We start from the raw sequence: 144,179 nt of genomic DNA, 5'->3' as shown, positions 1-144,179 counted from the left end.
GTATTGCCACGGGAGACCGGAAGATCTACGATAAAATCCATGGACAAGTGGGTCCAGGGTCGTTCACCATTAGGTATGGTTTGCAGGAGACCCACTGGAGGGCGTCGTGGGGTTTTATTTTGAGCGCACACAAGACAGGCAGCTACAAAAGCGGTGACATCCGAACGGAGACTAGGCCACCAAAATTGCCGGGAGACGGACCATATTAACTGGTTTTTGCCTGGATGTCCAGCTGCTTTGGGGTCGTGGTATGTACTCAATAGTTTCGTACGGAGGTTAATAGGTACAAAACAATGGCCATTAGGTTTCTCTGGAGGAGCATTACTTTGTGCAGCCAGAATCTCCTCGCCTAGGGGTGAGGTGAGGTTAGTACGGATGGTTGCCAGTATATGGTCCGGAGGGTCTAGATGGAGGGGAGAAGTGTCGAGACAGGGCATCAGCCCGAATGTTTTTAGTACCGGGCAAGTAAGAAACCACATAATTGAATCTTGATACGAAGAGAGCCCATCTAGCTTGCCGGGGGGAAAGCCGCTTAGCTTCGGAAAGATATGTAAGATTCTTGTGGTCTGTGAGGATGAGGATTGGCATTGAAGTACCCTCAAGAAGGTGCCTCCATTCTTTGAGAGCCAAAATTATGGCTAGAAGTTCTCTATCACCAATCTGGTAATTGCATTCCGCCGGGTTCAATTTCCTCGAGAAATACCCGCACGGATGCCTGGAGCTCTCAGGTTTAGGACGTTGAGACAGGAGGGCGCCTACTCCTGTCTCAGACGCATCGACTTCAAGAATGAATGGTAAGGCAGGGTTAGGGTGTGCCAGTATAGGAGCAGCAGCAAAGGCGACTTTGAGAGACTCAAAGGCAGTAATGGCTTCTTGTGACCAATGCTGTGGATCAGCATCTCTCCTGGTCATGTCCGTGAGAGGTTTAACCAAGGAAGAAAAGTTGCGTATGAACTTCCGGTAATAATTGGCGAAGCCCAGAAAACGTTGTATAGAGCGAAGACCCGTAGGTCGAGGCCATTTTAGTACAGCCGAAAGTTTCTCAGGATCCATAGAGAATCCAGCATCTGAGATAACATATCCCAAGAATGTGACCTGTTTGCAGTTAAACTCACATTTTTCCAATTTGCAGAACAGATTATTTTCTCTAAGTCTCTGTAGAACACGAGAAACGTCTGCGTGATGGTTCTCGAGAGATGTGGAATGGATAAGAATATCATCAAGATAAACCACCACACATTGCTGCAGCATATCTCGCAGGACGTCATTTATAAATTCTTGGAAAACCGCCGGAGCATTGCAAAGACCAAAGGGCATTACTAGGTATTTGTAATGGCCGCTCCTGGTGTTAAATGCGATTTTCCATTCGTGGTCCTCTTTTATCCGGACGAGATTATATGCCCCTCTCAGATCAAGTTTGGTGAAGACTGTTGCTCCCTTGAGGCGGTCAAATAACTCCGTGATTAATGGAATGGGGTAAGCATTCTTAATAGTAATGCGATTGAGACCCCTATAGTCGATACAGGGTCTCAACTCGCCATCTTTTTTTTTTACAAAGAAAAAGCCGGCCCCGGCAGGAGAAGATGACTTCCGAATAAAACCTTTAGACAGTGCATCGGTTACATACTCCTCCATGGCTCGATTCTCTGCTACAGACAGTGGGTAAATCCGGCCACGGGGAGGATTGGCACCAGGTTGGAGTTCGATACCACAGTCATACGGACGGTATGGTGGCAGAACGCTGGCTTGACCTTTGTCGAATACATCTTGGAATTCTTGGTACTCAGCGTTTAAGGAAGAGGCAGAACATGCGCCCAAAACTTTGACCGGTTTCTGGAGACAGGAAAATGTGCATTGCTGGGACCATGATAATATCTCAGCTTTGCGCCAAACAATTGTGGGGTTATGCTTCTGTAACCATGGGTATCCCAAAACAACCTGGTAATATGGAGAGGAAATGACCTGGAATTGGATCGTCTCATGATGTTTCTTGGGTCACGTGGGTTGGCTGTATTGGTCTGCCATCGATGGCTTCAAAGGCTAGTGGAAAGTTGCGAGACTGTAAGGGTATAGAGTACTTTGATGCAAATGCACAATCTATAAACAAGCCTGCGGCCCCAGAATCAAGAAATGCCCAGGTTTTAATGCATGAATCAGGCCAGGAGAGGATAATAGGCACCAAGGGTTTGCGCACACATATCTCTGGGTCTGCAGAAAGACCACCCAAGATCTGCCCCTGACAGTATCTTGAGTGCGGGCCCTTTGCCGGACGAATCGGGCAAAACTTTAACACGTGACCGTGGTGTCCGCAGTATAGGCACAGACCCTCCCTCCTCCTAAAGGCTCTCTCCTCGACCGAGAGGCGTGAGAAGCCTAACTGCCTTGGCTCCACACAGACAGAGGACTCAGGACCAGGAGGCATGGGAGGTGAGGGAGGTGAGGGTGGGCAAGAAAAGCTCGGTGCCAAATCTACAAGAGGCCTCCGCAGGCGCTCCCTGGATGAGGATCTCTCTCGGAGTCTGATGTCAATGAGGGTGACAAATGATATCAGTTCCTCGAGATCTTTAGGTAATTCTCTGGCTGCAATCTCATTTTTATTTGTAAATCTTTCTTTTATTATGGCATATGCGTCATGGGGTACAGAAGAGAAAGAGGAGGCATTGTGGGATAACATGAAGTAACAACATCAAGATGGTGTGCAATGCACCTCAAAGAAAGATTGCCATGGTTTTTTTTTTTTTATATGAGACAATCATGTAAACAGAGTTATACAAGCTTGGTTGAGAAACAAAAGTAATAAAAGTAGTAAAGATAGGCTTCATATACAGGTCTGGTGTTCATAGCTAAACAAGATATAACAAATTGGTCTTAGGTGTGATAATGCGTATGCCTATATTTTAAATTGAAGACTAGGTAGACAAGGCTATGGCATATTATCAATAAGAGACATTTGCTTCGGTCACCGTGCAGTATTTAAGCTAAATATGCATGTTAGAGTTGCAAATATGCTTAATCTTTAAGAGGTACGATTAATATGACAGGTCACGTTTAGTGTATTGAGTCTATCATACCAAATACGCCCTTATGCTTGTGTGTGTAAGTAGTTAGATTAGCCACATCTATACCATTGGTGTGGGACTTGAGTCGGGATGTCAAAATGGCCACCCTACCCCCACATGACATTCTCGTTTTTGAAAAACACGGAGGCAGACACTCCGAAGGAGATAAATTGTTGGTTGGCGAAAGGCTCCCATTGCAAGGCCATCAGTGTTTTAATACCTATGCTATGCTATGTGCGTGTATGACGTGACTAATTACGCTTAGGTTTTATGGCATTGCGTTTCTGTCAGAGAGGTATGCTGTGAAGCTTAGCTCGGTAGTAGCGCGTTCTTTAGTTAAGCGAGTGAGCCAGCGTGTGTTGCTGCATTATTTCGTGCTGACAAGTGATCGGACTAAGGCAAAAACTTTGTAGAAATTACAGTAAAGTAAAATAAAATAACAGCAGGTTAAGGGCTACAATTGTACTTGTAACTAGCATGTAAAATGCAGGTGTTGTGTGTTAAAGCATGGTAAGGAAGTCCCGTTGTAGCGAGATATATGCCTTGTTCATCCATTCTCCCCTGAGTACCTATTATAGTCCCTGGGATCTGTTGTCTCAGTGGGCGTTACTTGAAGGGTCCTCCCGGCCCGCTGCCTCGGCGTTGCCGTCCAGGAGTGTCTCATTGCCAGGTTCAGGGGCTCGGAGGGGTCCGCGGGTTCAGTGTGGGAATAGAGCAGGCATAGTGAGGCTTGTCGGGACTGCCTGGGTGGTCTTGAGGCCCGTGCTGTGCTGTAAAGCGGTTGTTTTGCACCAACCGAGTCCGGGTGTGCCTTGTGGCTGATGGCAGGATTAGTTCCTGTCGACTGGATGAGCCTGCGTAGGGGCTTCTCCATGATGCCTTGGGTGGTCTGGTTCTGTGCCGTTTCTGTCGGTCGGCTGTCCTCTTGTGTGCTTCTCCTCACATGGGCTCGGGCATCGCCGCGGTTGTGAGCTGGCGAGCACCGGAGTAGTGTGCCATGAGGATTCCACCCGACAGGCTGCTTTGTGCAGTTACTTGATAACTGCCCTGTGTGTGCCAGAGCCTTAGTCTTCGAGTGGGGGTAAGTGGCGTGCTGTTCGTTGCAGGCTGGGGTGTCCGCTTTTGCCGCCATTTTGGTGGAGCCGCGGTGTTTGGGTAGTGCGGTATCTGGTGTGGTACGGGTTGCAGGATGTGGGCCGGGATAACCCCCGCCGGCCCATCCATGGGGGTCCAGCGTGACTCCGTCGGGCAGGATAGCGGGGCGGCGGCCGTCCACCCCGCTCACCCCTGAGTAGGCCTCATCCCGTAGGGACAACTGGATCGTCTTCGAGAGACTAAAACAACGAGTTGCAAGCCTCTCCTCTCTGCTAGTGCACCCCTGTGCATCGGACCACGGCTGTTGGTCGTCGCTCGGGTGTGGAAATTGCTTTTTAGAGGCTTAAAGTTCGAGTAATGCAGGAGCTGTTGGTGAATGCGACCGTTCAGTTAGGTGGTCAGGCCCCGCCCCCCCGCAATCTCATTTTTAAACACATCGGAGAGACCCTGTGCAAAGGCAGCCACGAGAGTCTCGTTGTTCCAGCCACCTTCTGCTGCCATGGTACGGAATTCACTGGCATACTCGACAATAGTTTTTGTGCCCTGAGCATTAGACATGAGTAGTTCGGCAGTAGGGGTGGAGCGAGCTGGAATATCAAAAACCCTTTTGAAGGATGCAACAAATTCAGGGTAATTGTAAATAATAGGCTTCTCTGCCTCCCAGAGAGGTTTTGCCCAAGCTAGGGCCTTTTCAGACAGCAAAGAAATCATGAAGTGAACTTTGTCACTGTCTGTAGGAAATGCCTGGGGCAGGATTTCAAGGTATCCTTTAACCTGATTTCTAAATTCTCTGCAATGAGCTGGGTTGCCCCCAAAATACTGAGGGAGCGGGACAGACCCAGTCATTTCTCTAGCCGCTACAGGTTTGGAGGCTACAACCGGTGCTAGAACAGGAAGTGAGGCAGAGGCGGCTGCAATCGCAGGCTGGCCGGGTACTGGATCCAGATGGGCATACTGGTCCAAATGGTGGTTCTGCTGGTCCCACCGGGTAAATAGGTTAGGTATAGGTGTCTTGCCTGTACCATCTGTATTCATGGCCCTTGCGTAATGTCAGGGACCAGGAACCAGACAGAGACGGAACTAGATGCAAACACACCTTTATTGATAAATAACAAATAAATAACAAAAGCAAAGTCCAGGAATCAAGCAGGGGTCAGTCACCAGAGCGGGTAGTCAGACAAGCCAGGGATCAGGAGCACGGAGAGCAGCGGAGTCAGGAACAAGGCCGGAGTCAGGAACCAGGAACAAACAAGAAACACAGGAACAAGGAGACTTCTGGGAAACAGGAAACCACGCAAGGGCAAGGAGGTTCTGGGCTTAGCTGCTTAAAAAGGCAGAACTGATTAGCAGCAGGGTTGATTACTACTCACAGGTGAGTAACTGTGGCAACAAGCAGAAGGAGCTCATAGTAATTGCAGCTGAAAACTCAATCACTGAAACAGAAAGGGTTGCTGTTTAAAACAGCAAAGAAACCCTGACAGGTGAGAAGACAAAAGGGTGTGTGTGGGGCGGGGATGGGGGAGAGGGGGCACTAGGACTTGGCTCATCTCTGCAAGAATTCTATACACGGGTCCCAAATCCTCCTGTATAGGGAGTATTTGTGAGAGGTGGAGAATCCCAGTTCTTCCATGACTCCGATGGAATCAACTTTGTGAATCCATTCCCGGACAGTGGGCGCAGCAGATTTTTTCCAGTTTAGTGGAATCAGAAAGAGGTCAGGAGGTCAGGAGGTGCACAAGCAACATTGACATGTGTTTAGGTAGCGGTATGTGGAATAGGTAGAATAGTATGAGTTTTGGGTCAAGTGGGATATGGACTGCAGTGATGGTGTGGATCAGTTTTGTGATGTGTTCCCAGAATTTTTCAATGGTTGGACATGTCCACCATATATGGGTGTAATGCAATATTCTATATAAATATTAAAGTGTTTTATACCAGTAGCTGCTCATAAATTACTTCTTCTGTTTAATGTTGCATTGCTTGTTTTATTTTGCTTGTTTGTTTTGTACTGCTGCGTAATATCAATGATTCGGTTTAAATTAGCACACTTGCAGTATAGAGAGCACAGATTCAATGTTTTGCTAGTTCAAACCTTCCTTTTCCTGCAGGACACAACTTATAAATTTGCATAACCTCCAGGAATTATGAGTAAATGTCGTGAAAGGCAAGTAACATGGAGTTTGAGCCACTTTTTTCATTTGATTGTAATTATCATTTTTCCAGACACCCACACTGAATTAAATGGACTCACACTCATCAGTTTGCAGACAGTAGAGGAGAAATAGCTATAATGATACAGAAAAATGCAGAACGGAAAGAAATGTGGAGGCCAGGAACTGAGTTATGACAAGCCAATGGTGGTATTTTTAACTAGGCAGTTGTGGACTTTTTGTTGATCAGTGAAAGAGGTGGCTGAGTTGTCCCAATAGATGTACTGCAGTGAGGGGCAAGGCTTTGTAGGGATTTCTTACTTTAGTAATAAAACCCTGTTTATTTTGGAATTATTATTACAGTCTACAATAGCCTAGAAAACAAGTTTTTTTGTGTTTGTTTTTCAAAAAAACAAGTTGTTTTCTTGACATAACAAGTCAGAAAAATATTAAAAATATATGGTCTCTATGGGCTTTTGTAGTATTATGTACTGTACTCTGACCTTGGATTCTGTGTCAAAGTCTGTCATAGTTACATAGGGCAGAGTTGCAAAAAAATAAATGGTTGGTTGAAGAATAAAGTGATGTTGTATAGCTCACATTCATGAGCCTTAACTTCTTGCTATGTAGGATATCATTGTATTTTACTTTTGTACTACTGTTTATTTTGGGGACTGTCATCTTTCGTATTTGTGCACCTCTTAAAAGAAAATTGAAAAAAGGCATGGAATTGTATTTGTTTCCTCAAGTATATTTACTTTACACTTTTATATCCATTTTATTTGGACTATAAGGCTCATCCTGGCATGTGATGCAAATTACTGTGTTCCCATGATGCTGTTGCAAACACAATATCATGAGATACATTCTGGCTAATATATATAAAATTCCTGCTTGCTTACCCACTGTCCATCTTGGATAGTTGGAGGTGGTAGTACCCAGTAATACTACCCCAGGAAATGCTTTAGTAATTTTTAAATAAATGAAAACTGAAATTCCAACAGCAGCAGCTTTTCTGCAATATTTTCTGACATTTTCCTCTTCATGTAAAAAGTAATGGATGTGAACTCAGCCTAAACTTATGACCGGCTCTTTTGTTACTCCAACGGCCTCCTTAGTTTACAGTGGCTCATGTAAATTTAAAGCAGCAAGATTAGTCTATAATGTTTTTGAGTTAATCATTAATATATTTGGGCAGTGTAAACTCTCTGCAGAACACTTGGCCTAAATTAAAATCCGCAATAAATGTTCCAGAGTAAGCAGAAAAGTCAGAAAGGATTAAATTAGTCCACGGGTAGTCAATCTGGTCCCTATAGCTCACTAGTGGGCAGTTTGGGATTTCAGGTGGGCGGTGGTGGGTTCTGCAGAAAACACCCGCTGGGTCTCGATGGCCGTGGAACAAGGCTGGCAGGGGAGATCCTTTCATCTCCCCTGGCAGCCCATGCAGAGCCAGCCTTGCTGGAAACTCTCCTGGGCTAGTGATCGGCCCGCTGGCCCTTAGTTCCAGCAAAGCGAGTGAAAGGCCTAGGAAGCTCTGTGTTCCTCCCGCGAGTAGGCTGTTTAGAGCATTGCTGCCCGTTACCATGGCAATGCTATGACACAGTGCTGTGCTCACAGAAGGAGAGTTAGCCTGCAGCAGGAGGAGCTTCAGGCTAAAGTGAACATGCCACCACTGGACCACCAGGGCTTGCAGCGTGATGTTCCCCCTCACTGGTAAAAGGTAAGAAGAAGGGAGGAGGAGACATTAAGATATATTTTCACATCTCACTCACCTACACACAGCATAGACCCTATGCACCCTTCACACACACACACTGCACCCTCACATACACTGTCCCCCTTACACACACACACACACCACACACTCCCCCCGCACACACTCCACACACACACTCCACCCCTCACACACACAGACTGCCCCCTCCCACACATTGTACCTGTCACACACACTGGATCCCTCACACACACACTACACCCTTCACACACAAACACACACAAAGCAGCCTTCACACACACAGCACCTCGCAGACACACATAGAAACAAAAGTAGAATAGAAAAAAAAGAAAACAAATATACATTTTAGTACATATTTTAAAAAAAGCAAAAACCCTCCTTTCTAATTTTTTTTTACCATTAACAAAGATATAAAAGTTGGCGGTAGGTATTAAAAGGTTGACTACCCCTAATTTAGCCTAACTATCACAATGTTTTCTCCGTTAAGGCAAGGATTGTCAGGGTTAAAAAAGAAGTGAGAATTCAAAGTAAATTTCAAAATGTAGACCAGAGTAGCAGCAATGAAAGCATAGCTGGCTTAGAGACCATTTCCAACTCAGCTGTTATGGCCCTAAATTTTAAATTCACTTAGAACTCACAGTTTAATGAATAACCTTACATTTGCTACATACATTATTGCATACCTCCCAAGTGTCCCTATTTAGGAGGGGCAGTCCCTATTTTGGACCCAAATCCCTCTCTCTTTTCTATCCTAATGTCCTTCTTTTCTAGGAGCCCCATATTCTTAGTTTGTTTGAGTGTACAACAGAGCTCCAGAGCAATAATACCAGTAGTAATGTGTCTTCAAAATACAATAAATGTGTTTAGAAATCACTCTGTATAAATAAGATATATTGTTCTTATTCTAAATTACATTGTAGTTGTATAAATTGTTATTAGTAATCACCTATAATTTCTGAGAACAGTCCCACCACTGGCCATACCCTCACTCACACCCTAAAATAAAAGTGTCCCTGTTTGTCCATTTGCAATGTTGAAATATATACACCCTGTTTCAAATTATTATGCAAATGATATTTTTCTCATTTACCTAAATAATTGATGTAAATAACAGTCAGCATAATTCTCATGCTAATACAAAAAGAGAAGTCCTGCGCTTAAGCAGCAAGGACTACAACACACATCAGCCCCAATATATAGTAAAAACCATAGAAAAGAAAAACGTTACCTGCGCTTTCTCCTTAATCCCTATGTATATTTAGACAAATGGAGGTCATTTAGTTGCTCCAATGGCCATTGGAGGGAATGCCCGCCTGCCAACGTCAAGGCAGACCCCCCTAAGCGGGTCCTAACACTGACCCTTCAGACTGCTTCCTTGAGCTTCTGGCAAAGATATCTCTAATGAGACAGAAAGGGGTATTTTTTATATACACCCCTATACTTATTAACCCTTAATAGGGAACACATGGGATGGGTAGCAGCATTGTAACCAGGCTGTGTGATACAAAGTAAATACAAATACAAAAAGAGAAGTCCTGCGCTTAAGCAGCAAGGACTACAACACACATCAGCCCCAATATATAGTAAAAACCAAAGAAAAGAAAAACGTTACCTGCGCTTTCTCCTTAATCCCTATGTATATTTAGACAAATGGAGGTCATTTAGTTGCTCCAATGGCCATTGGAGGGAATGCCCACCTGCCAACGTCAAGGCAGACCCCCCTAAGCGGGTCCTAACACTGACCCTTCAGCCTGCTTCCTTGAGCTTCTGGCAAAGATATCTCTAATGAGACAGAAAGGGGTATTTTTTATATACACCCCTATACTTATTAACCCTTAATAGGGAACACATGGGATGGGTAGCAGCATTGTAACCAGGCTGTGTGATACAAAGTAAATACAAATACAAAAAGAGAAGTCCTGCGCTTAGTCCCATTACTACTGGGCCAGCAGCAAGGACTACAACACACATCAGCCCCAATATATAGTAAAAACCAAAGAAAAGAAAAACGTTACCTGCGCTTTCTCTTTAATCCCTATGTATATTTAGACAAATGGAGGTCATTTAGTTGCTCCAATGACCATTGGAGGGAATGCCCGCCTGCCAACGTCAAGGCAGACCCCCCTAAGCGGGTCCTAACACTGACCCTTCAGCCTGCTTCCTTGAGCTTCTGGCAAAGATATCTCTAATGAGACAGAAAGGGGTATTTTTTATATACACCCCTATACTTATTAACCCTTAATAGGGAACACATGGGATGGGTAGCAGCATTGTAACCAGGCTGTGTGATACAAAGTAAATACAAATACAAAAAGAGAAGTCCTGCGCTTAAGCAGCAAGGACTACAACACACATCAGCCCCAATATATAGTAAAAACCAAAGAAAAGAAAAACGTTACCTGCGCTTTCTCCTTAATCCCTATGTATATTTAGACAAATGGAGGTCATTTAGTTGCTCCAATGGCCATTGGAGGGAATGCCCGCCTGCCAACGTCAAGGCAGACCCCCCTAAGCGGGTCCTAACACTGACCCTTCAGCCTGCTTCCTTGAGCTTCTGGCAAAGATATCTCTAATGAGACAGAAAGGGGTATTTTTTATATACACCCCTATACTTATTAACCCTTAATAGGGAACACATGGGATGGGTAGCAGCATTGTAACCATGCTGTGTGATACAAAGTAAATACAAATACAAAAAGAGAAGTCCTGCGTTTAAGCAGCAAGGACTACAACATACATCAGCCCCAATATATAGTAAAAACCAAAGAAAAGAAAAACGTTACCTGCGCTTTCTCCTTAATCCCTATGTATATTTAGACAAATGGAGGTCATTTAGTTGCTCCAATGGCCATTGGAGGGAATGCCCGCCTGCCAACGTCAAGGCAGACCCCCCTAAGCGGGTCCTAACACTGACCCTTCAGACTGCTTCCTTGAGCTTCTGGCAAAGATATCTCTAATGAGACAGAAAGGGGTATTTTTTATATACACCCCTATACTTATTAACCCTTAATAGGGAACACATGGGATGGGTAGCAGCATTGTAACCAGGCTGTGTGATACAAAGTAAATACAAATACAAAAAGAGAAGTCCTGCGCTTAAGCAGCAAGGACTACAACACACATCAGCCCCAATATATAGTAAAAACCAAAGAAAAGAAAAACGTTACCTGCGCTTTCTCCTTAATCCCTATGTATATTTAGACAAATGGAGGTCATTTAGTTGCTCCAATGGCCATTGGAGGGAATGCCCGCCTGCCAACGTCAAGGCAGACCCCCCTAAGCGGGTCCTAACACTGACCCTTCAGCCTGCTTCCTTGAGCTTCTGGCAAAGATATCTCTAATGAGACAGAAAGGGGTATTTTTTATATACACCCCTATACTTATTAACCCTTAATAGGGAACACATGGGATGGGTAGCAGCATTGTAACCAGGCGGTGTGATACAAAGTAAATACAAATACAAAAAGAGAAGTCCTGCGCTTAGTCCCATTACTACTGGGCCAGCAGCAAGGACTACAACACACATCAGCCCCAATATATAGTAAAAACCAAAGAAAAGAAAAACGTTACCTGCGCTTTCTCTTTAATCCCTATGTATATTTAGACAAATGGAGGTCATTTAGTTGCTCCAATGACCATTGGAGGGAATGCCCGCCTGCCAACGTCAAGGCAGACCCCCCTAAGCGGGTCCTAACACTGACCCTTCAGCCTGCTTCCTTGAGCTTCTGGCAAAGATATCTCTAATGAGACAGAAAGGGGTATTTTTTATATACACCCCTATACTTATTAACCCTTAATAGGGAACACATGGGATGGGTAGCAGCATTGTAACCATGCTGTGTGATACAAAGTAAATACAAATACAAAAAGAGAAGTCCTGCGCTTAAGATGTCTCATTAGAGATATCTTTGCCAGAAGCTCAAGGAAGCAGGCTGAAGGGTCAGTGTTAGGACCCGCTTAGGGGGGTCTGCCTTGACGTTGGCAGGCGGGCATTCCCTCCAATGGTCATTGGAGCAACTAAATGACCTCCATTTGTCTAAATATACATAGGGATTAAAGAGAAAGCGCAGGTAACGTTTTTCTTTTCTTTGGTTTTTACTATATATTGGGGCTGATGTGTGTTGTAGTCCTTGCTGCTGGCCCAGTAGTAATGGGACTAAGCGCAGGACTTCTCTTTTTGTATTTGTATTTACTTTGTATCACACCGCCTGGTTACAATGCTGCTACCCATCCCATGTGTTCCCTATTAAGGGTTAATAAGTATAGGGGTGTATATAAAAAATACCCCTTTCTGTCTCATTAGAGATATCTTTGCCAGAAGCTCAAGGAAGCAGGCTGAAGGGTCAGTGTTAGGACCCGCTTAGGGGGGTCTGCCTTGACGTTGGCAGGCGGGCATTCCCTCCAATGGCCATTGGAGCAACTAAATGACCTCCATTTGTCTAAATATACATAGGGATTAAGGAGAAAGCGCAGGTAACGTTTTTCTTTTCTTTGGTTTTTACTATATATTGGGGCTGATGTGTGTTGTAGTCCTTGCTGCTTAAGCGCAGGACTTCTCTTTTTGTATTTGTATTTACTTTGTATCACACAGCCTGGTTACAATGCTGCTACCCATCCCATGTGTTCCCTATTAAGGGTTAATAAGTATAGGGGTGTATATAAAAAATACCCCTTTCTGTCTCATTAGAGATATCTTTGCCAGAAGCTCAAGGAAGCAGGCTGAAGGGTCAGTGTTAGGACCCGCTTAGGGGGGTCTGCCTTGACGTTGGCAGGCGGGCATTCCCTCCAATGGCCATTGGAGCAACTAAATGACCTCCATTTGTCTAAATATACATAGGGATTAAGGAGAAAGCGCAGGTAACATAATTCTCATGCTATCAACTATTAAGAGTACAATTCAAATTTTATTAAACAAACCTCCTTATGATAACAGTATTTGTTTTAAACATAAAAAACTTACAATGCACTGTTCCAAATTATTACGCACAGTAAGTTTCAAAACACTTTATAGGGTGTAAAGAACTGAAAATTTTAATTTGTTGTGTTTGCAGAATATTTACTGAAATCAAAAGCTATTTCAATCAAACTTATAACAACATTTTAACATTTTAACAGGTCACGTTACATTTTAACATAGGACCCCTTATTTGATAGCAGCTTCACAAGTCTTGCATCCATTGAACTTGTGAGTTTTTGGACAGTTTATGCTTGAATTTGTTTGCAATATGTCAGAATAGCCTCCCAGAGCTGCTGATTGGATGTAAAATGCCTCCCACCCTCATAGATATTTTGCTTGAGGATGCTCCAAAGTTTCTCAATAGGATTGAGTTCAGGGGAGGATGGAGGATGGAGGCCACACCATGACTTTCTCTCCTTTTATCCCCATAGCAGCCATTGATGCAGAGGTATTCTTTGCAGCATGAGATGGTGCATTGTCATGCATGAAGATGATTTTATTACGGAAAGCATAGTTCTTCCTTCTGTACCAGGGAAGAAAGTGGTCAGTCAGAAACTCCACATACTTTGCAGAGGTCATCTTTACACCTTTGGGGAACCTAAAGGGGCCGACCAGCTCTCTTGCCATGATTCTGTCCCAAAACAAGACTCCACCACTGCCTTGCTGACGTCGCAGCCTTGTTGGAACAGGGTGTCCGTCCACCAACCATCCACTACTCCATCCATCTGGACCATCCAGGGTTGCATGGCACTCATCAGTGAACAGGACTGTTTGAAAATTAATTTTTCTGCTCAATGCAGCCGTTTCTGCTTGTGAGCATTGGTTAGTGGTGGCCGAATAGAAGGTTTATGCACAGTTGCAAGACTCTGGAGGACTCTACACCTTGATGTCCGTGGGACTCCAGAGGCACCAGGAGCTTCAAATATCTGTTTGCTGCTATGTAATGGTATTTTAGCAGCTGCTCTCTTGATCCGATGCATGGATCTGTCAGAAATCTTCCTCAATGTGCCTTTATCTGCACGAACCTGTCTGTGCTCTGAATCAGCCACAAATCTCGTAATAATGCGATGATCATGCTTACGTTTTTGTGAAATATCTAATGTTTTCATACCTCGTCCAAGGCATTGAACTATTTCACTCTTTTCGGCAGCAGAGAGATCCTTTTTCTTCGCCATATTGCATGAAAATGATGCTCTGCTTAATAATGTGGAACACCCTCCTTTAGTAGTTTTTCCTTAAATTGGGCTTACCTGGCAATCTAGTTATCACACGTGTCCGAGATTGTTTTCAGTGATCAAAAGAGCCCTGAGACACAATGCCCTCCATGAGTTAAACTGAAAAACAAAATATTTAATCTTTGTGACACTTAAATAGAATTTGCATAATAATTTGGAACAGGGTGTATACATATTTATATATATATATATTTGGCACACATTTGCCTATAACAAATGTTAGTTGTGTCGTGCCATAGACTGGCGCCAATATTAATTTTCCCTTTAAATCAGTGATTGCTAACCGTGCCCCTGCAGATATTTGTAAGCTTTATCATCCATGATGAGCAGTCAGCCTTCAGCCAACATGGGACATTTCATTCTCAAACATCTGCATTGCCAAGGTTAGTGTCACTGACACACATTATACGTCTTCACATTCTGGCAGCAAATTGCCCGAGTCTTCCCATCTGTGAAATGAAGTGGTGTGGGTTTATTCTGCTCTGTTTCATTTAACTTCTCCCTTAAGCCCCTGGGTACACGTCCTAACTACATGCAGTTAGATGTGTTATCTTGTTTATACAATGGATTTCTCAAATAAACTGTTGTCTCCCCTAATTCGTCTTGTTTTCTATCTCTGCTCTCACACATGCATCAATTAGTATCTGTGCAAATCCTCATGGAACTACAAGTATATATGACTTATTTTAATGTATTACAGGCATTCTGTGTATTGTATAAGAAATGGTGTGAAGAATAAAAGCCAAGGGATGTGTTCAGTAAAGATGAAGGAGAGGGTAATTTATCTTGATTTTAAGAAGATTGAGAAGACATATATGTAATTCAGTAAACTGCACAGGGCCACTCGGAATCCAAAATCCAGATCTTGCTTCCTTTATGTAACAATAAATGGATTTTGCAGAGCAGTTTCCAAATGTATGGATTTCTGCTGGACCGAACGCTGTTTGTTTGTTAAAATCCAAGCATTTGCCTCCTGAAGGCGCTAGCAGCCAGCAGGCATATGGCTAAAAACCTCCAGTGGTTTGTGGGTTATCCAATGCTTCCTAGCAAGTCACCACATTGAAATGTAAAAAAAAAGAAAAAGATCAATATGACCCCCATATTATGGCAAAGTAGACTTTAAGCCTCCATTATGCCTTAAGCTGCCAATGCGTATGCGTGGACATATTTACTGAATGGTGAGCACCTCCTCACCCTGATAATAGTGAGCCAATAAAACTAATACCTGTAAAAAATTTTTTACTGACCATCAGATGTTTTAATTTCTTTAAAATCTTCTTTTCTTTTACACCAAAAATGCCAGAAAATACACTTAAAAGGTTCTTGAAAAAGACCCTTATATGGGTCGAAACGTTGATCGGGACTAACGCATGTAAATTGCAATAAAATCACTATATTACAAGACCTCTGAGTGCTCCTATTTCCTAATTTTTGAATATATATATTTATTCAAGAATTAGGAAATTAGGAAATAAATTTAGATATATACATTTGTAAACTGAAAGCAAAATTGATGTAAATGCAGTATTGTATCGCATAATTATACATTTATATACTTTATTCCTAAAAGGGTAATTAGATATCTGTTGTAGGTAAACATTTTCATTCTAATATTTTGCTCATTTTTCGTTCTTCTAAATTCAATAAGGATTTACATTAATAGACTACAACTTTATATATGGTGTGCCTTTGAATTTCTAGATTCTTGAGAACTTAATACAGATTTGTCATGTGCACAATTTTAATCCACGTGTGTACCGAAATGTGTGTATTATTATCTGTATCTGTTTGCACACCAAATCCTGTGGTAGACGGCCACTAGAGGTGGAGTTACCACTGAAATGTAATTATTGCAGTTCATCAATAACTACAATTGCAGTGTCAAGGGACAGGGACTCTGCACCCAGACCACTTCAATGAGCTGGTCTGGGTGCCTATAGTGTCCCTTTAATCCCAATTTCAGCCATTCCTTTTCTGAGATGGTCCTCTTTAATTCCACAGTCAAACAACATTTTATCACATGGGATTTTTATTTCCATGTCTTTTTGACACTCATACGGTACAGCATTTGCAAGTCTATCCATAAGTATTGTGTGCATCTTCCCAGACCTCCAGTCAGTGCTGTAAATCATCCTGTTGGCCATGTGAGGTTTCAAAAATGTCCGTTAAAATACATGGACACCGTTGCATAATTTACTATTTTCTCATTTCTCAGTGCCCTATAGATGAAATAGGAAGGTCCAACATACTTATATTCCTATATAAATTCCTGAGCCATGAATACATTAGGAAAGACCAATATCTCTAAAATTAAATAGTCATTTGAGTCTCATCTCACTCTCCTTTTATAAGACTGCAGCTGCCCTTGGTTACCCAATCCAGCCACTTTAACAGTGTTTTAACAGACTTGCAGCTTTTGCAAGCTGTTTTTAAATCAGTGAGAAAATGCATAGTTAAAAGTATTTTCAATTATACGTCTACTAAACACTAATCTTTATTTGGGCAGCCGCAATGGTGTGTCCCTACACATTTTGAGGATTAGTGACAGCCATTAAATATTATCAACAAGGTTGAAGACCAGTTGCTAAATAGTTGAAATTTGTAAATTGGACTTGGAGAATGATTCCAGTTTAATTATTTTGGGGTTAAAGGGACACTCCACTGCCCAGATACAAAATCAATCAAAATCACTGTTTAATAGATACACTCCAAATGGAATCTTGCATGCATTTAATTATGCATATTTTATTATCATTGGGTGTAAATATAAAAACAGCTTGTAAAATCTGAAGTTCTCTTGTCTGGTTCTTTTGCAAGCCCTCCTCTTCTAATCTAAGACTTTCTGTGGCCGTCCAATCACAGACTTCCCAATGCAGCCCTATGAGAACTATTTGCAAGGCAGGTGCTCTGAGCAATTGCCGCCTCTTGAGTTTAGCTCCAATGAACTAACCAAACCAGGCGGTAACAGGACTAGTTGTCTGCTTGAAAGCCAACAAGGTGTAACCAGCCTAATTTATAAAAGTGTAAATTTCTATTGAAATTTACACTTTTTGCAAAATAAAAAAAAGAGGACACAGGTCACACAGAAAGCGTGTATTAGCAAGCTAACGTTTTTTACGGGTGTGGGGTGTCCCTTTAAAATTTAAACAACTCTGAATTCCCTGCCATTCTCGTTTTAGTGAATAACCCTGTAAATGTTGCAGTTTCAGTTTCAATTCAATCATGTTTTAGTGTTTAGTGAAAAAAACCTGTGTCTCAATCAATCAAATGAAATCAGCAATCGCGTTTCCAGCATAAACCAGCATTTGCTATCCCCAGAAAACATCTAAATACAATTTGTTACAAGAATCCAGGATAATAAAGCTTTTTTGTAAATTAGTTTTTATGTAGCATTTAACAGTGCAATCTAAGGACTTTATTGTTGCTGTGTGAGAATACGTATGCAAATAAAACCCAGTTTGGCCTTAAGCCTTCTGGTTGGCAGAGGCGGCTCTAGACTTTATGAGGCCTTAGGCGAAACGCAAACATGAGGCCCCACTAACAAAAAAGTGTCACATATACACATTGACGCACTGTCTACCTGTGTATGTGCCTGAGAGTGTGTCTGACAGAGAGTATCCTTGTGTGTGCGAATGTATGTCTCTGTGAGCATGTTTTTGTCTGAGACCCTATGTGTATGGGGTAGCTGATGGTGAGAGGGAGCGGGGGGTTGATGGTAATGTGAGAGGGAGCAGGGGGTGATAGTAATGTGAGAGTGAGAGGGGGTAATGTGAGAGTGAGGGGGTTAATGTGAGAGTGAGGGGGTTAATGTGAGAGTGAGAGGGGGTAATGTGAGAGTGAGAGGGGGTAATGTGAGAGTGAGAGGGGGAAGTAGTGTGAGAGTGGGGCGCGTAATGTGAGAGTGGGGGGGGGTGGGGGGGGTGATGGTGAGAGGGAGTGGACGGTGATGGTGAAAGGGAGCGGGGGGTTGATGGTAATGTGAGAGGGAGCAGGGGGTGATAGTAATGTGAGAGTGAGAGGGGGTAATGTGAGAGTGAGGGGGTTAATGTGAGAGTGAGGGGGTTAATGTGAGAGTGAGAGGGGGTAATGTGAGAGTGAGAGGGGGGTAATGTGAGAGTGAGAGGGGGGTAATGTGAGAGTGAGAGGGGGGTAGTGTGAGAGTGGGGCACGTAATGTGAGAGTGGGGGGGGGTAATGTGAGAGTGGGGGGGTAATGTGAGAGTGAGAGGGGGTAATGTGAGAGTGAGAAGGGGGTGATGTGAGAAGGAGGGGGTGATGGTGAGTGGGGGGAAGCTGAGGGTGGTGACGGAGGGTTATGCTGAGGGTGGTGATGCTGAGGGTGGTGGGGGGTAATGCTGAGGGTGGTGAGGGGTGATGCTGAGGGTGGTGATGCTGAGGGTGGTGGGGGGTGATGCTGAGGGGGGTGATGCTGAAGGTGGTGGGGGGAGTGATGCTGAGGGGTGGTGAAGCTGAGGGTGGGGTGAGGCTGAGGGTGGTGGGGGGTGAGGCTGAGGGTGAAGGGGTAATGGTGAGGGTGGTGGGGGTGAGGCTGAGCAGGGGTGAAGCTGAGGGTGGGCAGGGGTGAAGCTGAGGGTGGTGGGGGGTGAAGCTGAGGGTGGTGGGGGGTGATGGTGGTGGGGTGAGGGTGACGGTGGTGGTGGGTGTAGCTGAGGGTGGTGGGGGTGAGGCTGAGGGTGGTGGGGGTGATGGTGGGGAGGGGTGATGGTGGTGAGGGGTGATGGTGGTGGGGGGTGATGGTGGTGGTGGTTAAGCTGAGGGTGGTGGGGGGTGAGGCTGAGGGTGGTGGTGGTGGATGATGGTGGTGGGGAATGAGGCTGAGGTTGGTGGGGGGTGATGGTGACGGTGGTAGGGGGGTGAAGCTGATGGTGGTGGTGGGTGTAGCTGAGGGTGGTGGGGGTGAGGCTGAGGGTGGTGGGGGGTGATGGTGAGGGTGGGGGTGAGGTTGATGGTGGTGGGGGGTGAAGCTGAGGGTGGTGGGGGGTGATGGTGGTGGGGGTGAGGCTGAGGGTGGTGGGGGTGATGGTGAGGGTGGGGGTGAGGCTGATGGTGGTGGGGGGTGAAGCTGAGGGTGGTGGGGGTGATGGTGGTGGGGGTGAGGCTGAGGGTGGTGAGGGTGATGGTGGTGGTGAGGCTGAGGGTGGTGGGGGTGATGGTGGTGGGGGTTGAAGCTGAGGTTGGTGGGGGGTGATGGTGATGGTGGTGGTGGGGGGTGAAGCTGAGGGTGGTGGGGGTGATGGTGGTGGGGGTGAGGCTGAGGGTGTTGGGGGGTGAAGCTAAGGGTGGTGGGGGTGATGGTGGTGGGTGAGCCTACCTTTCCCTGGTGGTCCAGTGGGCTCCCTGGTGGTCCGGTGGCCCCTGCTCCCGGTCTGCAGCTCCACAGAGCTGCAGACCGTGTAATCTCGCGAGATTCAGAGCGTTGCCGTGGTAACCCGCGGCAACGCTCTGATTGGCCAATTCTCGCGAGTCACATGGTCTGCAGCTCTGCACACTGCGGAGCTGCAGACCAGTGTCTGCGGTGGCCGGCCTGGCAGCAAGGAGGGGCCTCGCACCCGGCGGCATACTGGGCAAGCCGCCGGGCCCCCTCCTGGTGTCTGGTCTTCGGTCACTTCGGACCTGACACACTCTGCCAACAGGCGGTTTAGGCGGCCGCGAGGCCCCAGCCAGCGCGAGGCCTTAGGCGGCCGCCTAAACCGCCTAATTAGAGAGCCGCCTCTGCTGGTTGGTATATTGCCCTCTTGGGGTATCTTGGCATCTACTTACAGCATGACAGTTTATCTAGGCAGTGTTTGATCTGGGCACTCGTAAAAGCAATGAATTCACTAATGTTTGTTTCCTCTTGTTTTTATTTTCCATGGTGTTAACCTTTATTATCAACGGTGTTTAGCTTCTAACGAAATGAGCTTGATTAAAGTAATGTTTTTACGTACGGTCACACAACTGCTTAAACTGGATCTACCACCTGCGCAATTTTCAGAATCCTTATACGTCCTAAATACACACAGTACTAAATACATCATGCCTGTAGCTCGATTTTAATCACTATAATTGTTTTACAAACATTCGGTTTAATGTTCGGTATAAACCATGAACTGTCAAGTACTTAATCAATGCCTGACTCGATGAACTCTGGTTGGTTGCTGTAACCACAGGCATGTATATCATTTTGCATTAAGGTGTGTGCTATTATTGTTATAATTATTACTATTATTATTGAAAATCAATATTTATTTTAAAAACAGATGATAAAAATTAAAGAAAATAAAGAAAAAAAGTAGCAATTGTATGCATTGGTGCTGTAAAGTGATACATTATAATGTCCAACGATTTAATCTCAGTACGAAGACTAATAGTTTACCACTTAAAAGGAACCTTTACCTCGAGTGCAATTGTCTCTGTAAAACCGTAACAATCAAGTCTTTCTGTATTTGGACATCAGAGACGTCAGAGGAGGTCCCTGCTTGGATTGGTATGATCTTCCAGTATAGGGAGACCTATTCACTATACTGGAAACATTGGGAAAGAGTTTCGACCAAAATTACTTAATATGAAAAATCAGCAATTTTTCAATCCATTTTATTTTTGGCCTAAGGTTTGAAATTTTCTGGTAAATCAATAACAATTACAGATTTACATGTGGGGTGTCAATGGGAACTCTACAATTTATTTTATTGACCTATTGAAGGTATAGTATAGAACCACCTAATTGTTATTGGGTTTGTGTACTGGTCACATTTGAAGCCCTTTCCCTGATATACGGTATGCTGATTTTTTTAAAACTGTACGGAAGTATTTGTCATTATTTAATATTTTTAAAGGACCGCTCCACACTAAATATTATTGAAAAACATAAAATCACTCTAATAATAGATATACCTTAATAAATACATGTATGTGTTTTTTTGTTTTTTTTTGCTGCATATAGTGATTGGGGGTATATCTAAAGAAAAGTAGCCATTTCAAGTCCTCCCCTTTCCCCCCCAGCACAGTCTGAATCACAAGCACGCGTGCAGTGAGGAGGGTGTGGGGAGTAGGAAAGACGATGGAACTGATATAGATTAATTTAAGCAAACAAATGTGTTTGAATGACTATCGGTTCCTGTCCAAATCTGAGATGATTAAATTGCGTATACACAGAAGTAAGTTCACACTGACACACGGAGTTCAGGTTAAAAGCACTTCGAGAAAATTTGATGGCATCTGGTAAAAAACAGGCTTGCAAGCCCTTATAAGAGCAAAATTACATCATCATTGAATATCAAGATAGTAAATAAACATCATTAATTGGATTAAGTGTTAAGTGGTAAGTTAAATGCCCATCCATCTGTATTAGTAATTGGCTCAGGGATTTGAGTGGCTAGTGGGGCATCCTCCCATCATGGGATGTCGTAATTTCTGACAAGGATTCAGTCGCCATTGCTCTTTAGCACGAGGCTCTCTCGATGGGAGGGGGAATCTGGCAGCTAGCCATTTTGAGTACTTGGCACCGTTTTGGGTAGTTAGTGATGTCAGACTCGTGATCAGGTTTAGGGTCCTTTTTTATGAAAAGAACATTTCATTAGAGCAGCTTTCTCATGGCCTTGGCTATACTTTGTTGCATGTTACAGGAACTCAATAATTCCGGTGTTAGTCATATTCTTCTAGAAAATACATTCTCTATTCAGTATTCTAAATGCTGTTAGGAAATCTTGTCATGTAATGAAGTTAAAATGGAGAATCTGTCATGAAATGAAGTTAAAATGGAGTTAGTCCAACAATTCAATACAGGTTTAATAAAGGTTTTTATTAATTCTACATCAGTCCCCCTTCTGAAATGTTAGATTCTAAAAAAGATAAACTTTATTGGTTAGTTCCAGAAGACATGTTAGCCCAAAGGCACAAAACCCTATGAAGTAACGGTTCTTAAAGTCTTCTTAGTTCTTCAGAGGGACATCATAAAATAGACAAGCTTACATTACCATATGGACCTGTGTTATCTGGAGTATAGGCACAACAAGTCATGGTGACAGGTAAACGTTGTTGGTTGCAATAGATATAATAAATGCAAATCAAAATATTATTATTATTAGCAGTGACGGTTGGGAAAATGGACTCAAACTTTCCTTTAACTGCGAAATCATCTGGTACCCCCCCTTGGCACACCTATGGCATCAATATATATATATATATATATGTGTCAAACTTCCCTTTAGAGGGGTGCTCCTCTTTGTGTTCTGAAGCATGAATGTGGTGTGTCAAGAGTACCTTGTCATGTATTATGTGTATGGACATAATAACCTTGGCTAGGGCACATTTGCTTATTCATCATAGTATTAAACCTGTCCCACGCTACATCAGTGTAGGTGGACTCGGATCATTTAGTCAATATTAATATCACCACAAACTCAGGATGGGCAAATAATCCTGAGGAAGCTTGGCGTTTGGATCTCTTTAGCTTCACGAGGTCTCCTTTTGGGGTCCTCGGCTTTCCATCGATGGCAGGTGGCCAGGCATTATTATGGCCATCAACCACCTACTTGTTGATATCTTTTTGTCTTCTAACAAGTCATTTTTCCTTTAGAGTCAAAGGTTTGTCAAAATCAACAAATGTTACTTCCCATGTTGCAGAGAGAGTCTTGAATCTGGAACAGTGAATCCACTGAGTGATCTCTGCAACTTTCACAATGCACTATTGGGTATATGGTCTTGGTTGTCACATTGATGACCGACTAGGCTTCTGGCCATCCTGACAAAATGTCTATTATAACTAGTGCATATTTGACCCGGCAGCTCTTTGGCACCTGGATATAGTCACTTGGATTCTTAAAAGGGATAGTGAGAGTTAGCTAGGTGCTTAGGATTCTCCTCCTCTTCTGCCTGAGCTGTCCTTGGCACAAATGACACAGGATCGGCAGTAACTGATGATTAGAGGAGTAATTCTAGGTGCTTCAGAGTATTTAGGGATCAAAGAGTTCATGAGGGTCTTGGATAGGTATATAAAAAAATCCATGGGCCCACTGTCCAGTACATGTTTTTTGGGTAAACAGAACTTGAGAGTGTTGGAGTACAGCCCGTCTTCAACCCTTTATGGTTTCCAGCTTTGTATTTCTTCAGGGTCAGCAGCTGCTTGTCATTCTTTCAGAAGCTTGAGATCTGTGGATAGGATCTACATGGTGATTGTAGAAGTTTCTTCAGCGGACATCCTTCTGTCCACTTCCCTTGGTGCACTTGTGGCTTGGTTGGCAGCTTGGTCAGCTGAGTGGTGCTTCTTATCTTCTAGATTGATCCAAAATCATGTGCCGCACTCAGGGCATATTTTGAGTCAGTGTAGGTATTGGCATGTCTTCCTTCAGGCATTTTGTATGCCACTGAGAAGGCTATCAATTCAGCGTCTTGAGCAGATGTGGGTGAGGAAAGTGAAGATGTTTGACGTACCTGATCTTCTGTAACAACAGCAAATCCAGTATGGTACCTTTCCTCTTTATCCGCAAACAGAGTGGAGTCAGGATCTGGTAAAGCTACTGCATGCCTTGTTGAGAGGTGTCCTGTTTCTTCTTTCATCTGTTCAAAGCAACCATGAGGAGCAGCAGAAGAGGTTTCCTCACCTATTTCTGTATGAGATTGGGGGTATTTGTCTTTCTATTTACAGTTCTCTTGCTGCCCCCCCCTCTGTAGAGAGCTGATATTGATTTTTAGTGTTTCATGTTTTTTGTTCTAATGAGTCAGGTTCCTTTCATGAGATTTCTGGGGACTTAGTGAAGAAAACATGAGGGACAGCCACCTCCCAGTGATGATACAGGTGTCTTACTTCCATGGGAATCTGGGTCAGGACCGACTATTTCCTTGAGAGTGCCCAAAACAGGTCTTTCATGATGAAGTGCACCTCCACCAGTCTGAATAATTTTTCGTTAGTGTGGTATTCCCCCCTGGGAAGTGGCGGAAGAGTGGCCAGAGCAACTTTTCTTCAAAAGATAATGTTGTCAGGTAGAGGCAGAGTTGTCTATGGGCGGAGGAAATTGGTAAGGAATAAGAAGGGAGGAAGCATATAAAGGATATAGATATGGTGGTGGGGAGATGGAGGAATGAGTAGTGGATAGAGCGAGAGGGGAAGAAGGTGGAGTAGGAAGGACAGAGGAAGTAGGAAGAGGAGAAGGTGGATTAGGAGGAGGAGAAGGTGGAGTAGAGGGAGGAGTAGGAGGAGGGGAAGAGGACAAGGCGGAGTAGAGAGAGGAGTAGGAGGAGGAGGAGAAGGTGGAGTAGGAGGGAGGAGTAGGTGGAGTAGAGGGAGGAGTAGGAGGAGGGGAAGAGGACAAGGTGGAGTAGAGAGAGGAGGAGAAGGTGGAGTAGAGGGGGAGTAGGGGGAGGAATAGAAGGAGGAGAAGGTGGAGTAGGAGGGTGGAGTAGAGGGAGGAGTAGGAGGAGGGGAAGAGGACAAGGTGGAATAGAGAGAGGAGTAGGAGTAGGAGTGGGGAGGAGGAGGAGGAGAAGGTGGAGTAGGAGGGAGGAGTAGGTGGAGTAGAGGGAGGAGTAGGAGGAGGGGAAGAGGACAAGGTGGAGTAGAGAGAGGAGGAGAAGGTGGAGTAGAGGGGGAGTAGGAGGAGGAGGGAGGAGTAGAAGGAGGAGAAGGTGGAGTAGGAGGGTGGAGTAGAGGGAGGAGTAGGAGGAGGGGAAGAGGACAAGGTGGAATAGAGAGAGGAGTAGGAGGAGGAGTAGAGGAGAAGGAGGAGGAGAGAGGAGTAGGAGGAGGAGAAGGTGGAGTAGGTGGAGGAGTAGGAGGAGTAGAGGGAGGAGTAGGAGGAGAAGGTGGAGTAGAGGGAGGAGTAGAAAGAGGAGGGAGGAGTAAGAGCAGGAGGAATGAGTAGGAGGAGGAGTAGAGGAGAAGGTGGAGTAGAGGGAGGAGTAGGAGGAGGAGTAGAGGAGAAGGAGGAGGAGGAGGAGAAGGTGGAGTAGGTGGAGGAGTAGGAGGAGTAGAGGGAGGAGTAGGAGGAAGAGGTGGAGTAGAGGGAGGAGTAGAAAGAGGAGGGAGGAGTAAGAGCAGGAGGAAGGAGTAGAGGAGAAGGTGGAGTAGAGGGAGGAGTAGGAGGAGGAGTAGAGGAGAAGGAGGAGGAGAGAGGAGTAGGAGGAGGAGAAGGTGGAGTAGGTGGAGGAGTAGGAGGAGTAGAGGGAGGAGTAGGAGGAGAAGGTGGAGTAGAGGGAGGAGTAGAAAGAGGAGGGAGGAGTAAGAGCAGGAGGAAGGAGTAGGAGGAGGAGTAGAGGAGAAGGTGGAGTAGAGGGAGGAGTAGGAGGAGAAAGTGGAGTAGAGGGGACTGTAGATGAAGGGGAGGGATCGGTGGAAGGAGTAAGCGGGGGTGGGCAGGTAAGGGAGCGGACAGGTGATGTAGCAGTGGAGGATACATCAAAAATCAAGACTAGGTAGAAATTAGGAGGCAGGTAGGATTCTCTTCCGCTATGGAGGCTGCAAATAGCCCATGTACAATAACTATTAACTGGCCCTATGCTTTCCCTAGAGAAAAATAATAAAAGGCTAACATGCTCATCTTGTCTGCACAACCCACTACTTCTCCCACACCAGACTTGTGCCCGTGGAGACAGACGCTATCCCTGACTCTCGTTCTTTATTTTATTTATTTATATCTAACATCTCAAAATGTAATTCTTACTTATATCACAAATATACATTATCATAATTTTATGTCTCGCAAATGGGATAAAACTTATTCTACTATTCACTGATAATGTATTATTTTTTTTTTTAAACATACAAAATAGACAAATAACATTGTCTTCTGCGAAATAAATGAAAAAGATAATGGATATTCTGTTAAGCTTTATAAATAGCTATACATTAATTCACCTTTTTTGTTTTCCAGTTTCTGGCTGTTAATGACAATGTACAATGTAATAGAGCAGCAGGAAATGCTAGCAGAGTGCTTGGTTGCATAGGGAGAGGTATTAGCAGTAGAAAGAGGGAAATGCTCATGCCATTGTACAGAACACTGGTGAGACCTCACTTAGAGTACTGTATACAGTACTGGAGACCATATCTTCAGAAGGATATGGATACCTTAGAGAGAGTTCAAAGAATGGCTACTAAACTGGTTCATGGATTGTAGGATAAAAATTACCAGGAAAGGTTAAAGGATCTTAACATGTATAGCTTGGTGGAAAGACGAGACAGGGGAAATATGATAAAGGCATTTAAATACATAAAAGGAAACAACACAGTAAAAGTGGAGACTATATTTAAAAGAAGGAAAACTACCACAACAAGAGGACATAGTCTTAAAAATAGAGGAACAAAGGTTTAAAAATAATATCAGGAAGCATTTCTTTTACTGAGAGGGTAGTGGATGCATGGAATAGCCTTCCAACTGAAGTGGTAGAGGTTAACACAGTAAAAGAGTTTAAGCATGCGTGGGATAGGCATAAGGCTATCCTAACTATAAGATAATGCCAGGGACTAATGAAAGCATTTATAAAACGGGGCAGACTAGATGGGCCGAATGGTTCTTATCTGCCGTCACATTCCATGTTTCTATGTAAAGCACTTGCTGCTAGTAACAGATCTAGAATCAATACACTATAATGCCCAAAGTCTCAACTTCTATGCATATGCAATAATAAAATATCTGGGCTTACAACAAAAATTATGTTAGTCAGTCTTTAATCTTGGAGGCAATCATTATCCAATAAAGACAGATTGGAGCACACTCCCCCCTTATCCATTTGTTAATAGTTATGCTTATAATGTTTACTGGTTCTTTTTTCAATTAGATCAAAACATTTTGAAACCAATCCTTAATTGTATCACCATTTGTTCAAGAAATCTTTGTTTATTAGAAATTTCTTTTAGTAAATATTCTTTAAGATAACCCTTCTTCCAGCAAGTTATCAATTTTTTGTACACAAAGTTAAAACACATTTGTTACTTACACGTGAATCGATATATATATATATTCTATCTACATATTAACCATCACTTGTCACAGACACTTTTCTGATATAGGGAAACTAATAGCAGGATTACTTTAGTAATTGTAACTTTCTTGTTCATAATATGTGGGAATTAAGGAAGACAGCATGTCTTAAGATAGGATGAGCATGATAGGAGTAGATCTCGTCAGCCATGGCCAGAAGTGACACGATATATGGGCGGATATGACCTCACTGATATGGTAAGGGCAGAGTGAGCGCAGGAGCCAGGACTGATGTCACTTAAGGACAACCTTCTTTTGTTCTAGGGGCCATTTTCTTTTAGGGCATTTCAGCTTTACACTAAATTATAGCCTAATAAAATAAATCAGAGAAGCAACATTCTGTTCGGCAAAATGAAATACTAAACTATGGACAGACTTGACGGATTAAATAAGACAAATTCCATTGCTAACACTGGAAAGACAAAAACTGAACCGCAAGAATGCCACCCCCCTCACTCTCCCCCCCTCGCGTCTCACAGAAGGCAAGGAGGGAGAGGCGGGGGAAGTGGGAGAGAGGAACAAGAGAGAGAGATTGTAAGCATGAATCTCTTTAACCATGTCAATGCTGGAAGGACAGTAACAAAACAGAAGGATAGATACATTACAATTATTGCAAAAGCAAAGAGACACAAAAACACAACATTTAGTAATACTCTCAGTGAAACTGGGCTTTTACCATCTAATGGCTAACACAAAATACAAAAACCGCACAGCATTTAAGATTGGATGGGGATGGTGACCGTGGTCAGCTACATTTCGGTCATTACTGACGGGATGATGGGAGTGGTCACCTCCTGGACGCCATGACAGGGCTCTGGCTGGGAGAGCCTTCCAGTAACACAATTATTATGATATACATACATTCTTAACCCTTTGTGATCTAGTTCTTCCTCAACCCAACCTTCCTGCTGAATAGCTCTTGCTACTCTGTACCATTAAAGCATTATCTGTAAGCTTGCCTTTCTTCTCTGTCAGTAATCTACGCCAGCTTTCTGGCTGTAATCTACCACATGAAGGCACAGCAATCTTACACACCTTAGCAATCTCTTCACCCTCTCTGTCTTCAACTAGATCACACGCTAACCAGACCTTACTGGGCTTTTCTAATTCCTGTCCCATTCCCCCTATAAAAGGCGTCCCAGATATAGAGGAAAGAAGGTTTTAAACAGAGTGTCTACAATGCTGGATTGCCACTTGAGAGGGTGGGTCCCCCCAAGTGCGTCTTCCCAAAACGTAGACTAGTACCTAATTCCGTCTACCTGAGGTAGCCACGGATTGGAGCGAGGTGAGAAGTGTGTGACCAATCACTTCTCTCACAAGAGAAATAGGAGTGTAAAGTGTAAATAACACAGGAAGTAGAGTAAAAAGTAAAAGTAAAGTGAAAGTAGAGACAGACACAGGAGTTTGAATGACTCCCAATTAAAACAACAATTCAATTGAAATACAGTGCATGCATCACAGTTCAAATTAATTCAACAGTAATCCCTTTCCTTTACTCATGTGACCAAAGTCACCTCCCTCAACCTCGTAGTGTCCCCGCTCGGAGAACAACTTTCGTAAGTCTCACTACTAGCGGCCAAGGATAACAGCTAACACCGGCCCGAAATCCATATGCCTCCCTCGTTACAGCGGTCCGATACTCGTGACCACCACTATCCTCACCCTCGTAGTGCCCCTATGGACCCACCCATAAGTCTCACTACCCCGTGGTGATGGAGACAGCAATGCCTGCCCGAATCCACGCACCACAAATAAAATTGGAATGCCACCAGCCTCAGCGCTCGAAGCTGGAGGGTACCACCTCTCTGCAAGCAGAGCTATGTGCACAATGAGGCTAGCTAGGCTATCAAAGTGACACCAGGGGGAATCCCCAGGAAACAGTGAGTCTACACCCCTCCACAGATCCCCCCACCTCTTTTTCCATACTGCTGCAGCTACCCAGCACCTAAAAGAGGTAAACAGGCAAAGAAGACCCCCAGGAAAACTTCCACAGGTCCGTCCCCCCTTTTCCCTACAGCCACAGCCACGTGGCTCCTAAAAGGAGTAAACAGGCAACAGAGGACCCCCAGGCAAACACCCACAGGTCCACCCCCCTTTATCCCAAAAGGGGTAAACAGACAAACAGAGGACCCCCAGGCAAACTACCACAGGTCCACCCCCCTTTATCTCAAAAGGGGTACACAGATAAACACTCTACCCGGGCACTTAAGCTAGAGACAGACCAATACAAACACACCCAGGCAACAGATAGTCAAAAATGCAGGTAAAAAAAAGCATTAACAAATAAGGTATAGGCTCTCTGGGCAAGATATTACCTGTCTTTGATGTCCTCTTGGCAGCAGTCACAGACACTTGAACAGATAAATCAAAGGGGAAAGAAACATACCGGGCTGCTGCAGTCAGTCTCCACCGTGTATTCAGAGGTGATCAATCTCCATCCCTCCCCTAGGATTCATTTACCCAGGTCTTCTTGGACAGCTGCCAGATAGGTCATAACCCAAGCCTCACGTTGGATGCGCCAAATTGATATAGATTAATTTAAGCAAACAAATGTGTTTGAATGACTATCTGTTCCTGTCCAAATCTGAGATGATTAAATTGCGTATATGCAGAAGTAAGTTCACACTGACACACGGAGTTCAGGTTAAAAGCACTTCGAGAAAATTTAATGGCATCTGGTAAAAAACAGGCTTGCAAGCCCTTATAAGAGCAAAATTACATCATCATTGAATATCAAGATAATTAAATTGCGTATACGCAGAAGTAAGTTCACACTGACACATGGAGTTCAGGTTAAAAGCACTTCGAGAAAATTTGATGGCATCTGGTAAAAAACAGGCTTGCAAGCCCTTATAAGAGCAAAATTACATCATCATTGAATATCAAGATAGTAAATAAACATCATTAATTGGATTAAGTGTTAAGTGGTAAGTTAAATGCCCATCCATCTGTATTAGTAATTGGCTCAGGGATTTGAGTGGCTAGTGGGGCATCCTCCCATCATGGGATGTCGTAATTTCTGACAAGGATTCAGTCGCCATTGCTCTTTAGCACGAGGCTCTCTCGATGGGAGGGGAATCTGGCAGCTAGCCATTTTGAGTACTTGGCACCGTTTTGGGTAGTTAGTGATGTCAGACTCGTGATCAGGTTTAGGGTCCTTTTTTTTATGAAAAGAACATTTCATTAGAGCAGCTTTCTCATGGCCTTGGCTATACTTTGTTGCATGTTACAGGAACTCAATAATTCCGGTGTTAGTCATATTCTTCTAGAAAATACATTCTCTATTCAGTATTCTAAATGCTGTTAGGAAATCTTGTCATGTAATGAAGTTAAAATGGAGAATCTGTCATGAAATGAAGTTAAATGGAGTTAGTACAACAATTCAATACAGGTTTAATAAAGGTTTTTAATAATTCTACATCAGAACCTTGGAGCAAGCTGCAAAGTCTTGAGGAACAGCTATAATGAGCCCTGTGGATTCGCTCATGAAAACAACAGCAAGGAGAGCAAGCGTGCACTTTAGCTAGCTCAGTTGAGCTCTAGGAAAGCTTGATATAGGTCAAATTCAAGCTTTATATATTTGTACAGTGGAACTTCACTATAATTGCCACTAGAAGGTGCCAGTTTCAACAGGTTACTCTATTACGTCTTGTCTTTTTCACTTGCTAAGGGTGAATTGTGATTAACATTTTTAAATAATTCAATTTTTTTTTATCTAAATCATAACCTTGCTATTGATAACTTTTTTTGTTGTTTTTTTTACATTCTTTCTTTTCTGATTTTAAATTGGAACAAGACCTAAAAATATACAGAAATTGAATCTGATGAGCACAATTCTGAGAAATTAGTGAACAAAGCTATTAAAATTTGCGCTAGGCAAGGTGTATACGTCTCAGATCAAAACATGAACTTTGGTGCATATTAACTCTGTGTGTCTGATTGTGCTTGCCTAGTAAGCTATAAATTAAAAATAAAAATGTCCTAAGCAAACAAAATGTGGTTGTTCCATTCAGGGCCGGCCTTAGGCATTTAGACGCCCTGTGCGAAAAATATTCACAGCGCCCCCCCCCCCCCGGTCATCCATGTATGCTGTAATGTTTGTGTTGTCTGTGTATGTGATAGTAGGTGTGATATGTATGCTATGTGTGATATTTGTAATGGGTGTATTAACAGTGTGTGATATGCGTGCATTGGTTGTATGTGACACACACACACACACACACACACACACACACAGTCAGACGGCCATACACACACACACAGGAAGACAGTCATACACACACACACACAGACACACACACAAAGGCAGACAGTCACACACACACACAGACATACACAAAGACACACAGAGGCAGACAGTCATACACACAGACACACAGAGGCAGACAGTCATACACACACACACACACAAAGGCAGACAGTCACAGACACACACACACAGACATACACAAAGACACACACAGGCAGACAGTCAAACACACAGACACACAGAGGCAGTAATACACATGGGCAGACAGTCATACACACAGACACACAGAGGCAGACAGTCATACACACACACAAACAGACAGTAATACACACAGGCAGACAGTCATACACACAGACACACAGAGGCAGACAGTCATACACACACACACACACACACACACACACAGAAATACACACAGGCAGACAGTCATACACACAGACACACAGAGGCAGACAGTCATACACACACACACACACACACACACACAGAGGCAGACAGTCATACACACACACACACACACACACACAGACAGTAATACACACAGGCAGACAGTCATACACACAGAGGCAGACAGTCACACACACACATAGACAGTAATACACACAGGCAGAGACTCACACTCACCTGACAATCACTCATTGTGGAGGTAGTGCAGCTCCTGGTGACTGTTTGGTGGGGAAGCAGGGACTCCTTCCTGCTTCCCCTGCAGCAGTTTTCCGGCGCTTTTAGCTCCGCCCCCGCCGCACGGTAAGCTCCGCCCCCGCCGGAAATGTAAAAAAAAAAAAAAAAAAAAAATTATTATTTTTTTTTTTTTTAAATTCCGGCCGGCTGTTCCGGCCGCACGGCGCCCCCTGCTCCAACTTTTCACGATTTGTCAAATTATTCTGAAATGTGTCTTTCATTTTTGATCTCTAATCTGTTTATATTTACAAACATTTTCTAAAATGGTCCTAAAAGTTTGGGCTTTCCTCTGCTTTAATAACGTTATGTTTTGACGAAATATTAATTTCAGAAAAGATCACCAAATTTGCAGTTGTGTAAAAAGAAAAAAAAAAAAAAACAGTGGAAGAGAACACACATCTGTCAGAAAAAGTGGAGAAAGATTGATTAATCTGAAAAGTGGCATATATATATAACAAATGGCAAAAAATATATAACATTAAAATTGCACGCAACATTTTTAAAAATTTCCCCCGATATGTGTAACCCGCTGGAAGTGAGTTAGCTCATCATTTGACGCCTTTTCGGTTTTTGTTGGGACACAGACACCATTAGCTACTTAACACCAAGCTGATCTAAAGTAGTTTTGTAGCTCATTGTCTCCTCTAATGTTCCACCTTTTAAAAAAAATCCCATAGAAATACCCATTCAAGGTTATTGACTCATGACTCTTCCAGGGCTATTCTCTAAAGGGAGAATTCAAGGTGAACTTAAAGTCAGCTATGCGTTTAGATCAGCTACTCTGGATTTAAATTCATAATTCACTTTGGATTCTCAATTTTGTTTTGGTGTTTTGATGGACAAGAGTTCTGGATTCTTCTATGACAGACTCTGGTGTGATACATTCATTTATATGAACAACATGACTTTAGCTGTGCATGACTTGTGTCTATTAAATGACTTCCTAACTCACTTTTTATTGCATCCCATAACAAAGCATGAGTCCTATAACTTCCTATAAATGAACGACTCAGTATGACATATTGCTGTTAACGCCATGCAATATTTTATCTTCATAACTTTACACCTTTCATGTTTAAAAGTTTTCTTTGCTACTAAAATGATTGCCATAAGTAGGATATCATCTGTATTGCAATGTTTATTTATTTTTTATTATTATTATCACATTGCCAGGGATGATCACTCACATGAGTCTTAACAAGGGATTAGCAGGATCCTGTATTTTAATTTTCCTGTCATCGTGTTATCCTAGCCCCACAGCTAAGGATGGGGCATGCTATCTTAAAAAGCAATTGTCCCCTTGGCTGCTGTGATGATGTTGGATGATGTTGATGATGTTATTCCCTTGTCTCTACTTTTTTTTATTAACCTTTGAATTCTTAATTAATCTTCACAGATAAATCAGTCAGTCCCACATACTTGCTGCATACGTACTGATCAGCCACAACATTAAAACCATAGGTGAAGTGAATCACAATGATTATATTGTTAGAGAGTGACACTTGTCAAAGGTTGGGATATATTAGACAGCAAGTGAACGATCAGTTAGTGAATTTGATGTGTTGGAAGCAGGAAAATGGACAAGCGAAAAGCAACAAGGGCCAAATAGTGATGGCTAGACGACTGGGTCAGAGAATCTTCAAATCGGCAAGTCTTGTGGGGTGTTGTCGTTATGCAGTGGTTAGTACCTACAAAAAATATTGCAAGGAAGGACAACCGGTGAACAGGTGTCAGGGTCAGGAGCGCCATAGGCTTCCTTGAGATATGCTGGTGATGCATAACAGTCATTTCTCTATTTGACAGTGGACTATAATCTGAATGGGGACAATTCAGGAGCAAAATAACCAGTAATCAAGAGAAATGTTCAACCTCTTCTACAGTGAAATGTCTATATAAGCAAACATGTGAACTGGGCGTAGGTCATATGTGGCTCATGGACCCATGATTTGGGTCTTAGAGCACTATTATCACTAGAATGTCAATTAGTGGTTATGGTACTTAACCTGCCTCTTAATAAGACACATACATTACCATACTTTTATTTTTCTGTATATATGAAAAAATATAAACACACATTTGGACATTTACTATTTATTTTAATTAGAAATAACATATTTACAAATTGCATAAAAATACATTTTTTTTATTCAATCAAAAATACAATATTCACGCTTTGTACAGAAAGAAAATTAATCATGTAGAATTAAAAATAAGTACCATGCTTGGTGCCAGCAGTTCAAAGTTTAATTGAAATAGTAAGCAATTTGCAAGAGAGGACCTCATTGGGCTGTTGCTACGAATTTGCAAACAGGTAGATATTGACAGAGAATTGTGCCAATTGTGAAGTATTACACCTAGGTTACTTGATTTCTGATAAACATATGAGTTTGCTCTGCCTATCACATAATTTATGGCATAACTGTGCATACAAAAACTTATATTACATCACATGTTACTAAAGGCAATATTAAAATCTAACATTTTAGTATAACTAGGCGTAACTAGAAATCACTGGGTACCAGTGTGAAAATTGCCCTGGGACCCCCACCCCATGCATTTCATTCCCTCCCCATAGCCCCTCTATGCGTCTCATTCCTCCCTAGCCGTGCCATGCGTCTCATTCTCCCTAGTCCCTCTATGTGTCTCATTTCCCCCCCAGCCCTTCCATGCGTGTCATTCCCCTCCACCCGGCCCCTCAATGCATGTCACTCCCATCCCCTCGGCCCCTCCATGCGTGTCATGCCCAATCCCCCAGGGCCTCCATGCGTGTCATTCTCACCCAGCCTCCATGTGTGTCATTCCCAACCCCGCCAGCCCCTCCATGTGTGTCATTCCAAACCCTCACCCAGACCCTCCATTCATGTCATTCGAAACCCCCCCAGACCCTCCATACATGTAATTCCCAACCACGCCATGTGTATGTGTGTCATTCCAAGCCCCTCCAAGTGTGTCATTCAAACAGGGCCGGCGCTTCCCCTGTACGTGGGGTGCAAGTGGGCGGGGGGATAGCAGAGGTGGGGCTGACATAGGAAGTGATGGTCAGCCAGGTGCAGGCAAGATGAGCATAGGAACCGTAATGGAGGTAAGATGTTAGAGAATGTGTGTTAATCTGCTTCAGTCAGTATGCTTGTGTATATAAGTCTGTATTGGTCATTGTGTGTCTGTATGGATCAGTGTGTGTCTGTTTCAGTCAGTGTGTGTCTGTATGGGTCAGTGTGCATCTGCATGGGTCATTGTGTGTCTGCATTGGTCAGTGTGTGTCTGCATGGGTCATTGTGTGTCTGTATGGGTCAGTGTGTGTCTGTATGGGTCAGTGTGTGTCTTCATGCGTCATTGTGTGTCTGCATGGGTCAGTGTGTGTCTGTATGGGTCAGTGTGTGTATGGGTAAGACAGTGTCTGTATGTGTGTGTCTGCATGGGTCAGTGTGTGTCTGTATAGGTTAGTGTGTGTCTGTATGGGTATGTCTGCATGGGACAGTGTGTGTCTGTATAGGTCAGTGTGTGTATGTATGGGTTGCTGTGTGTCTGCATGGGTCAGTGTATGTCTGTATATGTGTCCCTGAGTGGGTCAGAGTGTGTATATGGGTCGGTGCGTGTGCGTTAGTTTGCATGGATCAGTGTGTGTTTATACTTGAGTGTGTTAGTCTGCATGAATGGGGGCGGCAAAAATTCCAACCCTCTCCAGCTGCTGCATTTGTGTCATTGCCAACCCCCACATCGCCTCCATGTGTGTCACTGTTTCATTTACAAGCCCCCTCCCCGCACCTCCGTGTGTCATTCCAACCCTCCACCCCAGAAGGTATGCAGGGGTCACGGCTAGGTCCCCTAGAGTGACTTAAAATATTTATAAATCTGGGGTAGGAAGACATAGAAACATAGAATGTAACGGCAGATAAGAACCATTCGGCCCATCTAGTCTGCACAATTTTCTAAATACTTTAATTAGTCCCTGACCTTATCTTATAGTTAGGATAGCCTTATGCCTATCCCACGCATGCTTAAACTCCTTTACTGTGTTAACCTCTATCACTTCAGCTGGAAGGCTATTCCATGCATCTACTACCCTCTCAGTAAAGTAATACTTCCTGAAACTACTGCTAATACCTCTCCCTATACAACCAAGCATTCTGCTAGCATTTCCTGCTGCTCTATTACATTGTCTGCCTACTTTTAAGTCATCAGAAATAATCACCCCTAAATCCCTTTCCTCAGATGTTGAATTTAGGACTTTATCAAATAGTCTGTACTCATATTTTAAGTGTTATAAAGTTATATTATATTTTCATCGAAGTGAATCTATAAATATATGTACTTTTATTAATGGTATGTTCCTTTTTGAATTCAACATATTGATCCATGCAGGGTAAAAGATTTTATTATACAATAATCACACTCACATGCAGGCACATACAATCTCACTGGCACAAGCACACATGATCACTGATATACAGACTCACAGACACAAGATCACTGACACATGCAGACAAGCTTACTGGTACACAAACACAAACTTAGTATAGAAAACCTCTCTGACACACACACAGGCTTACTACAAACAACCTAATTGTTATACACACAGAAGCTTACTACAGACAAACTCACTGACATACATGCTCACTACAGACAAGTTTACACTGTCACACACACATGCTCAATACAACCAAGGTCACTGACACACATACACATGCTCACTAGACACAAACTCACTGACACATATACACATGCTCACTACATACAAGTTCACTGACACACACATGCTCACTACAGAGAAGCTCACTGTCACACAAACTTATGTTCAGTACAGATCACTACAGACAAACTCACTGACACACACACACATGTTCACTGACACACATAGGCGTGCGCACGGGGTGTGCCGGGTGTGCCTAGGCACACCCTAATCCCCGCGGCACGCCTGTGAGTCCTGCAGGAACGCGTGGGAACGATGTTCCCACGCGTTCCTGCAGGCACTCTGCCACCCCCAAATGCCCTCCGAGTTCCCCCCGAGTTCCCCCTGTCATGGGGGGGAGGGCAAGAGGTAATGGACCCCCCCCGCGCCGGTCTCCATCTCAGCCGCGGCGAGAGAGCTGTGTGCTGTCTGCTTCCTCTCGCCGCGCACCGTTTGCTGATGCCGGAGCCGGAATATGACGTCATATTCCGGCTCCCAGCTACAGCAGACAGCCCGCGCGGTGAGAGGAAGCAGACAGCACACAGCTCCCTCGCTGCGGCTGAGATGGAGACCGGCACCCGACCCACTGGACCCCAGGGACAAGTCCACGCCAGCACTCCAGGTAGGGAGGCTGGGTGGACAATTTTTAATTAAAAAAATAATAATTTGTGAGTGTCTGTGTGTGTGTCTAAGTATGTGTGTGTGTGTCTAAGTGTGTGTGTGTGTGTGTGTGTGTGTGTGTCTAAGTATGTTTTGTGTGTGTCTAAGTGTGTGTGTGTGTGTGTGTCTAAGTAAGTCTGTGTGTGTGTGTGTGTGTGTCTAAGTATGTCTGTGTGTGTATCTAAGTATGTCTGTGTGTGTGTGTGTGTGTGTGTCTAAGTATGTCTGTGTGTGTATCTAAGTATGTCTGTGTGTGTGTGTCTAAGTATGTGTGTGTGTGTGTGTCTAAGTATGTGTGTGTGTGTGTGTGTCTAAGTATGTCTGTGTGTGTATCTAAGTATGTCTGTGTGTGTGTGTGTGTGTCTAAGTATGTCTGTGTGTGTATCTAAGTATGTCTGTGTCTGTGTGTGTATCCAAGTATGTCTGTGTGTGTGTGTCTAAGTATGTCTGTGTGTGTATCTAAGTATGTCTGTGAGTGTGTGTCTAAGTATGTGTGTGCTTGAGTATGTGAGTGTGTGTCTGTGTGAGTGTGTGTGTCTGTGAATGTATGTGTGGGTGGGTGTCAGAGTATGTGTGTGTCTGTAAGTGTATGTGTGTGTGTCTGTGAGTGTATGTGTGTGTGTACGCGTATATATATGTGTGTGTGTCAGTGTGTGTGTGCACGTATATATACACGAGTGTATATTATTTTTTGGGGGGGTGGGAATCTTGGGAGAGTTCTTACACTTTATTCCCCAGGACTTGACCCATGCCGGCAGGAGAGATCTCCGGATCTCCCCTGTAGGCTCATGCAGAGCCGGCACTGTTTGAGTGCCGGCTCTGCTCTAAGCCTTCATGGGCCGGCGGGGAGATCAAATATCTACCTCACCGGCCCACAGCAGCATAGAGGGAGGCAGGAGAGGACCCGGGGAGCTCTCAGACAGAAGCTTCGCCAGGTTCCTCTCGCGAGATCTGAGCATTGCCGTGGCAACGCTCAGATCTCGCGAGAGTGAACTCTAGCCCCGCAGGCTAGAGTTTACTCTACACTGGACCACCAGAGATAGCACATGGCAGCAAGGATCTCCCTATCATAAGGTAAGAAGGGAGGGGGGATATTTACTACAGCACACACACAGCGCACATACAGCACCCTCACACACACAGCACACATACAGCACTGTCACACACACAACACTCTCACACACAGTACACTAACAGCACCCTCACACACACAGCACCCTCACACAAACAGCACACTCACAAATACACGACACAAACAGCACCCTCACACACACAGCACAAACACACACACACACACACACACATATCACACATCAGACAAACAGCACTCTCACACAGCACACTAACAGGACCCTAACACACCCTTACACACAGCACACTACCAGCACCCTCACACACAAACCGCACCCTCACACACAACACACCAACAACACCCTCAGCACACCAACAGCACACTACCAGCACCCTCACACAGCACACTAACAGCACACACACACACACACACAAACAGCAGTGTGTGTGTGTGTGTGTGTGTGTATGTATGTATATGTATATATATATATATATATATATATAAAACAAACAAAAAATATATATATATATATACATACATGCGGTGTGTGTTTGTGCTTTAGGGTGCACACCCTAATGCAATAGGCTGCGCACGCCTATGCTGACACACATGCTCATTACAGACAAGCTCATTGACACACATGCTCATTACAGACAAGCTCACTGACACACACACACGCTCACTACAGACAACACACAGACACACTTGCTCACTACAAACAAGCTCACTGATACACACACATGCTCACTACAGACAAGCTCTCCGACACACATGCTCACTACAGACAAGCTCACTGACGCACATGATCACTAGAGACAAGCTCACTAACACACACATGCTCACTACAGACAAGTTCACTGACACACATGCTCACTACAGACAAGCTCACTGACACAAACACACATGTTCACTACATACAAGCTCACTAACACACAATTACATGCTCACTACAGACAAGCTCACTGACACACGGCACATGCAGCTTCCAGATGGTACCGCGCGGCAGCCACAAAGTCTCCGGTCCCACGCTATCCCGGCCACATTGAACACCATGCGGCATTTGGTTGCTCATCGTACAGAGCAACCCCTATGCGCTCTGGCAAGGCTTCTGGATCAATATGGCAGCATTGCGCCAACTGCAGGAGTCCTTGGAAATTACAGTACACTAAAGGTGTAGGTTTTTTATAGCATTAAGATAAAAGGTCACAATATTGTGACACATCATCTGCCCTTCACATATCACACCCCTTTGTGTAATTTGGTGCAGGATGATGCTGTCCAATAAGATTTTTATTCTCCCTATTTAAACTTCCCTCTTTCATTGCCCTGTCATAGTTTATTCTGCCAGAGAGTGCATACTGAGTAGTTGTTATTGGTTTTCTTGTTTTTGTTCTCCTTATTAAACCCCTTAAGGACCAAACTTCTGGAATAAAAGGGAACCATGACATGTCACACATGTCATGTGTCCTTAAGGGGTTAAACTTCCCTCTTTCATTGCCCTGTTATAGTTTATTCTGCCAGAGAGTACCTACTGAGTAGTTGTTATTGGTTTTCTTGTTTCTGACCGAGCTTTGTATTTGATTTTTCTGTATTTCTCATTCCCTGACTTCAGCTTGTTATTTTGTTTTTGAGTATCTCTGGTGTCCTAGACCTTGGTTTTCTATTTTGACTCTGTATTTTCGCCTATCTAGGGCACACCTCAACACGGTCACTCCAAGGTCCGGTATACATACCTTCTCTCATTTTATCCTTCATTCTAGTTACTGTTTCCCTATACTCTGTGTGTGGGGTTCACCCTATCTTGACACACGCATACACATGCTCATTACAGACAAGCTTACTGACACACACACACACACACATCCTCATTGACACACATGCTCACTACAGACAAGCTCACTGACAGAAACAATTGTTCACTACAGACAAGCTCACTGACACACACACGCTCACTTCAGACAAGTTCACTGACACACACACGCATCCTCATTGACACACATGCTCACTACAGACAAGTTCACTGACCCACACACATGCTGAAAACACACATCCTCACTGACACACATGCTCATTACAGACAAGCTCAATGACACACATGCTCACTATAGACAAGCTTACTGGCACCCATGCTCACTAGAGACAAGCTCACTGATGCACACACATGCTCACTACAGACAAGCTCACTTGCACACACATACTCACTACAGACAAACTCACTGACACACACATGCTCACTACAGACAAGCTCACTGTCACACACATATGCTCACTAGAGATCACTATAGACAAGCTCACTGACACACACACATGCTCACTACAGACAAGCATACTGACACACACATGCTCAGTAGAGACAAGCTCACTGACACAAATACATACAAGCGCGCTCACTAGCAGGCACACACACATAAGATCACCCTGTCATGGTCTGCTGAGTATTTGAAGCCTACCTAGCTCTAAAGGCTGTGGGAGCACTGTGAGGTAAAGTCACAATTTTCCAGTCTCTTCCTGCTGGCAAGGTCAGCTGCTGAGGGCGGGGCTTGAGTGCAGAGGCGAATCTTGAGATCAGGGGCAGGCTTGAGTTTGGGGTGAAGCAGAAGAGTCACAGAAAAGCTCCCTCCCTATAGTGCTATATCCAGCCACTGGCAGCCTTAATGTGCCCTCCTTATTCCCTTGGACTCTCACAGTCTGAGGGGAAAACTTATTTAAATGACATTAGGGCTGCCTGTCTGGCCCAAGGTGCTGGTATCCTGGTGGGCCAGTCCGGTCCTGATTGTGCATGCTTGGATTCTATCAATGTTATGCACTAAAGTGAGAATTCAAAGTATCGGTCAAAAAAAGCCAAACTGGACAAATTCACTGTCAGCTTTGCTTACAGTTTGGTCACTCTGCCTTAAATTCTAAATCGATATTTATAACTGTAAGGGGGAGACTATTTTAATTATGCACCCAGATACCTGAGGTTATAGACTGTGCTTAATGCGTTTGTGTCTGGAGTAATTTCTCAGCTAAGATTTCAGGATTTAGAGAACCATTTAGTGAAATGACTTCTTTGCATAATGTTAAGGGATTGGTGTTTGTTTGTGGGTTGTTCATTAATTTAATTAAAATTGCTTGTATTATGTTTAACAAGGTTGAATATGGTATAGAAAGGTTGAGGTATATTCTTCATATTTATCCTTTGTCTTGTTTTGGAATATATTCTTCTGTAGATAAATTAATAGGAAGGATCTGTTTGCCTATGTAAAAGGTTGGATTTATTGCCCTAATGTCTGATTGCAGCTGTACACTCTGTGTCCATCCTGTTTGTGACTGTTATCCACGTTCTCTTTTTTGCCCACCCAGCTTGATTAGGTGTCTAACTGCACATCCTATGAATTGTCAGGAACCAAGGACTCACAAATATTAGGCCAAAATTTGAACATTTCTTCATCTTTAGACTCCGCTGTTTGGTCTAAATTTCCCAATTCCCTTTAAATCTCCAACAGTTAACACACTAGTGAATGGCTCTTACTGGGTTATTCACTAAAATGACAATTGCCAGTTATTCTAATTGGATTTAAAAAATTTAGGCCATAATAGCCAATTTAGAAAAATTCTTAAGTAAGTTCTTCACTTTAGCTATTTTGGTCTTAAATTTGAAATTCACTTTTACTTTAAATTCTAGGCAATTGTCACCTTATACGTCAAGCTGAGGACCGTAACTGGGAACCCAGGGTCTGCTGACTAATTGCTAGATTGTTTAGTGATTATTGTGATGATTCTCGTGAGACATTCTTTGTAATGTGTGTTGCTACGTGATTAGTCATTTGCCAACAATTACGGTTTGTCTTGATTCATGTTAACGATTCTCCAGGACAGGTTTACACAACTTCCCAGAAATTTCAATAAGTAAATTGATCTGATTTTGTCCTGAAAGGAACAAGCAATTGTACAGATGATTGCTGTGACAAAGAGTGCATGGTGCCTTATTCTAAACATCACCTACCTTGAATATCATTTCATGTAGGGGAAACAATATTGGATTTCATCAAATGTTGGAATCATTGAAGCATAAATTAGAATGAAAAAAACAATCATGTGTTTTTTTTTGGTGTAAACTATGTAATTGAAGGGATGCTGCAAGTATCTGGCAAACGCTGATACATTAAATATTATAACTCATGGTGAAATACCTTATCTGGACTAATCTCTATGCTCATATGTTTTCTGGTTTCTTACTGCCTAAAGATGAATCCAGCACACAGATTGCTGTTCTCATGACATGCGCACAGTCGATTATTCGGCAGGTGCGCTGTTTACCCCAAACCCCCCAATAACTTACAGACACCGTATTTCTGTTGGAATAAAAAAGTCCACAGCTTTATTTATTATTATAAACAAGATAACAAATTGGGGTCATTGCCACAAAAGTAAATATACCTCCACCCCCCACCGTACATAAATTACCCCCGGCAATGACCCCGCCAATAACAATAAATAACATTATAAATAACCAATTAACACATAACATATGGCCTACCAAAGAGGCCCCATATCCATAACTTTTTAAACTGTAGGGGTGTACCGAGACCCCCCTACACCACCTGGTTCGGAGCCACCGATGAGCTCGAACCCACAAACCATTTCACACTCCAGTTTAATCCAGCCTAACCAATTTATACTCCTCCTACCTTCCAATTACCCAAGCCCTATCCCGCCGCTGTGACCAAACGGGAACTCCAAATCAATAGGGAGGGTGGGAGGGACAATTACCAGGTAAGTGTCAGTTTAGTTAAAATGTCCCTTGGACATAAAATGGCCGCTTAATATACTCCTATAGTCCAACCCCCGTTTACCAATAACCACACCCCTTTAACTGGTTACTCCCCTGCCTACTCCTGGCTCTGTCAAGGCCCACTCCCCTGACTGCGCTGTTCCATGGGCTACAGTCTCATGTGTTGCAGCCTACAGGGCATATGAAGGTCTGCATTGTTAGTTAACCCGAACAGGTGCTTCTTGTTCTTTTCATCCCAATGAATGAGACACCTGCATTGAATATGTGTGAGTGCAAAACAATGAGTTATCTTTATGTAAAATTTGTGGAAAATGCACATTTGTGATGTCTTGCAATAGGGATTGGCTGGGAGGTGACAGCCGGTTCCTGGTCAAAGCTAACCTCTATTCCTAAGACTATAGTGTCTTTGTCCCTAGTGTCTCTGTCCCTCCCTCGCTTTTTCTAGAAAAAAAATAATAAAATGGAGGTTTTACTTACCATTTTCCAGCACCAAGACTCCTTCGTTGCTTGTGCTCTTCTCCTTCTTCTGTGATGTCATTTGGGAAGCATGGCCTCCTCGGGCAATGGTTTAATCCGATGCTTCTTATAGAGGAGCAGCGGGGGAACTGATGTGCATGTGGGTGAGAACTGTGCACACTTTTAGTGCTTGTCATAGGAAAGCAGTGAATCCTTTCCTATGGGTTTCTGCTTCACGTGGCCGAGTTTAACTCAGTCAGTACAGCGAAAGTGCATCTATGTCTAATGGCTTCATTAGAGGTGGATTTAACCCTGCAATGGAAACATTGCATTTTCTAATAAAACTGCAGTGCTTTAGATTGCTTGGTTAATATTACAGGACCACAGCAACCAGTGCATTTAGTTGAAGTGATCTGGGTGACTATAATTTGCCAAAGGGAGTATCAGAGGAGAAGGATAAAATGCCAAAGGAAAATTGTAAAGGCAGGACACTCAGATGTAAATATTTGTTTTACTGAATATTCATTCTGAATGTATTTTCAATGCATAATATGTACAACGGATTAAAAAAATAAGTGTACAACACTTTAGATTGCTTGGTTAATATTACAGGACCACAGCAACCAGTGCATTTAGTTGAAGTGATCTGGGTGACTATAATTTGCCAAAGGGAGTATCAGAGGAGAAGGATAAAATGCCAAAGGAAAATTGTAAAGGCAGGACACTCAGATGTAAATATTTGTTTTACTGAATATTCATTCTGAATGTATTTTCAATGCATAATATGTACAACGGATTAAAAAAATAAGTGTACAACACATTAAAAAAATATTGGTATGGGGGCGGAGCTTAACCGCCAAGAGAAGTAGACGTGGGCGACATGTGCTCCTGCATGGCGGCCACAAACTGTGGCAACAACGGCGGCTACGAAACCCTGAGACCCACCAAGGTGCACTACTCATGCTGGGGAGGCACCATGGAACTGACAGATATAACTCTGAAGCCACGTGAAGACGGAGCCGGGGCGAGACGGCCGCTCCCCCCGGTCCTGGGGCCCCAGTGCGACGATACTAGCACCCGATCCCCCCCTTTGGACCGGTGGGGGTCATCCCGGTCCCCACTAGAGAAGCAGATCAAGGCAGAGGTCGGACTTACCGGTTTTGCCACCGGCTGGAGCGCCACACCGCCGAGGCCCGGCAAAGATGGCAGCACAGCAAAGACCCAAAGCACACGCACTGGGCCGACGACAAGGCCCCTGGAGGCTTTCGACCAGCTCTGTGGGAGCTTCATAACTATACTTTGTAACCAGGGACTGTCATATTCGCAAGCGGTTAGAACGCTGGCATCCTGGATCCGCCCGGCAACCCGGCGCCGCAACTATGGGCCCCTACCTAGAGCCCCAAGAGCAGCTACCCGGCACCTCAGACACCAACAATCATCATGGCGGGCGCGAAGCGACAGCCTGCTCGGGTGACAGCACTGGCCTCCACAAGCACAGGAGTAGGAGCGTAAGGCAACCCCCCCAAGCACTCTCATCGCCTGACCGAAAAACCAGGGGCCAGCGCGGCATACCTCCACCCACTATGGTCGCAGCAGCAACCTGTGCCACAACACGGAGGTCCACCCTACTGCTTAGTGCTGGAGCTACATCCCAGCCGTGAAACGCCATGGCAGAGGCGCGACTCAAAGCTCGGACAGGGAGCTGGAAGGTGAGCCTGGAGAAGCCTGGGCCAAACGACTGGGAGGCCAGGGCCCGTGAGAAAGCCCCCATCGGAGTAAGCAGTGGTAAACGGAACTGCCCTTCTATGGGCATTGGCTGAAAGACTTATGAACTTTACCTGCTGTACCACAGAGCCCACGGAGCAAGTAGCTTAATGCGCCATCTATTTTATTTCCATGGTTCCTAACTTGTTGTCCCTACATTGTTGCCCCACAGTTCTTTTGCACACACTGTCGCTATGCCTAGATTGCCTACCCACAGTAATCATTGCTTCTAACATCTCTGCATACCCAGTGGCCCCAACCCCCTGATATAAGCTATAGTACCGTCCCCAAAGTTCTTTATCTTAGCATTAACTCGCCAGGACAGAGCTCTGTACTAATGTCTTTAATACTAATGTTGACGCCATTACTGATAGCCTGTTAGCTACGCACCTGTATGTTGGCCTACTGTAGCCGGGACGCATCCCTTTAATCTTACTTAAGAGGCTGTCGACAAGCCTGTACTATCTCACCCAAAAGCGTCACCTTAATCTATATGCCTGCTAGTTTGCTATATAACACACTCATGCATGTTTACCAATCTGTCTAAATAACTAACGATGAAAATGCTCTACACACACTATAGACACGTTGGAAAGCCTAAAGCTATCCTACTTACATTTTAAAAATGTGAGCAATTGCAGCACATAGTCTATATGCATGTACCTGAAAATGTTGTAAACTCTTAATTCTACACTTAGCTTATATGCACATACTAGTTCTTGACACAGCATAATAATATCATAACTAGATAGTAAAGCGCTGTTGCATTGTGTTATGAGAATACCTAAGCACCCTAAGCGACCAACACATATACTGTTTAACACCCATCCTATCCCTATATAAAAATGTGCTAGATTTAACATGTACCTCTATGTTCAACTGTTAATTATCAGCTGGAGGATTGCCTTTGGGGTACCTCACGTGCATCTGTTCAAAGCTTATGCACTACAAAAATAAAGAATTAAAAAAAAAAAATATTGGTATAGCAGCACTGGGCTGACTATTTATAAAAATCATTAAAAAATCATATTTAAAACAAAATATTTTTTCTATGTTCCATGCTTTTGAAAGCATTCAATTTAATTATAAACTATACAAGTATATTTTTCTCTCATTATCTGAGATATCAGGTTATATGCCACAAATATCGCAATTCCATTGTGATGTCATGATATGTGACTGCTGCTTTTAAATGGCATAAAATTGCCAAGCTAATTACTATCGCTGAGTTGGATAATTTTTCCAGCTTGTATATGTCTCTGTTTTGCCATTCTGTATTAATTCTCAAAGATTCAGAGTTTAATTTATAACCCTATTAGTCTTGTAGAGCCCAATTTCCATTCCCCACACTATTTCTTTAAGAAACATATTTTCCACATTCATATATTAAAGTACTTCTAAGACAAGAGACCACCCTATGAGATGAGTGCCTCTTTACAGAACATTTTCCAGTGTGCTATGGAACATCTAGACTGGTAATTTTTCTGATATCCTAACACCCAAACAACAGAAAATGTATGCATTGTAAATCAGTATTTATTTATTAAACGATTCTAAGTTAGAACATATGCAAAGCTGTTTAATACATGTGCACACACTCCCAACAATACAGCTTTGCAGTACGGTACGCCCCTCGGCTTTAAAGATCTTGACTTTGCCTCGGGCTTCCACATCCTTGGTGGGAATCTGAATGTTCCTCTGGACCCTTTAAGATATATTTCACATGGCAGCTGTGCAATTCCATATTACAGTATTCGTTCCATCCTTAAAGCACTGACGAGACTTCACTTGATTGACTGCTGGCGAGACTTCTACTCAACAGACATGGGTTACATATGCTATTTGGCGGCACATGCTTCATACTTTAGGATTGACTATCTATGACTACCGGTTTAATGTTTGTGGCAGGTAAAATAATCGGTTCTCCTGGATCAGGAGGCCTCAGACATGACTAGTACTGCCTTACACCAGTACTTGGATGATAGTACCACACCAGATGAATCCGGTCAAAGTGTGGGAGGCTCACAAGAGCATAATTCATGGGAGGCTCATCTCAATATGCATACAGTGAAAAAAGATTCACTCAGAGCAGATGAGCTCGCTTTTAGCTACTTCGCTACATTAGAAACCTTACTCAAACAGTCATTTTCAGACTCAGATATCTGAGATCTACTCGCAGCAAGAAAAGAGCTGACAACATTGCTTAATCAAAAATATCTCTTATACCTTCAAAAATCTCAGAGGTTCTTTTATGAAGACTTTAACAAATACGGATGTCTACTCGCCTGGATATTGAGGAAAAGATGCGGAGTGGTTTCATGTACACAGCATCAACTGTGCAATGAGAGGGTCTTTATCATTTCCCAAGGACAGCAGACTCTTTTAATATTTGACCTTCGGATTCCACAGAACTATCTGCTAGATGCAGGGAGGAGGCTAGAGGCTACTGTTACGGTTGCCTCCAGGCTGGCTGGAAGTTGGATCGTAGAAAGGATGCTCCTAGCGCTCACCAAAGGACCATCAGCACCGTAGACACCATAACTACTGCGTAGACACCATAAGTACTGCAGACTCCACGAACCGCCGCTGCTGGGCTAGGATCTCGCCGTCTGCTATCCACCCTGGACCTACGACCAGGCTCCAGGTTCCAGTAGGTGAACCTCTTCGTTCTGTAGAGCGAAGCAGGATCAGGAACAAGAGCTCTTACAAGAGATCAGTAGCTAAGGAGTATGAAGAGCATACCAATCCCTGTAGTGATTATAGCTGTCCTCTACAAACATGAGTCAAGGCTGCAAGTTACAGGGTCAAGTCATTCTGTTTATTGGCACCCAAAGGGCTTTCTTTTATGCAGGTTTCCCTTAGAAAGGACCACCCACAGGGTTTTACAAAACAACCAATCATACACGTACATTACAGAAAACACTCCCAGCAATTACACACAAAATCCTCCCCTCTGCCTGTGATATAATTATGTTACACAATGTGTTAACATAATTATCACAGACAGTAAAAATACAGTTTTTACACATACACTGTAACTTTAAAACCAAATATCCATATTTAGAATCAGCAACCTTTAAATATAAACATAACCAAAAATCATACAAATCCCTGCAGTAAATCAAAAGTTAGACGGAAGTCCTTTATGACCGACCGCAAGCACATTTTCCTGCCCAAAACAGTTCCATAGATTTGGGCTGTGCGGCCGGTCAATTTCCGATGTTAAAGGCAGTTCACTTAGAAAAACTACTAAGTCCCATTTGAATGCACGAACGGGCCCCGTTTGTGCAAATAGCACAGTGTAACATGGTGTTCGAATTGTGTAACATGGTGTTCGAATTGTTGAACGCACTTCGACTTTAGCCGAAGCGTCGAAGTGGAGGAGACGGTAAGGGTCAGCGGTGTTCGTGTATTTGGGTAGCTGATTTTAGTTTCATGGATTTACTAGCATACACTGCTGACCGCGTTCGACTAAATTAAAATGCCCACCGCCACGTGTTCCTTTGTCGAATGGCGGCCACTTCGATGACTTCGGCACTTCAGCTGCATCCGAAGTGCCATATAAAAAGTACCAATCCTTCCCCATAGTATTTAAAGGGCCAAAAGTAGTGAAATACACTCCGGTATGGCTGAGTAATGTTTTTAAAGGGTCCAATCTCCCAGGGCCATAGTCATGCGGAAGGAGGCTGGCAAATAGGCTTCTCCGCAACCCAGGGAAGCAGGGCAATTTGTCATTTAAAGGGCCAGTTACAAATGACAGTTTGTAACAGCTACTTTGCCCGACACATTAAGTCTCGTCTGGCCCCAGAGGTTACATCTAAATTGCAAGAAGAGATTACTCTAGAAGAAATAAAGAAGGCTGTCAAAACATGGCCTAAATAGGTTCTCCCATAAGCATGATGCTTAGTGAATTATTACTGCTGCACATTCTAAACTCCTTTAAATCTTTGCTACATGGGGGAAACTGTGTACATAATCACTAGTAGCCCACACCACAATCCTCCCTAAAGAAGGGAAAGATCAAGAGAACTGCTCCAGTTAAAGGCCCATCTCCCTTCTAAATTGTGAAATTCAGATTTTAGGTAACTTTTGTAACAGATCCCCTATACTTTGGCTGAGTATGTCTGTTATAAGTCTCCCCAAATCCCAACAGCTACCCAAACATCAGCCGAGACCAAACATCAGCCAAGACTCGATGAAGGGTACAACAGGAATGTATTTAGTGGGACACGGTACAGACAATTTATACAAAACATGGACACAGTCAAACCCATCCTGGATCACTCCCACAACACGACTGTGCATAATGACCATAAAGCATAAAAATACCCCAAAGCATAGCTAAGACATAAAATAACCCCACACATAACATATCCCCAAATAGCTCCTGGACCCAGCTATGATCCCTGCAAATAGTGCAGCTATTGGATGTACAGAGCCAGAGAAATTGTTGTACAACGTCTGGGCTTAAGGCTCTGTATATACCCGCAAATAGTTCCACAGAATCACTTGGTTTAGCCCGGTCAATTCAAACTTCGCGCCTAAACCACGCCGTGACCAATCAGCGCTTAATGGTGTGCCGAGACCTATCGGGAAAAAGGGCGCGAACCAAGTTTGAATAGGAGCTCCTCCTATCGGTCGGCACTGGCTTCCAGGCGGTCAATGGGACTCTGTGGCTGTGAAGCCGACTCATAGCTCCAGAGGGCCTGCTAGCTCGCTTCTCTCTCTGGTGGATATCTTTGCTTAGGTAGCACCAGAGAGGGACAGGGATTATAGCTCCTGTAGGGGCAGATAGGGCTGGAACAGAGAGTGTAACAGGGATAAATATACTCTTTTGGGGACACAGTTTGTGACAACGTTCTTGTCAGCCATCTGAAGGCAGTGCTGCTGTCAATGGTCCACTTCGAACAATGTGGTTTTGTTCCCGACAGGGAAGCAAAGGACAACACAATCCACCTTCTTAGTATAGTCTATAAGCTTTGCGGAATAAGTTGGTGCTATGTAAATACCAATAATAATAATAATAATAATAATTTGACTCGGTCGAAGAGGTAACCATTGGTGGTTCTTTCAACAGATTCTGAGAAAGCCTTTGACTGGATCGACTGGTCATTTCCAATCCTGACGCTTTGGAGAACACATTTGTACATTGATCAGGGCTTTATATCCAACACCAACAGCTAGGGTGCTTGTCAATGGCAGACTCACAGATCCTATTTGACTAACTAATGGGACATGCCAGTGTTGCCCTATTGTCTCCCAACCTCTTTATTCTGATACTAGAACCCCTCTTGGAAGCAATTAGATCAAATCCATCAGTTCATGGCATCAAGATCGCAGGCAAGGAACACAAACTCTTTCCATAAGCAAGCGACCTTCTATTTTACATCAAGCAACTATTTATTCTTTGGGAACTGGACACATATGGCTTATTGAGCAAATTCAAAATTGAAACTTGACAAGTCCGATACTGTCACAGTTTACATTCCTTTGGTGCCAGGATTAAATTAAATATTTGGGGGCATGGATCCAAAGGGCTTTGCAACACCTTTATCAGCTCAATTTCAAACCAATGCTAGACACATTTTTTTTTTAATTCTTTATTTTTGCGGTGCATATAAAGAGAAACATTTGGAATTACAGACATGACATCAAGTGGTATTGCGATGGGGTAAGAGTATTGGACATGTTTTTTTTTTTTTTTTTTTTAAAACAAGCATTATGAACCAGATAATACACTTATGTAACAGTAGTAAACTTTTAGTTGTGTGCTGGATACCCAGTGTTGTGTGACCATATGTTCTAGTATGTGTGTCCGAGTTTAGTTGTCGCTTAACCTGGGCCCTCTTTTGGGGGTCGCTTGTCTTTCTGGCAAGTGCCGTAAGGGCATCCCTGTCGTGGCTACAGTCGGTACCCTTTGACTTGTGCTTATGGGTCTGTGGTGTCTGACTGAAGGCTAGCTAGGTGTGGTCGAGTGCTGCGTTGGGCAGGTCTGTGTTGGGCCTACTAGAGTATGCAAAGGTCTGTGGGTGTGGTAGTCTGTGGGTGCCTCTTGTCGTGGGTGGCTTTGGTGGTCCGCTTTGGGGCCTAGATAGTAGCGGTGTTGCGGTGTTGTGGTGGCAAATGGGTGGGTTAGTTTGGTTTGTAGTGCCCCTAACCAAGGGGGCTGCGGAAGGGGGGGGGGAAAGAGTCATGGTGGGCGTGTGGCCCTATTCCTACCCTCCTGCTCCTGTCACCTGGGAGGGGGGGGGGGGGGAACCGGGGTTGGTAATCCTGTCCAGCCTTGGGAACAACATAAAACATAAAATATCAAAACAAGAAAAAAGTTTTGCAGGAGGAGTGCAGATTGTATCTGTCTGCTGCTCTTTGGAGTTAGGACCCAGTCATGTCACAATGCCCGTGGTTCTGTGGGGTAAAGGTGACTACTGTGGCTGGGTCCCAGGTCGGTGTTGCTCTCCGGTCTCTTGGCTCCTCGTCGGGGGCTGTCTGTCCCAGTGCTTGCAGTAATGTTAGCGCCTCTTCGGCCGAGGTGATCCTGTGGATAGTCCCGTTGTGGCTCACTGTGAGAGCTCATGGGGTAGTCCATTGGTATGAGATTCCTGCTTGTCTTAGTTGGCTTGTGGCCTGGAGGAGAGATTTGCACCATTGTAAGGTGGGCCTTAACAGGTCCTGGTAGAAGGATAGATCAGCTCCCTCGAATGTGTAGGGAGTTCGGTTTTGTAGTGCAGCAAGTAGTGCCTGTTTGTCTTGGGCTAATGCGCAACAGACTATGACGTTACTCACTGAGTTTGTTGGTGCTTTTTGTGATTTTGGCAGGCGGAATATGCCACCAAAGGTGAGTTTTTTGGCTTGTGGAGGCGATAATAGCGAGGCCGTTAGGCACCTCAGGTAGTGGGGTATCTCTGCCATGGTGACAGACTCCAGCACCCCTCTTACCTTCAGGTTGTTGCACCTGGAATGGTCCTCTAGTGTAGCAAGGTGTGCAGAAAAGGTTTGTTGCGTCTTTCGGACGATTTGCATAGAGTCTTTCATTGTGTATACTTCTTGCCTTATTTCTATGATGTCCTCTTCGCTTGCTCTGACTTTGTCAGTGATAATCTGTAAGTCAGCCTGAATGACTGCTATGTTTATTTGGCTAGTGTCTGGTGGAATTCAGTCAGGTAGTTTTTAATGTCCTGCTTGGTGGCCAGGGCTGATAAGTCATGGAGGCCTGTAATTGGTGCCCCTGCCACTTGTGGTGGGGTGTGAGCTGGTGGGTTGTGAAGTGCTTGGGCCTGGGGGTCGGCTGGGAGCTCCTGATTCTCTGGGCTGGGCCTGTCGCTGTAAATGGGCCCCTATGTCTTGGGATTCGGTTTGCATACCTGTTGTAGGTTTCTAGGAGCGTCTCCCCATATTTGTGGGCTTCTGTGCCGTTGATGGGTTTTCTGTGCCTCAGTAAAGCTCTCCTGGTGTGGGATGCGCCCAAGAAGATCCTCCAGGCGTGTCCACCACCAGTTTTGTCCGATTTTTGCATTAAACGGCATGTATCGATGCCGGGTGGCCTCCTCTCCCTTGTGCCGTCGTTGGTGTGGCTGGATGGGCTGTTAATTTGGAGAATTACGGTGGATTGTGCAGGGACTGCACGTCACTCCTCCCAGCTAACACACAGACCGCATGGGAGGGAGAGAGGAGGGAGTCAGACTGGGAACTCTGACTCCCATAAACCTGAGCCACCACTGGACCCCAGGGAATGTCACCCTCCTGCACCCAAAAGGTAGGAAACAGGAGGGTTACTAAAATATTTTGTGTGCGTGTGTTTGTTTGTTTGTGTGTATGTGTCTTTGTATGTATGTCTTGTGTGTGTGTGTGTCTGTATGCATGTCGTGTGTGTCTGTGTGTCTTTGTATGTATGTCGTGTGTGTGTCTGTATATATGTGTGTTTGTATGTATGTGTCTTTGTATGTATGTCTGTATGTATGTATGTGTGTGTGTCTTTGTATGTGTGTCTTATGTATGTGTCTTTGTATGTATGTCTTGTGTGTGTGTGTCTATATATATGTGTGTATGTGTCTTTGCACAGGCGTGCGCACGGGGTGTGCCTGGGCACACCCTAATCCCCGCGGCACGCACTAGGTGCCTCCCTCCGTGGGCCGGTGAGGGAGATCAAAGATATCCTTCACCGACCCACAGGCAGGGAGGCAGGCAGGGGAGGACCCGGGGAGTTCTTGCCAGCAGCTCCGCCGGGTTCATCTCGCAAGGTCGGAGCATTGCCGCAGCAACACTCAGATCTCGCGAGAGTAGAGTGAGCTCTAGCCCTTTGCGGAGCTAGAGTTCACTCACCACTGGACCACCAGGGATGGCAGCAGCACGGTCCCCCCTCCCTATAAAAGGTAAGTCGGGAGGGGAGATATTAACTAAACGCCACCCCCACACAATACACAAACACAGCACCCACACCACCCTTACACACACAGCACCTTTACACAGACACACACACTAACAGCACCCTTACACACAAAACACTTACACATACACAGCACACACTAACAGCACCCTCACACTAACAGCACCCTCACACTAACAGCACTCACACACACAGCACCCTTACACATACACACACACAGCACACACTAACATCACCCTTACACACACACAGCACACACACACTAACAGCACCCGCACACACAGCACCCTTATATATACACACACATACTAACAGCACCCTCACACCCCACACCCTGTGTGTGTCTGTCTGTATATATGTGTGTATGTATGTGTCTATGTATGTGTGTATGTCTGTTTGTATGTGTGTGTGTATGTGTCTTTGCACAGGCGTGCGCACGGGGTGTGCCGGGTGTGCCAGGGCACACCCTAATCCCCACGGCACGCACTATGTGCCTCCCTCCGTGGGCCAGTAAGGGAGATCAAAGATATCCTTCACCGACCCACAGGCAGGGAGGGAGGCAGGAGAGGACCCGGGAAGTTCTTGCCAGCAGCTCCGCCGGGTTCATCTCACGAGGTCGGAGCATTGCCGCAGCAACACTCAGATCTCGTGGGAGTAGAGTGAACTCTGGCCCTTTGCGGAGCTGGACCACTGGACCACCAGGGATGGCAGCAGCACGGTCCCCCCTCCCTACAAAAGGTAAGACGGGAGGGGGGATATTAACTAAACGCCACCTCCACACAATACACACACACAGCACCCACACACATACATCACCCTTATACACACAGCACCTTTACACATACACACACACTAACAGCACCCTCACACTAACAGCACCCTTACACATACACACACACTAACAGCACTCTTACACACAGCACCCTTACACATACACACACACAGCACACACTAACATCACCCTTACACACATAGCACCCTCACACACACAGCACACACACACACACACACACACACACACTAACAGCACCCGCACACACGGCACTCTTACATATACACACACACTAACAGCACCCTTACACACACAGCACCCTTACACATACACACACTAACAGCACCCTCAGACTAACAGCACCCTCATACACACAGCACCCTTACACACACACACACCACCCTCACAAACACACACACAGCAATCTCACACAGCACCCGTACACATACATACACACAGTGCCCTCACACACAGCATCCTTACACACACACCACCCTCACAAACAGCACCCTTACACACAGACCACCCTCACAAACAAACACACGCAGCTTCTTACACACACACAACACCTTCACACACACACACACACACACCACACACTTACAGCACCCTTACACACACACACACACACACTAACAGCGCCCTCACACACACACACTAACAGCACCCTCACACTAACAGCACCCTTACACACACACACACACACACACACACTAACAGTACCCTCACACTAACAGCACTCTCACACACACAGCACCCTTACACATACACACACACACTCAGCACCCTCACAGACAGCACCCTTACACACACAGCACCCTTACACATACACACACTAACAGCACCCTCGCATTAACAGCACCTTTACACTAACAGCACCCTCACACTAACAGCACCTTTACACTAACAGCACCCTCACACTAACAGCACCTTTACACTAACAGCACCCTCACACTAACAGCACCTTTACACTAACAGCACCCTCATGCACACAGCACCCTTACATTCACACACACACACACACACAGTAGTGTGTGTATATATATATATATATATATATGCGGCGTGTGTGTTTGTGCTTTAGGGTGCTTTGTATGTATGTGTGTCTTATGTATAAATGTATGTATGTGTATTTGTATGTATGTCTTGTGTGTGTGTGTGTGTGTGTGTGTGTGTGTGTGTGTGTCTGTATATATGTGTCCATGTATGTGTGTCTCTTGTCTTTGTTTCTATATATGTATGTGTTGTGTGTGTGTGTCTTTGTATGTATGTGTCTTTGTATGTATGTTTCTTGTGTCTGTATGTGTGTATGTGTATTTGTATGTATGTGTGTCTTATGTATGTGTCTTTGTGTGTGTCTGTATGTATGTATGTATGTGTGCATGTCTGTGTGTGTGCCTGTCTGTTTGTATGTATGTGTCTTTGTATGTATGTGTGACTTGTGTGTGTGTGTGTGTGTGTGTATGTGTGCCTGTCTGTGTGTCTGTATGTATGTGTGCCTGTCTGTTTGTATGTATGTGTGTGCGCCTGTGTGTGTGTGTCGGTCTGTATGTATGTATGTATGTATGTGTCTGTGTGTGTGTCTGTATGTGTGCATGTGTGTATGTGCCTGTATGTGTCTATGTGTGTGTCTGTATGTATGTGTGTGTTTGTCTGTCGGGGGTGGAAAGGAAAGAGGAGAAGGGGGGGAGTGCCCACAGATCAGTTTCGCACCAGGGCCCCATGGATTGTGTGTATGCCACTGCTTCCAATGTTCTTGTTAACCAGACAACTGTAGCTTCTGTTTACTCACTAACATACAGTTATAGTGTTTGCATTATGCATTAGCTTGTTGCTGTTTTGTCTCTCTCATATTTGTAAAACAAAAAGCAGATTCTTTGCAAATAGTTATCTGCAGGTGATAAACTTTTAAAGTTATTTTTTCAAAATATAAAAAAAAATATCTAAAAATATATCAAAATATTAAAACATTTTTAAAAATATTAAAAATTTGTACATTTATGTAAAATTATTTTAACAATTCAAAAATATTAGATTGTTTGAAAGCTTAACCAAAATATTAAATCAAGGCCATTATTATTTATATCTATGGCATTGTATAAAAACGGCATGAATAAGTTAATAAAATTATATATGATTTATGTTCAGTTTTAATCCAACTGTCATCCATTTCACATAAGGAAGTTAGAGGCTGATCTGGAACCAGCATACACAATGAAAAGTTTTGATTCAATTATCTTTCTTTTTTTTGCCTGTGAATGCACATTTGCTTTAGAAATAAACATACAATACAGTGTTAATCTTTACATTATTGGACTATTGTTCTCTCTGTTGGTTTTCTATCTTTCTCTCCATTTTATGCATGGCTTAGTGACCTGTTTAGCTTTCACAATGTATTATTTTATTATAAACTAATACTAATAATTGATTCTCTGTATTCACTAGCAAACATGTTAACCCACAGGTTTATTTGGACAGTAAATAAACCCAGGTCACTTGTACCAAACATAGAATGACACTCTTAGCATTGTGTACATTATGATATAATGCGTGATGCGAATAAGACTAGGTCATAGGACATGAAAAATATAAAAACAATTTGGCTCTATTTTTAAACCTAAGATAACAGCACCATATGTTCCCAGGTGGAATATCTATTAGGTACAATAAGCCACAATATACTATCTGTACTTGGCAATTTCCACACACACATTTCTATATGCCTTGTTTGTATATAATTTGGAAATTAAAGCTTAAAAAAATTGCCTTGATATTTTTCATGTTTAGGGTTTTACTGGAACAAAGAAGAGAACGTCTGGTAGTGACCAATTTCCTATCATTTTATTTTTTTAGTAATTAGCTATAAAATAAAGATTAAAAAAATCTACATAATTAGATATAGTGTGCTGAAAGTTGATAGAGAGATAGCTCAGTATGTTACAATAACACTCCAAGCAACATAACCATTACTGCTCAATAATAAGTCAAACTGTTCTAACATGGCTTGGAGGGGAGCAAAGGCACCTCTGTAGTGGTTATGTTGCTTCAAGTGTTCCTTTAATGTAAAAACAAAGCCCATTGAAACATCAAAGTTGAAGATCATTTTCCCGGCAGGATAAATGCAGCCTTCTTGCATTGATAAAACAAGTGCCACTAAGTTCGCAACTTTTGGGATTTTCTGGCTTCCTGTGTCAGGTTAATACAAACTCACACTTGTTAGTTCCCATGAGGAGAAATACATCACGCAATTAGATTAGTACAATGAATTCAACATCAGGTGCTCTCCTTGGTCAAATTGATATCCTGGTAAATCATTTTCAGATTAGGATGAAACTATGGTGAAAATGATGAGTTTCTTTTGTTTACTGTAATTCTGTCTCTATGATGCAGTACTAGGTATCCACACTCTCGATGTGGTGCTCTAAGAAATCTGAATTGATTTCCTAGGGAAACATGGGTTAAAATGAAGCATTTAAAATAAGTTATGTTATGATCCAGCTCGTAATAATAAAAAATTAATCTAAAAGTAGATGGGCAAACATACAAGATGGGTGACGACATTACAGCATAACACACGGAAAATGTTCTTAAATCAATAGTCCACGGGGCATGTATTCTCTTAATAGTTTACCTACTTCCTTGTTGCAGTCAAATATTATATTGCAATTCAATGTAACTTGTTAATCAAACAATTTGGGAAATTATATTTGTGGCCAAGAAATTCCTGGCTATTAATCATATAGGACACAATAGAGGTACCTACCTTCCTTGAAATCAGCATTGCAGTTAAAAAAATTAAAAGGCTACGGTATTTTAAATGGATTTAACCCCTCAGAGACCAGTTACGTTGCAGTCTTTATACTTATAGTACCATGTAATTTCCAGCTCGTTGAACATGTACAGCTGTAGAAATTCCTCCTGGTTGCTGACATGAGTGGGGCACTTGAAGCACAAAAAGTGTATTTTTCTTTATCTTTGTTATCTTCTAACAACTGCGCCAAATATATGGTGGTCTAACGCAATATTAGTTGCCTATGATCATTTTTAAGTATGAAAAAATAAAAATCTATACTGGCATGTGATTTTAGTAATCACATCTGTGTTGAGGGCAGCCAGTCTCCTCTGCATCCATATAATTGACTGAATTTTAATGAATTATTTCTTAAGAAAACCTTCTCCCTCCTATACCATCCATCCCATCCCATCCCATGATCTAAATTTAACATTATTGGATAAACTTTCCAAATAACTTCACATTTTATTGGATAAACTTTTTAAATGATTTTAAAATATCCAAAATATCTCATACACAAAAAAGCAAATATATAAAAAAAAAATTACAAAATATTTTAATATTTTTCTTAATGTTGCATCATTTTAAATGTTGATCCAAAAATATTATCTTAAATTCTTTATGCTAAACTATGTATAATGCTACCATATTTATAAGAATGCTTTAAAAAGACAGGCAAAATTTGAAGGTAAATAATTTACCAAAGTAGCACCATTAACAGATGCTTAGCTTCAGTTGATCAATTCCAGAATTATTAGACAGCAAACCATGACATTTAAAAAACGGGTTGTTACACAATAGTTTCCTGATCAAAGTTAAAGAAATTAATTGAGTATAAAAACTGTTTTACTTGTATCATGAACACCAAATATCACATTAAAAATAAAAACACAGTGAAAAAATTCCAGATTTTACATAGTACAAAATTGAAAGCCTATTTATGGAATGCTCCTTTTTCATGCACCTTAATCGAACTTATTATAACATTATTATAACATATCGTATCACACTTAGAGGGACTTTTGGTCTTTACGTAGAAATTAACAAAAACATTATCGACAAATTCGTGTTAGTATGTTTAATCACAAGCAACTACTACCATACAGCATTTTTCTCAATTTGCAATAGTCAGTGCAGATCGCTGTAGTGGCTATCAATAAGCAAACAATTTTTATTGTAACATTAAGTACATACCTGAGTACATAAGGTTCTTAGTTTGCAGGTTATCACATGTTCATCTTCCTATGAGGCATTAGAGGCAATGGCACTGGTCAAGTGAGGGTAAATTTGTATGAATGTATAATATTGGCCTAAAACTGGGTGGTAGGTAACTATTTATGATGGGGATAGAGGTACAGTTGTTTTTGTTAAAGGCTTCTTCCCACATGTAGAACAACAGAGCTATTCTTTCAAGCACTTTTTGTCATATTCCACTCACTTACTTATAAAGTGATACGACTCAAAGAGCCTCACCCACAAACAATTTAGATAAAAGGATATATAACTAAACCGTGAGAATTGCCAAATTCTATTTTTTATAGTATTATGCTAAGATTCTACTGCATTCTAATCCACTGATGCTTTCAGATACTCGCTTAGTATCATCCCATTTCTACCAAGCTCAGCTGAGAGTAGAATATTATAACAGAGGGTATTCCCAACAAGACTCATCTGGCTATTGGACCCAGACAATTAAAGAATAAAGACCGCACAGACTACTTCTCTGGAGATTGAGTAGAGAACTGCTGATTTTTCATTATTAAAAGAAAATAGTACAAGTTCAAGATGGAGTTAAGTCAGATTTACATAACAGGTTTCCAGAAACACAGATACATCTGGATAATTTCCCCTTATTTAGTGAGGAACTCATTTATTATGTACAGGAATGTAACATGGAATTTAAAGTTTTTATATATGATTACAATTAAAAATACCTTTTATTCAGCCAGTCATACATTTAACCACCTCTCTATTTGTCCACAGCCAGACGCACACCATCACATATTGTTAATAACAAGTTACATAGGTTACATTTTCGTATAAATACTTATTGGATATTTGGAAAGATATATTTAAAAATGTCTTTGCAACATTCCCCTTTTAACCAAACCAGTTTCTGAATTTGGTGATGACTAAAGGTAACAAAACAAAACTCACTTGGATATTAATTTAAGCCTCATTGTGTCATTATTAACAAAACCACTTACATAAATAGAAATATTAGTAAAAAGAAATTAAATTAAAACAAAGCAACTATGGTTTTTACCAACCAGTGGTATACATCATGCAACATTAAGAAATTACATTTTTTGTCTAAGAAATTTTTTTTTTTCATGTTGAAACCATCTATTAGCAATGTTTTAGAAAATGTCCAAAACATTTTATCAATGTTTAAATATTTATATGTTTTTTTTTGCATTGTTCTGAAATGTCATTTTTTTTCTCCCCGCGACATGGAAGGTGTTTGCTTAACCTCCAAATGGATCTTCTTCAAACTCTTCACCTGCTATTGCAGCAGCTAAAGCTGCTAAAGCCTCAGCTACATCTGGATCCATGTCATCGTCTTCTGCTTGTGACCCATCCCTTATGTGCTTGTTTGTTGACCCTCTCTTCATACACCTTATGGAATGTTTTATAATCAATTGAGCTACTATGGAAGAGTCATCTGACCTTACACTGGGTTCTCGAAATAGATGATTGCTGAGATAGTCATCGGAAGTCAGTATATGTCCTTGATCACCACTAGCAGGTGCCACTGAGATAAAGTCCATCATGTCGTCACCATGTTTTATTGAAACGTTGTGGATAGCACTTTCAGTAAGTGAATTGTTTTCACTGGTACAGTCATAAAACTCATCTTGAGCAGATTCAAGCTCTTCCGAATTTCTTTTAAAATTGCTATCCTGGTCAGACCCAGAAGAATTGTTAGACAGTAATGCTGGATCGGATTCTGTATTGCTGTTCTGTTCTATAATTTCTTCTCCTATGGGATACAAATTTAAAGTGAGATTTGTAGAGGCTGGAGTAGAAGATGATTTAGAAACAGTGTCATCCGTTATGTCTGTTTTAGTCTTTTCAGTTGTATTGTACACATCTTGTGAATTAGTGTGGCTCTCCTGTTCAGTTATACGGAAGTCTTCCTTTTTGAGTTCACTGATCTTTATAGTTTGGGACATAGAATGGTCATGCTCTGTGTAGCTATGCGCTTCGTTGACATATCCATTTGATTGTGTTCCTTCTGATTCAAGCATGCGTCTGAACAAAACAAAAATATAATTTTGTTTTAATAGTAGTTTTAAAAAAACAGGAAACGTATGTAAAGAATGCAACACACTAAATATTAACAGTCAATTTAACTGAAGTAGAAAATATTCAAACATTCCAATTTTGTATAACTATGGGATTTACTATTGCAAATAGAGATAGTTCAAGTGTCACAGAAATAGCTGATCCATAAATACAATGAATATGACACACAATGATAGACACTTACATGACATATGCACCGTCGTTATTCGGCAGGTGCCATTTTAGTTTACCTTAAATAAAACACTGACACCGAATTTATCTGTTGGATTATAACGTCCACAGCTTTATTAATTATTAAATATATAAATAAATAAATTAACAATTTAGGGTCATTGTCCATCTAACATTATATTACTATCCCCCCGTACAATACCCCTGACAATGACCCTATCTTTTGAACAATAATTAACATTCACTTAACATATAACCAGAAACACACGGCCTACCAGAGAGGCCCCAAAACCATCTGTTAACTGTAGGGGTGTACCCAGACACCCCTACCCCCTAGGTTCGTAGCCACCGAAGAGCTTGAACCTACCAACATCTAATCCATCTGGCCTACTCCAGCCTAGGCCTTGGCCTGTCCATTCCCAATTCCAGCTAACTCCTGACTTTAACACGCCCTGTTCCCGCCACTGTGACCAAACGGGATCAAAACTCAACTATAGGGAGGGAGGGTGGGACAAGTGACAGGTCAGTGCAATTCAGATTAACTGGCTCCTCACTTAAGATGGCCGCCTATTTACACTACCTGACTCCTCCCCTACTTAGCCCCGCCCTGAACATCCCAAACCTTTCCACCTGCCTACTTCCTGGCCTTGTCAAGGCCCACTCCCCTGTTTCACTGTTCCATGGGCTTCATTAACAAACTATGCATTCCCACTGAAGTTAGATATCATGTTTGATGCCACATTTAAGGAACACTCCAAGCAACATATTCTCTAAGTTTAACTTCTGCCTTTTTTGAATTCCAATGGAGATCCAGAAGCTACAAATCAGGAGCCTCCAATAAATATCCCTAGCTAAGCTCTGCAGTGCAGGGCTAGCTCATTATCTAAGAGTGGCAGCTGATCACTCTCAGCCAATGATCTAAGCCCTGCTCTCTGTTGGATGTAGTGAAGGTGGGGAGTGGTAAGCAGTGGACCCTAGGTAAGATATTGAAATCATTCTAAAATGGTTTAACTACTTACAATGAGGAGAGAGGGCAGTGCACGCCTAGAAATATAACCACTACAGTGTACTGTAGTAGTTATGGTGCTTGGGGTGTTCCTTTAAACAAAACAATGTTTTTACATACATCACTTGGCAAAGTTTTAGGTTTGCCCATTGTCAGTGTTCTCATTGATTCTGCTTTTTTTCTTCTTCATCAATGCAATTGCTTACGGTAATCGAGACATGGACCCCGTGCTTACTTTGCATAGGAGTGTATCAGCTACATCTCACTGACAAAGCCCAGACAATGTTAAACTGATTTTCTGGGGTTACTGTATCTCCCGTGCAGATGCAGCCAGCCTAGGATACTCATATATACAATTACTTATGCACACAGTATCTGTAAACATAACATAACACTCTCATACTCTACCTTTCTAGCATCCTACAGCAAGTGCTCCCCATCTGGATTCAGTCATTTAATACCTAGTGAGAAAAAAAGGTAAATAACTGTTTTTTTCCCCCTTTGTTACAGGTGTTAAATAACATGGGGCAAACATAAAAACGATTCAGAAAAGGTATTGCATGTTTTACTACCACCAGTTTCCTTTTACCACACACAAACACAGGGTTATTGAGTAAACTGTAAATTGGTGTGACTTATTTCTGAACGGCAAAATTGAGAAAATAGCCAAGCTGTGATGATCGTTGATTTGGAGAATTTTTCCAGATCAGCAATTTTTGCCTCAGTTTTGCCATTTGCAATTAATTTGCGACAATTATCAATATAGTGAAAAAAGATAAGTGAATAAGCAGCCCTTTGATGCGGACTACAGCCTCCCGTTTACACACCACCACACAACAAGCCATTGAAAGAAATGTAGATTATCATTATATAATATATATTATGATAGCGCTCCAACCACTTGAGTTGTACTATCTTAGAAGTGTAAACAGCTCCTTCGAACGGCCTTATTTCTATAATTTTTTGTAACTATCGATGTGCATCGCAATCACATATGCAAAGGTTTTCAGAGTTATTCACTAAAGTGAGAATTCAAGGTGAATTCAAAGAGGATTTCAAATTTAAGGTTAAAATTGTCGAAAAAGTTTCTATGTCAGCTATGCTTTCAGTTCAACTACTTTCACATTAAATTTAAAATTCACTATGAAATCAATCTGAACTCTCACATTAGAAAAATGCTGTTAGATCCCAGTTAATATTCGATGCACAATAGTAAAGTGTTGTTGTGTGTAATAAAAAAGGAAAATCGCAATACTTCACTATTTTGCAAAAATAAAAATGGTCGCCACCCAGAGACACACAAACTGACCGATATTCAGCTCTCGATACTCCACAGGCTGCCGCCAAGATGGCACCCGCAGTTAGCAGTGAGGAGGAGGACTCAGGAGAATCCCAGGATGACAGGGGAAGTCTTACCTCGCCTCCAGCAGAGGCTGAAGCTCAGTGTCCTGACTCAAAATCAGAGGCAGAGTCATCCCCTGTAACAAAAAAAGGACATAAGAGACCTCTTAACAGAAATGAGAGAGGTGTGGAGAGCTGACATACTAAGCACACAGAAGGAGGTGGGGGACCTCCAACAGAGGCTCACAGAAATGGAAACACGGGAAAGTGCAAGGGAGCAGATACAGCATTCCCAAGACTCAATGCAGAATCTCCTCAAAAGTCCAGAAACTTACTCGGACTATCACCACTATGGAAGCTCGACATAGAAGGCAGAACATACGCCTCCGAGGAATACCTGAAAGCGTGGAGGGAGAGGCCTTAATACCCTACATCCACCGCCAAATGTCTACAATGGGCCTTAAAGGAGGCACTGACCCCAACACAATACTTTCAGCTTTTAGAATCCGAAAAGCTGCAACAGCTCCAGGAGACGCACCCAGAGACACTATAGCGGTCACGAAGGACATGGCGACTCGCTCTGCTATCATGTCCCGCTCCAGAGACCTGGGCACTGTGCAAATGGAGGGTAGCACTGTGGCCCTATATGGGGATCTTCCATTCGCAGCACTTGCGGAACGGAGACAGCTGGCACCAATTGCCAAACAACTATGGGAAGCATGAGTCAGATACCGACGGGGGGGAAGATGGATCCCTGGCAGTACCACGGGGAAACCAGATACTTACCCTGACCTCCACGGATGACCAAAAGGAGTTCCTCTGCCAGTTGCATTTCCCAGAGGCCGACAGAAGGGAACCCAGGGAAGAAGACACTGTGTCGCAGCGTATGCCCAAAAGCAATCAAGGTCCGAAGAAGAGCCTGTATATACCGACAATGTCAAAGAGACACTCATAAGCTTCGATATATAGCTGTAGCACGCATACCCTTAGATCCCGCACAGCTGACCAACTGCAGCGCAAGACGGACCGAACAAGGAGCCCCTGCTACAAACGCTAACTCTCCTAGCCCCACAATGTTCATGCTCATGCTATGGTTTATCGAATACAGATTAGGCTAATGTAAATTGCCTCCTGATCCCATAAACTCTTAGTCACCACTTTAACTTCACTGCACCATTGCCAATATTGCAGCCCTAGCGGATGATTACTATTGTTATACCCAGATGATTATCATTGATATAGCCTTGTTAGCACTTCCATACTACGGCAAAGTTGTATTCTGAGAAATTGTTATAACCATGTTACTACTTTAATATCACGGCAAAGTTGTATTAGGAGTATCCAAACTCTAATAAAAACACAAATTGAAAAAAAATATGTCATATTTCGTATTGACTGAGAAACTCTTTGTTTTCTGATAAAATTATCAACAAGATAGATACTAAAAAACAAATCTTGGTTTGTAATTGCCTTCTCAAAACAATGGAGAAACAATTTACTCCAAATGCTTTAAGAAAATGGGAACAAGATCTGGGAATTACTATTTCTCTAAGAGACTGGTATAATTCAATGTCTTTAATATATTAAAATATTCAATAGATGGCATGACACCCACCTAAAATTAAAAAAATATATATCCACATTTAACATCCACTTGCTGGAAATGTGATGAACAATAGGCAGATTTTCTGCACATGTGGTGGAAATGTCCAGGGGCGGACTGACCGGTCGGGCACTTCGGACATGGTCCGAGGGCCCGGCCGGGAGGGGGGCCCGCCATCAGGGGGCCCGGCCGCCCCTTTAAATGCTGCAGCCGCCTGAGCGCTCTCTTAAGAGCCTCAGGCGGCTGCAGCTTCTCACCTCCCCTCCTCTGTAGCTGTGCGGTCCGCGGTGCCCGGCCGGAGTGATAGGAAGGTGCACACTGAGTGTGCACCTTCCTGTGAGTCCGGCCGGGTACAGGAAACAGAAATTCCTGTTCCGGCCGGGTACAGGAAACAGAAATTCCTGTTCCGGCCGGGTACAGGAAACAGAAATTCCTGTTCCGCGCGGAACAGGAGTTTCTGTTTCCTGTACCCGGCCGGACTCACAGGAAGGTGCACACTCAGTGTGCACCTTCCTATCACTCCGGCCGGGCACCGCGGACCGCACAGCTACAGGGGAGGGGGTGGGTAAGAACAGAGAGGGAGGGGAGGGGAGGGGGAATGAACAGAGAGGGAGGGGAGGGGAGGGGAGGGGGAATGAACAGAGAGGGAGGGGAGGGGGAATGAACAGAGAGGGAGGGGAGGGCAGGGGGAATGAACAGAGAGGGAGGGGAGGGGAGGGGGAATGAACAGAGAGGGAGGGGGAGGGGGGGGGATGAACAGAGAGGGAGGGGGAGGGGGGGGGATGAACAGAGAGGGAGGGGGAGGGGGGGGATGAACAGAGAGGGAGAGGGGGAATGAACAGAGTGGGGATGAACAGAGAGGGAGGGGAGGAGGGGGAATGAACAGAGAGGGAGGGGGGAAATGAACAGAGGGGGAGGGGGGGAATGAACAGGGAGGGGGGAGGAATGAACAGGGAGGGGGGAGGAATGAACAGAGGGGGAGGGGGGAAATGAACAGAGGGGGAGGGGGAAATGAACAGGGGGGAATGAACAGAGAGGGAGGGGGGGTAAGAAGAAAGAGGGAGGGGGTCAGAAGAGAAAGGGGGGGTAAGAAGAAAGAGGGAGGGGGGTAAGAAGAAAGAGGGAGGGGGTAAGAAGAAAGGGAGGGGGGTAAAAAGAGAAAGGGAGGGGGGGTAAGAAGAGAAAGGGAGGGGGGTAAGAAGAGAAAGGGAGGGGGGTAAGAAGAGAGAGGGAGGGGGGTAGGAAGAGAGAGGGAGGGGGGTAGGAAGAGAGAGGCAGGGGGGTAGGAAGAGAGAGGGGGTAAGAAGAGAAAGGGAGGGGGTAGGAAGAGAGAGGGGGTAAGAAGAGAAAGGGAGGGGGGTAAGAAGAGAGGGAGGGGGGTAAGAAGAGAAAGGGGGGTAAGAAGAGAAAGGGGGGTAAGAAGATAGAGTGAGGGGGGTAGGAAGAGAGAGGGAGGGGGGTAGGAAGAGAGAGGGGGTAAGAAGAGAGAGGGGGTAAGAAGAGAGGGGGGGTAAGAAGAGGGGGGGTAAGAAGAGAAAGGGAGGGGGGTAAGAAGAGAGGGGGGGTAAGAAGAGAAAGGGAGGGGGGTAAGAAGAGAGAGGGAGAGTAAGAAGGGGTAAGAAGAGGGGGAGGGGGAGTAAGAGGGGAGGGGGGAGTAAAAAGAGGAAGGGGGGAGTAAGAAGAGGGGGAGGGGGGAGTAAGAAGGGAGGGGGGGTAAGAAGAGGGGGAGGGGGAGTAAAAAGAGGAAGGGGGAGTAAGAAGAGGGGGGAGGGGGGAGTAAGAAGAGGGGGGAGGGAAGAGTAAGAAGAGGGGGGAGGGAAGAGGGGGGAGAGAGGTAAGGGGAGGGGGAGTAAAAAGAGGAAGGGGGAGTAAGACGAGGGGGAGGGGGGTAAGAAGAGGGGGAGGAGGGAGTAAAAAGAGGAAGGGGGAGTAAGAAGAGGGGGGAGGGGGTAAGAAGAGGGGGTAAGAAGAGTGGGGAGGGGAATAAGAAGAGGGGGGAGTAAGAAGGGAGCTACGGGCTAGAATTCACTCTCAACACTGTGACCACCAGGGATTCCTGGTGGTCGCAGTGGTGAGAGTGAACTCTAGCCCCATAAATACACTGCCCCCACACACCATACACATTCACACACTGCCCCCATACACCCACACACACCATACACATTTACACACATTGCCTCACACACACACACATACACTGCCCACCCATACACACACAGCCCCCCATACTAACATTGCCACACACATACACAGCCCCTCATACACACATTGCCCCACACACCCTACACATTCACACACACTGAACCTTTCACACACACTGCACCCCTTACACATTGCACCACTGCTCCTATACCCTACTACAGCCTCATATCCCAGCAGACCCCAGGTAAGTTGTCAAACTGTTCTTAAACGGTTTGACTACTTACTCTGAAAGGGGGGTCCGGCCCTCCTGGCACCATAACGACTACACAGAGCAGTAGTGGTTATTGTGCATGGATTATTTGTTTAAATAATCTACAAGTGCCCCAGTAGCCAACAAGCAAGCCAGCCCACAGGCCGTCCAGCCAGCCAGCCCACAGGCCGTCCAGCCAGCCAGCCCACAGGCCGTCCAGCCAGCCAGCCAGCCCACAGGCCACCAGTTAGGCTTACAGCCAGCAAGCCCACAGCCTGCCAACCGCAGCCAGCAAGCCACAGCCAGCAAGCCAACAGCCTGCCAGCCGCAGCCAGCAAGCCAACAGCCTGCCAGCCGCAGCCAGCAAGCCCGCAGCCTGCCAGCCGCAGCCAGCAAGCCCGCAGCCTGCCGGCAGTAGCCAGCAAGCCCACAGCCTGCCGGCAGTAGCCAGCAAGCCCACAGCCTGCCAGCAAGCCCACAGACTGCCAGCCAGCAACAGTAATTAAGGTAAGAGGAGCTAACTTGGCCTAGGTATCAGCGAGCTATGTTGTGTTGCTATATTGTGAATAGGAACCAGAGTGTTTGAGAGACCCCCCTCCAGGCCCCATTAGACTCCATTGTAGTCTCTAATGGGACCTGGAGGAAATTCTTTCTAACACACTCTCTAAAGGACACTGAGATAGCCTCTGCTAGAATGCTCCCCCCTCCATGGCCCATTAACCCTCAATTGTAGTCTCTACTGGGGCCTGGAGGCGACTGTTTCCAGCAGGGACACTGAGATGTCCTCTGTTAGAAAGACCCCCTTCCAAGCCTATTAGACTCCATTGTAGTCTCTAATAAGGTCCTGGAGGGGATTCTTTCTAACACACTCTCTAAAGGACACTGAGATAGCCTCTGCTAGAAAGACCCCCTTCCATGGCCCATTAGCCCTCAATTGTAGTCTCTACTGGGGCCTCGAAGGGATTATTGCACTTTTGTTCCTTGTGTCTAAAGATTGTGTAGGGTGTGGCTGGAGGCGGGACATGGGTGGCGCTTGCTGTGGAGTATGGGTGGGGCCTGTAAGGGGGCCCTTGATTTATTTTGCCCGGGGGCCCTGAGGGTTCTCAGTCCGCCCCTGGAAATGTCCCATCACTGGAGTGAGGTTCACATTAAGCTAAATAAATTAATGGGATATGCTATTACTTTTAAACCAGAAGTGATGCTTTTACATCAAAATCTCCCTCAAAATAAAAAGAACTCATTCAAACTATTGCTTCATGCTTTAACAGCCCAAAATAGAGACTGCCCTTCCTACACTTGGGAGGTATGTAAAACCCCTTTGTGCTCTTTGAGATAAATGTCAAACTGTGTTTTATACACCGTGCTTTGTTCTAATAAGTGGGGCAAAGACGTAAAGGCAGAGGACTCACCAATGGAATCTACCTGCTGGTTCCACTGGTTTCCATGGTCACTGCCCCACTTTGGTACGTTGTACCATTTTTCAGAGCCTGACAGCTTGATAAATCTCCTCCATTGTGTCAACAGTGTTTAGGCCTGCCGAGGAACAAGCCAATTAAAAAAGTTTGTCCCAAATGCATCTGCCTCTCTTTCTACCCATGTAGTCACAGCACAGCATTTTTAAATAGTTATTTTTGATTTGGTTTTATTTGTAATGTACGAGTTTGCTACACACCTAAGATATTTCTTTATCACAATGAACTCTGCTTTTACTTTGTGTTATTATGTGATCAAACTAAAACGTATCACAGGTAAGTATGTGGTTTAAAAAGTACGGGGTGCTCTTTAAGGAAAGAAATCCGTTCCCCGGGTTTTGCACATAAAAAAGCGTTTATTCATGCAAAAAGAGTACAGGCTTCATAGCCGAAACGTTGGGGTTTTCATTTCTCCTGCTCTTGGTCAGTATACCTTTTTAATGGGGGTTTGCATTTAGCACTTTATTATTACTGTGGTTTTGGTACTATTAATTGGTTATGCACTTTCTTTCTGTTAAGATATTCTGATGTACTCTTTATACATGAATAAACGCTTTTTTTTATGTGCCAAACCTTGGTGTGCCTTGGGATCATTATTATTTCTGTAAAATTGATAAGAAAATGGAAACGTATGCAGCATAAACAATATAATAATGAGATAAAGCGCTGTACCTGAAAGGTATTCCATTAAAGTTTAACAGTAGGAAGCCGAGACTGTACCGCACTGCTCCTGAAATATAAGACTTGTTACAGCATGTGGAGAATGTTATAAAATATTACACAGTGTATATACATTTTTGTTAAAGTGGAATGTAAGCAATCCTAGCTTTCAAGCAATTTACATCTTCATTTAAAGGGAAAGAGGAAAGTTATTATTACAATTGCCTAATCTTAAAATTGTAAAGTATTTAGGAATTGCCATGGAACACACACTTATATTATTCCTGTATTCATCTATTTCTTTATTTATTTCTTTAAAGGGACATTATACTGTGGTAATAGTTACAATACCATTATCCCCAGGTGCCATCCATGGTAAGAAGTTAAACTGTCCCCTGGGAGCTGTCAGTCCATCTGCGATATGACTAACGCATATCTTCCCATTCCATTCTAGCAATATCTGCTTTGTCCTTATTAGGATTAGTGTATCAGGTGATATTCTCAGTCAGTGAAAGATGCCCAAAGGACCAAATTGTTTAAGTGTAATGGGAATAGGAACGTCTGTTTTAGTTATATCAGAGAATATGGAGACCTGAATGACCCACGGAAGTGTCACACATATTTGTTAAATATAGAGGAAAAACTTAATATAATATTAAACTTCTTGGCAAGTGACAGTTCAATGTAAAAGGGGCACTGTAGGCACCATAGCCATTTAATTGAACTGGATATAGAGCCTGGAGTCCATGTCACAGTGGGATAGCTAGGGGGTGGGGTGAAAGGGGTGGTTCGTCCGGGGCGGCACTTTCAGTTACAGTACCTACAGTGTTCATTTAAATGTCTGCTATCACATGCAAAAAGCTTCATGGACAGAACTGGATAGAATGAGTGATTGCAAAGTGAGGACCTGTGCTACTACTATTAGAATATGGCAAAACAGGAGAAGCACACTATGCATTTTGGAATACGGCCATCAGCATTATGGGATAATTACTATTAACATATTGCACCACCAGCATATAGATCTAAAATACACCACAACACTCTAAATGGCATTTTCAATAATGATTTCTTAGTAACATGTTTAAAACAATGTATAGATAAAAGTGTATGTGGAAAATATCATAATGCTGTATTTGCATGACAGGTGTACTTGCATGACCTTTTAGTTCTTTTAAAGAATTTATTTTTTTTTGTTTGAAAAACAAACAAAATAAATCTAATGTTTGAAATACTAATTAATATTTACACTCTGAATTAACCAGTTAATACAATTACACAAACATTTTATACGGTGCAAATTATGGGTCCAATACAAACCATTGTCTGGAAATCTATTCATACACAGAACTATACACAGGACATGTGGTCACGCATTTAGACTGGAAGAAAGGAGATTTAGTCTAAGGCTAATTAAAGTTTATTTCACAGTAAGAACAATAAGGATGTGGAATTCTCAACCTGTAGTGGTTTTATCAGAGCAAAAATGGATGTAAGAAAGGCTGAACTTGATGAATGCATGACTCTTCAGCATATGTAACTATGTGTCAGGATCGGGACAGGGATCCAACACGCAAAGTACAAACAGGACAGGGTACGTATACCGGACCTTAGAATGGCCGGACTAACGTACGGAGAGTAAAGAGAATGGTCAGAAACAAGCCAAGGTCGAGGGAACGAGAGGACAGGTGAGCGAGGAACAAGCCGGGTCAAGGATACCAGAGGGAAACAGAGTAAGTCAAACTAGCCGGGTCGGAACCAAAGGAATAACTGAAATCGCCAGAGCACTGTGTGACTAGACAGGCTAGAACCACGACAGGGCAATGAGTGAATGGGAGAAACAGGTTTAAATACCCTGGTTACAGTGAGTATACCCGCCTCCGACGAGTCCTGAGTGGCTTCCAGTCACTTGAGTGACAGATCGGTCCGGACTGACGTCATGACGTCGGGCAGCGTGCGTGACATCATAAAATGAGACGGATCCCTCGCGGCCGGCGTGAGAGTGTCTAGGAGAGCCGCGAGGGATGGAGGAAGCCGACCTGCTGGAGGAGTAAACTACTAAGTCTCTACCTCTTTCGGAGGTAGAGGCTTCAGGTACCCTGACACTATGTAACTGTATATATGATAGATTATAGGGTGTATAGACATTTTGGGAATCTTCACTTCGAAACATAACAGCAGATTCCTTAAAATACCCATAAGCATGTTTTTTAATGCTCTTTAAAATTTATGTTTTTATAATAATATAAAATTTATTAATTAAAATCTGTAAAAATGACTGCGATATGAGTGTATAATTTCTAATAGTTATGCCACAAGGTTTCTACATAGAACAAACCACAAAAAAATTTACATACACCAGAATTACATTTTATATGACCATGAACCACAATTTATTAAAAGAAAATATACAGAGAAACACATATTCTGGAATGCCCATATCTTCTTTTTTATGCCGGCTTTATCTGTATATTTAATTTGTATATTTGTATAGTAAACTCTGTACAATTTATATAACATATTACCTTCTAAGGGCTGGTGCTACTATAAGGCGCTCTCGCCCCAGGGGGGCAAATTTCCTCTCCTGCCAGTCACTTCATGTATAGTGGCCGAGCGCCTGTACCTCAGCTGCCCGGCGTGAGGAAATTCCGATCTATATCAGCATTGTCTGATCCCTTGCGTACCCTGTAGAGGTACTGGGAGCCAGAATGCAATGTCACTCCAGCACAGGCACCACTGCAGGGAGTGCATGGGAACTATACAGACAATGCTGATATAGATTGGAGCTCCGTTAGAATTGCGTGATTGTGTCCACCCTAAAGTTTATCCCCCACAATACTGTTCCTCTCCCCCCTATAATACTGCTACTACTCACCAGCCCCAATTAACCTTACTAAAGTCACAATACTGTTCCTATCCCATCACTAATGCCTCAATCCCCCACAATACTGCCCCTATGCACCACAATACTGCCCCTAACCCACCACACTAACGCCCCAATCCTCCCACAATACTGCCCCTATCCCCCCACACTAGAGAATCAATCCCCCACATTATGACCCTTCTCCCCATCGCAATTAAGCACCAATCCCCCCACGATACTCCCCCTATTCCTCCACTCTAAAGCCCCTATGCCCCCACAATACTGCCTCAATTTTCCAATACTGCCCATATCTCTCTCCCACTAAAGCCCCTGTACCACACAATACTGCCCCTATACCCCACACTAAAGCACAGTGACACAGAAAGGGGCTGGTGGGAAAGTAAGTGATACACAGGGGGTGTAAGACATGCTAAAGGGGGGGATATAATACACTAAAGGGAGTGTAGCAGACACAAAGGGACAAAAGGGGTAAGACATTCAAGAGTAAATATGTAACACTAAAGGGGGTAAGAAATTCAAAAGAGGGGTTACGAGGCACACATCAAGATGCATTTTTTTGGGAAGGGGCGGCAAAATGCATTCTTTAATGATATTGGAAACCTATAAATGTGTAATATATGTATCTGCATTATTGTCTTACCCCCATTAACACTGTATTTATCTATTTCTTTGAATATTTACCAGGTCTACAGAGCACCCTTGAGAATCTAGAGGACAAACCCAAGCTTGAAGTCATATCAGAAAATAATGATTGAAGACAATACTTTGTCTATGAGGTTCTCTGCTGTAACTTGATAGTAAACATTCCACCTTGAGTACACATTACATCACAAATGTAAATGGCACAATATGGACAGTTCGCCAGCGGGAGGGCCTTTAGCTAAACTACAATGACAAGTTTTGTAGCTTTTTTTAGAAGCTATTTACATATTGCTTGACTCAAAGGCATGGACTATTGATGTTCATACAGACACACACCCTTCTTTGTTTCCTTTGGCTATAACTGCTGTGGGTTCGTTTCTTAATACAACAAAGAAAAGTATGTTTTAGATGTCGTTAAAACATTTTTTTTTATAATAATGATGTTGTACTATCTGTATGTTCCAAGGAAACAAAAAACCATACAATGCTAGTAAAGTAGATGATATTTAAACTCTGACTTAGGAGATCTTTGGTTTTTGTGTTTTATCTATTATCTCTACTTTACTCCCTCTCTTCCAAACCAACATTATTTTTTCTTAAAGAGTAACCTATAAACCCAGAGAATTTTTGAGCTCTGTTCTCACCACACATCATGTTTCTCGTTTCCTTTAAACAGTTACTCCAACCCATCCTGATTGAATGTTAAATTGCTTTAAAATGTCCTAGTGGGTATTGCTAAATAGGTCCCCCCATTATAAATTACTATAATAATAAACTTGTCTTAGATCATTTTACCAGTTCAGAGTGCAAGCACATGCTCTGAGCAAGGGAGGGGAAAAGGGAGAGGTTTTTAAAAAAAAAAAAAAAAACCCAAACAACCCAATGAACAGCAATTGAGGGAGGTGGAAGGGAGCTCATGGTAGGAGAGAGGAGAAAGCAAGGGATTAGATGATTACACTTGTCACACACTGCGCATGCTGATGACAGATGTAATTTTTACACAGAATTGACCTTCGGCTGTTCCAGGCTGCCTATGTCACATGTGTTGGGGATGCAAGTTAATTTATCTCTATATGTGCAGCATTTCAAGCAAAAATGATGCACATACAGTTTACTACCAATATGACCACTTCTAAAAGCAGTAGTAGTCTTGGTGGTTGGTGTAACCCTTTAAACTTATAGAATTTCCATCCAATTCCACCATCTAGTACCATTTTCCATTCTGAATTTGCTTGACTCCTTGTATCCCCTTGTTACTGAGCCTTTTCCACCTTGCCTAGCTTTCCTGGCTATTTAACCCCTTAAGGACCAAACTTCTGGAATAAAAGGTAATCGTGACATGTCACACATGTCCTGTGTCCTTAAGGGGTTTAAGTTGCATTTGTCATGACAGGTGCCCTTTATCTTTAATAATAGAGTTTCAAAGTTCATCTACACATTGTGCTAGCAGAATTACTAGAAAATATCAAAATTTCTCTAAAATCAGAGGTTAAATAACAGCCCTTGCCCCCTGTCAGTCAGTTTTGTTTGTGCTGAGAAGCACAGAGTTAAGAAGACTTTGCTCTGCATTTTTGTTGTCAGGGAAACCGCTCTTTGGGCATCTCTCTTTCTTGATATCAGACTGAGGGAATGCAATGCATGCAAGGGAAATTATGGAGGAATGACAATCTCAGTGTGAGAGCAGCACTAGCAACTGCACGAAGAGAGGAAAGAAGCAGCCAGAATGATTTATTGCAGCAGCGTTGGGCAGGAAATCCTAGAATGGAGAGAGAGAACAGCTATGTTTTATTTACACAAGGCCAACATAAAGTGTTGGCAACTATTAAGTTGTAAAAGGAAGCAAGTTGGTGCTTCCCAAACAGGGCTATGCAGGTGTGTCTTACAGCAAGTGTAACATCCACTAAAAACATGATTGGTACTCTCAGCAGGAGACTGGGAATATGGAAATAAAGTAAAAAATATAAGATTTTAATAGTATTAAGGAAAGATACGCTGAACATACGCCAAGGCAGATGGTTAGGTAACTGCAGATCTATATCTATCATGACAAGTTCACTTTAAGAGGGAAGGCATAACTTGTAATTTAGAGCAGAAAGCAGAGATCTGCCCTGTTTTAGAACAGATCTGACCACTGTGATACCCCAACATACTACTGACTACTTATGCAGGACGACAAGGGAAATTAGAGAGCGCTGTGCACAGAAGACCATTAAAGTAAGATATAAAATGAATTCAAAGGTGCAATGCACGTCTCCCAACAGTCGTGCTTTCGGTAATTTCAGGTTCCTGTTCGGCAGTCCCACTTCAGTTTCCTGAATAATTCCAGAACTGTCCCCGGGCAGCACAGCACAAGCCATCATTTGACACACTTGCACAGTGCAGTGGCTTCAGCACTCCCTGCATGGTCCTCAGCTGGCCAAAGTAACTGTCAGTAGTTGCCCCCCCTTTTGCATGTGTCCACCATTAATGCGCATCCCTAGTGACATGTGTGGTGAAACTTGCAATGTCCCTTTATTTCTCTGCTCACCCGTTCTGATTCTTCCCAAAGAAATGATAAAAGGTATGCAAGCACCTGAAAACATGAAGTTACACGCGCACTCCATACAACAGAGTTGCAGAATACATTAACACACAAGTATATTTAATATCTTCATAATTCAAGAACCAGAAGTTCCACTGTTTTCCACGAAAGAAGATTAGCTGAGATATAATGATATGAAATTGAGGAGTTAATAGATTTCCAATCAAATACACCAACATTACACATTATGCCTAACATGTCAATGTTTTTCAGTATTAACTTATTTACTATGGAAGTAGACATTCCAAAACAACAGCCTTGAGGATTAGTTTAATCAAATTATGGTTAAGGTGTGTATGCATTTATTTAAAAACTTTGATCAGAAGAATCATTTTATTTAGATCTTTAGCAGGGCTACCATCAGAGATTTTGGGGCAAATTACACAACGCAAGGTCTGGATCTATGGGGCTCCCCTGTCTACCCACAAGGATGCAGTGTGTTTACAGTGGATGTAGATTGTGTATAGTGGATGCAATGTGTGTCTAGTGGATGCAGAGTGTGTATAGTAGATTAAATGTGTATACAGTGGGTGCAATGTGTGTGTAGTGGATGCAGAGTGTGTATAGTGGATTCAGTGTGTATACAGTGGATTCGGTGTGTGTGTAGGGGATGCAGAGTGTGTGTATGTGTATAATGGATGCAGAGTTTTTGTGTATAGTGAATAGAGCCCGTGTGTAGTGGATGCAGAGGATGTATATAGTGGATGCAGTGTGTGGGTGTGTATAGTGGCTGCAGTGTATATATGGGTGTGTAGTAGATGCAGTGTGTGTTTGTAAAGTGGCTTTAGTATGTGTGTAAAGTTGATGAACTGTGTGTGTGTGTGTAAGGGATACTGTCTATATGTTGCAGTGTGTAATGGATGCCGTGTGTATAGTGGATTCAGAGTGTGTGTTTGTGTAGTGGATGCATTGTTTGAGTAGTTGATGTAGTGTGTATGTAGTGGATTTAGAGTGCTTGTGTAGTGGATTTAGTGTGTTTGTGTAGTCAGTGTAGTGTGTGTTTAAATATGTGGAATATGATAGGCGCTGCCTTTTGTGGACAAAAGCTTTTATTTAACTGTAATTTTAATTTCATTCATCCATTCCTGCTTCTAACCTTGGTGGTACAGTGGGATTGTGAAATTTTCCAGCTGGCTTTTAGTGACGAGGGGGCCCAGCAAATGCTATCTTCAGCCTCTGGGCGTAGGGTTGCCCTGCTAACTCGCAGAAAAACTCTGTCAGACAGGCTCGTGAGAGTTGGAGAGGATCTGCCTGAGGGGGCAAATGGCGTTTGCCAGCTGCTGTGTAGTGAATAGGGGGCCCAACAAACTGCACAATTCTTGTCTTCACTATACATGCAGCCAGTGGACTAAGGGCCCCCATGGGTATATATATATATAGCAATAATCAATATACTATATGCACATTGGGAGTGTGGGGCCCACTCCCATGGGAGTGTCTGGTAGACAGCCACTAGAGGTGGAGTTAAAGGAACACTATAGTCACCTAAATTGCTTTAGCTAAATAAAGCAGTTTTAGTGTATAGATCATTCCCCTGCAATTTCACTGCTCAATTCACTGTCATTTAGGAGTTAAATAACTTTGTTTCTGTTTATGCAGCCCTAGCCACACCTCCCCTGGCTATGATTGACAGAGCCTGCATGAAAAAAAACAAAAACTGGTTTCACTTTCAAACAGATGTAATTTACCTTAAATATTTGTATCTCAATCTCCAAATTGAACTTTAATCACATACAGGAGGCTCTTGCAGGGTCTAGCAAGCTATTAACATAGCAGGGGATAAGAAAATCTTAATTAAACAGCATTTGCAATAAAGAAAGCCTAAATAGGGCTCTCTTTACAGGAAGTGTTTATGGAAGGTTGTGCAAGTCACATGCAGGGAGGTGTGACTAGGGTTCATAAACAAAGGGATTTAACTCCTAAATGGCAGAGGATTGAGCAGTGAGGCTGCAGGGGCAGGTTCTATACACCAAAACTGCTTCATCAAGCTAAAGTTGTTCAGGTGACTAAAGTGTCCCTTTAACCCTGCAATAATCACTACTGCAGGGTTAAGAAGCCTGGGACACTGCACCCAGACCACATCAATGAGCTGAAGTGGTCTAGGTGCCTATAGTGTTTCATTAAGCTTTAGAATGCCTACTTTGTATAAGAGAGGATATAGACATTGGCTAATCTCTTTCTGTACAGGTGGGTAAAAGAATGCATTAAAAAAACGTTTCTTTTGTTTGTCACAGAACTTTTGTTTTGTCACGTGGAACACAGACAAACTGCATCCTTTACAAATGACAAGTTGCTCAATGTCATCTATACTGTAGCGTGCCAACAGCCCATCAAAAGGAGCTACAATGGAAACTACTGATTGGAATAACAGCTTTTCATTGTGATAATGCATAATCAATATTCCTTTATTTGTGCTATTCAATAATATCTCTTCCTTCTTTTACTTACGAAAGTTGAAAATTGCTTTATTGTCATTTTGTGCGGAACAATTCTTTTTCTGTCTAGTATTTTCACATTGTTTGCTGTTAATGTTTAGCCAGCTGGCTGTATCCTTTTTTATACTCTGTTTTAGTTTCGTAGTCCAAGCAGTCTACGCTGGGTTGGTGAAGATAGTGGGGTTAAGTTGTTAAAAATGCGTTTGAAGACAAAGCCAGACATTGGCAACAAAACTGCATTCTGAGAGAGATTAGATATTTGTACTCCATTCTCATTATCAAAAAATTATGGAAAGTCCTTTCCTATGCTAAGCATATATAGCTTGCATTATGTAATTTATCAAAAATTCAGTACAATGTATACAATGTTTTCATGGAGAGGACTGTATACCATCTAGCGCGGCAGAGGCAACAGTATTAATTAAACAAATACCATGGGATGGAATGGACCTCTCCCTTTACTGCAGGATACAGATTGTACATTAAAATGTACAAAAATAACTTTTTTTAATAGATTAGAGGACTTCTGTCATGATTATTTACTTCTTGTTTTTAACATTTTATTTTTAATTTAATGACACTTTTTGAAAACATGATGTATATTGATTTTTTTTTTAGCAAATTTTGTATCTGGCTGAGCAGCCATTTTGGGTCAGATTCTACGATTATCCGACAAACTGCTGCTCAGCCTAACCTGCCTACTACCGTGATTGCTTAGTTTGATCCTGCAGCAGAAGACAAGTTAGGTTGGGCAGATATTGTTCAAAGAATAGTATAAACTGACCCAACATGGGTGCTCAGACAGATATAAAAAGTGACATTTTCTAAAAAAAAAAAATCAATATACATAATTAAAAAAAAATCATTGTTTCATCATATGTAATATACTTTTAAAAACCGTGAAGTTAGAATTTGATGATAGCAGTCCTTTTTTGTTTTTTTAATTCTTATTTTTGAAGCGCATTGTGAGATACATGTTGGAGGTAAGACATATAACTGATTACATGAGGTGGTTCAGTGACATTTTGTTAAAGAGAAATAGTTGCGATCTTTTTTTTTAAAACATAAGATAATTCAGATAATCCCGTGAGACAGCTGCCCTTGATGTGTAAATCGTGACCCTGTGTTGGGGGGGTAGTTTGCATGGAGAGCGCCAGGGGGATCCGTGTGACCCAAACTCTATGCCTGCATCCCCTGCCCTATCCCTTTCGTGGTGGTGGCCGTATGGGTCAGCGGTCTAGTGGTGAGGCGCAGGATACAGGTGTGTACATAGTAGCTGAGCAAAGGATTTTAAACCGAAATAATATTGGTATCTACTGTCAGGGAGTATAGAATTATGCCCGGTAATGGTGGGTATAGAGTGAACGGTCTTGTGCTTTAGACCTTCAGTGGTAGTTCTTGTGGTGGCCGACGCATTGGTGTCCACTGTGGGTCTCCTGGGTACGAATGGGGCCATGCCAGCTGGGTCCCAGGTGTGGGGCTGGGCCGCCACTTGCGTTTGCCAGTTTGTGAGTGAGTCTCGTGGGAAGCTTAACTTCACCAGTGTCGCCTCTGCTTCTCCGATGTCTTGGACTGAGTAGGAGGCACCGTCCTGGGTGACCATCAGCATGTGAGCCATTTTCCATCTGTATGTGATACCCTGCGCTCGCAGGAATATGGTGAAGGCTGCACCATTTTCCACCACGCTATGGTGCCCCCTGAGAGGATTCGCATAGAAGGTGAGAAGAGAGTTCTCAAAGTGGCAAGGCGTCTGTCCTCTGAGAGAGCTCAGCACCGTGACCTTGTCCTGTCCAGACTGGAAGCGAACGATCAAGTCCCTTGGGGCTGTAACAGGGGCCCGGGCCGGTCTGGGGATCCGAAACATTCCATCCATTGCCACCGACTTGGCTTGTCTGGTGGTTAGGAGTGCACATAGAAAGCGTCTGAGAAAGTGTGGCAATTCCGCGTCCAGAACAGCCTCTGCCACCCCTTTAATCTTGATGTTGTTGTGTGGTCTGGAGTCCTCCATAGCTGCATATCTCTGCTCAAGAGTGGTGTGTAGCTTTTGGAGTGTGTGCAGCTCCTGTTGCAATTGAGTGAGTTGTGTTGTGGTGGTGCGGGAATTCTCCTCAAGTATGCCCATGCGGCCTGTGAGGCCCAGCAGGTCTTTTCGGAGCGTGGCTACATCCGCGTGGATGTTGCGTCTGAGGCCCGCCAGGAGTTCTTGCATATCTGCCTTAGTAACCGGTGCTGCATCCAATTTAGGCTCAGTAGGCGCAGGGGGCGATATCTGTGCCTGTGGTGCAGGTAGGTGAAAGTCTTCCGACCCCAGAGTCTGGTCATCGGAGAAGTCGGAGCTCTCTCCCATGTAGTGTGGCAGCTGGGATTGCGGGGCGCCATGTGCCTGCCGCCATAGGTCCCCTATGGTCGCTATTTTTTATTTTCTGTGAACCCCTGGGTATAATTACCCACAATTCAATTTATCATGCAGGGTGGGTGGTACTGTTCACTAAACTGATGGAAGCCACACTGCCACTGCTATCAGTTTATTCGCATTTTTGTGATTGGGATGGTATGAAGAAATCTGTCAGCAGAGCTTCAGGGAAAAGGAAAGAGGCCTTTTCAAGTTGCAACCACCTTGAAATTTGTAACCAGACATAATTTGTAACCAAATGTCTCTTCAATAAAGACAAACAGGAAGACCACCGGCTGAGAGGAGCTAGCGACATCAACTCTTTGTAAAATATGAACATTCAAAATCTATGAGAGTCAAGGACACTACAATACATTCAATGTATTTAAACTCAACCTTTTCTTTTTCCCCCCAATACATTATCAAGCCATTGTCTCTTAGTTTGTTTACATGTTTGTTTTCAGAGGGCAGGTATTAGAGTTTTAGCGGCATTGAGGAAGTGTCTTAAAATAGTTTTTTTTTTATAGATAGATATTGGCATTGATGTTATATGCAGAAGTATTAAATCTGCATCAAAAGGTGGGACTCAACCCAAAATCTCAGAAATTGTGTTTACCATAATCCAAACCGGAATTATTTTTGGACAGTTCCACCAAATATGCGTTCCACCAAAAATACGTGTCCTTTCTGACATCTCCAGCATGTAGACGGTATATTTAGGAATATTCTATTAAGTAATTTTGGGGTTCAATACCACATTGAAAGAAGTTTCAATGAGGACTTGTTCTTTTTTCATGTGAACCTACCTGTTATTATTTCACTAATACGCCCTCTGGGGTAACATAAACCAGACATGATTCATACGGATAGTGACCCTGCACAACCATGTTCCCTGTAATGAATAAGGTTATATCAGTCCCCATTCAACACTGGACCTTCACCAAAAATTACAAGGGTGCCCTGTGAACACCTATAGTGCTGGACTAATTATTTTTAATTAACATCAACTTCTGTTTCAAATATCTGTTTACACCCTCTCCCCTACCGAGCGCTCAGACAAACTCTAGTGTGTTAGTTTTCTAAGAATTTTTTTTACTTAGAACTAAAACTTCGGGAAGGATTCTGGATTTGACATTAAATGTGCGGAATTTCTGAAAAGCGTGTTTGAATTAGAAAAAGAATATGTGATGGATCTAGTGCCGGAGGAATGGTGAGTTTAGTACTGTATGTAGCACAACAAACAAGGGTATTCAATAAAGTGGGAATTGTCAGAAATTAAATGTGAATTCCACTCAAACAGCCAATTTAAATAAATAGGTGCCTTGGAGATTGTTTTTTCCATATTGAGTATTTTGGCCTGAAATGTGAAATGAACTTTGAATTTACTTTGAGTTCTTGACAATGCAAACTTTAGTGAAAAGCTCTGTAAGATTTTGATGTTGTGTTTCAGGAACATCTCTTTAGAAGCATTTTAAATAACTCTTTGTTATTCCGCCTGATGTTTCATTAAACATTACAATTGACATTAAACAAAAAATTACAACAGAAAAAAATAATAATAATAATAATAATCTAAAATTACTTAATATTTTGCAGACAGAAATAGGAGCTGAACAACAGCAGAATTCAGGGTGAAAGCAACTTCACATCTTTTGTGGAGCATTCGCTTCACTGAGCTATTTCTGAACATTTGAGTCTCTTTCTGTTTCTGTTAGTTGCCTGCAATATTAATAAAACATACCTGTCACCTTCTTCCTACTAGTTCAGGCATGTGGCCATGAGACTTTTATCAGCCAGTTTTAAGATCGTTACAGTATCTCTGGTCTGCTGTGCTTGGAAACGGCATGAGAGAAATGGGATTCATCCGTCCTTTTACAGGCTGTTTAACTCACTGGAACTTTTCCTTCTGCAAGGTTGAAGTTGAACAATATCCCTTTGTGTTCTTTTTATTTAATTTTTTTTTTAAATGTTTAGACTTTTAGATGATCGGACCGACTTTCTGTGTATTATTATTTTATTATTTTTAGCATTTATATAGGGCCAGATTATTCCGCAGCACTTTACAATATTATAAAAGGGGTGAATTTAAAAATAATCAAGACAATCACAAAATGCTACAGGAACAATAGGTTGATGAGGACCCTGCTCAAAAGAGTTTACTGTCTAGCATACATTATATTTTATTACACAGTGAAATAGACAGAGAGACAGACAAATTTATTTATTGAAATTAATGACTAGCATTTTCTTCTTTGGGGTGTACATTTTGTCTTTTTGTCTTTATATCAAATTATTAGCAGAATATTAAATGATGCATTATTATTGCACAGTTTTTATACTTTGATAGTACATTTATTGTCATAGCTTGGCTATTTTAGCTATTGTTTTTTCATTTACAATTTTATCAGTTTTGTAATGGACAATAATACATAAGAATTATAGGTTTATCTAAGAATAACAAAGTCAGAGAGGAGAAGTAAGGACGAGCATGGCATGTGCCAGCTCATTGTGCGTTTGTGCGTGGTGGGAAATTTTGAATGGCAAGAGTGAGAGGAAAAAAAGTTACATCTCTGAAGGGACTGTCTTAGTGAGTTTTGGAAATCACTACAGTTAGAAGAAGCTTAGAGATACAGTGATATTATATCTATTTATCCCATAATCCATAATCTATACAGTGAGCAAAGGATGTTATTGTACTTAGAATATCTATTTAAGTGGAAAAAATATCTACAGTAATATTTGTATTTGAATGTATAACTAAAACAAAGAATGTGAGAACTTTGAGAACGGACAAAAGCTTAGAGGAACTCAGTAGTTTGCCCTTCAATAAATCTCCGCTCAGATCTAAAAATTATAGAAAGAACCAGCTCCAAGGCATAACACACTGATCCCAACCATAGGGGCAGACCAGAACCGAAGGTTCTCCCTGCACGAGACAAACAGCAATACCCAGACGATCGTTTCGGCCTTCTATAGGCCTTGTTAGTGAGGTGTAGCTGATACCCCTCTAGGCACAGAGAGCCTCCTTTTAGAGAGCCAAGTTAATGCATTGCAACAAAAAATGTATAGTGCGTCCAAATACAATCTCACCATCATTTCATGCCAGCAAAGTAAAAAACAAGGATGAAATAAAAACAGATACAATCATCAATAGTCCTTTTAGAGAATAGCAGTGAGTTATAAGAAGGTAGGTTATTTTAGCACAGCTTTAGGAATCTTTACTTTTTCATTTTCTAATTTCGCCATCATGTTCTTAAAGGAAAATAAAATAAAAGGAAACCGTTTATGTTGTAAAATATGCGTTAGAAGACGCCTACATGTGGAATTTTTGTAAAATCTGTATTGTTACTTTTCCCCTAACTATGTAACTCCCAACTTCAAAATATACACCACCCACTGTACAACACAAAGAAAAATCTTAAAAATACAGAAACACCTGTTTGCTCATAACTGGTTTATGTTTGCATGACTCAGAGTAGATGAACAAACACGAAGAACAGACAAGCGATGTGTGCCGAGAGTATGTGGAGTAGGGTGGAAGAAAAGGACAATGACAGCAAATAATTTCTGTCACTGTCATAGCAACACTCATAGAACTTATAAACCCATATCTTCAGAAGAAGCTGTCATGGAGCAATAAAAAGGGACCAGGAATCTACACTGAAGAAAATGTCACTAACATATAGAGATTCTCTAGATTCTAAACTCTTTTGAACTATTGTTCCTGTAACATGTAGCAATTGTATTATTTATTGCTAAATTTACCCCTTTATCATATTGTAAGGCTCTGCGAATAAGTTGGCGTTATATAAATGCCAATAATAATAATAATAATAATAATAAAAGATGATTTAGTTCTCTGCAAAACAGTACAGTTCCCACTGCGAGGTATTGCTGGACATTAACATTTCAGCATATTGCATTACATGTGCTGCTTTAACAACTGAACCAGTCCAAGCTGTCCTCCTGAAATTCTTCTGATTCCTTTGTAAACTGATAAGGGCTTGGCACAAATAATAAAAAAAAAATAGGATACAAGATCAGCCCAAGTACATGGAACTGTTTGCCTAAATTGTTTTTTACTTGTGTTTTTTTCTGTCGTTTGGACCTGTTGCAAAGACAGATGATACAATACAATAATGTTTTATAAATAAAATAAAAAAATGATAGCAGGTGTAGGAATTGCTACGGTAGGGCTCAAGCTAAAGCCTCAAATGTGGTACTCTTCAGCCCTGGATCTCTACAGTTAGTGGATCGGTTAGGAGCATAATAGAGTTTCTTTTAATTGTATATTGTTTATTATCTTATTCATCATTATTTATTATAATTTATTTAGCTCAGAGCAGCCACCTGACACAAAAAGATTTGTAACTGTGAGCTGTAGGTGACATATCTGTTAAAGTAGGGATGGTTGAGTGTTTCCCCAGCAGTGACAACCCACTATTTTACACAGCATACCAGGCATCCAACACCCAGGTTGAGACACACTCTACGTGTAATGTTCACCGGTGCTGTAAATAGAAATGGTGTATAAACCTCACCACGGCTACATGGAGTACCAATACCTCAACACATATTTTCATGGAGAAAATATGAAAATCAGCAGTTAGTCCAGTATTATCATGTTCCTGAAACAACACTGAACACTGAAAAGAAGTCATAAGTCAAAAGAACCCAACTTGTGGGGCAAATTCCACAACTGCCCAGTATAGGGGTAAATGGGGGAGGGTATCCCAGCCCAATGAAATTTGAAGTGAAACATTCCCTTTTGACACACAGTATAAATGGATGACATTGTGATAATGACAGCATAGTATAATATTTGGCCTTTAAAAGGTCAAACATACTTTGAAGAGATTATATATTGATTAGTTTCACTGGAAATACAGGAACCAACTCCAGTTTCAGTAGTTATGATTTTAGAATGTGAGATAACACTCGCCCCTACATTACAGTTAGATCAGTATCTGGACTTTAAATTGATACATTAAACAGAGGATGAGTGTGACTTGCATTAAGCCAGCTTATATTCAAGGTCAATATAACTGAGGTGCCATGCGGTATATGGACAGTATAGAGCACTGAGATATGCAATATGCTTTAAAATTGTTTAAATGCAAGTCAGTTTTCAACTTATCACAGCTAGATTTTTTGTGAATCTGACCTTTATTTTTACTAGCAGTTGTTACTGGATATGTTGACTTGCAAAGTAATTTGACCATCTTCACTTCACTGTGTAGACAAATCCATTTGTCTAAATGACTCAAAATCTCAGTTCGTTAAGACTTTTCAGCTGTCTTTATTGTATTTTTTCTACCATTATGAGGACATTCTCAAGCACTATACAATCCTTTTTAAGTGCTGACAAAATTGTATCTGTCAGGATCCCGCGGGCGGCTGCGAGGGGAGGCTGCAGTCCGCTCGCGGCACTCACCCTCCAGCCGTCCCCCAGCGGCAGCATGCATGACGCTGCACGCTGGGAGACCGCCCATTTTACTAAACGCCGGGGTCAGCCACCTGACCCGGCGTCAAAGGCACAGTGGGAGGTCTAGATATCTCCCACGTGTGATTGTTAATTCTGATTGCAAATTATCCAATCAGAATTAACCTAATGATTTATATACTTACCTTTCCGGTTCCTCTCTGCCCTGTTGTGGTCTTTGCTTGCTAGTATTGCTATTGAACTTGTGTTTCTGGTTACGTACTCTCTGGCTTGTTTATCCGACTTTGTGACTTTCTCCTACCCTTTGACCTCGGCTTGTTTCTCGTTATTCTGTCTTCTGGTTCCCCTTACTCGGCTTGTCTCCTGACTATTCTTTGTGTGCTTAGCCCAGCCACTCTAAGGTCCGGTACTGCACCTTTTCTGTGTGTGTGTTAGTGTGTTTGGTTCCCGGAATCGTGACAGTATCCTTCCTAGCAAGTGATGCATGACCAGTAAATTAAACACTTTCAATAATATTATTTTTTGTGATAATATCTTACTTGTCTTTGTTGCCACTATTTGACACCAATGTAGAGTGTGCAGAGTAAGCAAATACGCCCGAATCCTTCTCCATTAAATATATCACGGCCATTGAGGTGAACTGACGAACAGCAAAGAATTTCTGTGAAATGTAAAAAATACAAAGTTGTCATTTAAGTACAGTGACCTACACACATAAGCATGTCAAAAATAAAGTAACTAACCAACATTTTTCATTTAAGGGAGTAGAATAACAAAAATGTCTACTGTGTTTCTTTCAATTGCTACTACAATTACTGAAGTTAATTTTGCATTTAAGATGGATTCTAAAGTAGACCAACAAAATTCCTGAAAATATGCCCCGCTAATTGATTCTGAAGTGCTAAAAAAAAGTAATATACGTAGAGTGTTGGAACATCCAGTTTGGCAAGGGTTGCAAGTGCAACTGGGCCAAATTACAGGGCTGCACCAGGAGCTTGCAAGCTGTGGGGCCCCGTCAAGTGTCCCATGCACTTATGGCCATCCATTGGGTATCTCTGAACAGGGGCCATGTCAGATATGCTGCTTGGCTCTGGTGCTGAGAGAAGAGGAGGAGGGGTGGGGGTGGGAGAGAACCTGGGTGAGTCAGATACTACAATCCATGGACCAAAGAGAAGCCACCCTCTTGTCAAAAATTAGTGGCTAAAAATGAGTAAATTATGATTTGTGTGTGTGTGTGTGAGTGTGTCAGTGTTTGTATCTGTGTGTGTGTCAGTGTATGTATGTGTTTCTGTATGTGTCAATATGTTAGATGTGTGTAAATGTTAGTGTGTATCTGTGTGTGTTGTCAGCGTGTATATGAACCTGTGTGTCAGTGTGTATCTGTATCAGCATGTGTATATGTGTATACATCCCAACATCAAATTAAAACACTATACACAAATACACCCTTGTATGCAAACACTACATACAAACAGACATCTGCAATAAACGGCCAGCACTACAAACAAACAAACATATCCCTGTATTCAAACACCAACACTATGTACAAACACAACCCCCACATTTAACACTACAAACAATACACCACTACAATTATTAAACAGAAACAGTACATACAAACACACAACTGCATTTAAAGGATAACACCAAACACAAATACACCCCTATATTCATACACACCTAACCCCTAGAAAAGCATGCTTACACTCAAACACATAAACACTGCTTACAAATACAACCCTACAAGGATGGGAAAATGGTAGATTCCCAGTTAAAGCATTGTGGAAGTTGTACAACAGTTGAGGATCTTCCTTTCTGCCAACTTTGCACAAGAGAGGGGCACAAAACATTTCTTGCACAAGGGTACGTTAGTCCCGCCACTGAATGCATATAATATAGGATTCTTTTTTTTTATCTCAATCACTTATTATGTAGGGGCTTTGGGAAAGTTTTGATTAATTTAGGAATCGACAATGACCCTGATTACGTAGTTGCCTCTTTCAACATGCAGTACTGGAATGTTAATATGACAGCCTAATCTTCTCAGGCCAATATTAAGAACTCTTGTAGTTTCACACAAGTCATTCAGCTCACTTGCGTTGAGCTGGGTAAAACCACATATTTGTCATTATTGGTGGTGTCACATGTTGGCACGGACTCTGCAAGTGATCTTGACATGGCATATCCCAATAAAACCAAACTGATAATCCTGGAATCCAGGTATAGCAACAATAAAAACAGGATATGTTCTATCCGTTAGGCGGTTTAGCTTTTGGCTCTACAATTAATTACACCACAAATAAAAAATTCACAAACAACATAAAATACTCTACCGTTGAATGAGTATGCTGTTAATATGCTTGATATGCAATAGGCAAACGTAGCTATATTTGAGAGAAATATTTCTCCCTGTGTAACATTGTATCCCTTCGCCCATTGTATAACATTGGCTTATCTAAAACTTACATTAAAGCTTATTGAAAATAGAAAAAAAATGATTAATTCAATTTATAAGATCACATTTTCAGGTGGCCAATTGCTTGCTGTGTATGTTTATCTGACAGCTTTTCAATAAAAAAAAAAATATTGCTGCATTACTTTTAGTTTTTACTAAATTGGGATAAATTGTTATTCATTTTTACTGAACCACAGAAGCCCAAACACACATGTATTATCAGGAAAAAAACAAAGTAAAAAGCATCTGGTGTATAATAGAATTCTAGATAGCATTGTATCACTACACAGGACATCATAATCATAAGGAATACAGTTGCTACATGGTTAGTCACATTAGTTCATTCAGATGTCCTATTCTTCCAAACCTCTGCTGTCCAGAAGGGGGTGGAAGGGAAATGTCATTTTATGGCTAGCCAATGCCTAATGTACATCGCAATTTCCAAAGGGTCCCCAAGTTCTTTGGGCAAAATCTGTATATCCTATGAGGCCTAAGAAAAGCAGTAAAACAATGTATATAGAAGTCTGCAGAATGAAAACCTCCATCTGCGTCACAATGCAGGAACAGTCGTACAAAACGATGTTCAGGTGACATACCACCCCGGTTCAATTGTACCACATGAAAAAGATGCCCACAGACCTCTGCTGGCGAAACTGCGGAGAGAAAGGGATATATGCCCACATGTGGTGGTACTGTCCTAAGATTAAGATTTTCTGGACGGCAATTAAAACACTACTAACCCAAATCATGGACAGACCGGCAGCACTAAACCCATGGTCATTCCTGCTAGCCAGACCCCAAGAGGATTGGCCCAAACCAAACCAACAACTGTTCAATAAAATAACCTTAGCGGCCAGAAGGGCAAAAGCCCAAATCTGGCTACAACCAGAAACCTCCCCAGTGCCAATAGTGATCAATAAGACAAACTCACGGCCCAAGTACGAGGCTCCACCAAAGCCTTCACCAAGACTTGGGAACTTTGGGAAACCTACAGTGACCGATAAAGGCATATTAACAGACAGGGGACGCAAAAAAAACCTGAATGACCAAGGTATGACTCCCCCCCCTGCTCCACCTTACCCCCTCCCCCTCCCACCCCAACCACCACCGTTGGGCCGAGACAACCGGTACCCCGGCCCACTGTTTTGTTTTCTTTTTTTCCTTTCTTCTTTATTAAATTGTTGTTAACAGTTCTTCTTTTTGTTTGACACAAAGACAACGGACGAAAGTAGCATGATGTTATTACTTAATGTATCTAATATATGTACTTTGGCATCTTTGTATACTAAATGTACCATCTGGAAAGCCAATGGGCTCTTGCACGAGCCAAACCATTCACATTGTCTACTCAGTGCCGTTGCAAAAATAAAGAATTAAAAAAAAAAAAAAGAAGTCTGCAGAATGAAGATTGGACACAATCTGGTTCCAAATTCAAATGCAATTTATTCGCAAAAAGAAAAATGTCCCAAGCCACGTCAAAATAAAAGTAAAAAAGAAGATTAAAAACAGTTCACACAATGAATCCTCAAACACGTACAGAGGTTCAAAAACTGGAGAGGATCTGGCCAATTACCCTCCCCCAAACCTACCCAAATTGCCTAAATGGGGATAAAGCCCCCTTTCATAATTAGAAGTCCTAATTTTTGTAAATTACGATTTGCCTAGGATTTTATGGTTTCAATAATCCCTGGGCACCCCCTACTCATTTTCTTTTTTTACATGGCACCCCCTGTAGGTATTCCATTACTATTGTATTTTAATGCACCCGACTGTTTGTGTTTTTTTGTAGTGTTGCAGATGATAGCTGTACTTTGCCATTCTGCTGTACTAAAAGGGTTAAACAACTGTTGTTTAGCAAGGTTACAATCAGTATTGAGAGTTTTAGGCTTTGATAGCTGTGTCTTTCATAGTTCAATTTATTTTTTACCTGTTTGTAATTTCCTTTCCTTTGATGTGAGTTCTAGTGAGTGGTTTTAGCACCAAGGCAATTTCAAGTAGTACTACTGTGCGCTGTGACACCTGTCACCCAGTGTGTCTTCTGGTAGACTAACATTTTTTTTCATTCCAAAATGCAGTTCATACGATTGAGCTAAAATCTAGCCGACTCACAAACCAAACGATTGTGCAATGGACAAGCCTGTTCATTTGACTTGTGATCCAAATATCGGCTTGTGGATAGTGATGTCCCGAACAGTTCGCCGGGAACCATTCGCCGGCGAACATAGTGTGTTCGCGGTCCCTAACACGCGCGATGTTCGGTCCGCCCCCTATTCGTCATCATTGAGTAAACTTTGACCCTGTACCACAGTCAGCAGACACATTCCAGCCAATCAGCAGCAGACCCTCCCTCCCAGACCCTCCCACCTCCATGACGAATAGGGGGCGGACCGAACATTGCGCGTATTCACGACTGCGAACATGCTATGTTCGCCGGCGAACGGTTCCTGGCGAACTGTTCGGGACATCACTACTTGTGGAGTTAAAAAAAGAAACGACTGATGGGACAAAATATGATTGACGGTTAGGAGACAGTCACTAAATGTTGGTTTTATTCACAGATCAAGTGAACAGTGACCTGAAATAAAGCAGTAATTTAAATTTAAAAAAAAATCTTAATTTGTATGTTATATATTTATTAAATAAATATACATTTTTACTGCTCCATCTGTTTTTCACTCTTTCAGTTTCCTTTTTTTCCCATGATCTTTCTTGTTGGGATGAGAGTTATATGCCACAGTAAAAACTGACAATGAATGTACAGTAGGCAAACAAAAATATCACCGCGTTCAGCCAAGAATTCTAACTAAATCCCAGCTATTTTATCACACATCACGCCAATGACATGGAACCACAAATATGAATGCACAGTTACAAATTAACTTTTTTTTCATTAAGACTTTCATTTCATTTATTTATAAACCATATTAACTGTTCTGTATGGGTATCTCCATATGTTTCAACTCATGCTAGTGTGTCTAAAACATTGAATGTTAATAAATTATACATAAACTCTAGTTTAATTTTTGCATTGGATGCCATTAGGATTAAAAATATCCAAATAACTAGAATACAAACGTAATATTATATAGGTCCCATTGGCTGATTGGATGTATGAGAACATCTAAAATTGGATCAGATCCATTCTTCATAATCCATAGGTCTATAACAGCAGCAGAAGTCCTATAAATCATCATAACCGTCTATGTTCACGAATATGTGGACATTCGCATTGAGCCATATGATCTCTGTTTGCTTATGTTAGCTCATAATGAGTGATAAGAACAATGCTTGTCATCATAGTTTCTTATCTGCTAAGTCTGAAAAGAGGCTTCAGAGTTCATGGAGTTGAACTTCCCAGTCTCCTGTCATTAGGATTTGACAGAGTTAAAAAAAAGATATTCATACTCACATATTTATCCATTGACTGGTGTTAGAGCCTTTGTTTAACCCCTTAAGGACCAAACTTCTGGAATAAAATGGAATCATGACATGTCACACATGTCATGTGTCCTTAAGGGGTTAATACCATTATCATGATTTTTATTATCATCATTTTAATACCCATATCGTGATTTTATTTTTAAGAATCCTCTTTTAGTCTTTGGCAATTCAATACCTTTGGGCAGTAAGGAACCATTATTATTACTTCCAATAGCGAAATTATCTTTTTTTTAGGTTGCTGAAATCTACCTCGAGACTAAATGGTTTTAGGGGTAAGGTTTCGCTCTTGACCAAGATAGACGCTTGAGTACTTAACTTTGCTAGCCTTGCTGAAAAGTGGCTCCAACACAGTTTAAAGATCAGCATAATGACAAGTATAAAGAACAAGCAAACTCAGGCCAAGTGAAACCTGCTTCCAGATCAGAATAAGTTTCAGCCTACCAATAATGAGTTTTAGGCTTCTACACCATTGTGGTCAGAATACCATGGCCTTTTCAGTTTCAGAAGCCTTAGGCTTCAAAATCAGAGCTATGTGAAGATATCTCCAGAAAGATTTGAATCACATGTTACACAGCTATCTCCAGAATTGGTCCAATCTATAGGCAACCTGAATGTACAGATAAACTAGGAAACAAAATATATAGAATAGCAGACTCTCAGAACTACATAGTGGATAAACATGAAGCACTCACAGAGGTGGAGATCTTACTAGAACAGAAGCTTGCAGATCTAGAAGATATAGCATGTTGAAACAATGTCAGAACAAGAGGATATTGGGCTCTATCCTTTTCTAGGAATCAGAGGGACTTTTATAATGAATTTGTAAAACTCCTGTTATCTGGGTTTAAAAGTAGAAGCAGGGTGAACAAAATCCACCATGTTTTCAAGGACACATATAATTTTGTCACATTTATGAAAGTGCATTAAAAGGGTTGCCCTGTAGTATGTATAATGCATATTCTGCAGGATTCGTTGTCTAATTACAGAAACTTATACACCTTCTGAATTCTACATACTACATGTGCGGCCATCAATATGTATATTTGATGTGTCCCTGAAAACATTGTGGATATGGGCAAGAATTCATAAAAGACAGAATCCATGAGCTACCTGGAGGGCACTACACCAGAACAAGAATGCCATTGCCATGAATAACTTCTTTAAACATAAAAAACATTTAATACGAGCTGCAAAATCCAACTTTATCCAGATTTGTCAACCTTTACAAAGCAACGGAGGAAAGAACTGCATGCTGAAACCCAAGTTCTATGGAAGAAAATTGTAATGGATCACTAAGGCTACACCAATAAGCTCCTTGTTACCTGCAATGGGATGTCTAAGGTATTCACACTGGCAGAGGAAGGAAGAAAATTCTGCACATGTGAGATTTCCTGCACCTTCTCCTCTATGACTCAGGTTATGTCACGATGTCAAGGTAATGGGCATCAGTCCCTTCATCTTCACATGCATCAAGATCTCCAACTGGAAGGACACTTCAGTGAGGTATGGAGTAATCCATGCACTTTCTAAAGCTTTATTTGAATAGAGGTCTATATACTATGCATTAACACATGGATGGAGTATTTGACAACAGGAAGGAGTCAAGTGGCTTCACCAGTGTGCCATTGGGTGCAGGGCTTCTCCACTCAGTCCGCCCCACTACAATGCCTCCACTCTGCACAGATCAGCTGTCTCCCAAGCTCTGGCCTATCAGAGCTTTGCAATGGGTTAGTATGGCAACGCTCGATTGGTTGACGCTCACAAAGCAGTTACTCAAGGTCTGCACCCAGTAGGTCTGGCATTCCTCCCACTGGTATTACCCAGCACAGTTTGCAGCTTAAATATTACTGGTTATCTCAGATCCTATCAATTCTATGAGGGACTTGCTTTTGGAACTGGCAGAATACGAAAAAGTATCATACCATTGGATAAACACGACCAAATCGCAGGCTACAGGAGTTAAAATTTTCCTTCAACGTTTTGCATACTATACAAACAATTTGTGTCTATAATTAGTAACAAGGGTATATTAGTTTCCTAGGAATCTACTAGTATCCTGATAATATAATTTCCTCTCACAATCTTTACTTGTGCGACTACAAAAATGAAGCTTTTAACAATGTTCTGTATTTGTTTTGAACAATAGCTTTGCCTTCCCAGTAACACAATTCAAGCCATCCAAAAATCACTGAATATATTTATTCATACATATAACAACCCAGTGTGGCAATGTCTGATTCATATCGTACAAAAATCTGGGAGGATTGTTAATCCCCAAATTGTACCTTTATCACCAAGCTACAGCATAATCGCACACTACAATATCATGTTAAGATCCTCTAACTAAACTATGTATAGATATTGAGGGTGCAGTCCTATGTCCTCACCGTGCAGCTCATGTACTGCCCAGATCTGTCCTTTTGTGTTATATATTGTACTCACTGTGTGTCATCTGTATATTTCTAATGATTACTTATACAAATTCAATACATGCAATTTGCACATGTAATTTTCCTTATACATATAATAAAAAATATGTATATTTTTAGCCCACAAAGAATATATCACCTGAACCAGGGCCAGATTAACAGCCCAGTGGGCCTGGTGCTGACAATTATGATGGGCCTAATTACAGAATCTTAACGACCAAAAACTTTAAAACAGTCATACCTCTGAAGCGTCATGTATCTGATGGAGTTGGTGTTAGAGGGAAACTCAAAGGATGCAGCTATAAGAAAACACTATATGCTAATCTCTTTTTTATGCTTTCATCTTTCAAGTAAATCCATTCCCCCTAACAGCAGTGTAAAGTGAAGCAGGAAGTCAATGAGCAATAAAAGGGTGGACCACTGATGCGAATCACGTGACCAGAACTGCCAAAAGGGGTGAACATGCCCAAAAAGGTGTCCCCATGTCGCCCAGTCCCCTAGTCTCCCAGTGTCTGTGTCCCCATTTCTCCCAGTATCCCCATGTCTCAGTGTGTCCAGTGTCACTAGGATACTAGGGGACACTCAGAGACATGGGGACACTGAGAGACCCAGGGACACAGACACAGGGGCCCTGAGACACTTGGGTACATTGGGAGACATGGGGGCACTTGTGAATACAGACATGGGGACACTAGGAGACATGGAGACACATGGTATCACAGACACTAGGGACACAGAGACATGGGGACACAGACACTTGGAGACATGGTGACACAGACATTTGGGGAAACTAAGACACTAGGGACACAGAGACATGGGAACACAGACATTGCGAGACTAGGGGACACTGGGAGACATGGGGACACAGACACTTGGGGACACTAGGAGACAAGGGGACACTCTTGGATATAGACATGGGGACACTGAGACATTTGGGGACACTGAGGCACTAGGGACACAGACACTAGGGACACTGGCTGGGAGACATAGGAACACTGAGAGACATGGGGGCACAAACACTGGCTGGGAGACATGTGGACACAGACATTTGGGGACACTCAGAGACATGGGGACACAGACACTGGGAGCCATTGGGACACTGAGACACTAGGGACATTGGCTGGGAGACATGGGGACATTGGGAGAGATTGAGAGAGTGTCCCTAGTGTCTCCATGTCCCAATGTGTCTCCCTATGCCTCACAGTGTCCCCATGTTTCTCAGCGTCCCCATGTCTCACAGTGTTCCCTAGTATCTCAGTGTCCCCATTTTTTCCAGTGTCCCCAAGTGTCTCAGTGTCCCCATGTCTCTCAGTGTCCCCATGTGTCCCATAGTGTCTCAGTGTCCCCATGTCTCCCTGCTGTCTTTATCCCCATCCTTCACATAGCTGAGCTGTAGTCTGTCTCTGCAGGCTGTGAGCTGCTGTCTGGACTCTCTGTGCTGTGTAGCTGCTCCCCCGCGGATCAGTGAGTAGAGAGAGGCAGGGAGATGCTGTAACTTCCTATCCCTGCCTCTCTCCATACACAGTGAACCCCTACTGCAGCTCCGGCCCTGACCTGAACCTTCAAAGGCCAGCCTTTAGATCAGAGTTGTCAAACTCATTTGTTCTGGAGGGCTAAGCCATCGACCGAAATAGTCATGGTAAAAAATAAAGTACACCCTCTTTAAATTCTATGGTTTTACATATCAGGGCATAATAACAATCATCTGTTCCTCAGCAGGTCTTAGAATTAGGTAAAATACAACCTCAGATGAACAACAACACATGACATATACAGTGTCATGATTTATTTAACAAAAATGCACTTTCTGTTTCCCATAACTCTATACACACACGCGAGCAAACAAGACAAAGAGCGGGCACAAAGAACAACTTCACATAATGTCATAAATGTAATATATTACTTTCTTACAACAATAAAAAAGATGTATATGTGTGTAGTGTTGGCTTTGAATGCAGTTATGTGTTTGTATGTACTGGTGCCATTTCAATGCAGGGATGTGCGTGTGTGTAGTGTGTGCATTTAAATGCAGGGTGTGTTTGAAGTAATGGAATTTGAATTCAGGACTGTGTTTGCATGCAGGGGTGTAATTGTGTGCAGTGTTGGCGTTTGAATGCTGGGATGTATGCACTCACACACACACACACACACACACATATACATACACTGACACACACTCAGTAACATACAGACACAGGTACATATACATACAGATATGCATATATAAGTAACAATTAAAGGAACATTCCATACCCCTAAACAAATTTATTTTGCTGAAGCTGTATAAAGTACAGATTCCAATAGAAATGGACACATTTATAAATTAAGCTGGTTACACCCCTTGGTTTTCAAGCAGACAACTTCCTGATTTATTTAGCTTAGTGGAGATAAACATAGAAACATAGAATGTGACGGCAGATAAGAACCATTCGGCCCATCTAGTCTGCCCAGTTTTCTAAATACTTTCATTAGTCCCTGGCATTATCTTATAGTTAGGATAGCCTTATGCCTATCCCACGCATGCTTAAACTCCTTTACTGTGTTAACCTCTACCACTTCAGCTGGAAGGCTATTCCATGCATCCACTACCCTCTCAGTAAAGTAATACTTCCTGATATTATTTTTAAACCTTTGTCCCTCTAATTTAAGACTATGTCCTCTGGTTGTGGTAGTTTTTCTTCTTTTAAATATAGTCTCCTCCTTTACTGTGTTGATTCCCTTTATGTATTTAAATGTTTCTATCATATCCCCCCTGTCTCGTCTTTCCTCCAAGCTATACATGTTAAGATCCTTTAACCTTTCCTGGTAAGTTTTATCCTGCAATCCATGAACCAGTTTAGTAGCCCTTCTTTGAACTCTCTCTAAGGTATCAATATCCTTCTGAAGATATGGTCTCCAGTACTGTGTACAGTACTCCAAGTGAGGTCTCACCAGTGTTCTGTACAATGGCATGAGCACTTCCCTCTTTCTACTGCTAATACCTCTCCCTATACAACCAAGCATTCTGCTAGCATTTCCTGCTGCTCTATTACATTGTCTGCCTACCTTTAAGTCCTCAGAAATAATCACCCCTAAATCCCTTTCCTCAGATGTTGAGGTTAGGTCTCTATCAAATATTCTGTACTCTGCCCTTGGGTTTTTACGTCCAAGATGCATTATCTTGCACTTATCCACATTAAATGTCAGTTGCCACAACTCTGACCATTTTTCTAGTTTACCTAAATCATTTGCCATTTGGCTTATCCCTCCTGGAACATCAACCCTCTTACATATCTTAGTATCATCCGCAAAAAGACACACCTTACCATCAAGACCTTCTGCAATATCACTAATAAAAATATTAAAGAGAATGGGTCCAAGTACAGATCCCTGAGGTACCCCACTGGTGACAAGCCCAAGCTTCGAATATACTCCATTGACTACAACCCTCTGTTGCCTGTCACTCAGCCACTGCCTTACCCATTCAACAATATTGGAATCCAAACTCAAAGATTGCAGTTTATTGATAAGCCTTCTATGTGCAACAGTGTCAAAAGCCTTACTGAAATCTAGGTAAGCAATGTCTACTGCACCACCCTGATCTATAATTTTAGTTACCCAATCAAAAAAATCAATAAGATTAGTTTGGCATGATCTCCCTGAAGTAAACCCATGTTGTCTCTGATCTTGAAATCCATGTGTTTTTAGATGTTCAACAATCCTATCCTTTAACATGGTTTCCATCACTTTCCCCACTACTGAAGTAAGGCTTACTGGCCTATAGTTGCCCGACTCCTCCTTATTACCTTTCTTGTGAATGGGCACAACATTCGCTAACTTCCAATCTTCTGGGACTACTCCTGTTAACAATGATTGGTTAAATAAATCTGTTAATGGTTTTGCTAGTACACCACTAAGCTCTTTTAATAGCTTTGGGTTTATTCCATCAGGTCCCATTGACTTATTTGTCTTTACTTTTGACAGTTGAAATAGAACCTCTTCCTCTGTAAACTCACATGTAATAAATGACTCATTTATCCTTTTTTTTAACAGAGGTCCCTTTCCTTCATTTTCAGCTGTAAATACCGAACAAAAATATTCATTGAGGCAGTCAGCTAGACCTTTATCCTCATCTACATACCTTCCTTCTTTTGTTTTTAATCTAACTAATCCTTGTTTTACTTTTCTTTTCTCATTTATGTATCTAAAAAAAGTTTTGTCCCCCTTTTTTACTGACTGTGCTATTTTCTCTTCTGTGTGTGATTTGGAAGCTCTTATAACTTGCTTAGCCTCTTTCTGCCTAATCTTATAGGTCATTCTGTCTTCCTCACTCTGGTTTTTTTTATAATTACTAAATGCCAACTTTTTGTTTTTTACTATTTTGGCCACATCTGCGGAGTACCACAGTGGTTTCTTGAATTTTTTGCTTTTACTGACAAGCCTAATGCAATTTTCTGTTGCCTTCAGTAGTGCAGCTTTTAAATAATACCATTTATTTTGGACTCCATTTAACCCCTTAAGGACCAAGCTTCTGGAATAAAAGGGAATCATGACATGTCACACACGTCGTGTGTCCTTAAGGGGTTAAGTTGCTCCAGTCTGATAATGACTCCTTTACACATATTCTAATTTTAGAAAAGTCTGTTTTTCTAAAGTCTAAAACTTTTGTTTTTGTGTGGTGTGACTCAGTCACTGTTCTTATATTAAACCACACTGACTGATGATCACTGGATCCTAAACTTTCACCTACAGTAATATCTGATACCAAATCTCCATTTGTTAACACTAAATCTAGTATGGCCTCTTTACGAGTTGGCTCCTCAACGACTTGTTTTAGAGACAATGCCAGTAGGGAGTTTAGAATATGTGTGCTTCTGGCACAAGTTTTTGTTTTCCAATTCACATCAGGAAGATTAAAGTCACCCATGGTGATAACTTCCCCCTTCATTGTCATTTTAGCTATTTCTTCAACTAGTAGATTATCTAACTCTTCAATTTGTCCTGGGGGCCTATAAATCACACCTACACGAACTACTGTGTGATTACCAAATTCTAACGTAACCCAAATGGACTCTTTGTTCGTCTCACTAACCTTTATTAGGCTAGATTTTATGCTATCCTTCACATACAGGGCCACCCCTCCCCCTTTCTTGCCTTCCCTGTCTTTTCTATATAAAGAGTACCCTGGTATTGCTATGTCCCAGTCATTTTTTTCATTATACCATGTCTCAGTAACAGCGACTAAATCTACACTATCAGTTGCCATTATTGCCACAAGTTCATGGATCTTATTCCCTAAACTGCAAGCATTTGTAGACATGACTCTAAGCTTATCATTTTTTAACACACTTGCTACAGGCACCTTCTGTCCTTGTTTTGGGGGACAATTGGATTGATGTTTTATCACCCTTTTGCCCCCCCCCCCTCCTAGTTTAAATACATCTTAGCAAAACCTCTGAACTGCTCACTGAGAACATTTGTTCCCTTTTGAGAAAGATGCAAACCATCTTTTTTGTACAGTTTATTTCCATTCCAAACAGAGCTACCATGAGCAATAAAGCCAAATCCTTGCTCCCGACACCATTCACCAAGCCACAAGTTAAAGGGACTCTATAGTCTACATATAAAAGCAAGAAAGACAGGTCCCCCAGCCTTCCTTCTTGCTTTTATATGAACTTACATTTAATTAAAAAAAAATTCGAGGTGTTTTTATATTAAAAACTTACCTCCGTTCCAGCGCCGAGCTCCCAGCCAGGCCGCGCCCCCTTTTTCGTCAAAATGACGAAATCGCGGGGCCCAATAGGACGCTTCTCTGAGAGAAGCGTCAGGGCGATGTGGTGCGCATGCGCGGCTTCGCGCTGCACCAATCGCGTTCTTCATAGAGCGGCATTGACAGCCGCCCTATGAAGAACCTGAGCGCTTTACCGCGCATGTGCGCGGAATGCGCGTTCGCGAGCTGAGCTGTCTGACTGACAGCTCAGCTCGCTTTCTAAAATTATCAATAAGGGGGGACCTACTGTCCCCCCCCGGCCCCCACCCCTGAGCGGTGGGTGGGGGCCCTAAAATTCACAATAGGGGGGGACCTCTTGTCCCCCCCCGGCCCCCACCCCTGAGCGGTGGGTGGGGGCCCTAAAATTCACAATAGGGGGGGGACCTACTGTCCCCCCCCAGCCCCCACCCCTGTGCGGCGGGTGGGGGCCCTAAAATTCACAATAAGGGGGGGGACCTACTGTCCCCCCCCGGCCCCCACCCCTGAGCGGTGGGTGGGGGCCCTAAAATTATCAATAGGTGGGACCTATTGTCCCCCCCCGGCCCCCACCCCTGAGCGGTGGGTGGGGGCCCTAAAATTCACAATGGGGGGGGACCTACTGTCCCCCCCCGGCCCCCACCCCTGTGCGGCGGGTGGGGGCCCTAAAATTCACAATAAGGGGGGGGACCTACTGCCCCCCCCGGCCCCCACCCCTGAGCGGTGGGTGGGGGCCCTAAAATTCACAATAGGGGGGACCTACTGTCCCCCCCCGGCCCCCACCCCTGAGCGGTGGGTGGGGGCCCTAAATACAAAGGGGGTGGGGACCCTAGTTAACCCTCCCCCCCCCCCCAAAAAAAAAACCTATCTCCCTACCTACCCCCCTCACCCTAAAAATAATGAGGGGGGACCCTTTAACTAAAAACCTGTAAAGAAAAAAAAATAAGATAAAAACAACTTACCATTCGATGTTTTCTTTCTTCTAAAATCTTCTTTCTTCAGCCCCAAAAAAGGCCAAATAAAAATCCATAATAACCGACGCAATAAAAAAAAAAAAAAAAAACCCGAGCGCAAAAAAATAATCCATCTTCACCCATGGAGGGCTCCGCGCAGACTGAGCTCCGCAGGGCGGGGGAAGGCTTATAAAGCCTTGCCCCGCCCTGCAATTAGGCTAAGAACACTCTGATTGGTGGGTTTAAGCCAATCAGAGTGCTCTTTGTCATTTTACAAGCGTGGGAAAGTTCTTTGGAATTTTCCCACGCTTGTAAAATGACACAGAGCAATGTGATTGGATGGCTTGAAATCCATCCAATCACAGTGCTCTGTGTCATTTTACAAGCGTGGGAAAATTCCAAAGAACTTTCCCACGCTTGTAAAATGACACAGAGCACTGTGATTGGATGGATTTCAAGCCATCCAATCACAGTGCTCTTTGTCATTTTACAAGCGTGGGAAAGTTCTTTGGAATTTTCCCACGCTTGTAAAATGACACAGAGCACTGTGATTGGATGGATTTCAAGCCATCCAATCACATTGCTCTGTGTCATTTTACAAGCGTGGGAAAATTCCAAAGAACTTTCCCACGCTTGTAAAATGACAAAGAGCACTCTGATTGGCTTAAACCCACCAATCAGAGTGTTCTTAGCCTAATTGCAGGGCGGGGCAAGGCTTTATAATCCTTCCCCCGCCCTGCGGAGCTCAGTCTGCGCGGAGCCCTCCATGGGTGAAGATGGATTATTTTTTTTTGCGCTCGGGTTTTTTTTTTTTTTTTTTATTGCGTCGGTTATTATGGATTTTTATTTGGCCTTTTTTGGGGCTGAAGAAAGAAGATTTTAGAAGAAAGAAAACATCGAATGGTAAGTTGTTTTTATCTTATTTTTTTTTTCTTTACAGGTTTTTAGTTAAAGGGTCCCCCCTTATTATTTTTAGGGTGAGGGGGGTAGGTAGGGAGATAAGTTTTTTTTTGGGGGGGGGGGAGAGGGTTAACTAAGGTCCCCACCCCCTTTGTATATAGGGCCCCCACCCACCGCTCAGGGGTGGGGGCCGGGGGGGGGGACAGTAGGTCCCCCCCCTATTGTGAATTTTAGGGCCCCCACCCACCGCTCAGGGGTGGGGGCCGGGGGGGGACAATAGGTCCCCCCCTATTGATAATTTTAGGGCCCCCACCCACCGCTCAGGGGTGGGGGCCGGGGGGGGCAGTAGGCCCCCCCTTATTGTGAATTTTAGGGCCCCCACCCGCCGCACAGGGGTGGGGGCCGGGGGGGACAGTAGGTCCCCCCCCTATTGTGAATTTTAGGGCCCCCACCCACCGCTCAGGGGTGGGGGCCGGGGGGGGGCAGTGGGCCCTCCCCCCCTTATTGTGAATTTTAGGGCCCCCACCCGCCGCACAGGGGTGGGGGCCGGGGGGGGCAGTATGTCCCCCCCTTATTTTTTATTTTAAGGCCCCCACTGGCCGCACACGGGTGGGGGCCGGGGGGGGGGGACAATAGGTCCCCCCTTATTGATAATTTTAGGGCCCCCACCCGCCGCACAGGGGTGGGGGCCGGGGGGGGGTAGTATGTCCCCCCCTTATTTTTTATTTTAAGGCCCCCACCCACCGCACAGGGGTGGGGGCCGGGGGGGGACAATAGGTCCCCCTTATTGATAATTTTAGGGCCCCCACCCGCCACACAGGGGTGGGGGCCGGGGGGGCAGTATGTGCCCCCCTTATTTTTAGGGCCCCCACCCACCGCTCAGGGGTGGGGGCCGGGGGGGGGAGGAGAGTAGGTCCCCCCCCCCCCCCCCTTCAACCACTATTGTGGCCAGACAGCATCCCTGTGGGTTCGGGCTTCAGCTGTCACCGTTCACAGTGCTTTGTGTGCTGATAGCCCGTCTGATGCATTCACCCAGAATGCATCGGACGAGAGGCCTTTTTAGGGCCTCTGAACTCGGAAGTCCCTCTGGTGGCCGTCTGATTGACTGCAACAAGAGGTGTTCCAAGCTTCCAATGTAAACACTGCATTTTCTCAGAAAATACAGTGCTTACAAGAAAAAGGCTCCGGGTAGCTGTAGCACTCACCTAAACAACCTCATTAAGCTGAAGTTGTTCAGGTGACTATAGTGTCCCTTTAAAGTCCCTAATACACATCCGCCTGTCATTCTGAGTGTTATGCACAGGCAGAACTTCAGAGAATGACAGTGTGGAAGCAACCTGCCATATATCATTGGCAAAAACACTAAAAACTTCCTTAACCTCTGAAACCTCATTGCAAGCCAAGTCATTTGTCCCTAAATGGACAAGTACATCCAATTCCCCTTCCTGCTTTGCTTGCTTAACAATATTACAGATACGTCTCCTGTCTCTGTGAGCAGTAGCTCCGGGAAGACACCTCACAAGACCACCATTGTCCATCTCCCCACCTCTTATGATGGAATCCCCCAACAACAACTGCTTTCTATTAGGCCTCATCATAGTCTTCAAGCCTCTCTGCACAACACCACTGGCCTCAATGCCTCTCTCCACAACAGCACTAGCCTCAGTGCCTCTCTCCACAACACCTCTAGCCTCAGTGCCTCTCTGCACAACACCACTAGCCTCAGTGCCTCTCTGCACAACACCACTAGCCTCAGTGCCTCTCTGCACAACACCACTAGCCTCAGTGCCTCTCTGCACAACACCACTAGCCTCAGTGCCTCTCTGCACAACACCACTAGCCTCAGTGCCTCTCTGCACAACACCACTAGCCTCAGTGCCTCTCTGCACAACACCACTAGCCTCAGTGCCTCTCTGCACAACACCACTAGCCTCAGTGCCTCTCTGCACAACACCACTAGCCTCAGTGCCTCTCTGCACAACACCACTAGCCTCAGTGCCTCTCTGCACAACACCACTAGCCTCAGTGCCTCTCTGCACAACACCACTAGCCTCAGTGCCTCTCTGCACAACACCACTAGCCTCAGTGCCTCTCTGCACAACACCACTAGCCTCAGTGCCTCTCTGCACAACACCACTAGCCTCAGTGCCTCTCTGCACAACACCACTAGCCTCAGTGCCTCTCTGCACAACACCACTAGCCTCAGTGCCTCTCTGCACAACACCACTAGCCTCAGTGCCTGTCTCCATGACACCATTACACTCTGAAAGTGCAGACAATGAATTATGTAGAACAACAGACTGTGCAATATGCCTTTTATCCACAACTCTAAGTCTACCAGATCCTACAGTAATCCATCTGCCATTCCTAGTATGTCTCTGTGGCAGTGGCTTTGCAGCAGTTCCAGCTCAAACTCAAGAGGCAGCAAGTTCCCAGAGCACCTGCCTTGCAAAGACTTCTCATTGAGCTGCATTGGGAAGTCTGTGGTTGGACAGCCACAGAAAGTATGGGCGGGGCTAGAAGAGGAGGGTTTGCAAAGGCAGCATTCAAGAGAACTGCAGTTTTTTCAAGCTGTTTTTAGATTTACCCCCAATGAAAAAATTCATAATTAAATGCATGGAAGTTTTCATTTAGTGTATATCTACTAAACAGTGATTTTTATTATGTTGTATTTGATCAGCTAATATAGTTTTAGCTATAGTTTTTAGCTTAGCCTGCTCCTGCTTGCCCACACAACTCTCAGCTCACTTCCTCTTAGCAGGCTTTGGTGTAGAGGGGGGAACTAAGGCTATGACAGGGGCCTGGTCTGATGCGCTATAACAGGGTGACAAGAACCCTGCTCTAATAGTGCTTTCAAGTCTCACAATGACCTGATGGGCCTATACCACTGCCCTCATTTTCACACTGCCATAAGCAAAATGCACACAGTCGCATAGTATAGTCACATATACACTGTTATACATATATACACACACACACACACACACACGGTGTTACACATATATAAACACACATATACACAGCAACATACACACTCTGACTCATTCTATGTTACTGGTTGCTCCTGGTGTAGTATGCTGGGCATTGTGACAGAGAAGATCACAGTCTTTGCTCACTCACAAGCTGATTCCCAGACAGAGCGGCCCACTGCCCCTCTCTCCAACCTGCAAGTCTCTGAATGCAGCCTTCTCTTGTTTCCCTGCGCTGCTGTCTATGAGCCAGGAGGAAGTGAAGTTTAATCACGTGGGAACAGCCGCGGGCCTCATTTGGCGGCTCTGCAGGCTGTAGGAATGACAGCCGTGCTTTAAATAATTATAAAACTATATCCTTCACTTAGGTTAATGCCCAATGTAAAGTCCACCAAGAAGAAATTCTAAAGAAATCTCCAACCTATTAAACATGTATGAATGAGCAAATGTCTAACCACAAAAGAAATGCATTTGTTCACTAAAGTGCAAATATTAATGCGTGTGGTGGTTTGAAGTTAGTTTTGTTTTCACTCTTATTTTACTTACCCAGCCACACATAGGCATTACCTGCTTCATATTCCGAGACTCTCGGCCCATCGATAATAGCCTCAGTTGCAGAGCTTAAATGTATGATTGGACTAAATCTATGTTCTTCCTATTATTATACTCTAGACCGACAACCTATTATTATTATTATTTACTACCACAGACGAGACTACAACCCAACCCTACCACACCGACACACAGGGGCCCACTCCTCCCCCCCACCTCCTGGACTAGGCCAGACTTGCACTCTGACGGTACGGAAACTTAGGGGAGTACAAAGGAACACCGATAAACATAGAGCCAGAACTAGCAAGGCCACCTTTGCGGCCCGGATACGGGCATAGGTCACATACATCCAGCGGGACACACTAACAATCCCAAAGAGAGAGGCACTAGTAAGGCCCAACCTTATGTCAGTCCTCCCCTTATGACAGTAGGGACTACTTTGTCTTATGTATTTTCCTACACCTGACTTTCTTAGATACTGGGCGTAGCTCAGGGTCGGATTAATATAGGGGCTGATGGAGCTGCAGCTCCAGGCCCATACAGATGGAATAGGCCCATTACTACTCTTCACATGTGGCTGTAGGGAAACAAAACTTGTGTGGACTAGCTGACAATAAAATGAGTTAATATAAAGCTGACTTTGCTCATTATGCAAATGCTTTTGCTGCTTCAGTCTCTCTAACTCTGTGGCAAGTTCCCTTTCTTCTACACTCACTTCAGACTTCTGTCTGCTAGTAAGAAGATAAGGAGAGGAGTGGACAAATAAGTGTTAGGGGACAGTCCTTAGAAAGCGTGGAGCGAGCGTATCATTAGATGCATTTATGTGTTGTCTGCATAGTATGCCCTTAGTTGGCCAGTCTGCATGACATGCATTCACGCCAGGCTGACCATCTAATTCCTCAGGCAGATTATTTTTCGGCATGATTGCCCCTTTGGGCAGTTCTTGTTATTTAATTTGCGTCAGTGGCCCACCCTTTTACCCCACCCACCGAAATCCTGCTCCACCGCTTTTAGTGGGTATGAATTTAATTGAAAGCTGAAAGCAAGACATTAGCATAGGGTATGTGTTTTCTTAAAGCTATTTTCTGTGAGTTTCTTTCCAGCACCACCTCCACCAGATACATGAGGATTGTGTGGTAGGACTGTTTTAGTGTTTTCTGTCAATACGATTCTATATTTAGGCCCATCATAATTGTCAGCACCAGGCACAATGGACTCTTAATATGGCCCTGGCGGAGCTATAGTGACAATCCCGACAGCAGTCACCGGCTTTTTGTCCATGAAGGACAGCAGTCAATCCCGACAGCAGTCACCGGCTTTGTCCATGGAGGATCCCACGGTGTCGTTGGATCCTCCATAGTCCTCAATGCTGTACGCTTGCACATGTGCGAGAGTACAGCAGTGATGTCGGCTTCTGGTGCTGAAGAGTACGCACTGGTGGAAGATGGCAGTACAAGCGAGGGACAGGTTCATATAGGTAGAACTCAACTTTTCTCCCAGTGGCGATGTCACTGTGGCAGGAACCCAAATTATGTACATTGCAAACGCTCAGTAACCCACATTACGTACAAGACATTTGCAAAAAAAACGCATTTGCAAAACTCCTTTATAACAGATTCTTCTCAGTGTCAGATGGGTCTTTATTGCAGTACGGGTACAGAAATCTATTTAGAGCGAGCGGGGCACAGGGTCTGATGTTTAAATTGCCCTTTTTCCAGTCAGTAGTTATAAACTGTTTGCAGAATGTACAGATTAAATTAGTAGCACACAGTATTTTATTTCTTATAGATTTAAGGCACAGACATTTCTTTCAAGTAGCATGCTGATTTGAATACCAATATTTGGAATACTAAAATATTCTCAGATAATAAAAGGGACTCTAAACAGTGAGATATGAATATACAGGGGTACACTCACTCATCTCCTGCTTTGTTCTGGGAGTAAATTAGCTACATTGACATAAAAGGGAATGGATTTATTCTCCAGCAGCAAGCCTGGTGACCTGTTCAATGAGAGCAAAGAATAGATATTGATGATACCTTTGGATTAATGTTCATTAAAATAAACTGCATAAAACAGAAACAGAAACCTGGAGAATCACTATGTTCAGGGATAACAGTGTTATACGCTAAACTCTGAATATTAACAAATTAAATTTGAATAGCAAAATTGAGACTCAGTTGGTCAAGATGTGATTACACCTGGGTTGGAGAATTTTTCCAAATCTGCTATTTTAGCCTCAGTTTTGCCATTCAGATTTAATCGCTGACATCTGGAGTTTAGTGAATAATCGTGTGAATGTGGCTGAGAACTAGATTGTGCAAGCAGCATGTGCACGGTAAATAGATCACACTCTCACAAACATATAAAACAAATGAAGCAAAGCATGCAGGCAAGTGCCTAAAGTATATATTAGCATACTGAATGACTGAGCGTAGATTACTTTTCAGTTCCACGATCACGGAAAAGGCAACATGGCTTAGAGTAACTAATTAACTTATAGCCAGAAAATATCTTGCGATGTTACTATACCATAGAGCAGTAAGTCTTATAATATTAAAGTGGAACCATTACTTCCCAAAATGTTTGATTTTATGGTTAAAGAGACAGTATAGACACACAACAACTATAGCTTAATGAAGCAGTTTTGGTGTATAGATCATGCCTCTGAAGTCTTACTGCTCAAATCCCTGCCGTTTAGGAGTTAAAATACTTTGTTTCTGTTCAGGCAGCCCTGGTCACACCTCCCATGTGTGTGACTTACACAGCCTGCATGAAAACAAAATGGTTTAATTTTGAATCAGATGTAGCTTACTGGTTCTTAATTTTTTCTCCTGCTCAAAAAATGTATTACTTTATTACATACAGAAAATGTATTACTTTATTAAAGGGACACTGTAGGCACCCAGACCACTTCTGCTCATTGGAGTGGTCTGGGTGCCAACTCCCACTACCCTTAACCCTGCAAGTGTAATTATTGCAGTTTTTCATAAACTGCAATATTTACATTGCAGGGTTAACTCCACCTCTAGTGGCTGTCTATTAGACAGCCACTAGAGGTCACTTCCTGGGTTCTAGCACAGGTTTCCTGTGCTAGAGCGTCGCTGGACGTCCTCACGCTGTGTGAGGACCTCCAGCGTCGCTCAAAACCCCATAGGAAAGCATTGAAATGATTTTTCAATGCTTTTCTATGGGGAGAAGTAATGCGCATGCGCGGAATTTCCGCGCATGCGCATTAGGTCTCCTCGGCCGGTGAGCGAGATCAGTCTCGCCCACCGGCCGACGTAATCACTAGGAGGAGCGTCGCGGAGGCGGAGACAGCGGCGAGGGACATCGCCGCTGTCCCAGGTAAGTCACTGAAGGGGTTTCCACCCCTTCAGTAACCGGGGATTGGTGGGTGGGAGGGAGAGGGACCCTCCAGTGCCAAAAAAAAACGGATCGTTTTTCTGGCACTGGAGTTTCCCTTTAATAACAGAGCAGGGGGTCTAGCAAGCTAATAACAGAGCAGGAGATAAGACATTCTAAATGAATGATGATCTGCAATAATGTAAATGTAAACATTAGATGACTCTTTACAGGAAGTGTTTAGGAATGCTGGATAAGTCACCTGCAGGGAGGTGTCACTAGGGCTGTGATTTAACTCCCAAATAGCAGATAACTGAGCAGTGAGACTGAAGGGGCATGATCTATACACCACAACTGCTTTATTAAGCTAAAGTTGTTTTGGTGACTATAGTGTCCCTTTAATTTACCCTAATATTGAACAGAAATAAGTTTATGAGCTCTAAAAACGAAAATTAAAGGTAGAAACCCACATAGCTGTATTTAGCTATATACTGGAAATAAGTGTTTTTTATTCAATGCTTTCATTTACTTTGTTAAAATTGGCTGATAGCCAAGCCTGTGTCAAAACACAATTTGTTACTTTGAAAATTCTATGTCTGTGTTATGTGCCTCCTGTTTCTCTGTTGAGAAATAATAAAAATGTGTCAAATGCACTTTGCAGGTGTCAGAAGTGCAATATTTGCAATATAAAACACTCACTGTGGGAACAGATCTTTACTTACACACGGTATGCCGTGTTCCAGTGACTATGCAAATGTTTGCACAGTTTTTTAAACAATGACTGTGCTGTGAAGACTTTACAGCAGTTAATAGTGGAAAAGTAGGAGCACCCTATTTGCATACCAAGCCTGATTTCTGAGATAGTTCTGGTAGCCAGGAAAGATATTGGATTCACTACATGATATGTTTATAGCATTATTTTCAAAGCCAGAATAGAACTGTTCAGTTTTCTTGTCAGTCCATTTTCAGAATGAGAACTGACTGACGAGGCATATGCCACGTGTTTTAGATTAGGTTTCTAAGAGTACTTGAAGCTCACATTTTGACTTGTTGATATTTTTTTTCTCTTTCATTTCACATCTGCTTCACAAGAGACACTGGAGGGTTTTATTTATTTATTTATTGTTATATTGTTGAACTGATGAAAATGTTTGATGTCAGCATCTCGCAGCGCTGGGAAAGTCTGGGGAATATCTAAACTCCTGCTGGTGAGAGGAAAGTAGAAGGGTGTTAGGTGTCTGTCCATTCTAGCCTTATTAACCTTAGTTATGGGGCTTAGAATTTAATATGTATGCTTATTATATTATCATTTTGTTGTAACTTCTATCCATCAGACTGTGAGTAAAAATTTGGGTAGCTTTGCCTCCGCCTTTCCGCAATCATAGAAACATAGAAACATAGAATGTGACGGCAGATAAGAACCATTCGGCCCATCTAGTCTGCCCAATTTTCTAAATACTTTCATTAGTCCCTGGCATTATCTTATAGTTAGGATAGCCTTATGCCTATCCCACGCATGCTTAAACTCCTTTACTGTGTTAACCTCTACCACTTCAGCTGGAAGGCTATTCCATGCATCCACTACCCTCTCAGTAAAGTAATACTTCCTGATATTATTTTTAAACCTTTGTCCCTCTAATTTAAGACTATGTCCTCTGGTTGTGGTAGTTTTTCTTCTTTTAAATATAGTCTCCTCCTTTACTGTGTTGATTCCCTTTATGTATTTAAATGTTTCTATCATATCCCCCCTGTCTCGTCTTTCCTCCAAGCTATACATGTTAAGATCCTTTAACCTTTCCTGGTAAGTTTTATCCTGCAATCCATGAACCAGTTTAGTAACCCTTCTTTGAACTCTCTCTAAGGTATCAATATCCTTCTGAAGATATGGTCTCCAGTACTGTGTACAGTACTCCAAGTGAGGTCTCACCAGTGTTCTGTACAATGGCATGAGCACTCCCCTCTTTCTACTGCTAATACCTCTCCCTATACAACCAAGCATTCTGCTAGCATTTCCTGCTGCTCTATTACATTGTCTGCCTACCTTTAAGTCCTCAGAAATAATCACCCCTAAATCCCTTTCCTCAGATGTTGAGGTTAGGTCTCTATCAAATATTCTGTACTCTGCCCTTGGGTTTTTACGTCCAAGATGCATTATCTTGCACTTATCCACATTAAATGTCAGTTGCCACAACTCTGACCATTTTTCTAGTTTACCTAAATCATTTGCCATTTGGCTTATCCCTCCTGGAACATCAACCCTGTTACATATCTTAGTATCATCCGCAAAAAGACACACCTTACCATCAAGACCTTCTGCAATATCACTAATAAAAATATTAAAGAGAATGGGTCCAAGTACAGATCCCTGAGGTACCCCACTGGTGACAAGCCCAAGCTTCGAATATACTCCATTGACTACAACCCTCTGTTGCCTGTCACTCAGCCACTGCCTTACCCATTCAACAATATTGGAATCCAAACTCAAAGATTGCAGTTTATTGATAAGCCTTCTATGTGCAACAGTGTCAAAAGCCTTACTGAAATCTAGGTAAGCAATGTCTACTGCACCACCCTGATCTATAATTTTAGTTACCCAATCAAAAAAATCAATAAGATTAGTTTGGCATGATCTCCCTGAAGTAAACCCATGTTGTCTCTGATCTTGAAATCCATGTGTTTTTAGATGTTCAACAATCCTATCCTTTAACATGGTTTCCATCACTTTCCCCACTACTGAAGTAAGGCTTACTGGCCTATAGTTGCCCGACTCCTCCTTATTACCTTTCTTGTGAATGGGCACAACATTCGCTAACTTCCAATCTTTTGGGACTACTCCTGTTAACAATGATTGGTTAAATAAATCTGTTAATGGTTTTGCTAGTACACCACTAAGCTCTTTTAATAGCTTTGGGTGTATTCCATCAGGTCCCATTGACTTATTTGTCTTTACTTTTGACAGTTGAAATAGAACCTCTTCCTCTGTAAACTCACATGTAATAAATGACTCATTTATCCTTTTTTTTAACAGAGGTCCCTTTCCTTCATTTTCAGCTGTAAATACCGAACAAAAATATTCATTGAGGCAGTCAGCTAGACCTTTATCCTCATCTACATACCTTCCTTCTTTTGTTTTTAATCTAACTAATCCTTGTTTTAGTTTTCTTTTCTCATTTATGTATCTAAAAAAAGTTTTGTCCCCCTTTTTTACTGACTGTGCTATTTTCTCTTCTGTGTGTGATTTGGAAGCTCTTATAACTTGCTTAGCCTCTTTCTGCCTAATCTTATAGGTCATTCTGTCTTCCTCACTCTGGTTTTTTTTATAATTACTAAATGCCAACTTTTTGTTTTTTACTATTTTGGCCACATCTGCGGAGTACCACAGTGGTTTCTTGAATTTTTTGCTTTTACTGACAAGCCTAATGCAATTTTCTGTTGCCTTCAGTAGTGCAGCTTTTAAATAATCCCATTTATTTTGGACTCCATTTAAGTTGCTCCAGTCTGATAATGACTCCTTTACACATATTCTAATTTTAGAAAAGTCTGTTTTTCTAAAGTCTAAAACTTTTGTTTTTGTGTGGTGTGACTCAGTCACTGTTCTTATATTAAACCACACTGACTCATGATCACTGGATCCTAAACTTTCACCTACAGTAATATCTGATACCAAATCTCCATTTGTTAACACTAAATCTAGTATGGCCTCTTTACGAGTTGGCTCCTCAACGACTTGTTTTAGAGACAATCCCAGTAGGGAGTTTAGAATATGTGTGCTTCTGGCACAAGTAGCTATTTTTGTTTTCCAATTCACATCAGGAAGATTAAAGTCACCCATGGTGATAACTTCCCCCTTCATTGTCATTTTAGCTATTTCTTCAACTAGTAGATTATCTAACTCTTCAATTTGTCCTAAGGGCCTATAAATCACACCTACACGAACTACTGTGTGATTACCAAATTCTAACGTAACCCAAATGGACTCTATGTTCGTCTCACTAACCTTTATTAGGCTAGATTTTATGCTATCCTTCACATACAGGGCCACCCCTCCCCCATTTTTGCCTTCCCTGTCTTTTCTATATAAAGAGTACCCTGGTATTGCTATGTCCCAGTCATTTTTTTCATTCATTTACTATCAGTTGCCATTATTGCCACAAGTTCATGGATCTTATTCCCTAAACTGCGAGCATTTGTAGACATGACTCTAAGCTTATCATTTTTTAACACACTTGCTACGGGCACCTTCTGTCCTTGTTTTGGGGGACAATTGGATTGATGTTTTATCACCCTTTTGCCCCCCCCCCTCCTAGTTTAAATACATCTTAGCAAAACCTCTGAACTGCTCACTGAGAACATTTGTTCCCTTTTGAGAAAGATGCAAACCATCTTTTTTGTACAGTTTATTTCCATTCCAAACAGAGCTACCATGAGCAATAAAGCCAAATCCTTGCTCCCGACACCATTCACCAAGCCACAAGTTAAAGTCCCTAATACGCATCCGCCTGTCATTCTGAGTGTTATGCACAGGCAGAACTTCAGAGAATGACAGTGTGGAAGCAACCTGCCGTATATCATTGGCAAAAACACTAAAAACTTCCTTAACCTCTGAAACCTCATTGCAAGCCAAGTCATTTGTCCCTAAATGGACAAGTACATCCAATTCCCCTTCCTGCTTTGCTTGCTTAACAATATTACAGATACGTCTCCTGTCTCTGTGAGCAGTAGCTCCGGGAAGACACCTCACAAGACCACCATTGTTTATCTCCACACCTCTTATGATGGAATCCCCCAACAACAACTGCTTTCTATTAGGCCTCATCATAGTCTTCAAGCCTCAATCAGTACATAAACAGCCTAATTATGAGGAAGAAGCTTTGGTACTCTGCCGACGCTTCTTGAAACAAAGAAACATAGAATGTGACGACAGATAAGAACCATTCGGCCCATCTAGCATGCCCAACAAAGGATTATCCACCTAAGTCCATCCTATATGCATTTAATAAGGCAAGAGGTACAGAGAGCATGCCCCTTTTTTAGTCATCGCTATGACCACTGCAACCCACTCTCAGTTTCCTTTCACTGCGACACATAACACTATTCTGTTACTGTTAAAGAGTTGGGATTCCGAATTCATCAAGCAGCCGAGTAAATTTAATATTAGCACTAAAGATGTGCTCCAGAATAAAGGTCCGATCTTCTCGACTAGTTTTAATAACGTACATAAACATTGGCATATATTAAAATTAGACCCATGGTTGAAATTCAGCTTTTCTAATAACTCAAGCAAGGGTAAGCTTTAGAAGAAACAATAATATTAAAAACATCCTGGCATCTTCAAAATATAAGCTCCTTGAAGGTTTTAAATCTTGTTTCTAACTACTATGTGGGTAATTTTAGATGTGGAGGGACCAGATGTCTTACCTGCAAATACTATTGTCATGGTGTTATTCAGTTTGGACCCACGTTGGGGGGAGATACATTTATGGCTAAACATAGAATAACCCATAAACAGCCTAAGCCCTTGTTTCTCAACCAGTGGTAAGCTTACCCCACAGGGGACGCACCCTAAAGGTCAGGGTACGCTAATAGCTGGCCACCTTAGGGCCCCCCAGGAGGCAGCCAGCTGTGCAATAAGGCAAAGTAAACACCCGTTTTCCTGGACGAACTGGAACCCAGGGGAAAAGATCCTCACTGGACCACGGGAAATAATTCACCCCAGCTTTCCCAAAAATAGGGAGGCTGAATGGACTTAAATAAAAATATTTATATAAAAAACATGTGAAGGAGAAGTATTAGCAGTAGAAAGAGGGAAGTGCTCATGCCATTGTACATAACACTGGTGAGACCTCACTTGGAGTATTGTACGCAGAAGGATATTTATACCTTAGAGAGAGTTCAGAGAAGGGCTACTAAACTGGTTCATGGATTGCAGGATAAAACTTACCAGGAAAGGTTAGGTTAAATGATCTTAACATGTATAGCTTGGAGGAAAGACGAGACGGGGGGGATATGATAGAAACATTTATATACATAAAGGGAATCAACACAGTAAAGGAGGAGACTATATTTAAAAGAAGAAAAAGTACCACAACAAGAGGACATAGTCTTAAATTAGAGGGGCAAAGGCTTAAAAATTATATCCGGAAGTTTTACTTTACTGAGAGGGTAGTGGATGCATGGAATAGCCTTCCAGCTGAAGTGGTAGAGGTTAATACAGTAAAGGAGTTTAAGCATGCATGGGATAGGCATAAGGCTATCCTAACTATAAGATAAGGCCAGGGACAGTGGCGTGCATACCAGGGTCGCAGGGGTCGCGGCTGCGACCGTGCCCGGCCCACCAGGGGGCCCGGCCGCCCCTGCGACCCGGTATGTACGCACTGGGCCATCCTCTTCTCCTGGGGGGCCCAGGAGCCGGCCACCTCCGGGCACCCCGAGGCTGGCCCTGCTTACACCCGGCGGGAAGGCAGGCTGGCCGGTGCGCGAGGGAGCACTCTCCCCTGACTGCTTCCTCTTCAGCTCCCTCGCGCACCGCACTGATACCGGAGCTGGAAGATGACGTCATCTTCCGGCTCTGGTATCAGTACGCGGCACGCGGCACGCGAGGGAGCTGAAGAGGAAGCACTCAGGGGAGAGTGCTCCCTCGCGCACCGGCCAGCCTGCCTGCCCGCCGGGTGACCGGCCCCCCAGGAGCCCAGCAGCACCACTGGACCCCAGGGAATCCCCTCAGCACTCCAAAAAGGTAAGGATGCTGGGGGGATTAAATAAAAAAAAAATATATGTGTTAGTGTGTGTGTGTGTGTTAGTGTTACTGTGAGTGTTAGTGTGTGTGTTTCTGTTACTGTGAGTGTTAGTGTTACTGTGAGTGTTAGTGTGTGTGTTAGTGTTACTGTGAATGTTAGTGTGTGTGTGTTAGTGTTACTGTGTGTGTTAGTGTGTGTGTTACTGTGTGCTAGTGTTACTGTGAGTGTTACTGCGAGTGTAAGTGTGTGTGTTAGTGTTAGTGTCAGTGAGTGTGTGTCTGCTAGTGAGTGTCAGTGAGTGTATTACTGTGCGTGTCTGTTACTGAGTGTGTTTATGTTAGTGAGTCTGTTTGATGTCTGTTAGTGAGTGTGTGTTTGTCAGTGAGAGTGTATGTTTTGTAAGTGAGTGTGTATGTATGTCTGTCGCTGAGTGTGTCTCTGTCAGTAAATGTGTGTGTCTGTTAGCTAGTGTGCATGCGTCTGTTTGTGAGAGTGTGTGTGTGTCTTCAGCACTTGCCTTTCTCCAGCGCCGGACTCCCTTGGCGCTGGGGATCCCTCCGCCGCTCAGCTCCGAATGCGCATGCACGGCAAGAGCCGTGCGCGCATTCATACCGCCCATAGGAAAGCATTACTCAATGCTTTTCTATGGACGTTCAGTGTCTTAGAATCGCGGAAGCTCCTCTAGCGGCTGTCAGTGAGACAGCCGCTAGAGGCTGGATTAACCCTCAGTGAAACATAGCAGTTTCTCTGAAACTGCTATGCTTTTAGCTGCAGGGTTAAAACTAGAGGGACCTGACACCCAGACCACTTCATTGAGCTGATGTGATCTGGGTGTCTGTAGTGGTCCTTTAAGTGTGTGTGCATCTGCATGCACTGGTGTACATACCGTGGTCGCAGGGGTCGCAACCCTGCAACCCCTGCGACCAGGTGCCCGCCGCCATGTGTTGCGGCCCCGGCCTGCGCAGAGTAAGCTTTCGGGCGGGGGCCCACGGATCAATTTTCACACCGGGGCCCCATAGGTCATGTGTACGCCACTGGCCAGGGACTAATGAAAGTATTTAGAAAATTGGGCAGACTAGATGGGCTGAATGGTTCTAATCTGCCGTCACATTCTATGTTTGTATGTTGCTATTTTGTTTTGTCCGGTTTCTGGATAAGTATGAGTATCACTGAGTGTAGGAAAGAGTAGTTTTTGTTTAGAGAAGGTATAGTATGATCATTTGCATTAACCTTGAAATAGCTCTTTCTGTGGTTATTTATTTTTCCATGAATGCAAATAAACCCCAGCATATTGAAAGTACATGGTGGGGGCTTATCCACTAAAGGATGAACAATGAATCTGAAGTCAAATTCATTAAAGGAACACTATAGTCACCTAAATTACTTTAGCTAAATAAAGCAGTTTTAGTGTATAGATCATTCCCCTGCAATTTCACTGCTCAATTCACTGTCATTTAGGAGTTAAATCACTTTGTTTCTGTTTATGCAGCCCTAGCTAGCCACACCTCCCCTGGCTATGATTGACAGAGCCTGCATGAAAAAAAAAAAAAACTGCTTTCACTTTCAAACAGATGTAATTTACCTTAAACAATTGTATCTCAATCTCTAAATTGAACTTTAATCACATACAGGAGGCTCTTGCAGGGTCTAGCAAGCTATTAACATAGCAGGGGATAAGAAAATCTTAATTAAACAGAACTTGCAATAAAGAAAGCCTAAATAGGGCTCTCTTTACAGGAAGTGTTTATGGAAGGCTGTGCAAGTCACATGCAGGGAGGTGTGACTAGGGTTCATAAACAAAGGGATTTAACTCCTAAATGGCAGAGGATTGAGCAGTGAGGCTGCAGGGGCATGTTCTATACACCAAAACTGCTTCATTAAGCTAAAGTTGTTCAGGTGACTATAGTGTCCCTTTAAATATAGGACAAAGTATGGAAACAAGAGACAGGGATGAACAAATTGGCAAATGTGTTTAATTCAGCACAACTCATGGTTTCAGGAATTATCTCCTATATATTCACACCAGGGAAATTACAAGGCTGCGGTATTACCTACTGGTTAAAGTCTCAGAAATATGGATATTCTAGCTAAAAGAACAGTTTTTATTCTTACTTTTCTTTTCAGGACAGCTCTGCGCCTATAAGCAGCATAACAAGTATATCTATCTAATTCATGAACTCATCCATTGCGTCAACCTTTACCAGCTCTTCAAGTAGGCATTGTATTAACTGCTTTTGTGTGAGAAGCATCCTATTGGCACAGGGTAGAAATTGCTGTGCATTTGCAATAGGACCGCATGCATTGGTTTAGTCCAGACATTATCACAACTGACTGAGCAGAGCTGTGATGAAGAGACCTTTTTGGCACTGGACTAGAGGCTAGGCAGACTCTGAATCTCGAATCAACTTTTCAACACCCCAGCATTAAAAATAATATTTTGTTATTTTATTTCAAACACTGTAATATAATGCATTAAGAAATAGGGGGTCAGGTTAATCCATAGGTTCAATTAAATTAAACTCTGTCAGCTCAATTGCTAAGAACATAAATTATTTTCAAATAAAGGAATTAAATATTCGTTACTAAAGTCAAAGTTTTAGTCAAATTTTAAAGTGCCATCCCACTTCTTGCACGACCAACTTACTCACCGGACATGTTACCCACTGCACATTTTAGAGTGTCCTTTTATTGTGGCCAGCCTAAGGCACACCTGTACAAATAATCATGCTGTCTAATCAGCATCTTGATATGGCACACCTGTGAGGTGGATGGATTATCTCGGCAAAGGAGAAGTGCTCACTAACACAGATTTAGACAGATTTGTGAACAATATTTGAGAGAAATAGGCCTTTTGTGTACATAAAAAAAAGTTTTAAATCTTTGAGTTCAACTTATGAAAAAATCGGGGCAAAACCAAAAGTGTTGCGTTTATAATTTTGTTCAGTGTAGTTGCCCAACTTGGAAGTGGCAAGGGAACTACCTGGGCAACTACAGTGATAACCACAATGAATGCTAAAACAACACCTTGAAGATACATCGAGAGGATTCTAAATGCCATCAACTGTATCCTCTTACCACCTGGCTACAATAATGTACTACTAAGTTTGTAGTTGTTTGATAATATTTGTCTCACTTTTTCTTATTTATATGCAAGTTATTTTAAAATAAATGATTGTTCTACTGAAGCTTACCAAAAAGAGAATGCACACTAGAACCACCGAAGAAAGTTATACAAATATTTAATGAACCAACAATAGGCATAAAATGCATACAGCAAAAAATACAGAGTGACAATATAAAGGCATCAAAATAAAACAGTAATAATTTACCAACTACTCACAAGCTTAACCTGGCAGAAACACGAGTCCCAATAACCCCAACGTTTCGGCACCAACTGGCTGCCTTTTGCTTTTCAAGAAACGAAACGTTGGGGGTATTGGGGACTCTTGTTTCTGCCAGGTTAAGCTTTTGAGTAGTTGGTAAATTATTACTGTTTTATTTTGATGCCTTTATATTGTCACTCTGTATTTTTTGCTGTATGCATGTTATGCCTATTGTGGGTTCATTAAATATTTGCATAACTTTCTTCGGTGGTTCTAGTGTGCATTCTCTTTTTGGTAATATTTATGTTTATTTGGTACTTGAGGTAATAGCAGCTAGTGAGATAATTCTTGTATTGTTATATATTCTCTCCATACGGTGTTATTGTATGTTATACTGAAGCTCACATTTCTTGGAAATAACCCAGCGAACACTAACAACTTTACCTGCATACTAAAATAAGAATTTGTGTGTTTTCAATGCGCTTTCAGTTAATAATTGAATAGAATGATAGCAGCTACCACACAAATAGGGACTCTCTACCCTATAGATTAGTACAAAAAAGATGAAGTGCTCACTCGGTATTGGAAATTAATAATAAAAACCACCACTGGTGTGCATGTGGAGCGCTTACAAATTTGTTGATAAGCACACAAAGCGTCACGTGCCGCATCACAAATTGGGCGTGTTTTCAATGTGAGCCCTACATTGAAAACACGCCCAATTTGTGATGCGGCACGTGATGCTTTGGGTCACGTGACTTGCCCCGAGACTGGAGCATTCTCATTACTAACACAGTACAGCTGATCATGAAAAAGGACGCCAGCAGATTGGAGGGAGGGAAGTTTGCAGGACCACACAGGAGGATGTACAAAGTATTTAAACAAGCAACAGCAGCAACTCTATTACCGATTGAAAAAGCTGTCTGGGTACAGTGAACCATGTTTCGGCTGGAGGATTGAAGATTCCATATTTGAAAATTTCTCACAATTTTGTTCATACTTTATTTGTAAGTTTTTACTACTTTATTTAATAAATTTTGTTTTATATTTTGGAATCCATCTTCCATTGTTGCTGCTTAAAGAAGGGTAGTTGCCCCTTTAAAGGCAAAGACACCTACACACCAGGAGCCAGGTATAGGGCTCCACATCAGGTGAGAAGACACTTTTTCTGCACTATTTGACATTGTACATTGGAATTGACCGCACTTCCCCTTGTTTTCTTTCTCTCTCTCATGTATGCATAAGGATCTCCAGACGCCTAGAGGACCGATTGGGTACTGTGTCACCATAATCACATGCAGGCCATTGAGATCTGAGCCTATCCTATAGGGCTCTGCTACATGTGAGTGAGACCATATAGATTATTCCCTCACTGCACTTATTGAAAATGTTATCTGCACTATTTATTGCATTTACATTTGTTTCAGATATATCTCTATGAGTCACGTTTTCCATACATATGTATGTTAACCCATATGGGTGAGTCAACAAATTTGTAAGCGCTCCACATGCACACCAGTGGTGGTTTTTATTATTAATTTCCAATACTGAGTGAGCACTTCATCTTTTTTTACCTGCATACACAATGTAAAAAAAAAAAAAAACACATTCTTCCACGAATTTCTGCCTCGCAGTATACATGGAATACATCTGAGAATTGTTCTAATATAGTTTTGTACTGTATTTGAACCAGTACCCAGTGCTATGACTGCTGATAAATAGAAAGCTTCATAAGTATTAATGTATACCTGACCTATATGGACCTACCATTAATATTGATGTGAAAACCCCTTCACTCCATAGCTTGGAGTTACTTCACATCTCCCGCACACGATGTGAAAAGGTCAAAGCTTTTAACATACTTGGGAATAAAAAGAAACAAACATAATCACCAAAGGAATTATTTACTTTCTTCTGATGCACATCTAAAATGAAAAATGTTGCAATAGGGTTGAACGTTTACCTAAAATTAGAATTAGAATTCAGGCATTTAGTCATGACAGTTTGGATGCACTATCCAAGCTAAAAAGAATACATGCCAAAATATATAAATGTATACTTTTATCAGACATTGACCTGCATCTGAATTATTTGGCAGTTGTTGAAGCAGGACCGGTGGGCAGGCCTGCTGGGGCATTGCCAGTGACAGACAGTCAACATAGAGTACCCTGCAGAGAATGAATGCAATCTCCATGCGCTTCCTGGGGACAGTTCTCTGTTTACCCAGATGTGGAACGCCAGGGAACAAAATCTGGATGGCAGGACAGGACCCTAAAATAGTGAGTTTCCTGCCATAAGCAGAACAGTTGGAAGGCCTACACTTATAACATCAGATGATTTATGAGAATTAGCTTTTCTTACATCACCTGATTTTTAACTTTGCGTGCTGCGTACCACCTTATGTCCACAGCCTTTTCTATTAATCGGTTCCTTAGAGATTCTATGCTAGTACCAAATGTTTTGTTTACTTAGCACTTACAACACTATGTAGCACTGCTGCTATTATATACAGAGCCGGATTAGCCATAAGGTGGCTTAGGTAGTCACCAAGGCCAGGCTCAACTCTAATTGACTAAGAGTCTAAGAGACTCCCTGAAACAACAGAGAGGTCAAAAGATCTCCCTGTCTGGTTCTGTGTCCTCTTACCTATTTGTGGGAGTGCAGGTAAATGGCAAGCAGCATTACTAAGTGATGGGAGCAAATATGTTCTACCAGGACTCATCAATAAGACGCAGGAGCTGTGAGTGCCTATATGGAGCGGGGATATGATAATATGTTATGTCCCTGGCCCTGCACACAGCATGTGGCTCCTGACAGAGTCCTGACAGAGTAAGGTCGCTCCTAGGACTCCAATTCCTATATCACTCGCCATCGTTTATGGAGCCAAAGTAGGTTGGGGGGGGGGGGGGGGGATTAAAAGTAGAGGAAACATTGAGGAAGAGAATTTGGACATTTTGGGAAGGGGAATTTGGGGCTTGTGAGAATTGGGGGAAGCAGAAATAAGAGCAGAGTGACAAAAGTGTCAGGAAAGAGGGGTATAGGTAATGGGCGCCTCCCGAGATGGAGCACTGGATCCGGTTCTGGTCCATGGATCTAGGATGGGACCCCATTCTGGCCTCCAGCCTATATTACTGGGCAACCTTAATCAAGCTCTGATTATATGAGTGAGACACTGCAGTTTGATATAGGATGTTTAATTTCTGTTCATTATGGTATAATCATTAAATCCTTGGTCCATAAGATTTTAATAAGGTTATGTCCTATCAGTAATACATATTCAAAATTCTGAGCTAACATACAGAAAGTTTTTATGTTGTAGTGAGACATTTATAACATTGTTTTAAGACGATAGGTTTCCTTTAATTTCACATAATGAATGAATACACTAAGCAAGGTCAGGTAATATTAAAATACAAATACTTGATATAAAAAAACTATTTTTGCACAAATTGATTGTATTTGCAGTTTGAATTCTTCTGTCGGAACTAAAGTTTTTATAAAACCTTCCCCAATGTAGAATATACTTTGTACACATTTCCTCCTGTGATCACAATCATTTTTTAGTGAAATACATCCTTTCTGAATGTTTCATTCATTCAAATATTCTTCTCTATCACTATGACTTCTTAAATGAGTTGTGTCTCTAAAGGAAATCCTGAATGACTGAATTTTTCCGTACTTTTCAAGAGTAAATTTGACAAATGTCATACAAATGTGATTGCATAAAGATTTCCATTTGCAGTCACCCATATGAAAAAGAATTTCAAGTGTGTGTTAGTATTATTCACTAAAGTGTGAATTGTCCAGATTTCACAGATAATTCAAAATGAACACCACCTATTAGGCTAAAATTGTCCGAGGCAGCTATACTGAAATTAAAATTCACTTTGAAATATATTTAAATTGCCAATAATTGGCAAAGAATAAACCTGAAAATTTCCATCCACTTAGCCTGTCTCTGCAGAGTTAAGAGTTGGTTTATGTCGTGAATATCATTCAAAGAAAATCGAAATATTTAGGACATTAGCACTAGCCCACCTTTGCATAATCGCAATCCATTCAGCTCATACTTTTAAAAGCTGCCCATGTGTCTTTATTCTCAGCATTACAAGACGATCTTTGTGTTGGTAATGTTTTCTAATAGTTCATATATTTGTTTTTGTTTGTCCAAGTCCTATCTACAAATATTTACAATTATTCGTACTGGGAGTGTGCCAAATCCTCTCCACCCTTCTGTGTGGCAACATATCCCTTTGTTCACCTGTACAAAGCACCTGCTTGCCCGCATGGTGACGAGCATTGCTAGATTGTAGCCTGTGACGTGTACGCTGTGTGTGATGAAAGGATAACCCTGTACATATTTGCTAAGTGCCCAGATTATATTTTACAGCGTAACATGATTTCATTGACCGTGTACAGCTTAATTAAAAGGGTCGGGACTGGATTTACTGTTGATCCAACCCTAGCTATATAATAGCCCTGCATTTTTTAATAGCTTCCCTCTCTGTACTGTCTGAGCCAGCCTGCTGCTTACAGCAGAACGAGAACTAGAGAACATATTGGGTGGTCTCCATTCTTATGTAACTTGGGTATCAGGAGGAAAAAATGTCAGGAATCTTCTACATTTGGCCACAAGCCAGCTGCCAAATACAAGCACACAACCTGACACCTACAAGTGCTTTGTATATGGCACATACCTTATTGTTTAAAGAGACAATCATGGAATGCAAATTGTTCTATCACTTAAATTTTTATTATAGTAACGAGAAAATACATGTTCAGTCCATTGTTTCTTCTGGGAAACACTAAACCATTTAAATGAAATATTGTTATACACCCTCAACATGTTTTATTCTCTTGGCTTCAAAGTTACCAGTGTTTCATTTAATGCTGTCATTAAATTTGACATAAAGAAGACCTGCTGACCCATAGTTCTCGACTATGTCCCTAAAACAGGTTCACACTACAAATATGTGTTTTAATAATTTTTTTAAATCACATTGACGGAGCTCCTGTTAGTAGCCAGCAAGCGAGAGCAATGGTGAAGAAATAAATGCATGTCTGGCGACATATTGCTGTATAAGGACACTGGGCACTGCCCTACTACACAGGAGGCCACTCTAACTGGGGAACAGCATCTGCAACACACTCCTCTGACTGCCCCCAACATGGCTGACCAAGAGCCATGCACTACACTCACTATTCCGTCAGATTCGGTGCTTGCGATTGCCAAGAGACCTGTTGCACATGTTAAGCTATGACATCACATCTGAGACAGCACTCTGATTCACTCAAGCCTTTCAGGACCGGAGAGAGAACAGTCTACTGACAGAAGACACACACAGCTTGCACCCATGTATGTCATCACGTCTAATAAATATATATCAGAAATAGTTGGACCCCTATATGTTACACTTCACTACAAATGCACATAGAAGAAGGTAGGAGAAAACTATGGAAAAGACACTGAACAGACAGAGGAAGAGAGGCCATTGAAGCAAAGTGAACACAGATTGGTGCAGAGAGGTAGGGAGACATGGGGAGAACTATAAGTTGTAGAGAGGAACTGGTAGTGTGACAGAAGGAAAGTGACTGGCGGAAGGGAATGCTGGGGACAAAGATTGGTGGGGACTCTGATGGGTGGGGGGGTGGGTAACAAAAAAAACAAATGTAATGTGAGTAAAAAGGGCATGTTTCATTATTGTAAGCCGCCTTTGCGTGTTGGTGGAGACAATATTTTTTATATTTACAATATTAGGTGGATATATTAATATATAGGATATATTTCATAATACCCAGACTAATCATGTAGTGAGACTTTGACTACCCTGTCAAATAATCAATTATATATAGAGGTAGAAATTGTGTAATGTTCAGTTGATGTATGTCAGTTTATGATTATGTACATTCCTTGACTATTATATCATTAGATTCATCAAAATTATCCATGGAGACCTTTAAGGTACACTCCAAGGTCCATAACCACTATAGTGAGCTGTAGTGCTTATGGTACCAGAAGTCTCCTGGCACTGCCCATTGCAAGCAGTAAAACTGTTTTAGATCAGGTGCCGTTCCCTGCCTACCCAACTGCTCAGTAAGAGCCAGAACTAGCTAACACTCTCAGCCAATTAACTAGCCCTGAACTAGTTCTGATGGTGCTGGGTCAAGGTCCGCCTCCTCCTACATCATCTGATGGGTGGGAACATCTAAAGCTCATGCACTGTGAACGCCGTGCACGCATCAGGACATCACCATGTGAAAAGCATTGCTTGAATGCTTTACTATAGGGTTTTCTCTGATGCTGGACGTGCTCATGCAGAGCATGGGGACTTCCAGCATCGTTTCATAGAGTCAAACTCCGTGAAACTCCAGAAAAAGCCTCTAGTGGCTGTCTGATAGACAGCAAACAGAGGCAGTCTTAGTACTGCAAAATAAACATTGCAGTTTCTCTGAAACCGCAGTGTTTTATATTGAAGGACCAAGGGGGACAGAGAAACTACACCCAGACCACTTCAATGAGATGACGTGGTCTGGGTGCCTATAGTGACTCTTCAACTTCAAATGTGGTACATTGCAGTGTCACTGTCATGGAGCAATGAATGGATTCCAAGGGGATTTAAGGACCCCTGCCCTGCCCCGCCAGCAACACCTCAGATTTGGTAGTAGTTCATTCGTTTCTGTTTTGTGGTGAATTTCATCAGCATGTGAATAAAGAAACTATATTAAACAGGACAAAATCCACAGTAAAGCCCATGCTATATTATATGAACAGTCAGGTACCTGGTAGCGAAATTTAATTCATCTCCCATCAAATCTGTGTTTCTATGTCAACTGAGCTGCATTTAGCAAAGTCAAGCTGTAAACATTCTTGGCTATTTAGTGCCATTCACTTGTTAATCTCACACAACATAACCTTTAGTGAATAGACCTTTCTCTAGCAGAGATCAGAGAGTAAAATCAAAGTTTTGTTCAGCACAGACACTTAAAAATAAGTGCTTGAATGCTCAAGAATAAATATATTTTTTTAGAAGTGTTTTTAAATAGGATAAAGTTTTGCTCTGTTTGTCCAAAGATGGCTCCTAAAAAAATTATACTAATGAGCGAAGAGGACAAGTTGAAAGCCAACAACCATTTAAAAACTGTTACAGACCAATGAGTGTACCTATGACATATGTTCATGACTCCCAACATTTCACAAATGGACAAAGAAGGACACTTTCATTTTAGGGGTGAGAGGGGATGTCACCAGGGGCACGGCTGTTCTGAGAGATTTTAGGTGACTTATTTATAACAATGTATGCATTAATGAACCCCTTAAAGGGACACTCCAGGCACCCAGACCACTTCTGCTCATTGGAGTGGTCTGGGTGCCAACTCCCACTACTCTTAACCCTGCAACTGTAATTATTGCAGTTTTTTTTAAACTGCAATAATTACCTTGCAGGGTTAACTCCACCTCTAGTGGCTGTCTATTAGACAGCCACTAGAGGGAACTTCCTGCTTCATAGCACAGGTTTTCTGTGCTAGAGCGTCGCTGGACGTCCTCACGCTGTGTGAGGACCTCCAGCGTCGCTCTATTCCCCATAGGGAAGCATTGAAATTCATTTTCAATGCTTTCCTATGGGGTGCGCTAATGCGCATGCGCGGCCATAGGGACACCTGGGAGGTATGTATGTTACCATACCCCTTATCCATCTTGAAAGCCAACCTACTATATCCATAATTATTAAAGCTCTGCTGAAGAATCTTGTTTCTCCATTGGCTGAGGACCAATGTTGAAATCGAGGTGGTGGAAGTAATATTAAAGAATACATTGCACACATGGGAAAATGATTAAGTTTGGGATTTGTTGAGTATAAGGTTAATTTACAGTGTATTCTTCATTAAGTAGGTGATCTAGCAACAAAATTATAATTTATCTAAAAATAAGAAAAAAACATGATTTGACAATGTCGTACAGCCTTTAAATGACATTTTATTGCGCCAAAAAACTTTAACCCTTAATTGTATCCCTTTATTATTAATTATTATTATTATGGTATTTATATAGCGCCATCAAATTCCGTAGTGCTTTACGATGGGTGGACAAACAGACAAGTTGGACACACAGGAACAGAGGGGTTGAGGGCCCTGCTCAATGAGCTTACATGCTAGAGGGAGTGGGGTAAAATGACACAAAAAGGGAAGGATAGTATTAGACTAACAGCAGTTGAAAGAGAGGAATCAGTCAGGAGCTATTAACAGTTCAATTGATACGCTTTTATGAAGAAGTGGGTTTTTAACTATTCTTTGAAGGAGTGGAGACTGGGTGAGCATCTAACGGAGGAGGGAAGTGAGTTTTGCTTTATAATAGTTTTGCGTTGTATATGTAAACACCTTGAAGCATAGAAATACGCATGCCACTTGTAATATCTATGAAGGCTGCATTACAAAAGTTAATTCCCATGGGAGCAGTGTAAATATTTGATAATCTGGCTAACCCCTGCCTGGGATGTCTGATGTCAATTAATGAGAAGTTTTGCCTCCAATCTAATGAGAAGCTCAATTCAACTAATGTTTTTAAAGTCTTTAAAATTCTGCGGACTAGATCCCAGCAGGCAAGCTGCTCATTCGAATAAGATAATTCTGAAATCAGTTTCTTGCATTACTTCTGCCAAATGATATCCTTATGCTATTGCTCGCACTGTACAAAAAGACTTACTAAACACAGATTCCATCTTGACACATGAGTTACTTGCATTGGAATAAAGTATATCATGCAGTTAAATGTTACAGAATGGCTACTGCTTGCACATTATCCATAAAAATACCAAACGGCTAGTAATGAACAGGAACATCTAGCCATTTATTAGTAATCTATCGGTATAAAGAAAACACTACCATGAACAGCTTTAAGAAACAGTGTTCTGACTGTCTATGTTCACTGTTTATGTATGGTAGTATGAGGACTTTATACATGATTTTACTAAGAAGGGAAAGTACTGTATATTACAGTGACCACATGAGCTATATATTATTTTTAATATTTCAGAGATTATTTTAAAGTAATTGACGAATGCCAATATGTACATATATGTGCATAAATATGTGATACTGTGGATGTAGTCTTTCCCAAAAGAGACCTAACAGCCTGATGTGCATACATGCCAACCTGATGCAGCCTTTTTGCCAGCTGCCACCTTTTTACTGATGCTCAGAGTTCTATTGAAGCTCTGTCTTTATGGGTAGAGTTAATTCCACTCAGCACTTACGAGTCCAATGATGCGCATGCGCTGCACTTGTTTGAGGACTTTTCTCTAGCATCTGCAGAATAGGGGAAAATATATGAATGATGCAGTAATAAGAACTGGGAGTGTCAGGGTGTATTCATTGCATTTTACATTCCCGTTGCTGTGTAAATGTTCGTTGGGTAGAGATACTGGTCAAATAGGATTGAAGCTCCACAACACATTTTCCTAGTCCTACACAAGAGCCTCTATTTTAATGATCTTTCAAATAGATTGTTAAACTATGCTTAGACTTGCATGATGTACCTGAAAGCCACTGGTTAGCTTTTATTGTTGTGTACTAGACTTGTTTTTTTTTGGTACAAAGAGGTAATGCAATTTCACCAAATGTTTTGAGTACCAAACTTGTGACAAGACATTTTTTATTTCTCATGCCACTCGAATCGTTAAAAAGGCCAAGCACATATGACATTGTTTTACTACAGCATGATATGTAGGTCATACAACCTAATCACAAAAAATTCTAAAACCCAGAGAATTCAAATCTTGTCTACCAAATAAACATAAATAACAGTATAGTGGCATTCCAGCCTGTTCTGAGCTAGGGGAGAGTTTGATGGCTCTAAAAATATGTCTAATCATGCCTTCCAGGACTTGCTTGGTCTAACCTTGCTGCCTAGCCCAACTTTGAAAATTACCTCTGTCACTGTTACATGTGAGAGCAGCAAACACTTCTTTGTCTTTTCAATAAGAGGTAGTAAAGTAAACGAATACATCAAGAGCTGTGGAGCCCACTAGAAAACACAGATAAGCTGATAATACAGCATTCTCTTATTTAACCCTGTGACCAGGGATGCCCCTTTAACCGCTAGACTTCTACATTTTGTTTTATCCAAGTCGTGATTCGTCTCACGATTTGATTTGCACATCTGACAATCCAACAATCCAACCACTTACACATCTATAGGGCTCCCAGTGCCAGGACTGCCACCACAACCACTTACTAGACATGTGCAATTCGTTTCATGAAATTCGGACATTCGGATACTTACGAATGTCTGAAATGCCAGAGTTCCGTATTACCGAATTGCCGAAGCAGACACATTTTTTTACTTTCCCAAATTTCCAAACTGAACAAAATTTTTTGCCCATGCACATCCCTAATTAGCACACTGGTGACACTAGCAAACATTTCTCTATAATAATATAAGCAAAATAAAATATAGTTTGCTGTCAGAGCGGTCGGAGGCAATGGGGACATCTTTTGAAGTCAAAGTTGAGACGGTGACCAGGCATTCTTACCCCTCATAACAACTTAATTGACATAAAGTTATTATGGTGCTGTGAATGTCCCTTTAATTAAGGTACGTCCTGTCTACTTGTAGTGGACTTAAAAGCATAAGTTAAGAATGCAAGGACTGTAATTAATGTTTAATAGCATTTTTGTTGTGTTTTGCATTGCTCCAGCTGTATTGTCAAGGTCACAGAATCTATTCATTGTAATAACACGCATATCATTTTCCTGACTTACAAAACATTCACTGATGCTCAGGGCACAGGGACAAATTGCATATAGTCCAAAACTAGAATTACATTATGGTTTGGGTTAAATTCCCCTGCACTGCTAATTATGTTACTGTATGTGCCCTATATAGAGGTTCTGTGGAAATGTCTCATGCCATCCTTAACGGTACATTATAAAACTGTAACTTGGCTTGAAAAAAAATTTTGAGCAGCTGACAAGAAACAAGTTTTTCCAGCATCCAAAGTTGCGTTTGAATAGAGAGAGAGCACTGTTTTTTTTTTATCAAACCACTGGGTTGTTATAACACCATCTCTGCTTGTTCTCCATCACTGTTGTTGGAACATACTCCAACCTTTGGTGATCACCAAAATTACCGGCCATGGTCTTGCAGTTCTATCCAGACTGAGCCACACCTTCCAGTACTGGGAGACACTCCATTGAAAGGTTTTGATAGACATACAAGGGAGTCAGTTCAGGAATATGTCTGCTTTTTATTAAACAGAACAGAACAGGTTTAACCCCTTAAGGACTGAGCCAAATGTAGATCCTTGTGATCAAAACAAAACGTAAACAAAATCTGGAATTTGACTAAATGTCTGTACAACCATAATTCACCTCTTTCACATTAAGTGCACCCACACTTATTATATATAAGGTGAAACAGGGCTTTAATTTAACATCAAATATTGAGATATGAAACATAATTTAAGATGAATAAAATATAAAAGAATGGGAGAAAATAAGATTTTAAAACTTTTTTAGTTCTATGTGACATTTTAACTGTGAGTGTCATAATACTGTTTGCTTTTACTGCAACAAATACACTTATTGGTATTCAGTAATGTCTGTGAAAGTGACATTTGTTGCATTTTTCACACACAAATGGCATTTACACTGACAATATAATTGTTGTGATACATTTTACTGTTTTGAAACACTAATATTTGTGTTCAGCAAAGGCTCCTGAGTATAACAGTACCCCCCATGTACAGGTTTTATGGTGTTCTCAAAAGTTACAGAGTCAAATATAAGGCTTGCGTTTCAGTTTTTTCACATTGAAATTTGCCAGATTGGTTACGTTGCCGTTGAGTGTGTATTGTAGCCCGGGAATGAGAATTACCCCCATGCTGGCATACCATTTGCAAAAGAAGACAACCCAAGGTATTGCAAATGGGGTATGTCCAGTCTTTTTTAGTAGCCACTTCGTCACAAACACTGGCCAAAATGTGCGTTCAATTTAGTTTTTTACTTTTTTCACACACAAACAAATATGAACGCTAACTTTGGCCAGTGTTTGTGACTCAGTGGCTACTAAAAAAGACTGGACATACCCCATATTGAATACCCTGGGCTGTCTACTTTAAAAAAAATATGTACATGTGGGGTGTTATTCAGAGATTTATGACAGATAATAGTGATACAATGTCACTATTGATAAATTTTAAAAATGTATGTTTTGAAACCGCAATATCCTACTTGTATTTATAACTATTTATATACTCAGGACACAATTTTGAATCTATTTAGCTATTTAGCAGTTTTTTTCCATTAGCTTTTATAGATGAGTTACAAGATTTTCAAGTAAAAGTAAAAAAAAAAAGTATTTTTTTATTTTAATTAAATTACATGAGATTATATAAATAATGGTATGTAAGAAAAGCCCTTTTTGTCCTGAAAAAAACAATAAATAATTTGTATGGGAACAGTAAATGACAGAGCGGAAAAATACAGCTAAACACAAACACCACAAAAGTGTAAAAAGAGGCCTGGTCGCAAATGTACAACATCGCAAAAACAGTCCGGTCCTTAAGGGGTTAATTATTAATTTTTTTATTATTTTTTCATTTTTATTTTTTAACGTATTTACAGATGTATTTATTTTACATTATATATATATATATATATATATATATATATATATATATTATTTTAAACTGTTTTTAGAACTTTTATTTTACTTTATTACAGGCAGCAGGGGGACTACCTGCCATTACAGGCACTCCCCCTGCTGGCACTGCTGTGGACGGCTAAGCCGTCCATGTGATTGTGAGGTCCTCGCAAGGACCTCGCGATCACATGGCCCAGGAGGGCTGGAACGGCAGCAGGGGTACTCCCCGGCATGGCAGGTAAGTCCCCCCACTGCGATCGCCGGCGTGGGATCGCCGGTGAGCGGGTAGGAACACAGGACAGCGGGGACATGTACTTTGCCACTATGCCACCCGCCGGCATTTAGAGCTGGGTCCCCAAGGATGGCATAGCACGCCCGCCATACTTAAGGGGATAATAATAACACTCAGCAAAGGGGACCCTAGAGGAGAACCATTAATTACCAGTCAAATATTGACAACTAACTTAACTTAATTAACAGAATGGACAGCGAGTGCATACAGTATGATAGAGGCATGCAGCAAATCATTGATATAAAACTTATTTTTGAATCCATATCCCTCTGTCACACTTCTATATCCTTATGTCCCTCTTTTCTTGGTTCTCCATATTGTTAGTGTGTCTGAGTATATAACAGCGCTCCACAGTAATAATACAAGACTTGTTCAAAAGACGGGTTTAGAAATCAGTCTGTGTAAAGATACATTCTTCTTGTTCTAAATTACATTTTAGTTGCATACATTGTTATTAAACAGGGGGGATAAAGGTTGTGCTAGAAATGATTAAAAACAGAGATGTATTATAACAAATATATATATATATATTTATAGAAAAATAGGCCAAAATTTCTTTATTAAAATACAATGTAAAACAAAAAAGGTGAAATATCCACAACTCATTTCACCAAAGTGGCTTTCTCAAGTGGAGGTAGAAAAATCATACCTGGCAGGCATAGGTTTATATAGGGAGTGTGGGTGTGATTTCTTTAGATTTGACGCCTAAATTACATCATAATTGATTTTATGATTTTTTAAAAAAAAAAAAAGAAAAAAAGGTATAGAATGATAGTAGACCATTGTACTGACTAGTGTAGAAAAGTTAGAAGCAAAACCAAGCTTCTAAAGGGGAGAAAAGTACAAAAATAGCGGGTTGTGTGACCTTGGCCATTTTGGATCATTTTAAGCCTGCCACGTGACCGCGCTTAGTTTTGCTTCCAAATTTTATACACTAGTCCCTACAATGGTCTACTATCATTCTAGAGCTTTTTTTTTTTCATCTTTTACATTTTTTTTCATAAAATCAATTATGATGTAATTTAGGCACCAAATTTAAAGAAACCACACCCACACTCCCAATATAAACTTATGCCTGCCAGTTATAATTTTTCAACTCCAATTGAGAAAGCCACTTTGGTGAAACGCGTTGTGAATATTTTAACTGCTTGTTTTACATTGTATTTTAATAAAGGTGTTTTGGCCTCTTTCTACTGTGAGTGTGCCATTTTACTTTTTTTTATTATTATTTTCTACCTGGCATACGATTCTAAGTTCCAGTGAGGACTACTTCAAAATAATCCACGGTGGGGATTATACCACTTACGCCTACACATTGAGCAGTTAGTCTGCCCAATTAGATGTGAATACCTATTCATGTTCCTATACTCCTGGTACCTTTTATACTGTGAGCCCTATTGCTGTCTCTTTTATAGTTTTTATGATCTTCATACCGATGACACATCTGCCTACCTACACCGTCTCACGTATCCTATAAGTGGAGATTTACCACTGTACGCCATTTAGACTAGGTTAAGCTCTATCAATTGTAAGTAGGACCATAGACGTTTTATCTACTTTTATATATGTTTTTATATATATATATATATATATATATATATATATATATATTAGTAGTAGTAGTAGAAGGCTGCACTCACGGATTCCATAAAATTTTACTTTTAATCAGTCTTGTTTTAAAATCAATCAACGTTTCAGTCCTGCTTGAGGACTTTCATCAGGATAATACTGATGAAAGTCCTCAAGCAGGACTGAAACGTTGATTGATTTTAAAACAAGACTGATTAAAAGTTAAATTTATGGAATCCGTGAGTGCAGCCTTCTACTACTACTACTACTACTACTACTAATATATATATAAAAACATATATAACACATCTCTTTTTATAATTTCTGGCGCAGCCTTTATCGCCCTTGTTTGACTCATCTCTGTTATTTAGAGGATCCTTGTGTTTTAAGGCGTGTCGCAAACTTTCATTTTTGTATTTATATATATATATATATTTTAGTATAAGTAGGTATATTAGCACTGATCCTTTATCCTTTTGTCTATACATTATTATTAGCAAGTCCCCTACAATTTCTCAGAAAAGACACGTTGCTGGCCATACCTCCACTCATACTACTAAAATTAAAGTGTCCCTCTCTGTCCAGTTGAAATGTTGGGAGGTATGTAAATAGCTTGCTGTGCCCTGTTAATTACATATGTTTGGTGTGACCGTCCTTACTGTGAACAGGCATTAAATAAATAAAAATAAATTTCATTGTGAAAGCTTTTTTTTTTTGGAAAGCTGCATTACAACAAATACCATTAGATTCCTTGCAAAAACAAATAAGTAGGTTACTTATTTGTGTGTAACAAAAATTAGATTTCTATTTCTATGCCAATATCATAGCTATTTCTGAAAAATAATATTTTTTTTAGCTATCCTTGGATGGAGATTTTACTGTAAATTTCTGTTTGTTTTTGATTATTCTTCAAGATATCAATTAAGTGTTTTGATAAAAATAACTTCAAGCAGTTAAAGGGGCATTCTAGACACCATAACCACTATAATCAATTGGTGTGGTTGTGGAGCTAGCAGGCTAACGACCCAATCCCTTGGTTCTGTATCAATTAATTTTTAAGCAGTTTATTATAAACCAAAGGTCACTCTGGCACTCACGCTTACCACATTTCTAATACAAAAGTTACATTGGTAAAATCAGTTTCTTTCATATCTGGATGACATTAATTGGTTGAGGATGACTGAATGATGAAAACCGACATACTGACATAGCTGCCAACTAGTAGCATAACCACTACAATGGGCAGTACTGGGTATGTTGTTTAAAATATCAGCTTTGATCTATTCTTAAATAAATGCACCCTTGCTCCAATACTAGGTAGTCTGTGAATTCCTCATTTGCTCCATCGTACATGATACATCAACATCAACCAAGACCCCATAGAGGATACAACATTAAACATAAAAGTACCATTCATCATCAGACCCTAAGAACGTTGCAAATTGACCTAAAGCTAACGATAAATTAAATCCAAGTAATGTAAAATAATGCATCTGACTCAAACTCATTCACATATCCTTTAAACCAATACTTAAAGAATTAAAATGCTATAGGCAGTTTACATGACATCATGGAAGAACAAAACTTGCAGGTACGCTGTCTCTCTGTCAGCTCACATCTGACACATCACTAAGTATGCAATCAAGTTTTTCCACCTTTTGCAAAGCAGGTGAATGGGCTTGGAAGTAATGACTTACTTAGTAAAAAATGTTCTTCGACAACACATAAAAAAATGTAACATACAAACAAGCACAACTATATGTGTTTTCTTGTCCTACATATTTAAGATATGTATGCATGTTTCTTAAAATATTGGCACTGAGCAAAAAATCAAGTGAAACATGATTTATTAAGAAAAAAACCCATAGATAACTTAGGAACAATGTTACATACAAATCATGTAAATGATGAAATCCACTTTGGGTATATATGTTTCAAGGTATTTCTTTATTTTACTAATGTGTATTATCAGGCATAAAAAAAAAAAGACTGTAAAGTAAATTTCAAATTTTAGTCTAAGAAATTGAAACTGGGAAAAAAAATTTTTTTAAAGGGACATTAAAGTCACCAAAACAATGTTAGCTTAAAGGAACACTATAGTCACCTAAATTACTTTAGCTAAATAAAGCAGTTTTAGTGTATAGATCATTCCCCTGCAATTTCACTGCTCAATTCACTGTCATTTAGGAGTTAAATCACTTTGTTTCGGTTTATGCAGCCCTAGCCACACCTCCCCTGGCTATGATTGACAGAGCCTGCATTAAATAAAAACTGGTTTCACTTTCAAACAGATGTAATTTACCTTAAATAATTGTATCTCAATCTCTAAATTGAACTTTCATCACATACAGGAGGCTTTTGCAGGGTCTAGCAAGCTATTAACATAGCAGGGGATAAGAAAATCTTAATTAAACAGAGCTTGCAATAAAGAAAGCCTAAATAGGGCTTTCTTTAAGGGAAGTGTTTATGGAAGGCTGTGCAAGTCACATGCAGGGAGGTGTGACTAGGGTTCATAAACAAAGGGATTTAACTCCTAAATGGCAAAAGATTGAGCAGTGAGGCTGCAGGGGCATGTTCTATACACCAAAACTGCTTCATTAAGCTAAAGTTGTTCATGTGACTATAGTGTTAATGAAGCAGTTCTAGTATGTAGATCGTGTCTCTGAAGTCTCACTGCTCAATTCAAAACCATTTAGGAGTTAAATCACTTTTGTTTCTGTCCATTTGGCTGTAGCCACACCTCTCAATGCTGTCACTCACACAGCCTGTATGAAAAAAAAAATGTTTTTTTATTTTCAAACAAATATTACTAGATTTAAATGAAAAATCTACAGATTTGAGTGGTACTTCAGATCAGGACTCAGTAAAAACTGTCATGACCATCTCCATTTCAGAGTACTTTGTTATTGATGTCCAAATGTATACCTGTAGATTTAATTATCAGATTGATTTCTTTTTATTTTTAATTCTTTATTTTATTGTGCAAGAAGTAACATACATGCATGCAGTGCCACGACAGCATTAGCAGGCTTGATAGAACAGTGTTATACATGTGTGATATTTGAGATAACTGCACATTTTATAAATTTTATGGGTCAAGAGTAATACAGATATATTCAACGGTAGCTACCTAAACAGGCTAGTACTAATCCTTGTTGGCATCGGTGCAGATTGACAATTACAATACAAGTTTAGTAAAGAGTAATAGGTTTGAGTGATGTGAGTCTATGCTTGTACTGACACTTGTGGTGCTGGAATAGAACATAGGTTATATGTGTCATATATGATTATTACAGTATGGTTTTAAGCAGCTGGAAACAGTAGATATTCATCTCAAGCTAGGTATATGGTACGTAAGCTTAATCCAAACCAACAATTCTGCTATGCTAACCACATTTTACAAGGGTTAAATAGACATAGATAGTTCTGTGCATGAAATCAAAACATAAAAATTAGTTTTGCAAGTTGGGCTAGGATAGTCACTGGGTCAGTCCTGTGGATGAGATCAGATAAAGTCCCGAGTGGAACATATTCGAGTTGGGGTTTGTGTGGTCCATACCCTGTGCTGGCAGGCTGTTTGCGCCTCAGAAGGGAATCCAGGATGGAGGTGCAGCCATTGGAGTCGTTTCCAGAGCGTTTGAGGTGGGCCCAGTGGAATGCTGATGCCCTCCACAGGTATAAGGTTTCCTTTTTTCAGCTTAATATATGTGCTGTAGGCTTCCCTTTGGTCTGCTCAATGTGGTCAGCCGGCACTTCTCTGGGGCAGGTTGCTGTGGCAGTCGGATGGCGTTGGATGGCTGCCGCTGCAGCAGGCTCCATCTTACTGGCAGGTTGTGCATTTGGCAGGCGTGCGGCAGCCATCTTGGGGGATGCCGCCGGAGAGTGTGCTGTAGCAGATTGCTGGCTTACGGCCCTGCTTGGAGTGATGGTAGTTGTTTGGGCAGACCGGGAGAAGCCCCCCGGTCCAGAGGGGACGCCAGACGCCGGCCGGAGACCCGGGAGAACGGCCGTCTCGTCCCGGCTCAAGCTTCTACGCGCCTTGGGCCTTCGTCGGGCCGCTGTAGGTGCCGGGCTGATTCCCAAAAGGTATCCCCTCGTAGCTCTGAATCAGGGGGTCGTCGTGATCTGCTTTGCGGGTGGATGGGGGATGTGAGCCCCCAGTTAGCCCCGATTTTCCGGCCCCAAAGCAGGAGCTCAGATGGAACATGTCTGATCCCGTCGGCGGTCCGGCCCCGCCCCCATCAGATTGATTTCTATACTGAATTACTGACTTTTTTTTTTTTATTAACCATTAACAATAGATTCCAAGAAATTCAAATATGATCAGTTGCGATAAAAATGTAGTCTAATTCCTGGAACTGCAAGGCGATCGATTGCAAACAGTCAAGAAATGTTAAAGGTCTTTTTAACAGTCAAGAAAATTATACTTTCCACCTTGCATAAATACTTGCAGACATTCTTTTACTTTTTCTTAAAAAAAATATTTGTAATGATCCAAATAATAAATAAACGCACATTAATAAACTGGGCCTTGTAGTTCTTTTCACTTGGCGAATATGGAGGTATAGAGTTAGCGCTAAAGTTTAGAAATATAAAATATAAATAGGCAGCTGTTTTCTCTGGATCATCTCAATGCAACTTTTTAATAGCCATTCTTTCTTCTTTAAAGTTTCCATTCTACTTTAATTATTAATGGAGAAATATGCTAATTTATCCAAAGTGAATTAGTGACAGATGTACTGGAGGTCCCTTAAAGCAGAATATCTCAGTTTTGTGTAACTGCAGTGCCTTGCAAAAACCCCTGCTGCAATAAAACACCTTCCTTCTCAAATCTGTCGCAGACAGGAGCTAGTCTTCCTTCTGTACAAATACTTGTATGCATGTGCACACTCCTTCATGTCTATGAAGGATTTGGTCCTGACGATGCAACAGTAGCTACATTAAAGGAAAACTCCAGTGCCAGGAAAACAATCCGTTTTCCTGGCACTGCAGGTTTCCTCTCCCTCCCACCCCCCAATCCCCAGTTGCTGAAGGGGTGAAAACCCCTTCAGTCACTTACCTGAAGCGGCCTCCTCCTCCGCGCCACTCCTCCTACTGACTCCGTCGGCCGGTGGGCGAGACTGATCCATAATCCGCGCAGCGTGAGGACGTCCAGCGACGCTCTAGCAAAGAAAATCTTTGCTATAAATCAGGAAGTTCCCTCTAGTGGCTGTCTAGTAGACAGCCACTAGAGGTGGAGTTAACCCTGCAAGGTAATTATTGCAGTTTATAAAAAAAACTGCAGTAATTACACTTGCAGGGTTAAGAGTAGTGGGAGTTGGCACCCAGACTGTCAGGATCCTGCGGACGGCTGCAAGGGGAGGCTGCAGTCCGTGGCACTGCCCCTCCAGCCGCCCACGGTCCCCTTCCTGGCGTGCGTTCGGCGGGCGGCATCCTCCCAGCCACGGATGCCGCCCGCGTCTTCCTCTGCGTCCCCCAGCGGCAGCATGCATGACGCTGCACGCTGGGAGACCGCCCATTTTAATAAACGCCGGGGTCAGCCACCTGACAAGGCGTTAAAGGCACAGTGCCTCAATCACAGTGGGAGGTCTAGATATCTCCCACGTGTGATTGTTAATTCTGATTGGAAATTATCCAATCAGAATTAACCTAATGATTTAAATACTTACCTTTCCTGTTCCTCTCTGCCCTGTTGTGGTCTTTGCTTGCTAGTATTGCTACTGAACTTGTGTTTCTGGTTACGTACTCTCTGGCTTGCTTATCTGACTTTGTGACTTTCTCCTACCATTTGACCTCGGCTTGTTTCTCGTTATTCTGTCTTCTGGTTCCCCTTACTCGGCTTGTCTCCTGACTATTCTTTGTGTGCTTAGCCCGGCCACTCTAAGGTCCGATACTGCACCTGTTCTGTGTGTGTGTTAGCGTGTTTGGTTCCCGGAATCGTGACACAGACCACTCCAATGGGCAGAAGTGGTCTGGGTGCCTGGAGTGTCCCTTTAATGAAGAATAATGCATGGGGCTACCAGTACACCGATAGGTATCTGTTGCACTAACTCCAGTAAAAGGTGTATGTTTTTCCATTACAGAAACTGTTGCTATTGCTGTTCTACAAATCTTGCTGAGCAGAGCCCACTGCAGAAGCTGCAGATCTTAAAGCCTGTCTGACTGTCTACCTATTGATCTATCTTTGTCTACCTGTCTCTGTTCTTATTCACAGTTTTTACAAGTGAATTTAAAGGTTAACACGATTTTCAAAATGTTGAAAACCATGTACATCAAATTGTACATTTTAAGTAAGTGAACCCCACAAATTTAATTTACATCCCATTTTTACCTGGTTCCTTCCCCAGTTTGCATACATGTATCCTTCCTGGTAAAATATTTTATAAATAAATAAATAAATAAATAATTACTTGGACACACACTGACAGACGCACACACTCACTGACAGACGCACACACACTCACTGACAGACGCACACACACTCACTGACAGACGCACACACACTCACTGACAGACGCACACACACTCACTGACAGACGCACACACACTCACTGACAGACGCACACGCACTCACTGACAGACGCACACGCACTCACTGACAGACACACGCACTCACTGACAGACACACGCACTCACTGACAGATGCACGCACTCACTGACAGATGCACGCACTCACTGACAGATGCACGCACTCACTGACAGACGCACACACTCACTGACAGACGCACACACTCACTGACAGACGCACACACTCACTGACCGACACATACACACTCACTGACCGACACATACACACTCACACTCACTGACCATGTTTTGTGCACCAAGGACATACTTAAATAGAAGAGAAACCTCAATGTATCTTTCCTGGTAAAATATTTTATAAATAAAATAACTAACTCAGTTAATGGACAGTGTTCACTCAAGGTGATGGCAGGGGATATCCCAGTGTACTCTGAAGGACCATGCTATAATATGAAAGGGATATCTACAGACTATATCATGTCAGTATCAGACAGGTTTCCTAAATTAGAAATACATCTCAGGCATCAACCAATCAACCATTACATATCTCCAACCAGGCTGCAATTCCAAACATTTTCTCCTTGAAACATAAGAGTTACAATCATATTTAGTTTGAAACTGTACAATATCCAGCTGGCCCTACAATCAGAGGTATTTATCAGTCACACACAGCTTCTGAGAACTATTCAGAGAGAGAAAATGAGAATCAACAGTAATCTGTTCTTTACTCCAAGCTGGGTGAATACAACAGTTCACAGAAAGCATTATAAAAACAAAGCACATTTACCTAATTGCCTCCAATCCACTACAGAAAGCCTTTTTAATGACCAGAACCAAAACAGCCTGTCTGGTATCTAGAGTATTACAAGTCAGCATCATACAAGGGATCTCCCACTACATCCCTACAAATTCAAGGAATTAATTCTATTAACACTTCAAGTAGTTAAGTGACAGTTGTGAGGCTGGTTAATCAATTGAAATAAATGTGGAAGAGCAGCATTGGAACCTGAAATGTAGGTAATTTTACTTATAATTCAATGGGGTACAGCAGCAGGTATGTAGTGTACCTACTACAGTAATGGGTAAGTGAATGGAACACTGACATTTACAAATCAGTGTTATCAGGGATCTATTATTAACTTTAGAAACATTTATTTGACGGATTAATACATGTCTTACTAAATAGGACAGGTTACAAAACATGCTTTACATTTTATTGAATAACTCCAGGAAATACACACACAGAAAAACAAACAAGTTAACCCAACAGAGCCTTGATAGGACAGCGCCCTTGAAATGCATTATCACCCAGTGTCACTCCACATATGTGGACTCCAAATCCTATCAGAATGAGCCAGTTTTCCACAAGTTGGCTATACATGATACAAGTTATCTGATCAAGTATTATGCAATGTATACCTTTTAATTGCAGTATGCTGCAGTGATGATTAGTAACATTGCAATAAGTGCAGTAATAAATAGAGATACAGAAAATGAATATTCATATAATCAAACTTTAGCTTTAAATTCCTCATCACATATGTTCCTGGACTTTAAAAAACATAACAAATTATTAGAAAATTAGTTACCAGTTTAAGCTGATAACACGTGTCTACATTAACAATTACAAAAAAAAAGCCCAGCATAAACAAGCAAACCCTTCCCCCCTCCCCCCCCCAAAAAAAACAAACCCCCCCAAAAAAAAAATTCCAGGTAAGGTAATGTAAACACACAGTGATAGAGATTCTAAAACAAAGGATACATTAGCTGTTATGCATGGTTACTGTATGTATCACCTGTAACAAGTGTCTCAGGGAACTATGTAGCAATTCCAAGAAGGGGTGGCCAAAAAACAGACCCCCAGCCTTTTAAAGGAACTACCAAACACCACCGAAAAGCATCATAGGAGTTGTAGGGGGTTGTAACTTCATAAACAACCTGATTCACAGCAACTGAAAAAAGGTATCTGGAACTACTGTACATACACCCTCACCTGCTGATCACAGCTCCCCTGCTTAACCCCTCTGTACACAGAACCTGCTGAAGGATCAGGCACATTTCCTACTTGATTTATCCTTGTTCTTCCGCATGTGAAGCTCTTTTCTTGGAAAATCCCATAGTTTAGCCAGTTCCCTGGATTTGAATGTGAAATGAGTAACAGTGGCTGAAGCAGCCGGCAGTTTGCATGACCTCTTAATGAGGCACTGTAGGTGGTGTAACTAGGAATTAGGTGATCACGTGACGACACATGAAAATAAAGTCTTTCAAAGTTTTGTATTTGCAACTTCCTAGACTCACCAGGTAACCCTTTACCTGCACATTGGAGGAGAACTAGATTGAACCAGGACCTGGCTATGTGCTACATAATAAAAGAAAAACAAAACAATTATGGTTTCATTTGACTGATTTATGCTGGTTTAACAGGACAGTGAGGATTATTAGGTCTGTTTTGTAGCCTTCAGCTGCTGAGTGTATTTTTGTAACATTTTTCAAATTACCCGTGTATGTCATTTCTTCTCCCAGTCTTGTGCTGCTCTATTATTTTCCCTCATTCTTAACCCTTTTTTTTTTTTTTTTTTTTTAGAAGGGCTATATTGACCATATATCACACTTGAACTCCATAGGCACACCACTTCAGTTTGCTTGTTTGTAGACTTGCGCACGGATGGAAATTTCAGTTTGTCCTATAATTTTGGCGAAAATAAAAACCGCTTTGGAAGAACCAGATTTCGTTAGAATTGCGTTTGCGTATTTTCATTAAAAAAAAAAATTTGGGCAAACTGATTTCATTTTTAACCTCTCACTTAATGTCAGCAAGTAACAGGTTAAAAATGGAAGCACTTCCATAACTCAATTCCCCGAGGGGTTCAATTAATTCTGCACGCTTAGTTCAGGAGAGAAATCTCCTGAACTAAGAGACAAATAAAAGCCTTTGGGGGACAATATGAGACATGCCGCAAGTAGGGGCATGTCTGCTAAATAGCAGTTAGTGATTGATTATAGTCATCCCATTGTACATCGCTGCAGAATTTAATGGAGCTTCATAAATAATAATAATAATAATAATAATAATAATTAAAGGATACTTGTCATGCCCCAAACTGATTATGCTCTTTTGAAAGAGCATCACATTTCATCTACATATGGCCAGCAGGTCAGGTCTTGGACTTTCCCATGACAGAGGGGAACAATGGGGACGCCCGAGTGGGCGTTTGGGTGCAGCATTTTTTGCCGCCCCCTGGTTAGTACCGCCCAAGGCAATTGCCTAGTTTGCCTTTGGCTAAATACACCACTAGTGAAATTAATATGAAAAAGGTAAATTATTATAGAACAGACATATAGCTCAAATTCCAGGTTTTGTTTTGGTTCAGAACTTGTACATTTGCCTCTTTCCTTGAAGGGTTAAATTTAGGGTTGTGGCTGGGGAGTGGGGACTGTTATGAGACATTTTTGATGACTTACTAATAGCAACCTTTGCACATAAAATTTAATTTTAAAAAGAAAAATGTATCT

At 42.1% G+C, this 144,179-nt stretch overlaps 1 protein-coding gene across 2 annotated transcripts; it reads right to left on the bottom strand.

Moving 5' to 3' along the window:
- Positions 1 to 59,308: 59,308 nt before the first annotated feature.
- On the bottom strand, positions 59,309 to 142,870 carry LOC134615396 (uncharacterized). Of its 2 annotated transcripts, none has more exons than XM_063459909.1 (6): positions 142,660 to 142,870; positions 87,351 to 87,472; positions 70,447 to 70,504; positions 63,375 to 63,427; positions 60,941 to 61,735; positions 59,309 to 60,885 (listed from the first exon to the last, which is right to left on the bottom strand). In XM_063459909.1, exons 4-5 carry the CDS (start codon positions 63,404 to 63,406, stop codon positions 60,949 to 60,951), a joined length of 819 nt encoding a protein of 272 aa, XP_063315979.1. In that variant the 5' UTR covers positions 63,407 to 63,427; positions 70,447 to 70,504; positions 87,351 to 87,472; positions 142,660 to 142,870; the 3' UTR covers positions 59,309 to 60,885; positions 60,941 to 60,948. The 2 variants fall into 2 exon arrangements, with proteins under 2 accessions (XP_063315979.1, XP_063315980.1); XM_063459910.1 differs by lacking the exon at positions 142,660 to 142,870 and adding an exon at positions 142,463 to 142,563.
- Between the last annotated feature and the right edge of the window lie 1,309 nt (positions 142,871 to 144,179).

The sequence above is a fragment of the Pelobates fuscus genome, chromosome 6 (assembly GCF_036172605.1).
Source record: "Pelobates fuscus isolate aPelFus1 chromosome 6, aPelFus1.pri, whole genome shotgun sequence".
Taxonomy (NCBI): domain Eukaryota; kingdom Metazoa; phylum Chordata; class Amphibia; order Anura; family Pelobatidae; genus Pelobates; species Pelobates fuscus.
This window is presented reverse-complemented; position numbering and strand designations above follow the sequence as displayed.

Bases quoted from the DNA above. Each gene is read 5' to 3' on its own strand.
- LOC134615396 (XM_063459909.1), bottom strand. From the start codon at position 63,406: ATGGGGAGCACTTGCTGTAGGATGCTAGAAAG. The intron at 61,736-63,374 runs GTAGAGTATGAG...TGTTTTGTTCAG, and splicing joins TGCTGTAGGATGCTAGAAAG to ACGCATGCTTGAATCAGAAG.